General features: G+C 42.9%; 1 protein-coding gene across 1 annotated transcript; it reads left to right on the top strand.

The window, feature by feature from the left end:
• The first annotated feature begins 75,757 nt into the window (after nt 1-75,757).
• On the top strand, nt 75,758-138,048 carry MARCHF11 (membrane associated ring-CH-type finger 11). Its single transcript, XM_075270984.1, has 4 exons — nt 75,758-76,022; nt 107,401-107,556; nt 111,179-111,371; nt 137,665-138,048. Exons 1-4 carry the CDS (start codon nt 75,840-75,842, stop codon nt 137,988-137,990), a joined length of 858 nt encoding a protein of 285 aa, XP_075127085.1. The 5' UTR covers nt 75,758-75,839; the 3' UTR covers nt 137,991-138,048.
• Nucleotides 138,049-144,179: the final 6,131 nt, after the last annotated feature.

Here is a 144,179-nt window from a genome sequence, read left to right as displayed (position 1 = left end):
AGCAAAATCTGCCCTTCAAAAGCCAAATTCTGAGCCTCACCTTGTTCCCATACAGCAGATTATGACAACATATGGGGCATTTCTGTGTTCAGGAGAAATTGTTTAACGAACTTTAGTGTGCTGTTTCTCCTTTATCCTCTTGTGAAAATGAAAAATTCAGGGCTAAATTGACAGTTTATTGGAAAAAAAGTAATTTTTCATTTTCATGCCCCACTGTTAATATAATCTGTGAAACAGCTGTAGGGTCAAAATGCTCACTATACCCTTTGATATGTTCTGTAGGAGGTGTAGTTTCCAAAATGGGGTCACTTTTAGGCAGTTTCCACTGTATTGGTACTCTAGGGGCTCTGCAAATGAGACATGGCACCTAAAAATTATTCCAGGAAAATCTGCCATCCAAAAGCCAAATAGCGCTCCTTCCATTCCAAGCCCCTCCATGTTCCCATACAGCAAATTATGACCACATATAGGGTATTGCCGTGTTCAGGAAAAATTGTTTAACAAACTGGGGGGGGGGTTACTCCTTTAGCCCCTTGTGTAAATGAAAACTTTGGTGATAAAGTGACATTTTAGTAATATTTCATTTACACATCCCAATGTTAGTAAAATCTGTGAAGCAGCTGTGGCGTCAAAATGCTCACTATACCCCTTGATGAATTCTGTGAGGGGTGTAGTTTCGATAATGGGGTCACTTTTGGGGGGTTTCCATTGTTTTGGCACTCTAGGGGCTCTGCAAATGAGACATGGCACATGAAAACTATTCCAGCAAAATCTGCAGTTCAAACACCGTGTCACTCCTTCCCGTCCATGCGCAGCCATCTGCCCAAAAATCAGTTTACACCCACATGTGGGGTATTTCTGTGCTTGGAAGAAATTGCACGATAAGCTGCCAGATACATTTTCTACGTTAACCCTTTTTGAATGTGTTAATTTTAGGTCTAAATGAATGTATTAGAGAAAAAAATGAAATGTCTAAATTTTACCCTAGAATGCATACGTGGGGCCTCGCAGGCCTGCCAGGTTACTTGTTTTCTATTTTCTGTAAAAGTACTTTAGTTTGAATTTTGAAAATCTAGGTAATCCTCAGGTATGTAGTTGTTAGTAATTTCCAGTTATTCATATATTTTTATGTTACAGACATTTCGGTATAACAAACTTTTTTTGAAACTACCCCATATTCACGCACCTGGGGCCTTTTAGGCCTGTTTACAATTATCATGGAATAACTAAAAAAAAATACTTTTCAAAGTTTATTGTAAAGTAAGGATGCATTCCCACTAGTGCTGGGGTCCGCCAGGACGGGATTCCGTAATGGATCTGACCTCCTGGTGACCCCAGCTACGGCTGGCGGATGCATACCTAGGGCCTTGCAGGCCTGCCAGGTTACTTGTTTTCTATTTTCTGTAAAATTACTTTAGTTAGATTTTTGAAACTCTAGGTATTCCTCAGGTATATAGTTGTTAGTAATTTCCACTTGTTCATATATTTTTATGTTACAGGCATTTCGGTATAACAACCTTTTTTTGGGACTACCCCATATTCACGCACCAGGGGCCTTTTAGGCCTGTACTAGGTTTACATGTGATACTCAGTCTTTTTGTCTGTATTGTTGCTGGGGAAGAACTTTTATGACTCTGCTATTGCTGGGAAGAGTGTGGGGGGAGTGGGGGGGAGTGGGAGGGGGCACCAGGGGCCTTTTAGGCCTGTACTAGGTTTACATGTGATACTCAGTCTTTTTGTCTGTATTGTTGCTGGGGAAGAACTTTTATGACTCTGCTATTGCTGGGAAGAGTGTGGAGGGAGGGGGAAGGGGAGGGGGCACCAGGGGCCTTTTAGGCCTGTACTAGGTTTACATGTGATACTCAGTCTTTTTGTCTGTATTGTTGCTGGGGAAGAACTTTTATGACTCTGCTATTGCTGGGAAGAGTGTGGAGGGAGGGGGGAGGGGGAAGGGGAGGGGGCACCAGGGGCCTTTTAGGCCTGTACTAGGTTTACATGTGATACTCAGTCTTTTTGTCTGTATTGTTGCTGGGGAAGAACTTTTATGACTCTGCTATTGTTGGGAAGAGTGTGGGGGGAGGGAAGGGGAGGGGGGGAGGGGAGGGGCCTCCCCCCTCCCCCCACACTCTTCCCAGCAATAGCAGAGTCATAAAAGTTCTTCCCCAGCAACAATACAGACAAAAAGACTGAGTATCACATGTAAACCTAGTACAGGCCTAAAAGGCCCCTGGTGCCCCCTCCCCTTCCCCCTCCCCCCTCCCTCCACACTCTTCCCAGCAATTTCAAAATCACTTGCGTAAGTTAAAGTGTCTAAAAGTTATTGCCATTTAAAGTGACACATGTCAGTTTCGAAAAAAGAGGCCTGGTCCTTAACGCACTTTTGGGCCCGGTCCTTAACCGATGTAGGGAATCGCTCAGGTAGATTCTTGTAGAAGTGCAGGAAACAGGGACACAGACACTGGATTGAACACAAGTTCAGGCTTTATTCACATGTAACGCATACACTGCTTTTGCAGGATAAACAAAACTAAATCCTTCTCGGCTGAGAACTAACTTAAATGTAAGGAAACTTTTCCCTGACTATACAGGAGACTGGCTACCAGTCTCCCACCTTGGCAACAACAACAGGTGGCACAGTACCTACTTTGGAGGTCCGGTCTGGACAGTTCAACTTTGTCTGTGTGGTGCCACACTGCTAGTCTTCACACACAGACTGTTATTAGGGCCTGATTAGTCAGCTGACCTCCCTGGTGTGAAGATTTACCATACACCCTTTAGCTGCCTGGCTGGGACATACCTGTCTTCCCAGAAAACACCCTTCACTCTCTCACACCGGTTAATTTTTTTTATGGTGGGGGGGGGGGAGAGCTAACTATATGGGAACAGAGCATAAAGCTGTAACACTGCAGTCAATTGCTAGATTTCATTCTAAATCATCAAATAAACCAATACAGAGATGCTGATGATATCTGCACTACCAATATATAAAACATCTCAGAGCTGGCCATCCACATTACAAGCTAAAATATGCTGTCAAGATTGGGACTCAATTTACTTAAACCTGACATACTACAGATGAGAACAGAACAGTTTACTCCACTGTATATGAAACATATTAGAGAGATTAGGATGAATGTCAAGTAGCCATCTGTGTAAGGAAGTTTCTTGTTCTGCATGGGGGTATACTCCAAGTAGCATTATCTTCACATCATACAATCACATGTACAGTAGGTAAATCTGAGCCAAGATACACACATATGGACCTCTGCTTAGCTACAAGACATCACTAACATCTGGAATATATCAAGCTGTAAAATGTTCATGGGTGGCCGCATAATGTCATGACCTATGCAGTTTTCCGTTGTGGCTTCAAGAAAATGGGGATCTGGAAAAACTTGACAAGACTTTGTCTGGGCCACAAAGCATTTTAACAAAGCGTCTCAACTCTGTAGGTCATCAGGGGAACCAAATGACACCTTGGTGAGGTTATGGAAATAAAAAAGTGTAATCTATATAAATAACAAAAATGTGATTATAAAAGCAAAAAAATGTACATGTCTTCGTTCCTTATTGAATTGACACCAATGACTAACGCAGGAAGGCAGCTGTTTTTGCTTCAGCTGTACACTTTTCTTAAAATATAATACTGACATATTCAGTCGTCACAGCTTCCAATTAAAAATGTAAACCTATGCCTGACGCTTTTCTTGGATATTCATTAGTACTGAGATTTTGACAGGTTAGTTAAAAAAAAAAGTCCTTGGGAGTAAAGAGCAGAGAAAGAAATAAATATGTATAATTCTCAATTGAATAACCAGATGCTTCAAGGATATACAGAGGAGAACCTAAGAGAGACACTTTCTTCTTTTGTGCCAGAGCAATTGAGAAATAATCAGAGGCTCTGCTTATGTTCTAAGCTCTACCCAAAGCTCTGCTCTGCTGCATATCCATCACTCCGAGACAAAGAGGCAGACTACAAAGCCATTGGTCTTAGTCGTCAAGCAGAAGTGGCTTAGTAAATAACATTCTATATATAACCAAGAAATGCTAGTATTATTTTGAAGCAATGATCTTTAAAATACTCCATTGCTTTAATTTACTTCTGATGCTATCAACACCACTGCCAAGTAGAGATATACCAGATCCACTGGGGTAATGAAAGTTGCCAGAGGTTGCAGAATAGGGAGGACCTCATCTTCTAAATGCCTTTGAATAAGAACCATGCCAAGACATCTGTTAAATGTTTAGCCGGGAAACAAAAGAAAAAGACAGGGCCATTTGAGAATCACAGAACAATTGCTGTAGCTGAGTTTACTTTGGACATATGAGATGTCGACTTCTAAAAGTCTGAGAAACATGATTGCAGAAGGTGCAGAAGAATTTTTTCAGCACAAATTCACCCAATAAGATAAAGACCCAGAAAGACAAAGGATGAGCCATCTATCCAGACATATAATCCCTCAGCATCATACCAAACAGAAAGGAGTTGCCAATGGATAGACATATGGATCAGAATAGATATACCCTGGGAGTATCAAGTGAAGGTCCGGAGAAGTCTTTTATAGTGGGAGGAGTAAAATGTGTTTAGACAAATAATGTGCAGATTATGAGGGTGAAGAAAGGATAAAGTATTTTCTTCTCTTACATAGTAATAGTCTTGTATTATCAAAATAAGAAAATATCTAGTATGAGCAAATACAATTGGGGAAAATACAATTTGTAACTTTACGTTAAAGGGGTTAGCCACTTTTGTCAAAAACCGTAAAGAAAAGGTACACTAAAACTTAACCTTTATTACCAAATAAATATAATAAAATTGCTCACAAAATACTCCATAGTTATTGGCAGACCAGCTAATAGTTGATTGAACTTGATCCCTAATCAAGATATTCCTAAAAATGGTAACGTACCCGGGTTGGGAGTAGGACATTTACTCTCCTAATGTGTAGACTAGGACAAACTCACATGTCCCACAACAGTGCATAACAGGGAGAAATTAATACCGATAATGTACCATTGGTCCCCTTCACCTATTTAAGGGGGATTACCCTCTAGGGCAGGGGTGCTCACACTTTGTCAGCATGTGAGCTACTTTATAACATTACCAAGTCGAAAGATCTACTACCCACTTCTTGTGGGTGGGGCGGGCCTGTGGGTGGGGGCCGGGCAGGGCAGGGCGTGTCTGTGGGCAGTGGCGTGCATGCGGGCGGGGCCGGGCGGATCGTGAGAGCAGGAGACAGTGGCGTTCTGTGGCTGCCCAGGGATCCCCGCTGTCTGCTTGTTCACAGCGCAGGCTGAGTTATCTCTGGACACTGGCAGGCTGGGGCTGCGGCAGCCCCGCCTGCCAGTGTCCGTAGATGACTCTCAGACTGCGCTGTGAACAAGCAGCACCCCGGCCCCCTCCATCCCTAAGAGCGGACTGCAAGTGTCCAGAGTGCTTGTTCACAGCGCAGGCTGAGTTATCTCTGGACACTGGCAGCCTGCCAGTGTCCGTAGATGACTCTCAGACTGCACTGTGAACAAGCAGCACCCCGGCCCCCTCCATCCCTAAGAGCGGCCTGCAAGTGTCCGGAGTGCTTGTTCACAGTGCAGGCTGAGAGTCGACTCTCAGTCTGCACTGTGAACAAGCAGACACCGGGGATCCATGGCTGCATCCCGTGATCGACCCATACGTCCATTGCGATCGACCGGTAGATTGCGATCGACGTATTGGGCACCCCTGCTCTAGGGACTGTCTTAAAATAATAATATAATAATAAATTTTATTTATATAGCACCAACATATTCTGCAGCGCTGTACAATTTGTAGGGTTCAAATACAGACAAAAAGATACATTACAATGAAATAGTCATTTCACACAATGGGATAAATAAATATATGACTGAATCTACAAAGCAGGAGACTACACCAGATAGCTAATGTGTATATACTGTATATTTTACACACACAATTAGCCACTAAAGAGTTAATTAATTTCCCCCCTACTAGTGATAAGGCTAGTAGGATATGGATGATAATCCTCCGAACATACTGTATCGCCGGCAAAACCCCCCCCCCCCCCCCAAAAAAAAAGTTAACTTTTGGAATTTAAGACTACATAAATTTATTTCTGAAACATTGTGCAACATTTTCCACACACTCAGACAATGGGAAACATCCCATTAAATGTTTTCAAGAAAATGTCATTACAAATCTTTTGCTAGAAAGTGACCCAATTACATCCAGCTGGAAGACAGCGGCTATCGCAGAACTGTAAGATGTACCTGAGGAAGACACTTGAACAGAAGGAAAGTACACAGTAGGAGATTTTGTACTGCACTGTGGCAATGTGAAGCTCTTGGCTTTATGTAACTAAAGATTTTTAAATACGTCAGTTCATGAGAACACATTTGATTTTAATTCAATCAACAGTAGGCTTCACGTCTAAACATAAGTTATTATAAATGACATTGCATTTTTCCATTGATCTCATCCTCCTGCTGGCGATGTGAGCAGGTGGAAGTCACTATGCTCCACATTTGGTGAGGATTTGCCCAGATCAATGTCCTATGGAAAGATTTTTTTCCCCTATAAGTAGTGTAGCGTTCATATTCCCTCATATCATGTATAAGGAGCATACACCCTATCTAGCTATACAGTCAGGTAGAGACATGCCGAGACATGACTTATGAGACGCCTATCAACTTATAAGCTAATGGCTGTATACAAATTAAGCACAGACAAAAACACAAAGTTTTAAAAAGTTTATTCCACATATAAAGTGTTACAGCGCATATAAATTTTAAAAAAATACAGTTAGCAGAGTTACATTATATAATAATATGCACATGATCGGTATTAACAATTTACAAGGTTAACCAAGAAGATTGTAGCACGGTGCACAGACAAAAACACAAAGTTTTAAAAAGCTTATTCAGCAGATCAAAATACTACACTATACAATAAAAGGGCTGACTCATCACAAGAATGTAATTAAATGACTTTATCCAACATCTGAACCATGGGTGATAAAATTGGGTGGATCCCAACCAATCTAATACTTGCCATCTACCTAGTAGATACATGTTTCTTACTGGTATATTCCTTTTATCAAGCTAAGAGGTAAACTATAGGAGGAAAAGTAAAAGACCAGTTACATTACATGAGGATTGATGTACCCTGAATAGATTTTAGAGGAGACTAGACCCAATTCTAACAAGTGAGTTTATACTTCTGATCCAGAGCTTTAGATAATAATTCTTTGTCTACACTTTCTTATAGCACTGTCTATCACTGTTATAAATGTGAGGTTCTTAGCGCACATTTCGATAATTGTGCGAGCCCATCTGCCACGTCACGGCGACCTCATTCAGATGGGTCCCTACACTAAGACTTTATGTGTTATACCCCTGCTACAGACAAGACCCCAGAGATCAAGTTCATAGAGACTGTTCTGTAACAGTAAGTATATAAGAAAGTAATCTCCTCTCCCATATGTGAAGTGTTAGTGCAGGGACCCATCGTAATAACGCCAATAAGTGGGCGATGGGATCAAAAATGTCATGTAAAATATGATGACATATGATATAACATCACTATGAATAAAATAGCAGTTATGTCTAGTTAATATACATTATCTATAAGAGCAGCAACACAAGGCTCAGAGCAGATGTTTTACTGTAATACTAATACGAAGGGGAAATATCTTAAAAGATTGTCTTATATGTACAATTCCAGTCCATATACGAGGGGGTACCCAAAAGTTTCCAGAAAAGTTGTTTTTGAAGTGTGTATTTATTTTTTTGTACAAAATTCCTTCAATCTCCCTCAAAGTACTCTCCTTTAGCGGCAATACACTTGTCAAATCTCGTCTGCCATTGTTCAAAACATTTTTTAAACTCATCTACTTCGATGTGTGCAAGCGCGTCCATCGTTTTCCTCTTCACCTCCTCCACCTCAGCGAAAAGCTTCCCCTTGAGGTTCCTCTTCATTCGTGGGAATAAAAAAAAAGTCAGTAGGAGCCATATCGGGTGAATAGGGTTGGTGGTGCAAGACAGCCATGCCGTTTCTTGCCATGAAAGTGGTCACCGAGATGGCAGTGTGGGCTGGGGCATTGTCGTGGTGGAAAAACCAATCACCAGACTGCCACATTTCGGGCCTTTTTCGCCGCACACTCTTGCGTAACCTCTTGAGAGCCCCCAAGTAGAAAACTTGGTTGACGGTCTGACCTGTTGGAATGAATTCCGAGTGCACAATCCCTTTTGCATCAAAAAAATAAATGACCATTGTCTTCACAATGGACTTCACTTGATGAGCCTTTTTGGCGCGGGGCGAGGATGGCGTCTTCCAGTGGCTTGATTGTTGTTTGGTTTCTGGGTCATAAGCATAGCACCAAGACTCATCTCCCGTAATAATTTTAGAAATAAATTCTGGGTCGGTTTCTGCATGTTCTTTCATGGCACGACATGTTTCAATGCGATGCTCTTTCTGTTGATCAGTCAAGAGCCGCGGCACAAACTTTGCAGCGACCCGTGACATGCCCAAATCCTCCGATAAAATGCGCTGAATCGAGCTCCAACTCACTCCAGACAACTCTTCAAGTTCCTCAATAGTTCGTTGACGGACGTCCAGAATGCGGTTGATCATTAATTGACATTTCACCATTTTTAAAGCGGGTGAACCACGAGTAAACTTGAGCTTGACACATAGTGTCATCCTTGTAAGCGGTCTTCAACATTTCAACAGTTTCCGATGCTTTTTTCCCGAGCAGAAAGCAATACTTCACAGCCGCGCGCTGCTCATAAAACTTCTCCATGAAGAAAAACGACGGCTGAACAAAACAGCTCTTGCAAGAAAATTCACTGCGGGTAGACGAAATCTTCCGCATCAACGCCGCTTGGCACACTGACTGAGAAGGCGTGGTTGAGCAAATAACCAGCTGCAGAATCGCGTGCTATGAAAACTGCGCGCGCAGCAGCCTCATTCTGGAAACTTTTGGGTCCCCCCTCATATTTTTTGAGGGCATATACATAGCTTAGACTGGGAACCTCTGCTCGAACCCCACTGTATGAGTTAGAGAGGGAAACCACTAAGTATAAATATATATACATATTTACATATGATATTCACACCTTACATATTATTTATTATTATTTATTACATAAGTGGACAACCCTTACATGTATACAGGTACATGTAGCAAACACTAACATTTAACACGTCACATACCATTGAATTAAATGCTACCGCTATATATGTGTACACAGTATATACCTAATATAAAGGTGGACTTACTGACATCTCTACATTCAAACGCTAGTTCAAATCTTTTTACATGTCTTATATATGCTATTTAGAGGTTATTCCTTTGTGTACACTGGCTATGTTCACATCAGTCCTGGCTTCTGTTGTTCTGTATATAAGAGCTAAACAATGGAAGTGCCTGATGTTTAAAATGACGAAGCCCAAAAAATCCCATTGTCAGTGGGGCACATCCAGTACAGATGTAAATTTGGCTTTACAGAAATGTCTAAAAATATATACCATATATACTCGAATATAAGCCGGCCCGAATATAAGCTGAGGCCCCTAATTTTACCACAAAAAACTGGGAAAACTTATTGACTTGAGTATAAGCCGAGGGGGGGGGGGGGGAATGCAGCAGCTACTGGAAAATTTCAAAAATTAAAATGGTTGGAGTTTTTGGGTGCAGTAGTTGCTGGGTGCTGGGAAAGGGGAGGGGGTGTTTTGGTTGTCTGTCTTCCCCTTCCCTGAGCTTGAGGACTGTTTTTTCTTCCCCCCCCTTGGAATTCAGCCTGGATGAATATAGGGTATCTGCAGTGCTCCTATTAACCCCTTCTCGACGGAACAGGAGACCGGGCACTTTCAGACACAGGATACCTAATGTGTATGTGTTTCACAGTCATTTTCTACTTTTGTATGTATTCTAGGGAAAGGAGGGATTTAGAACTTTTATTTTTTTTCAAATCTTCTTTCTTTTTTGCACTATTTTATGGGAGATTCTATACATTGATATTGTGGCTGGTCATAGACCTCCCCCCCCCCAAAAAAAAAAAATAAATAAAAATAATTTATTTTTATTTTTTGCTGACTCGAGTATAAGCCGAGGCGGGCTTTTTCAGCACAAAAACTGGGCTGAAAAATTCGGCTTATACTTGAGTATTAGAGATGAGCGAGTAGTACTCGATCAAGTAGGTATTCGATCGAATACTACGGTATTCGAAATACTCGTACTCGATTGAGTACCACTCGCTGTTCGAATGTAAAAGTTCGTTGCAGAACCAGCATTGATTGGCCGAATGCTATACAGTCGGCCAATCAACGCTGGTTCTTCTCCTACCTTTAGAAGTCTTCTCCGTGCAACTTCCCCGCGGCGTCTTCCGGCTCTTCATTCCCTCTGCCAGGCATCGGGCCTGGGCAGAGCCGACTGCGCATGTCCGCTTGTAGTGCGGGCATGCACAGTCGACTCTGCCTAGGCCCGATGCCTGGCAGAGTGAATGAAGAGCCGGAAGACACCGCGGGGATGCTGCAAGGTAAGACTGCACGGAGGATCCAGCCCGACCCTCACTCATGGACTTGGTAAGTATAATTTGATCCAACGTTGCCTACCCCTGAAACGAGCATTTTCCCCCCATAGACTATAATAGGGTTCAATATTCGATTCAAGTAGTCGAATATTGAGGGGCTACTCGAAACGAATATCGAACCTTGAACATTTTACTGTTCGCTCATCATTATTGAGTATATACGGTACCTATCTATCTATCTATCTATCTATCTATCTATCTATCTATCTATATATAAAACTCAAATCCTGTAGTAGTCTGCTCTATACAAATCCACAGTTCTCGCCTGATTTGGCTGAAATTTGGCATGCCCCCTCTCCACGCACAGGAGCAGAATACTGCACACATTACATCTTTCTAGCGTCCCCCCATCATGAAATTTGGGCCCCCGAAGTTAGGCCCTATACATATAATGGGGAAATGTGAAATCTGTACTATACAGGAGCTTTCATCACTGAAACTGCTGAGGTAATTTGAAAGCTGAGCTCTGATTGGCTGCTATGGGCAACTCCACAAGTCTGCCTGTGAGGCGGCTCCTTCAGGTTATAGTAATACTGTGAGGGCTGCTCTGTATTACTATTCATCCTATTACATCTCTTATCAGTGTCAGGGAAATACTAAAGGCTCAGAATACTAAGGACTGTTTTTTAAAACGCCGCCCAAAAAATGACCATCTATTGGGCAAGTTTATCCAAAAGCTAAGAGCGCAAAATTGTGTCAAAGAGCTGAGACAAGTAAACAAAGTGACTCGCAACTTGAAAAGAAACGGATGAGACAGGCTTCACACGGAGTAAACACGCGTGTATTTTGGCAAAATACACATGTAAAAAATACACGTGTAAAAATAAGACTCCCATTGACTTTAATGACATTTTACACATGTATTTTGATGTGTATTTTGACATGTTTTTTTACACATGTAAAAAAATGTCATTGAAGTCAATGGGAGTCATATTTTTACACGTGTATTTTGCCAAAATAAACGCACATTTACGCCGTGTGAACAGGCCATAAGGCAGCTGAGACATCAGAGCAACGGGAATGTTGTCTTCACAAGAACTGGATAAGGCAGGCTGAAGCAAAGGAATATGGAAACATCTGAACAAAAGGATGAACGTTCTGATAATGACCGTATACAACATATGCAATGGGGCTGCCTGGTCTAGCAACCACATACATGTTCATTAGAGATGAGCGAACACTAAAATGTTCGAGGTTCGAAATTCGATTCGAACAGCCGCTCACTTATAGTCTATGGGGAACATATACTCGTTAAGGGGGAAACCCAAATCCGTGTCTGGAGGGTCACCAAGTCCACTATGACACCCCAGGAAATGATGCCAACACCTCTGGAATGACACTGGGACAGCAGGGGAAGCATGTCTGGGGGCATCTAACACACCAAAGACCCTCTATTACCCCAACATCACAGCCTAACAACTACACACTTTACACACTCAATACCACCTCTCAGACAGTAGGAAAACACCTTGAAACATGTGTATTTGGCACTTGGAGTGAGGAGAGTTTGTCACCAGCAGTATATTTGGCCCTTGTAGTAAGTTGAGGTTGGCACCAACATTTGTTTTGAAAATCAGGGTGGATTGAGCCTCTAACCAGCAGAGTTTGGGCAAATTCATGGTGGAGGGAGCCTCTAAACAGCCCAGTTTGGGCAAATTCATGGTGGAGGGAGCCTCTAAACAGCCAAGTTTTGGGAAATTCATGGTGGAGGGAGCCTCTAACTAGCCCAGTTTGGACCAATTCATGGTGGAGGGAGCCTCTAACCAGCCCAGTTTGGACCAATTCATGGTGGAGGGAGCCTCTAAACAGCCAAGTTTGGACCAATTCATGGTGGAGGGAGCCTCTAAACAGCCAAGTTTTGGGAAATTCATGGTGGAGGGAGCCTCTAAAAACCCCAGTTTGGACCAATTCATGGTGGAGGGAGCCTCTAACCAGCCCAGTTTGGACCAATTCATGGTGGAGGGAGCCTCTAACCAGCCCAGTTTGGACCAATTCATGGCGGAGGGAGCCTCTAACCAGCCCAGTTTGGACCAATTCATGGTGGAGGGAGCCTCTAAACAGCCAAGTTTTGGGAAATTCATGGTGGAGGGAGCCTCTAACCAGCCCAGTTTGGACCAATTCATGGTGGAGGGAGCCTCTAACCAGCCCAGTTTGGACCAATTCATGGTGGAGGGAGCCTCTAAACAGCCAAGTTTTGGGAAATTCATGGTGGAGGGAGCCTCTAAAAACCCCAGTTTGGACCAATTCATGGTGGAGGGAGCCTCTAAAAACCCCAGTTTGGCCAAATTCATGGTGGAGGGAGCCTCTAAACAGCCCAGTTTGGACCAATTCATGGTGGAGGGAGCCTCTAAACAGCCAAGTTTTGGGAAATTCATGGTGGAGGGAGCCTCTAAAAAACCCAGTTTGGGCAAATTCATGGTGGAGGGAGCCTCTAACCAGCAGAGTTGTGGGAAATCAGGGTGGAGGGAGCCTCTAACCAGCAGAGTTGGGGGAAATCAGGGTGGAGGGAGCATCTAACCAGCAGAGTTGGGGGAAATCAGGGTGGAGGGAGCCTAGTATTAGCAGAATTGTGCAACGCTTATGGTGGATGAGTATGACGATGCGGAGGAATTGGAGAGGTTGAGCACAGACATGGAGTTTCATGTTGGGGTGCTTTACACAGGTGGGCACGAAAATGAAGGCTCTATCCAGTGGTGGTTCATTTTTTATCAAAGTGAGCCGGTCAGCACTCTCAGCTGACAGACGGGTGCGCTTGTCAGTGATGATGCCACCGGCTGCACTGAACACCCTCTCAGATAGGACGCTGGCTGCAGGACAGGACAGCACCTCCAAGGCATATAGGGCAAGTTCAAGCCACAGGTCCAACTTCGATACCCAATACGTGTAGGGCGCAGAGGGATCGGAGAGGACAGGGCTGTGGTCGGAAAGGTATTCCCGCAACATGCGCCTATACTTCTCACGCCTGGTGACACTAGGACCCTCCGTGGCGGCACTTTGGCGAGGGGGTGCCATCAAGGTGTCCCAGACCTTAGACAGTGTGCCCCTCGTTTGTGTGGACCGGTGAGAACTTGGTCGCCTACTGGAGGAACTGCTCTCCCTGCCGCCAACGTCACATGCTGGAAACATCTCCATCATATTCTGCACCAATTGCTTGTGGCAAGCATTGATGCGATTGGCCCTCCCCTCTACCGGAATAAAAGAGGAGATGTTGTTTTTATACCGGGGTTCAAGGATAGCAAAGATCCAGTACTGGTTGTCCTCCATGATTTTGACAATACGCTTGTCGGTTGTAAAGCACCCCAACATGAACTCAGCCATGTCTGCCACAGTGTTAGTTGGCATGACTCCTCTGGCCCCACCGGAAAGTTCAATCTCCATTTCCTCCTCATCGTCCATGTCTACCCATCTGCGCTGCAACAATGGGACGATTCGAAGTTGCCCGGAAGCCTCCTGTATCACCATCACATCATCGGACAACTCTTCTTCCTCCTCCTCCTCCTCCTCCATTAAACGCGATGAAGCGGACAGATGTGTGGACCTACTCTCCAGCTGTGACGGATTGGATGCTATCCCTGACTCCTCTGTGTGATCTGAGTTATCCCTGATGTCAATCAGGGATTCTCTCAGAACACACAAGAGCGGGATTGTAAGGCTCACCATCGCATCCTCAGAGCTCACCCTCCTTGTGGACTCCTCAAACACCCGTAGGATGTCACAAAGGTCTCTCATCCATGGCCACTCATGGATGAGAAACTGAGGCAGCTGACTTTGTGGCACCCTAGGGTTTTGTAGCTGGTATTCCATCAAAGGTCTCTGCTGCTCAACCACTCTATTCAACATCTGAAACGTTGAGTTCCAGCGTGTGGGGACGTCGCACAAAAGCCGGTGTTGTGGCACATGCAGGCGTTGCTGGAGAGATTTTAAGCTAGCAGCGGCTACTGTCGACTTGCGAAAGTGGGCGCACATGCGCCGCACTTTCACCAGTAGCTCTGGAACATTGGGGTAGCTCTTTAGGAAACGTTGCACCACTAGGTTGAAGACGTGGGCCAGGCATGGAACATGTTGGAGTCCGGCAAGCTCCAGAGCTGCTACCAGGTTCCGGCCGTGATCACAAACGACCATGCCTGGGCCCAGGTGCAGCGGCTCAAACCATATTGCCGTCTCATCGAGGAGGGCATCCCTCACCTCGGAGGCAGTGTGCTGTCTGTCCCCCAAGCTGATCAGCTTCAGCACGGCCTGCTGACGTCTACCAACGCCAGTGCTGCAACGTTTCCAACTCGTAGCTGGGGTCAATCTAACAGCGGAGGAGGAGGCGGTGGCGGAGGAGGAGGCGGTGGAGGAGGAGGAGGAGGGGGGTGTTCTTCTTGTGTCCCTGCCAGGAATGTTAGGCGGGGAGATGAGGTACACCGGGCCAGTTTGGGAAGCTGTCCCAGCCTCAACTACATTCACCCAGTGTGCCGTCAGTGAAATGTAGCGTCCCTGTCTGCATGCACTTGTCCACGTGTCGGTGGTCAAGTGGACCTTTGTGCAAAGCGCGGAACTAAGGGCCCGCGTGATGTTGAGTGACACGTGCTGGTGCAAGGCGGGGACGGCACACTGGGAGAAGTAGTGACGGCTAGGGATGGCATAGCGAGGTGCCGCAGTTGCCATCAGGTCCAGGAAGGCGAGAGTTTCAACAAGCCGGAACACCAACATCTCCTGGGCCAGCAGTTTAGCGATGTTGGCGTTCAAGGCTTGCGCGTGTGGGTGGTTAGCGGTGTATTTCTGCCGCCGCTCCAATGTCTGAGAGATGGTGGGTTGTTGTAAAGAAGCGCCTGATGGTGCCTTTGATGGTGCAGGAGAAGGAGATAAGACAGGAACAGGGGAGGATGAGGAAGAAGTCAACAAAGTGGCGGAGGCAGATGAAGTGGTGTCCTGGCTCGTCCTCTGGAGTGCATCGCCAGCACAGTGAGCAGTGGCAGTGGCAGAGGCAGAGGCAGTGGCGTGAACGGCAGGCAGCCTTTGTCCTGCCGTTGCTGCCTGCCACTGATTCCAGTGCTTGGATTCCAAATGACGGCGCATTGAAGTGGTGGACAGGTTGCTCTTCTCAGAGCCCCTAATCAATTTCGAGAGGCAAATTGTGCAGACAACACTATATCTGTCCTCGGCGCATTCCTTGAAAAAACTCCACACCTTCGAGAAACGTGCCCTCGAGGTGGGAGTTTTTCGGGGCTGGGTATGAACTGGAACATCTTGGGAGATTCCGGGTGTGGCCTGGCTTCGCCTAAGCTGTTGACCTCTGCCTCTGCCTCTAGCTACCCTTTTTGATGCTGCACCTGCCTCAACATCCACACTACTTTCCCCGCTTGACATCCCCCCTGTCCAGGTCGGGTCAGTGTCCTCATCATCCACCACTTCCTCTTCCAACTCCTGTCTCATCTCCTCCTCCCGCACAATGCGCATGTCAACTGGATGCCCTGACGGCAACTGCGTCACATCGTCGTCGATGAGGGTGGGTTGCTGGTCATCCACCACCAAATCGAACGGAGATGGAGGAGACTCTAGTGTTTGAGCATCTGGACACAGATGCTCCTCTGTTAGGTCCGTGGAATCGTGAAATGGAGGGGCAGATTGAGGGACAATGAAAGGAGCGGAGAACAGCTCTGGGGAGCAGGGACAGTTGGGGTTATTGTTCTGTGAAGCTTGGGAATTTTGGAAGGAAGGAGGACAAGACTGTTGGGTAATAGGAGGAGAGGAGGCAGAGCCTGACTGGCTGCTGGACAATGTGCTGTAAGCGTTATCCGACAGCCATTGCAAGACCTGTTCCTGGTTCTCGGGCCTACTAAGATTTGTACCCTGCAGTTTAGTTAATGTGGCAAACAACCCTGGCACTGTGGAGCGGCGCAATGCTTGCTGCCCCACAGGAGTAGGCACGGGACGCCCTGTGGCTTCACTGCTACCTTGCTCCCCAGAACCATTCCCCCGACCTCGCCCACGGCCTCGTCCACGTCCCTTTCCGGGAGCCTTGCGCATTTTGAATTCCCAGTCAGAAACTGGCACTATATGGCAGTAGCAAGAAATGAGGGTATTTGTAACCCCAATATATTTTTGGAATTCCCAGTCAGACAATGGCACTATATGGCAGTAGCAAGAAATGAGGGTATTTGTAACCCCAATATATTCTTGGAATTCCCAGTCAGACAATGGCACTATATGGCAGTAGCAAGAAATGAGGGTATTTGTAACCCCAATATATTCTTGGAATTCCCAGTCAGACAATGGCACTATATGGCAGTAGCAAGAAATGAGGGTATTTGTAACCCCAATATATTCTTGGAATTCCCAGTCAGACAATGGCACTATATGGCAGTAGCAAGAAATGAGGGTATTTGTAACCCCAATATATTCTTGGAATTCCCAGTTAGACAATGGCACTATATGTCAGTGGCAGGACTTGAAGGTATTTGTAACCCCAATATATTCTTGGAATTCCCAGTCAGAAACTGGCACTATATGGCAGTAGCAAGAAATAAGGGTATTTGTAACCCCAATATATTCTTGGAATTCCCAGTCAGACAATGGCACTATATGGCAGTAGCAAGAAATGAGGGTATTTGTAACCCCAATATATTCTTGGAATTCCTAGTCAGACAATGGCACTATATGTCAGTGGCAGGACTTGAAGGTATTTGTAACCCCAATATATTCTTGGAATTCCCAGTCAGAAACTGGCACTATATGGCAGTATCAAGAAATGAGGGTATTTGTAACCCCAATATATTCTTGGAATTCCCAGTCAGACAATGGCACTATATGGCAGTAGCAAGAAATGAGGGTATTTGTAACCCCAATATATTCTTGGAATTCCCAGTCAGACAATGGCACTATATGTCAGTGGCAGGACTTGAAGGTATTTGTAACCCCAATATATTCTTGGAATTCCCAGTCAGACAATGGCACTATATGTCAGTGGCAGGACTTGAAGGTATTTGTAACCCCAATATATTCTTTGAATTCCCAGTCAGAAACTGGCACTATATGGCAGTAGCAAGAAATGAGGGTATTTGTAACCCCAATATATTCTTGGAATTCCCAGTCAGACAATGGCACTATATGGCAGTAGCAAGAAATGAGGGTATTTGTAACCCCAATATATTCTTTGAATTCCCAGTCAGAAACTGGCACTATATGGCAGTAGCAAGAAATGAGGGTATTTGTAACCCCAATATATTCTTTGAATTCCCAGTCGGAAACTGGCACTATATGGCAGTAGCAAGAAATGAGGGTATTTGTAACCCCAATATATTCTTGGAATTCCCAGTCAGACAATGGCACTATATGGCAGTAGCAAGAAATGAGGGTATTTGTAACCCCAATATATTCTTGGAATTCCCAGTCAGACAATGGCACTATATGTCAGTGGCAGGACTTGAAGGTATTTGTAACCCCAATATATTCTTTGAATTCCCAGTCAGACAATGGCACTATATGTCAGTGGCAGGACTTGAAGGTATTTGTAACCCCAATATATTCTTTGAATTCCCAGTCAGAAACTGGCACTATATGGCAGTAGCAAGAAATGAGGGTATTTGTAACCCCAATATATTCTTTGAATTCCCAGTCAGAAACTGGCACTATATGGCAGTAGCAAGAAATGAGGGTATTTGTAACCCCAATATATTCTTGGAATTCCCAGTCAGACAATGGCACTATATGGCAGTAGCAAGAAATGAGGGTATTTGTAACCCCAATATATTCTTTGAATTCCCAGTCAGAAACTGGCACTATATGGCAGTAGCAAGAAATGAGGGTATTTGTAACCCCAATATATTCTTGGAATTCCCAGTCAGACAATGGCACTATATGGCAGTAGCAAGAAATGAGGGTATTTGTAACCCCAATATATTCTTTGAATTCCCAGTCAGAAACTGGCACTATATGTCAGTGGCAGGACTTGAAGGTATTTGTAACCCCAATATATTCTTTGAATTCCCTTTCAGAAACTGGCACTATATGGCAGTAGCAAGAAATGAGGGTATTTGTAACCCCAATATATTCTTTGAATTCCCAGTCAGAAACTGGCACTATATGGCAGTAGCAAGAAATGAGGGTATTTGTAACCCCAATATATTCTTGGAATTCCCAGTCAGACAATGGCACTATATGGCAGTAGCAAGAAATGAGGGTATTTGTAACCCCAATATATTCTTGGAATTCCCAGTCAGACAATGGCACTATATGGCAGTAGCAAGAAATGAGGGTATTTGTAACCCCAATATATTCTTGGAATTCCCAGTCAGACAATGGCACTATATGGCAGTAGCAAGAAATGAGGGTATTTGTAACCCCAATATATTCTTGGAATTCCCAGTTAGACAATGGCACTATATGTCAGTGGCAGGACTTGAAGGTATTTGTAACCCCAATATATTCTTGGAATTCCCAGTCAGAAACTGGCACTATATGGCAGTAGCAAGAAATGAGGGTATTTGTAACCCCAATATATTCTTGGAATTCCCAGTCAGAAACTGGCACTATATGGCAGTAGCAAGAAATGAGGGTATTTGTAACCCTAATATATTCTTGGAATTCCCAGTCAGACAATGGCACTATATGGCAGTAGCAAAAATAGTGGGTGTATATAGCCCCAATTCTATTGCTAGGGGACTTGCAGGGTATTTCTGGGGTGAAGGTGGGGGGGGCACACCGTTGGAACGGGGATCGGGGGTGTATATATAGGGTATACGGGAATACACTGTCAGTGTATTCCATTCAGGATCCGGGGAAAGCTGGGTTGCGGCGATTGAGCCCGTCAGTGCCACGTTACACTGACAAGCTTCTCCCTGGAATTTAGCTCTTACAAGAGCTGTTGGTTGTCTTCTCCTTCCTATCCTAGCCTGTCCCTGCCTACCCAGAATCTAAGCCCTAGCTAACTGGACGGAAACCTCCGTCCCCGGTGAATTGCAAGCTCAGAATGACGCGAACCTGGGCGGCGCTGTTCTTTTGAATCAGAGGTCACATGTTTTCGGCAGCCAATGGGTTTTTCCTACTTTTTTCAACGTCACCTGTGTCGTAGTTCCTGTCCCACCTACCCTGCGCTGTTATTGGAGCAAAAAAGGCGCCAGGGAAGGTGGGAGGGGAATCGAGTAATGGCGCACTTTACCACGCGGTGTTCGATTCGATTCGAACATGCCGAACAGCCTAATATCCGATCGAACATGAGTTCGATAGAACACTGTTCGCTCATCTCTAATGTTCATCGATTCACTCATGGAGAGTGCACAAGCCATAATGTATCCATTGGAGTTCTTGAATTCTTTCGAGCCTCTTAGAATGCCACCGCATACACTCACTTTATAAATAGGAGCCACAATAATTTTGCTTCGGAACTTTGACCAACCAAAAATATGTAACAGAAGGGGCAACACGGTGGCTTAGTGGTTAGCCTTGCAGCGCTGGAGTCCTGGGTTTGAATACCCCTCCAGGAACAACATCTGCAAGGAGTTTGTATGTTCTCTCCATATTTGTGTGTATTTCCTTCCATTCTACAAAGATATACTGATAGGAAAAGAAAATGTACATTGTGATCCCTATATGGGGCTCACAATCTGCATTAAAAAAAAAAAAAAAAAAAAAAGAAAAGTGTAACGGCACAAAATTGTGCATTAAGAGTCTTCATGCCCAATGTTATTGATGCCACTATTCCTATGGGAAACTCTAAGGGTACATTTACACAGAGGAAAATGGGGCTGAATTGGGTGTGGAATCCGCATCAGATTCAGCACTGAAAAAAAAAGTCTCCCATTGACTTCAATGGGTTCCATTTTTCTCCATGTGAGTGCACCCTTAGGCTGAGACCCAACGGGCGTGAACGCATCACGGTTCTTGCTGCAGAGCTTTGAACAGAAAGTTCATGAAGTTTTCCTTTGCGGACTTTCTGTTTACAATTATATCTACGATAAAGCCACCGGAGTTTCCGTAGATATAATTGACATGCTGTGATTTTCAAAACTGCAACGGTTTTGGAAAATGCAGCGTGTCCGTGCTGCGATTTTCTACGCAAGGTGGGCACGGGATTCGCATGAATCCCATCCACTTTGAAAGTACTGTAAAACGCTGCGATTTTTCCGCGGGGGAAAAATTTATGGTGTTTCTGGTCCGTGGGGCCCAGCCCTAGGGAGCAAATATTTTCATTCCGCGTATTCCTTTGCTACCGAGCGATATGCCCTTCCCAATCCAACTTTCATTTGCTTAGACTATAAACAAAGCACAAGGTCAATCACTTAAAGTAGCTGGCATTAATTTGGAGAGCCTGTGTTTCTCACATGGACAGTTGTTCGTTGCTTGCTCTAGAGTGGGTAACCCCCAAAATCTTTTCATATACAGGTATGCACTTGAAGGTAAAACCAGAAACATTGTGTACCGAACAGCCCCACAATAGATAGTTGTATAACTGTAAACCAATGTTACTCTTTGGTCCGTGAACTACTTATAGATTACACTGGAGAGAGGGGGAAGGGCTGCACTATGTTGTTAAAATTGCTTGTGTAAGGGGCAGAAATTTTAATTTTTGATTAAAAAAATAGATGTAATAGTGTAATAAGATGTAATGATGTGTAATAGTTTATACTACATAATATGTATTGAACATTTGAAGTCAATAAAAAAAGTCAAATTAGTAAAAATAAATAAAATAAATTCGTAAAAGGCCAAAATAATAAAAATTTAAAGTAGAAAAAAAAAGATTTACTGTAGCTCTGAGAATGTCAATTTCAGTGTGACACTGAAAATTTTACTTTAGCATAACCAACAATTTAATCTACTAGTGGTATATAAAATTACATGTGCCTGAGGACACGAAAGGTCCTCTTTAAGCATTTGGCCCATGTGATCATGCAGAGTGAACAAGCCATAATGTATCCATTGGCGTTCCTGAATTCTTTGGAGCCTCCTAGAATGCCACCGCATACACTCACTTTATAAATAGGAGCCACAATAATGGAATTTTCAGTGTCTGGTCCCTAAAGGACATAGGTATGGAAAGCATCTGGTAGCTAATGTCAAGTACAAATATCCTTATCTAGCTTCTTATGGTCAGTGGTAATACAGATTTCTTATCTCCTAGTACATGACGTACTGATTTGAAGGGCTTGACTTCTGGTTGTCTATAGCCAGATCCTTGGTGATCCAGTATTCACCTAAACTCTGGTCTAGTGGCCTCACTTCTATGAAATAAGAAGTCATCTCTACTGTCCACTATATCATAAGGTCTTTTCCCTTGGCTGTATCAGTTATCCGGGTCTGGGGTTGCTAGGTGGGGTGGCATAGACACACAAGTCCTGTTTCTTTTAGTCCAAAACAAAGGTAGAGTTTATTTTCACTGAAAAAGGTAGTGCAGCAAGAAAAAGAAAACAATACAAAAATAAATACCTGCCTGGCTAGGCTCTAACTAAACATAAAATAGGTTACCTCACCTAGAATAACAAAAATCCAAAAGCCAGTAGAATCATTCAGGACACAGCTCCCAATAATATGATCTCTGTCAGCTCTCGAGCCAAGCTCTGCCAAAGTGTTGCTGCTGGAGCAACTTCTTAAGCCTCCTTGACGAGGAGACTCTCTGCAGCTGAGTTGCTGCTGGAACATCCCCAAAGTGTGGACTGGACTGGAGGGGGGTGGAATGACAGGTCCCACTACCAAACCTACCTGTCATTCCCAAAAATCCAGCCCTATACTTAGCACTTACCAGCTGTCTGCTGAGAACAAACACTCCTGGAGTTTTCTCATCTCACCCACCTGGGTAGTCTGGGTGAGATGTACACCAACTCCATTACCTGACCAGCCATTGGCTTACACAGTCTAGCATTTGTAGCACTGCAATCATTGTTGCTGTTAAATTGGTCAGGAAAGGAGCTATTGAACTAGTTGCTGAATATCTAAAGTAGCACCCAACCCTGATTCCATTGTGTACATACATTTGCATATTATCTTATCTGTTCCAGGCAACATGCTGACACACTGGATGGGAAAACACCTTTAATCCACACTGGCAGTTTGCCAATTTTAAACATCTCTGGAAAAAGAAAATCTATTTTGTCACAAAATTCTAAAACAACAAGAGCTATGAAGGTAGCCAGAAGTCACAGAGTTCTCCTCAAATGGAGCTCAGGGGGATCATCAATGCCAACAACAAACTCATTATATGGAGTCCCAGCGAGCTGCTGAGATGCTGAAACAAACATGGGCACAGCACGAGGAATGAGTTCAGCAGCAGGCCAGCTTGAGAGCTGCTAAACGCCAGAGCAGGCAAAGCATCAACGGCAGCAATTTGCTGAATATAGGCAGATCATTGAGGCTGACAACACACAGACAAAGTCGCAGGCAGAGGCTAGTATGAAATAGTAATCACACAAAATAAAATAGTCAGAAAAGGTGGACCTAAAGTCCAATTCCAACTATATTAATTCTGAGTGTTTTACTCATGGCTTGAGAGATGTGGTGGTCTCTTTTTGCACATTTTCTACAAAATTTTTCATAAATTAAATTTCAGGTTCCATTTTTTTTTTTAAAAGAAGTATAAGAATTAAGTATAAGAATTAACAAACGATAAACTAGGATTGACCATGATAGAAAGACAGTGTCAGGATTCTCTATCCAGCTGCTGCACCTTTAAAGCACCATGCGAACCTAGGAAGCTTTTGTAGTTTCAGAGACTTCCTGGCTAGTTCCAGTTAGCAGCTGAGGAGACCTATATAAGAACCTGCCCTCCTAATACATGTGCCTAATATTCCTAGTTTTGCTCTCCATTTTGTCTGAGAATACCAGTTTGCTCACAGACCTTTGGCTTGCTCCCTGGATTCCCTATTGGCATTCCGGATTCTGCTTTGATGTTTCCGGTTGGATTTGTGACCCTTGGCTTGTTTCCTGGAAATTGCTTTGGTCTCCTGTTTCTGCTTATACGTCCTCTTCTGGATTTGACCCTGCTGGTACGACTTCTCTTGTCTCACCTCCACTTTGTAAGTTTTATTGGTCTTCTCTTTGGTTTCTGCAGAAGTGCATTAATATTAGTACGTCTATCTGTTTGGTGACAATTCAGATTACCAGATTCAGCGCCAACCCTCTTTGCGATGAGTTCTGGTGAACACATCTGGGAGTCTGTCTTGGCTTTAAGAAGTTACTATGGGAGTCTGTCTTGGCTTTAAGAAGTTGCTAGTTTTAGGCTAAAGCGCTGCATTGCAGAAATGCAGCTTTTTTGTTGCAGATTTTGCTGCGGTTTTTTTTGAGTCAAAGCCAGGAGTGGATTGAGCAGAAGATAGAAATATAAGAGCTTCCTATATCTTTCCATTCCCTTTTGTAGCCACTCTTGGCTTTCCACAATGTAGGGCTTTAGCCTTAGCTTTTTCTACTGCTATATAAACTATTTGGTTTTTTTTTAGATCTGTCCCCAGACACATCTAAAAAAAACAACAAAAAAAACAACAAGCATGGCACAGCACACTAAAACAGACAGTGCATAGAAATCCTGATCTTTTTTCAATTATTTTAATATGGTTATGGCTTGTTCTTTGTTTTCTTTGATGACATGAATGTGTCATCTAAAAATGTATTTTTTGCTTAAGAAAACATTTTACCATTTGTAGGAAAAACATTTTGCGTCTATAATTGGATTAACTTCAGATTAGAAATGTCGCACATATATATTATACAAGGATTGTAACTTTATCCTGAAATGGTAATTAAACTACTGCTTTTCCTTTTCCTCCCAGAGCGGTCATCTTTCTTCACTTGCAAGTCCAAAATTTCAGACTGCTTTGTCTGACAGAGGGAGACAGTCCCAGAGATGTACAAACCCAATGTGTTTGTAATGATGATGCACATCTTTCCATGAGTTCTTATGCTTAATGTTTTTTTTGTCTGCCTCTTTTTACACTGAAATTTATGTTAGGAGCTGTTACAGCACAAGAATATCATGCCAAGTTTAAGGATACTTCATGTTTTGGCAATGGGGTTTGCTTGGATCTGATTACAAGCACAAAAAAATATGAATAATGAGACGTTTAATTACGGATCTGGAAGCTGTTTTATATATATATAAGCATCAAAACAATATTATTTTACTCAAATAAAAGTATCGGCTTAAACATTCTTGTGCCAATGTGCCCCTTAAAGTCCTCGCCATGCAATCCCTCACAATGTAAACAGCTTCCTGAGGCTAATTGGAAGCTTTCTATATTAAATAATGACATTTAGACTGATGTTTACTAAGAATCAGGAATTCCAAACTGCTTTAAATTAAAAGGAAATTGCTCTGCTTGGCTGAAAACCATTGTAATAACTTCATAGTACTGAATGCATTTAAATGCCATATTCTAGAAGTTATGATAGCAGGAGAGATTTATCTTTTCGCGTTGCACATTTGGCACAAGGAACTTTCTTGTGCCAAATGTATGTCATAACCCCCAATCTGCACCTAGCTCCTCCACTTGTGGTAGTTTTCTTCTCTGTTTCTTGTATATCTCTATGTATTAAAGCACTGATAATCAAATAAAAACACCAATAGGTTAAAACCAAAGTATATATAGAAAAGACGTGAAAAAAATCCAGTATAGCGTGAACATCCAAAAAAACTTAACTGTTAATTGTTGTGAAAACACGTACAATAAAACTTCAGGACAGGGGAAAAAAACGAGGGAAAAAACCTCCATGAAAGCGCGTGGCGCATTTCGGAAATGACTTCCTTACTCATAGCCTAGCAAACTACAAAATCCCTATTCCCTTTAGGAGTAAACGCCTAAATAGTGCACACAGTGTAATGTTCGTCACTTGCACCTCCACACAGTGAAATGTCCCTAATGGCCCCTCCACATAATATAAAGTATCCAAGTCTCACCGAAAGTTACAGTTATACACTTAAGACTACATTAACTCATTTTGAAAATAAAGACATGGACATCAATTATAAACATTGAAAAAAGAAATACAAACTAACTGCCTCAACTCATGGTACAGATGTGCGAAAAAGCCCAGGGATGGGCGAGGAAGGTTTATGGGGTGTACCCAATATTTTTGCCTTTTGTTCCTATGGGACTGTTGTTGGTCCTTCTCCTGCCGCTATAAAAAAAAGAATATTTTATTTGAAACAACACTTGTAACTTCATTAATACATTACAAACTATGTCCTGTATTTGTGAACGTACCTCCTGTTGAAGTCTGCATCGCCGAGCCATGCTAACCAATAGTGGCAGATCTTCCGTTTGGACTGGAATGTCCATGTCGCAGTTTGGCACTCTAGCTGTTGTTTGGCTGGGGTTTGGTTCCACTTTTGCACCCACAGTGATGGTGTTTGTCTTAGGTAAAACAAACTCTCTCTTCAGCATCCTCAGGTGTTTGATGATTAAATAATGGCCTGTCCTTTTTTGGCCTGCCCAGTGGGCTGGCTATTTTTTTAATGAGTTGCCTTTTTTTTCGCGTGTAAAAAACAGTAATATAAATGGGGCATAAATGCAACAAAAAAAGCGACGTAAACATGCGTAAAAATAAGAACAAATTGAGCAAGCGTTTACTCGCACTGCTACATCTGAGATCAGACCACAATGGAAACTGCTGTGGATGGATCTTAGACTCCGCCTCCTCTGGCAGAACCAGCGTTGATTGGCCGAATGCTGTACACTGGCCAATCAACGCTGGTCAATGCATTCCTATGCCGAGATGTAGCAGAGCTGGCCACGCGCTCCGCTCGACTACTCCAAAGATGCTGCATCGGAGATGAAGCAGTGCTGGCAGCGTGCTCAGCTCGGCTACTCCGAAGATGCAGACGAGCTGAGCGCACGGCCAACACTGCTATATCTCCGCAGTGCTGAGTGTGCGTTGAACCATGCTGCACACTCAGCTCTGCTGCATCTCTGTGTGTGCTGAGCTCTGCCACTTCTCTGTGTAGCAGTGCTGTGTCAGCACTGCTACATCTGAGATCGGACCACAATGGAAACTGCTGTGGACGGATCGTAGACTCCGAATGCTGTACACTGGCCAATCAACGCTGGTCAATGCATTCCTATGTGAAAAAATTTGTATACATCTTCCAGACTGACCGAGCTTTGTGTGAAGTTACACACTTGTATACATCTTCCAGACTGACCGAGCTTTGTGTGAAGTTACACACTTGAGAAAGGGCAGGTGTGCCCGAAACGCGGCGATTTTTTAGCGTTGTGCATCATTGTCTTTTTGAATAAAATCCTGTTGTGACCTGAGAGCGCCGTCTTTCCATTTCATTGAAAACTCTATCTTCCCTGGCCTTGGCCGGTGTCCATCAGACGTGCTGCCTCCTCCACCTGACGGTAAACCCCAAACGTAGTTGTGAGCGATTGTCACAACCTCATCAGGTGAGAGGCCATTTGGTCCTTTTAAATCTTCTGGTTATTTCCACCAAAATTTATCAGACATTCTACACTATATAGTGTGCTCAGTGTCTCTTTTGTTTTTTACTCTTTATAATAAAGTCAACTATAATTTTTGGGGAACAAAAACAAATTTTTTGAACATTTTTTTTTTTATTAACAAATGTTTGGAATAACAAAAATAACATTTTACTTTTTTAAAAAAATTAAAAAAAACACCCACCACCTCACAGATCCCAAACCCACCTCCTCCCACCCTTCATAAATATTAAATTAAAGAAATAGTGTAAATTTATAAAATTATTAAAACAATTTAAAGAAGAATATTTATAAAAGAAAAGGGGAGGGGGGGGGGGGTTAAAGGAGGAGGAGGCTACAAGGGTTAATAAAGGGAGCGAAGGAATGGGCCGGGAACAGAAGGAGCAGCAACATGGGGAGGAGAATGAACATGGGGAGCAGCAGTTTTGTGTAATAAAGGTGGTTCAGAGTCAACTTGGGGGGTTTGGGGTGGAGGACAGGGCAAATAGTCTTGTGCCCTGCCTATAGTTCCGGAAGATGCTGCGACACACTGCTGCCTTAACTGCTGACTATCTAATCCTCAAGAAGTCTCAAGTGTTTAGGGAATTTAAGAGGATTAAAGCAGACAAGACCTGATGGTTTAAGCACAAGAGTTCTTAACCCCTTCCCGCCGATGGCATTTTTTGATTTTCGTTTTTCGTTTTTGACTCCCCTCCTTCTAAACCCCATAACTTTTTTATTTCTCCGCTCCCAGAGTCATATGAGGTCTTAATTTTTGCGGGACAATTTTTTCTTCATGATGCCACCATTAATTATTCTATATAATGTACTGGGAAGCAGGAAAAAAATTCAGAATGGGGTGGATTTGAAGAAAAAATGCATTTCTGCGACTTTCTTACGGGCTTTGGTTTTACGGCGTTCACTGTGCAGCCAAAATGACATGTCCCCTGTATTCTGTGTTTCGGTACGGTTCCAGGGATACCAAATTTATATGGTTTTATTTACATTTTGACCCCTAAAAAAAATTCCAAAACGGTGTTAAAATTTTTTTTTTCTAAAAGTCGCCATATTCCGACGGCCGTAACTTTTTTATACATAGGTGTACGGGGATGCATAGGGCGTCTTTTTTTGCGGGGCCGGGTGTACTTTTTAGTTCTACCATTTTCGGGAAATGTTATTGCTTTGATCACTTTTTATTCAAATTTTTATCAGAATTAAAACAGTGAAAAAACGGCGGTTTGGCACTTTTGACTATTTTTCCTGCTACGGCGTTTACCGAACAGGAAAAATATTTTTATAAATTTGTAGAGCAGGCGATTTCGGACGCGGGGATACCTAACATGTATATGTTTCACAGTTTTTAACTACTTTTATATTTGTTCTAGGGAAAGGGGGGTGATTTGAACTTTTAATACTTTTTATATTTTTTTATATTTTTTTTTACTTTTTTTTTTATTTTTTTTTTGCATTTATTAGACCCCCTAGGGGTGTTGAACCCCAGGGGGTCTGATCACTAATGCAATGCATTACAATGCTAATGCATTGCAAAAAATCATCATCTCTTTTGCAGGCTGTATACACCAGCCTGCAAAAGAGCGAATTTGCAGACCGGCTGGGAGACTTTAACAAGGCTCCCGGCTGTCATGGCAACGGGGGGTCGGCCCTGGAGCATGCTCCAGGAGCCGGCGATCCCTGCCAAAATGGCGGCGCCCATGCGCCGCCGGGAAGATGGCGCCTCCGGCGCCTTTGACAGCAGCGCCGGAGGGGTTAATGCCTACGATCGGTCCAGGGATCCCGACGTTCTCCCTCTGCTGCAGCTCCTCTTGAGATGGTGGTGCAGGCTCCCGGGACTCACTGGCAATAGTATTGATAGAAGAACTGTGAATCAAAAGAAAAAAATATATAAAATATACATTTGCAAAATAAAATTAACCGAGCAAAAAACTGTGTGTAAAAAAACTTACTCCAGAGAAACACTGCCAGTCAAGAGGAACTGCAGCTCCTGTTCCATGTGAATTTTTTGGCACTTTGAGGGAGAGGCCCCACTGCGCTCGACCTGCCTGGTCTTTCTCATGAAGCAGTCCCGCACACTCTTCCACTGTGTGTGCACATCATTTTCTATCAATATCAAAGAAAAAACAAGACAGAGCAGAAAGGTTAAGCAAAAATATTTTTGGTCAAAATTTCAAAGAAGAAAAAAAATATTATATACATATATACTAACCAATCTCCTGTTTTTTTGTTGCGAGAGAAGCTGGACCAGTCGTGGAAGAGGTCAGAGCAGACACTGAGCCACTCTGCATCCTGAGCATGTCTGTCACTGTAGAGTGCATGCGCCTTGTCACAAAGGTTGGGCTTGGCGTGAATCTGTGCACATGAACCACATCCCCTATGAATCCCTATACGGTCTGCTGGTTTTGGGACTAAAAAAAACACATTTGAACTAGCATTTTAAGTAAAAACCAAAACATGCAGGGTTCTTCTGTCCGCTTGAGAAGTCGGACATCTTCTCTTGCGGACAGGAAAGGACGGGTACGGAGTGCAAAAGAACGCACCCGATGCCCATTCAAGTGAATGACAGGTGTCACGGACACATCTAGTGTCCACTCCTAGTGTCCGTGACAGATTTTGAGCGGACACTAGGAGCGGACACTACATGTCGGACACCGACGGTCCCGCTCCCTAACTTAGCAACTACTTATGCTATGTTCACACTAGCGTTCACCTGTCCGTTCTGAGCTTTCCGTCTTCTGCATGCCAGAAGTCGGAAAGCTCAGACCGGGTCCGCCCGTGAGCGGCGGTGAGCGTTTTATGCTCTCCGCCGCGAAACCGGATTTTTTAATCCGGACACAGAGTACTGCATGTCCGACTCTGTGTCCGGATTATAAAACCCGGTTTCGCGGTGGAGAGCCTAAAACGCTCACCGCCGCTCACGGCCGGACAGCTTTCTCACCCATTCAAATGAATGGGTGAGAAAGACTCCTGCAGGTTTCCGTCTCCTGCCTCTGTTTTAGGCAGGAAACGGAAACCTGAACTACGGAGAGGAGAGCGCTGATGTGAACGAGCCCTTACATGAAAGATGTGGCTATGCTGGGCTCAGGGGTGATCCTGCCCCTTTCGCCGCCTGAGGCGAACTACAGAAAGCCGCCCCCCCCCGCCGGAGGAGGGGGTGGAGCGGAGGTGTGGCTTAGCGGAGGGGGTGGGGCGACTCGAAGGGGGCAGGGCTTAGCGCCGTTCGCCGGCAGAGAGCAGGCCCGGAGACTGCCTGCGCTCTGCCTGAGCGTGAGGGGAGGCTGCTGGAGCAGCGCTGCTCCAGTGGCCTCCCCAAACCACCGCTCGGTGCTAAGCCAGCTTGTCCTGGACTGGCTTAGGTTAGCAAAAATGCCACCCTCCCTGAGGCCCTGGCATAGCGCCGCCTGAAGTGGCACCTCATGGGAGGTGCGGCGCTGGCTGGGCTTTATAGTAGAACCTGTGGCTGCCCTATTAAAACCATTTGGGTAGTAAGTTAGTAAATTATGATGTTTCAAAACAAAAATAAACAGAAGTACACCTTAAAACATGTAAAACTATGGGCTAACATGCATTTCTTGAAGCTTTTCATCAACATTTAGCCAATACTTACATCAGGAGAGACTCCTTGCTGCCTTCAGCTTACAATGTCTGTAATGGAGTTTGGATGTTGAAGATGCTGAGTGTCCTAAAATGGCTGCTGGGTTTGGTTGACACCCCCGCCCCAGCCCTTTTGGACCGTGGCCATAAATATGGGTTGGAAAATACTTGCGTTATTTTACGCGTGTATTTGGACAAATACGCGGCGCGTATACGCCCACAATACGCGCGTATATGCAACATATAAAAACACGCGCCCCATTGAAAAACATAGTATTTTACGCACGTTAAACGAAAAGAATTAAAAAAAAACATTGAACTCAATGGCTTTGTAGATTTTACATGTGTATTTTTACACGTGTATTTGGGACAAAATGAGCAGCGCGTTACTCCGTGTGAAGGCTCCCTTAAACTGACATTAATTACAGAAACATGTGATTACCACCTGATGAAACACATGCACATAATTATCACCTAAAATTAACCCATAAGAATCTATTCAAACAGATAAAACAAAAAACAACAGTACTGTTGTATAAATGAACCAAAAACATGCAAAAATCAAAAGAAAATCATGAAAAGAAAATTAAGAAAAAAATGTATGAAAAATAACAGAGATAAACAAACAAGACATAAGACAATGACATGAATAGTAAATACACATGAACATCCAAATACTATAATTTAAAAACTCCTTAATCTGACACTACACTGAGTTACTTACATGATGATATTATATAATTCTAAATCACTCTTCTTGTCCATACCTTAATCAAATACCCTGGACAGGTATATGAGGATATTGCCTGTAACTAACATGTCCACAAATGATTTCTGACAATATGCGCATGCTCGCAAACTGAGATATACGCCTATTGGTCCTACCCAAAAATCACGTGCCATTTGATTTAGGGCATATACAAGTCTTGCCCAAACATGTCCACAAATGATTCCCAACAATATGTGCATGCTCTTGGACCGAAACATATACGCCCATTGTAAAAAAAATTTTTTAACCTCTTCCAGCCGATGGTATTTTTTGATTTTCGTTTGTCATTTTTGACTCCCTTCCTTTTAAAACCCATAACTTTTTTATTTCTCCTCTCCCAAAGCCATATGAGGTCTTAATCTTTGCGGGACAAATTTTTCTTCATGATGCTGCCATTAATTATTCTGTAGAATGTACTGGGAAGCTGGAAAAAATTTCAGAATGGGGTGAATTTGAAGAAAAAGTTTTACTGTGTTCACTGTGCAGCCAAAATGACATGTCCCCTGTATTCTGTGTTTCGGTACTATTCCGGGGATACCAAATTTATATGGTTTTATTTACATTTTAACCCCTTAAAAAAAAATCCAAAACGGTGTTAAAAAATTTTTTTTCTAAAAGTCGCCACATTCCAACAGCTGTAACTTTTTTATACTTCCGTGTACAGGGATGCATAGGACGTCTTTTTTTTGCGGGGCTGGGTTTACTTTTTAGTTCTACCATTTTCACGAAATGCTATTGCTTTGATCACTTTTTATTCAAATTTTTATCAGAATCAAAACAGTGAAAAAACTATTTTTCCCGCTATGGAGTTTACCATACAGGAGAAATATTTTTATAGATTTGTAGAGCGGGCGATTTTGGACACAGGGATACCTAACATGTATGTGTTTCTCAGTATTTAACTACTTTTATATGTGTTCTAGGGAAAGGGAGGTGATTTGAATTTTTAATACTTTTTTAAAAAATTTATATTTTTTTTACTTTTTAAAAAAAATTTTTTTTTTTTTTTTGCATTTATTATCTGATCACTAATGCAATGCATTACAATGCTCCCGGAAACATGACGTCGGTCCTGGAGCTTGCCCATGCGCCGCCGGGAAAATGGTGCCTCTGGCGCCTTTGAGCACGTTGCCGGAGGAGTTAATGCCTCCGATCGGTCCCCGGACATTAGCGCCGGTTGTCTACTGCGTAAAGTTACACACCATACTATTACGGCGGATGTCGGGAAAGGGTTAAAGACACATACCGGTAAAACCGATATGTAAATGAGCCTGTCCGTGCACCCTGGGCTTTCCTCCAAGCCTCCGTGCACCACCCTGTGTCATACCTTCAAACCACCCCATTTTGCTTGTGCTACGAAAATTCCTCCTCCTCTCTCAGTGTAAACGCCTCCAGCATCTCTATTCTCACCTCTCTACATTGAAATATTGGGCATGCACAGTAACACTCCCTTCTGAGCACTACTGTACATGCCTGAGCGCCATTTTCTTGTGCGCTTTCTTCCATTGTCCACAAGAAAATGGCGCTCGGGCATGTGTAGTATGTAATAAGAGTAAAAGTAAAAGTAAAAAAAGAGTAGCAGCACCTGAATAGCCTTTTTAATGGCTATTCAGGCATATGAATATAAAAAAAAAACACTTTATTCAAATGATAGAGCCCCTTTAATCTGCCCTTGGAGACCTATCCATTTTTCCCCAAAGTTTGCTCCCAACCTGAAAAGGCCAGTTCCAAGCTGTATCTTCACAAAAAATTGTGTCCCTAACAGACCCTACGTGCTTCATGGTACGTATGTACCAATCATCAGGGGACCTAAATGAAAAATCCAATGGGACACACATAAGCTCAAAGCACAATGGTGAATGAGGTGGGAATTCTAGCCTAAAAAAAGAAAATGGTTGTGGAATCCCTAAGCAAATTACCAAGAGGCAAAGTTATCCTCTTTCCATCTCATATTAAAGATTATGGCAGTGGCACTGTAACATCTCTGCCTGTTCTGGTCACTGCGCCACCCTCTGCTCGTGTGCTGCAGCGCAGGAGGCGGGTGCAGTTTGGTTCTTGGCTTGAAGTTTTTGGTCACACTGTCTGAACTCTGCTCTAGTTCTGTGATTGCATTTGCACCACACCCTTCTTCTGCCCTTGTTGCTTCTGTCCATTTAGTGGTTAATTTTGTCTTGCCTTTTGTGATTGACAGCCTGCCTTCCTGTCAACTCCATGAGCGGGTTCTTCCTCCCTATATAGCCTTGGCTCTCATTCACACCAGTGCTTGCTATTTCCGTGTGCATACTTGCTCTTACTGTCCCTGTTTTGCTTACACTATTATCCTTGACCATTGACTTTCCTCACTGACTATTCTTTTGACTCCGATTTGGCACTGCATTGCTCGACTGCGTTTTGTGTTTCACATATTCAGGGAGGGAACGTCTTCGTGGTTGCCTCCTATTACCTAGGATAGGGTTTGGCAATAGGAAGGGAAAGTTGGGGGCTTCAGCTTAGGGCTCACTGTCTCTTGCGCCCCCTCCCAGGGTTTAAACAGTTACTGGGAATTGCTGTCCTAGCAATTCCCTTACAGGCACTCTTACACTACTGAACGGGTAATACCATATGTACTCGAGTATAAGCCGACCTGAATATAAGCCGAGGCCTCTAATTTTACTTGACTCGAGTATAAGCCGAGGGGGAAAAATGCGGCAGCTGCTGGCAGCAGAGAGTGGTATATATGCTGGCATACCAGAGCAATCCCGGCTTATATACCACTCTCTGCAGCCCACTTCCTCTGCTCTGGTATCCTGGCAGATGGAGGCGCCACACACAGAGGGAGGGGAGACCGTAGGAACGAAGGAATCCACTCACCGGCAAAGAGCAGGCTTTAGTAACGCTGTAGGCCGGGCACCCGGGTTGCGGCCTAAGCAAGATGGTCAGGCACATGCAGCAGTCAGCTTAGCAAAGCAGAGATACGGAGGCCCTCCCAGGAGAGTGCTGGACAAATGCAGCTAACTCTAGTCCTCTAGGACACTGGCGGCAGGGCAGAGATCCAGTCGTAGACAGGTGGAAGGCCCGCAGATACAGACGAGGTATTCCCAAGATGGCGGGCAGGCTCTGTAGCGGTGCAGGTCACAGGTGCCAATGCCTCTCTCCAAGCCAGCTAGCCACAACCCCCTCTGCACTTGACTCGAGTATAAGACGAGGCGGCTTTTTCAGCACAAAAACTCTGCTGAAAAACTCAGCTTATACTCGAGTATATACGGTATTCATTATTCATTTGGACATAAGTGGCTGCGATTTACTCTGGGATTGATATTGGTTGACCCTTGCAGTACTTGGGGTTATCAATCCTTTAGTTGTGTACATGTGCCATTTATTTTTGGCCATATATACTCTGCTTTTAACATTTTGGGGTTGTTTTTATTTGCTCAACTAGTACTTTATTACATAGAGAAATACAACAAACAGAGAAGAAAACCATTTAAGTGGAGGAGGAAATTCCTTGCCAAGAAAAGGTGAGGAAATTGGCTAATTCTTCAATGTGCACACTACACAGTAGCGCGACAACACCAGTGGGAGACAAACTTCCTGATGACGGAGTTGCTCATCCCCCAGAGCCCCTGGGCTACGGTGTCAGTGAACAGCAGTAACAAAACAACATGTAGCAGCTAACCAGTCTGCAATAAGTAAAATATGCAGTGGTTTGCAAAAGTATTCATACCCCGTGAACTTTTTCACATTTTGTCACCTTACAACCACAAACGTAAATGTGTTGTATTGATATTTTAAGTAATAGGCCAACACAAAGTAGCAGATAAATGTGAAGTGGAAGGAAACTGATACATGGTTTTCAAAATTTTAATCAAATAAAAATCTCAAAAGTGTGATGTGCAAAAGTATTCAGCCCCCTATATCAATGCTTTGTAGAGCCACCTTTTGCTGCAATAACAGCTACAAGTCTTTTGGGGTATGTCCCTACCAGCTTTACACATCTAGAGACTGAGATTTTTACCCATTCAAGCTCACCCAGATTGGATGGAGAGCGTCTTTGAACAGCAATTTTCATGTCTTATTACAGATGCTCAATGGGATTTAGGTCTGGACTTTCAATGGGCCATTCTAACACATGAATATTCTTGGATCTAAACCATTCCACTGTAGCTCTTGCTGTATGTTTAGGGTCACTGTCTTGCTGGAAGGTGAATCTCCTTCACAGTCTAAAGTCTATTGCAGCCTCCAACAGGTTTTCTTCCAAGATTTCCCTGTATTTAGTGTCATCCATTTTCCCATCATCTTTGACCAGCTTCCCTGTACCTGCTGAAGAAAAGAGCAGCTAAGTGTCAGTACTAGAGATGAGCGAATACCGTTCGATCGAGTAGGCATTCGATCGAATATTACAGTATTCGACATATTCTATTCCAATCGAATACCATGCGGTAAACACAGTAAAAATTTGATTCCTCTCCCACCTTCCCTGGTGCTTTTTTTGCACCAATAACTGTGCAGGGGAGGTGGGACAGGAAAGAGGAAAACGTAGGCATCGAAAAAAAAATAGGAAAAAGTCATTGGCTGGCTAAATCAGGTGACCTTAGATTTATGAGAATAGTGGCAGCCATATTCGTGTTAGATGCGATTTGGATTTAGATAGGGAGAGACGTGCTACACAGGGTTAGAGAGTATTTTGCTTCTGTTAGGCACGAAACAGTCAAACAACTCCCGAGTTGTATTTCTCTGGTTATTATTTTTCTTAAGTATGGATTTAGGAGTATCTCTGGATGTTTCATCTTGTTTTATTTTTTTATAAACAAATCCAGTTGTGTTGTGCTTTGCTAGCTCTGGCCTGGCTTCTCTGAAGCAGCTGTCCTCTGCCTCTGCCTCTAGCCACCTTTTTTTGCTGCTGCGCTTGCTTCCACATCTACACGGCTTTCCTCACTAGACATCACCCCTATCCAGGTTGGGTTGGTCGCCTTGTCGTCCACCACCTCCTCTTCCAATTTCTCACTCTGCTCTTTCTTCTGCACACCGCACATAACAACCTGCCCTGATGGCAACTGTGTCTCATCATCATTATTGAGGATGAGAAATGCTGATTGCGGGTCCACAACAACAAAATTGGCAGGAGATGGTGGATGGTGTTTGGGCATCAGGACACACAAATTCATCTGTTAACTCCTGGGATTCGGGAAGTGGTTGAACAGAGTCCAAGAGTGGAAAAGGACCCAAAAACAGCTCCTGGATGGGGGCGAGGGTGGCATGACTCTGCTGGGAAGATTGGGCATGTTGGGAGGAAGGAGGGTCAGACTCTTGGGTAGGAACACGACTGGAGGTAGTGGCTGACTGGCTGGTGGAAATGCAGCTGGAAGCATTATCCGCTAGCCATTGTAACACCTGTTCCTGGTGTTCGGACCTCGTCAGCATTGTACCCTGCACCCTGCTTAACATTGCCACCAAGCCAGGGATTGTGGATGCTGGCTGCCCCGCACCAGTAGGCATTGGATCCACAGTAGCTTGACCGCGGCCTTGGCCCCCAGCTGCATTTCCACGCCCTTGTCCTCATCCCTTTGCGTTAGTCTTATGCATTTCTTTTTTTTATAAATTCTTTATTTATAAACATACAAGAAGTAGGCCAAACAGAACAGAGATACATTGAGGGCGATGTAAACCAGCCCACAACAGCAAAGTGTACAAATGAAAATAGTCAAACATACAGAACCAACACATAACACATAAAAGAAGGCCCACAAGGGCAGACATCAAGGACTAAGACTGGTAGACGTACAGAACCAGAGGAAGGGGAAAAAGAAAAGAGAGGGGAGAGGGATAGGGGAGCAGCAATCACATAAGGCACCACAACCAACCAGGCACTGCAAGGGCGGGTATCCTAGAAGAGAATCCAAGGGGCCTAGGCCACCACACAGTAAACTTTCAATACAAGGGGAACTCGGGGTGGAGAGAAACGAAAGCCGTAGGAAACTACCAGAAGTCGGAAGGAGAAACCGGTACACCGACCCCCCCCCCCCCATACTCAGGATATGGATCAGGAAAACTAGAGGACGATAGAGTCGGGACCGAACCAACCCAAGATACGGTATTTGAATAAAAGCTACTTCACACACCCCATAGTTGATGAGGCAAGGAGGGATGCTATCCCCGAGTATGAAGACCGTATGCGCGGAAAAAGGCCAGGGCTATGAAGTCCGTGGATGGCTGTAGGAGCTGGGGGGGGGGGGGGAAATAATAGGAAGCAGGGAAAGGGTCAGAAAGAGGAAGGGAAGGAGGAATGCAGGCAAGGAAACAAACAGACACGACAACTAAGGCCGGGCTCGGCTAATCCGAACTTGGAATACACCAAGCAGTGGGAAAACCCCACTTAAGCAGGTCTCAGAGGTACACCGCAGTACACACTCAGAGAGCCGCCAAAACTAAATAACTGGGGGAGAGGTAGTTCAGAAACCAAAGCTACCCATTCCCACAACGGTGCAACCTAAGCAACAAAAAGAGAAAAAAAAATATAGGGGTCCAACTAGTAGCCAGCCGCAAGGCCAGCTCTGTTTACAAAGGCACAGTCAACCCGGTCCAAGACAAGTTGGAGTGCACCGCGACCATGGGCAACAAAATCGACCACATGCTATGCAGCAGAGCTCCAAGAGAAAGAAGCACCGCTGCGAGAAGCAGGGGAAGGACGGGCGCGAGGCACTCCAACCCGACAAAGGAGCAGGAGGGGGGGGAGACAACACCACCAGCACGAGGTGAAGACCGAAATCCGCACCACGCACTCATAGGGCACAAAACTTAAGCAAAAGCGCAGTCCAGAGGGGCACGCAAGAGTCAAGCAAATAACGGAGAAGAAGGGCAGCGGGCCTATTGAAGTCTACTCCATGGGCAAGGATACAGATCCTCCCGGTTGGGCCACAGAAGAGTCCACATTTCGGCGTCCCTGATGTGGCAGCGGGGGAGAAGAGGGACCAGTAGCTGGAGCAGGAACCGGGATCGGATAATCCAATCAATCCGGAAGGGATAAGTCCGGAACATCCAAGAAATGGGCTAAGTTCTCCCCCTGATCAGGGGAGTGCAAGGTGAAGCTGGCTCCATTACGTCAAATTTGAAGATGAAAGGGGTGACCCCAATGATAAGTGGCACCAGAGTCCAGGATCTTGCGGAGAGTGGGTTTCAGGAGACGCCGCATAGCCAGGGTGCGACAGGAGATGTCTGGAAGAAGAGTGATCGAACCGTCCAGAAACGGGACCGGACCATGTCGCCAGGCTGCCTGAAGAATGTCCTCTTTTTCTTTGTAAAAGTGTACCCGACAAAGGACATCTCTGGGGTCAGTGGAGGAGGCCCCGGAGGGCTCCAACACACGGTGGATCCTGTCGATATTGATCTCAGCATCCATCGGCCTAGACAGGACAGTATTGAAAACCGAGACAGCGATGGAGCGAAGCTCTTTAGTAGCAACAGCATCAGGAATGCCTCTCAATTTTATGTTGTTCCGGCGGCCCCAATTTTCTTGGTCATCCACCTGCAGCAGAAGATGGCGGTTGAACGTGCGTTGAGTGGAAAAAAGTACGTTCCCCTGCAAGGAGTCGCTGGTCAATAGAGTCCATGCGGTGCGGATGAGTTGAAACAGTAGTTGAAAGGGAATGCAGGTTAGCCTTGAGACCATTCAGAATCCTATCCTGTTGCTCCTCCACTCTGCGAACCATGGCCTCCATATCAAGTTTAGTAGGCATAGCACGGAGCAGGTCCCATATGTACGACAATTTAGGGCGTTTAGGCCGACCCTGAGATGGGGAGACATGAGAGGAAGAACCAGAAGAATCAGAGTCCATAGGGGCCCGCAGGGCTGCAGGGGTAGAAGAAAAATCCAAATCGTTCTCCGGTGGCCGACGGTGGTCGCCCTAGGGAGGTAGAGACTGTTGAGGGGTCAGAGAGTCCACCATGGAGGGGGTCCCAGGGAGAGGAGTCACAGGCAATGCAGGGGGAGCCATGAAAGCCAGGGAGGAAGACATGGGGAAGCAAGGCAAGGAGCCCCCCGGGCCAGGGTCCAGGGTCTGGGCCAGCAAAGGGACCACAGGAGGGGTTGTGACCGCAGGGCCAGGGGAACAGGAGCATCCATCTCCTTGAGGCAGGTCACAGTGAGGGGGCACAGGAGATGCTGGGAGCGCAGCATGGAGGCAGAGTGCAGTGGAGGAGGAGTGGGGGAGGGGGGCTGCCATAAGGCTGTCGGTGCCGGCACTGGAGAGCAGAGATACCTGGTCAGTAGCAGTCTGGGGAGTCCCCACACCACAGGGGAGAAGAACGGCAGCTGAGGAGGAAGCAGTTGTGTCAGGATACGGAGTCGCCGCGGTCTCCTTGCTGCGCGGCGTCTCCCTGGGAGACGTGTTAGGAGTTCTATTGGGTGTGCTTAGGTCATTAAGGGTTAATCTTTTCCTTGCCTTCAGTCTCCATGTCATTAGCCATCAGGTGTGTTCTCTGCTGCTATTTAAACCCCACCCAGGCATGGATCCTTGCCAGCCATTCACTTTGGGTTTCCTGGTCCCCCTGCTCAGTCTGTTTCCCTCTCTGTTTGTAATTGGTCTGTTCCTTGGTTATATACCCGGCTTGTATTTTTGACTATCCCTTGTCTTTTGATTCGGTACCTTTATTATATCTCCTGGCTTGACCTCTTGCTCGTCTGACCTCGCCTTCTCTTCTGTGTCTTGCTGGGACTTGTGGTCCTCCCTGGTTCCATGCTGTTTAGTCTTTTGTTTTGCATTGCAGTTACACTGTGCTTTCTGTTTAGGTGTGACCCCGTGACTCCAGTCCCTAGGACTTTCAGGGCCTCCTCTTCCCTTATCCTAGCCGCCGGGATAGAAGCGTAAGGAGTCGTGGTAGGCGCACTTCAATTAGGAAGTGCATTGGTCTGCCTCATCTCAGATATTACAGCATAGTTATAGCTGCAGGGCCTGCGACCCCTTTTGTCATTAGTTGCACAGTGTTGCTTTCCCAGCTGTGTCACTTTGCACTGCCTGACCCTGACTCTAATCCTTACAAGTCGAGTCCGCAGCGAGGGCCGGCACAGCAGGAGACTGCAGGAGGAGAGCCGGAGCTGCCGACACTGGTCCGAGGGCACGCGCCGGCGCCATTTTGGTTTCCCCCGCCGGGGATGCCGAGGAGGCCGCAGCAATGAGAAACCGCGCTAGCGGTGGATCAGTCCGGGCCGAGGAGGTGGATTTTCGGCCCACCCGCCAAACCATCACAGTACCAAGGTTGGGGATGAGGTAGGACCCGGGGAAGGCAGGGAAAGCACCGAAGGGGTCCGGGAGCTCTGCAGAGATGCGTGTTCACAGCACCACCGGCTTACGCATTTCTAGTATATAACAGGGGATGGGCAAGGTATAGAGCACCCAAATACCTCTGTATGTTAGAAGTATATACTAAGCTTAAAACATGTATATAACTGGAGAATGGTCAAGGTATATAGCGCCCAAAGACCTCTGCATGTTAGAAGAATATCAACACAACCACAAAAAAAGAAAAGGCAATTGCTAGTGGCACTACTGTTCCCAGAATGTCTGTTTAGGTTTTAAACTTTACAGGTCAAGGCAATGGTAGTGTGAATGACAGAAATCGCTAATTAAACTGCTTGACACAGACCAGGTGGTGCTCACTGAATAAATAGTCATGCAAAAATCCAAAATATAAAGAATAGAAAAAAACAGGGGACTCACCATAGCGATTCTTAAAAAATATAACTCTTTATTCAATTTTTGTTAAAAATGTATGCACATAGCAAGAAGAGTTATGCACAAAACGGACATTGCTTTGCTGACAAATGCTACCACGCTTCTCGCTATGTGAAAGAGTTGTATTTTTTAAGAATCGCTATGGTGAGTGCCCTGTTTTTTTTCTATTCTTTATATTTTGGATGTTAGAAGAATATACTGAGTTTAAAACACGTATATAACTGGAGATGGGCAAGGTATATAGCGCCCAAATACCTCTGTATATTAGAAGTATATACTGAGCTTAAATTAAGAACTGTAGATGGGCAAGGTATATAGCACCCAAATACCTCTGTAAGGGTGCATGCACACTACGTAACGCCGGGCGTGTATGAGAGCCGTACACGCCGGCGTTACAGCAGGGCTGCCGAGCACTTCCCATTCACTTCAATGGGAGCGCTCGTAAACGCCGCTGTTACGAGCGCTCCCATTGAAGTGAATGGGAAGTGTTCGGCAGTCTGCCGTAATGCCGGCGTGTACGGCTCTCATACACGCCCGGCGTTACGTAGTGTGCATGCAGCCTTAGTTAGAAGTATATACTGAGCTCAAAACAGGTATATAACAGGAGATGGGCAAGGTATATAGAGCCCAAAATCCTCTGTATGTTAGATGTATACAAGCATACTGTATAGCTAATATACACCTAACTTGCAACAGGTATAGGAAAGGAGATGGGAAAGGTAGATTGGGGGAAAAGGTGGTACGGAATTGGAGTACTAACAAGGAGCTTTTGGGAAAATTAGTTGCAAAAAAATTGTATATACAGATGGTGTATATACAATCTTCAAGCGGTGGTAGATCTAAGTTTATCTCTTATAAGAGCTGTTGGTGTAAGATTCCTACCTAAATAATTCTAATCATTAGCTATCCCTGGCAGAACGTCTATCCCTCTCTACTTCACAGTCGCATCTGAACCGAAACTGACACCCACTATTCTTATAGAGTGGAGGTCACCTGATTTAGCCACCTGACTGTATACGTTTTTTTTCAATGCCTACGTTGTCCTAGTTTCTGTCCCACCTCCTCTGCATAGTTACTGGTGTAAAAAAGTGCCAGGGAAGGCGGGAGGGGAATCAAATTTTTACTGCGTTTACTGTGTGGTATTCAACGGAGTACGAGTATTTTGAATATCGTAGTATTCGATCGAAAACCTACTTGATCGAATACTACTCGCTCATCTCTATTAATAAGTATTCTAAATCCACGCTGCAATTGGTGGTGGAGCTGAAATATTTCCAAAAAGTGCATGAAAAAGCCTCCTTGTTTGGAGCTAAGTAAAGGAAAATGTAAATGATGATAATACTCTTTTTTTTTTTTCCCTTCTTGGCAGACATTTTCATATTGTATAACCTTTTAAAAAGCCAAGTTTCAGGGGCCAAACGGTGGCTCAGTGGTTAGCACTGCAGCCTTGCAGTGCTGGGGTCCTGGTGTTCAAATCCCGCCAAGGGCAAAAAAAAAAAAATCATCTACAAGGAGTTTGTATGTTCTCCCCGTGTTTGCATGGATTTCCATCCCATATTCCAAAAAAGACATAGTGATAGGGAGAAAAATGTACATTGTTAGCTCTATGTGGGGCTCACAATCTACATTTAAAAAAAAAAAAAAAAAAGCCAAGTTTCATAAACCTCTAGAGATGCTGGAAATAATGGGAGTTCAGATATTTTTTCATATAACTATCCAACATAAATAAGTTTTGTCTATGAAGATTCAATTAGTTGGTGACATAATAAATACCATAAAACATAGCATATAAAGTCATCCCTATCACACTGAAAGCATGCTGATTTTTGTTATGGTTACTGATAGAAAAAAAAAAAAAAAGAATTCAAAACATGTATTCTATAGGCTGTATTCACACTGAGTAACGCTGGCGTTTTTTGTGCTTATTTTTGCACATAGCGCTGCGTTAACGCCGCGTTAACGCCGCACTATTTTGCGGTGCCGTTGCCCGGCGTTAACGCGACACTATGTGCAAAAATAAGCACAAAAAACGCCAGCGTTACTCAGTGTGAATACAGCCTATAGAATACATGTTTTGAATTGGTACTATTCAAAACTATTTGAAATGGAGAAATCTCACCTTTTTTTTTTACAATGTGGGTCAATGGATGGGGAGGTATTCGATTGAATATACTCGCTCATCTCTAGTAATGATGTATAGATACTGTAGATCAGGGGTAGGCAACCTTTTCTGTTCGGCGTGCCGATTTAAATTAAAATATCAAAGATGAGGTCCTCGGAGTGCCGGGCAATAATTGTAAAGCTGACGACACCTACACTAAAGTCATATAGCACAAACCGCAACATAGGGGTACTCTCATAACACGCTCTCAGGCACATGCGCTTACCACTATTTGCCTGGATACACATGTTCTTTTCCTTTAGAAGCAATGTAAGTACATGCGTAACCCACAATTAGTGGTAATGTACCGTATTTTTCGGACTATAAGACGCACTTTTTTCCCCCAAAATTTGGGGGGAAAAGAAGGGTGCGTCTTATAGTCCGAATGTGGCGCCTGGCATCCGCTGTACTAGAGAGACGGATGCCGGCAAGGGATAGACGCCAGGGCCTGAGACATCGCTGCGCTCCTCTGCCCTGCATGAAGCCAGCAGCGGGAGGAGTGATGCTATTCTGCTTCTCCGTGCCCCCGCCGCTGGCTTCATGCAGGACAGTGGAGCGCAGCAATGTCTCAGGCCCCGGCACCTGTGCCAGCGTCTATCCCTCCCCGGCATCCGCCTCTCTAGTACAGCGGATGCCGGGTCTGCAGTCTGTATTGGCGGCGCCTTCTCCCCCGGGGCCGGTCCCCACCGGCCCCGTACCTGTGAAGTTGCAGGCCGGCTCCTGCGCGGCGATATCGCAGGAGCCGACCTGTTCGGGTGACAGCCGGGAGCCTAATGAGGCTCCCAGGCCTGTCACTGCTGTATTAGTATTGCGGCTGGTCTCTATGACCAGCCGTAATACTAATAGACAGAATGTCCCATAGACGGCAATACAGTTGTATTGCCGTCTATGGGACTTGCAATCAAGTGACCGCAGGCTCAAGCCCCCGGGGGGCAATAAAATAGTAAAAAAAAAAAAAAAAAAAGCTTTAAAAATATAAATAAAAGTTCTAAATCACCTCCTGTCCCTAGAAAAAAAAATACAAGGTGATCTAAGCAATAGATATTCCCCAAAATGGTATAACTAAAAAGTACAGCTGGCCCCGCAAAAAAAACACTCTATGCATCCCCGTACAGCTGCAGGGTCACCTGTCAATGTGGCCTTGCAGCTGTTGCAAAACTACAACTCCCATATATTAAATATTTTACCATTTTTTGCTTCAAAATTTTTTTTCCCTATTTTCCTCCTCTAAAACCTAGGTGCGTCTTATAGTCCGAAAAATACGGTATGTGACTGGGAGCAGAGTAAGGTCATACCTGTAAAGAGCTGACACACAATGTACCTGTATGCTCCATCCAGTCCTTGGCCGTTAGTAACTTCAGTTTTCTGTAAGGGAGCGTTCACACTACCGTCGGTGTCCGACAGCTAGTGTGCGCTGCTAATGTCCGTTCAAAATCTTATGCAGATATTAGTATCAGACACTAGCTGTGTCCGTGACATTTTGCATTGATTTAAACGGACACCAGGTGTGTTCTTTTACTGTCTGTGGGTGTCCTTAAGTGTCCGTTCCCAAAGATGTCCGACTTTTCAAGCGGATAGCAAAACCTGACATGTAGGTTTTTCTGTCCGCTTGAAAAGTTGGACATCTTTGGGAACGGACACTTAAGGACACCCACAGACAGTAAAAGAACGCACCCGGTGTTCGTTTAAATCAATGCAAAATGTCACAGACACAGCTAGTGTCCGCTGCTAATGTCCGCACAAGATTTTGAACAGACATTAGCAGTGGACACTAGCTGTCGGACACCGACGGTAGTGTGAACGCTCCCTAAGTGAAACGCAGATTAATTTGTCACTTTTCGTTCCTGGCGGTGCAGTAACAGCAAAACGACAGCCAGGAATTAATGGGTGTCACACTTTCAACAAAGTGAATACACTGGTGCCCAGGAACTGGATTTGGCTTTAATTGCATCTAGTTACAGTGTCACCACCCAATAGAATCACACTGAGGCCCCACATTACAAAAATGCAGCTTTTTTTATTGCAGATTTAGCTGCTTTTTTTTTCCCGTCAAAGCCAAGAATGGCTAGAAAACGAATGGGAAATATATAGGAAGCTTCTTATATGTCTCCCTCCTGCTCAATCTAGTCCTGGCTTTGGCTAAAAAAAACCCAGCAAAATCTGCAACGAAAAAAAGCTGTTTCTGCAATATGGGGCTTTAGCCTAAGGCCCCCACGTTGTTGGAACACAGCTTTTTTTGTTACATATTTTGCTGTGTTTTTCTGAGCCTAAACCAGGAGTGGATTGAGCAGAAGGGAGACGAATAAGAAGCTCCCTATATATTTCCCATTCCTTCTGTAGCCATTTTTAGCTTTGGTTGAAATAAACCACAGCAAAATTTGCAACAAAAATGCTGCATTTCTGCAATGTGGGGCCTCAGCCTTACGACTCCTGCATACAAGTGTCACGCATGTGGTTTTCACTGACCTATACATTAAAAATGAATTGACAGGGCCACAAATGCAAACAGATATAGGGGATGTATAGGACACATATAGGACCTGCTCCATAGTTTTCAGCTCTTCAATTTGGCCCAGATACACAGCCACAAAAAGAATGGCTGTATATATGGGTCAATTGAAATATATAGGTCTGTACTTTATTCGCAGTTGTAGATAAAAAGTCTGGTCATGTGCATTGCAGGTTAACTCAATGTGCCTCATATTAATAGCAGTTAACCCCATCATGTCCCTCACATTAACCCCCTGTGTGCTTTACATAAGGGACACTGATATGTGAGACATATGGAGGTAATAAGTGAATATCTATATATGTCTCACATATCTGTAACCCTTATGTGAGCAACACAGGGGTTAATGTGAGGAACATGATGGTGTTAACTGCTATTAATGTGAGGCACATGGAGTTACTAAAACTAAATTAATAACCCCAAATGCCTGACATTAATAAGAATAGTTAGTAACCCACACGTACCTGTTTTTACTTTCACTTTGCTCCCCGGAGCTTCCTCTCCTCCTCAGGGCTGCAGACGGCAGGAGCTCCTTCTCACATGCAGCAGCAGGGTCCAGGGAGCCCTTATCCTGTGCAGTGAGAGGCTCACCTCTGATTGGTGGCAGGGAGAGAAGGGGGCGTGTCCTACACCGCAGCTCTTCTCTCTCTCAATTTAGTGCATGAAGGTTGCAGGCTGGCTGCCGTGCCAGCAAAATATGCCTCGCGTGCCACTCTTGGCACGCGTGCCAGGGGTTGCCGACCCCTGCTGTAGATAAAACAGACACAGGATCATAATAGGATGTATTGTCTAAAGAAGCCAAACAATGAAATTGAAATGAAAAATTAAAAATCTTAAGGCTAAGACCCCACGTAGCGTCCCGCAGCAAAAAAGCTGTTCTTCCCACAACGCTTTTCACAGAAAGTCCGCAGTTTTCCTCTGCAGACTCTGCTTCAGTTATACCTATAGGGAAACCACTGGTATTTCCGTAGGTATAATTGAAGTTCTGCGATTTCCAAAAACGTCATGGTTTTGGAAATCGCTGTGTGTCCACTGCACATATTTCTCTGTAATGCGGGGATGGGATTCACTTAAATACCATCCACTTTGCTGTGACTGTAACTATGTGGTGTTGTGTAACCCACAACTAGGCCACAGATCTAAGACACATAGTGGGAGGGATGAGTGATATAATCCCCAGTGTCTAGATGGCAACATATGTATCACATGGACACATGGACTAGGAGAAGGAATAGATCATTGAACAGTATTGCCCCACAAATAAGGAAAGTACTACGGTACCTATAATATAAGATCCAGATAGGAATGACATAATAGTAAGTACAGTGACAAGTTTGGTTATCTATACATTTAAGTACTTCTAAATATACTTTAATAAAAGTAATATTTAACATTTTTTCCTCTTCCCTACGCTTTTCCCTCGCTTCACCCTTTCTATGTTCCATAATACATTATTCATACATTGGCGTATATCAGGGCGTTATAATTGTGAAAATTCATTTTGGGCCCGTTTCTCTATTCCTAATATTGTACTTTGTTAGCATGTGGCATGTTGGCAGTATACTATATTTTAAAGCTATTAAAACTTCAGCACTTAGTACTCCAGGATGTTTTAATGATCAGAATGTGATTTGTGAAAGAGGAACTACAAGCTATTAACCCAGCCATAGGCTTCCATTATTGCTATCCATCAAAGCAGTTGTACACAAAAGAATAACACAACACAGAGCAAACAGGGAAAATTGAAAGCTTACTTCTCTACGACTGTGAATGTGAAATGCTCCGCAGTGTCCATGATTGTACTCAATGCCTTCCATTGTCAGTATAAATAGGGCATACTGTATTTACATGTCATGGAAAAATCCAAGATATATAAATGTGCTGAAGTACACCTGCAAATACCATCAAACCTAGAATCAAATAATTACTCAGTCATAAGACACAAAGAAATATTGTTTTCAATAGCATTCTTATAATAAGGTTTTTTCTATAAAAACTTTGGGAACAAAAATATCTGGCGGCCCTGGTGATAACACCTGCAGGCTTTGAGATGGCAGTCAGGAGGTCTGATGCTACCAGTAGGCCCCTAGCTGACTCCTTTAGATGTTTTTTAATATTTAGTGTTCTATTCCAATAGTTCTCAATCTGCGGTACATGACCCTTGGGGCACACCCCACTATCCCTAGGGGTACGCATCACAGCGTAAACCCTCCATGATGGTAGTTTGTGGGATTCGCCACCTATGAACTACTATTATACTTTAAGGTCTCTGCAGAACCTCAGGGTATAATTAGTAGAGGTCCAGAGGAGGTGCGTAAACATAATAGTGTTACTCACCTCCCCTGGACTACAGCACAGCATCCACATACTGTTCAGGCCACATCTAGCCTCCTGAGTGACATTATGATTGGGCCTCAGAAGTCATGTGGGTCATATGCTATAATGACGCTACAATGCTATGAATCATTACTATACATGACCGCTGAAGCATAATCACAGACCTCAGCAATCCTTTGTCATTCAGACACAAATAGGAAGTAGACCATGTGCCAGAGCCCAGTGGAGGTGAGTAACACTGTTTATGTTTCTTATCTCCCCAGGACCTCAGATCTTCAGAATCTGGAGTCTGAACAGACAATATACTTTATGGGGCGAATATGGGACATTATACTGTGTGACACTTGGTGGCAAAACCCTTGTTGGCCAGCACAGCAGTCAGACTTTTTTTAGTAGTTGATGATGAGGTTTGTGCACATGTTAGGAGGAATTTTGGCCCACTCCTCTTTGCAGATCATCTCTAAACCATTAAGATTTTAAGGCTGTCGCTTGGCAACTCAGAGCTTCAGCTCCTTCCATAAGTTTTCTTGGGACTAAGATCTGAAGACTGGCTAGGCCACTCAATGACCTTAATGTGCTTCTTTTTGAGTCACTGTCACTCCTTTGTTTCCTTGGCTGTATGTTTTGGTCATTGTCCTGCTTGAAGACCCATCCATGACCCATTTTTAATGGAGGAAGGAGGTTGTCACTCAGGATTTTATAGTACATGGCTCCATTCCTTCTCCCATTGATGCGGTGAAGTAGTCCTGTGCTTCTAGCAGAAAACACCCCAATATATAATTTTTCCACCTCCATGCTTGGCAGTAGGGACGGTGTTCTTTGGGTCATATGCAGCATTTCTCTTCCTCCAAACACGGCGAGTTGAGTTAATACCAAAGACCTTAATTTTTGTCAAAAAAATTACCAAAAATTACTACTTTTGACATGTCCTGTACGAATATTTCCAAGTATTTACCCCAGACAGTAGGGAGAGCTCAGTGATTGGGAATTAATACAGCTACCATTGAACTCATTCTTAACTCAAAAAATTCCATATACTGTACTCCCCCTAGTGGTGGCTGCAGTGAAATGAATTAGTGGCTGAAAGCAGAAGATCAGTGCAGAGCCCTCTCTGTCCCGCAGCCGCTTTGTCTGCCTTTATGGCAGGTAAGCTACTGAATAGCACATTAAACAAAATAAAGGGTAACCTGTTATAACACAAACACCCATTTAAGTGTACATGAGTCAACAGCGTTTATCTTTGTTTTATACAAATAATTTATACAAGTTATATAAGTTTCAGGCTTTCAACAATGTACTGTCAAACTGTTTGTGTTTTAAAAACCTCACATCCCTTCTCTAGTTTTATATACTAAAGATGAGATTGTCATCATGTTGATAACAGGCATGTACGTGTGACGATGACATTTAATTAAGGTAATTAAAACACTTAAAATAAAACTGGAAGTAAGTAAATAAGGTAATTAATTGGTAGAGCCCAAAAAATAACCTATCAATTCTCGGTAATTTGCAGAGTATTACAGAGGTGTAATCCAGCATGTAGGAGATGTCTAAACTTTCCTATTCTTCATTCTGTTTCATTATATTCTCAGCAAGCCTCATTAGTTTTCTTTTGCATACAGCTTCCTCTCCTTATGTTACTTAGGACTCTCCTTGTATGCTGTTTATGTCTTCAGGGAACACTCTCATAGTTTTGTGCTAACTTGTGCAGCACTGGGATAATATTGGAAGATTTATTCAGCAACCCCTCTCTAATCTCTGTGAAAGGTGCTTATTTTTGTCACTTGTAATTGCTTCTGTGAATTCCAAACCAAACAGATCTCAGGTGTTACATTTATAGGAAAACACAATCTGCGAATGGAGTATTCATTGTAACATTTACTCTGCAGGCAGTATTTGTCCTTCAGTAATAAAGCAATGTAGATTGTAAACCTGCCGAGACAATTTGGATACAAAGATATAGTAGACTGGAACATATATTCAGAGAGCGTTTAGGAAAATATAGTGTGAGAATACATTGCTATATGCAAAAGAAAATGAATGGAAAGCACAAATTGATAGGACAAAAGGCATTTGAGGAACCATCGGCTGAAGGATTTTCAAATAACATATGAATGCCTTAGTGTTCTCTAGCTATTTTGTCAGGTAATAATAGTGTGAAACCTATAAAGCCGTGGGGAGATTTTTGCAGCTTAATTTTTGGTATAGATAGAATTCATGATAGGTAACATAGATTTCTTTCCTCTTATTCAGTGGTGGATAGCTTTTGCCTCTTTTTAGGATGGAAAGAGTACAGTTAACAGAATGATGAGGATTGTATCCTTGAGGCTGAGGCCCCGAGTAACGATCTGCAGAAAAAAGTGCTGCAGGAAAAAAAACACAGTGGAACCACATAGCGGTTTTTCCCGCAGCACTTTTCATAGAAAGTTTGCAGAGATTTAGGGTGCATTCAGACTACGTAACGCCGGGCGTGTATGAGAGCCGTACACGCCGGCATTACGGCAGACTGCCGAACACTTCCCATTCACTTCAATGGGAGCGCTCGTAAACGCCGCTGTTACGAGCGCTCCCATTGAAGTGAATGGGAAGTGTTCGGCAGTCTGCCGTAATGCCGGCGTGTACGGCTCTCATACACGCCCGGCGTTACGTAGTCTGAATGCACCCTTACTCTGTGAACTTCTGTGCCTTTAGGGTAATGACCAGTATTTCCATAGGCATAATTGACATCCGTTTTGCAAATCACAGCGTGTTCGGTGCACGTATTTATCGCACTGTGGGGTTGGGATTCACTAGAATCCCATCCACTACACAATGCTACACATTGGCTGTAAAACCCATGATGACCTGGCCTGTGCAATGAAATAAACACTTTGGGGAAAAAAACGCAATTTGTTTCCACTATGGTTTTTCCCAAAGCACTTTTTTTTACTGTGTCTCGCGATGAGGGCATTAGCCTAAAATTGCTGTGGTTTTCTATGTATGTACACTAATAAAAACATTCTTTTTTATTTATATAGTGCCAACGTATTCTGCAGCACCAGACAAATCTCAGGGCGCAGACAAGAGTAAACATTGCAGACTCTAAGTTATGAATTCAAAGATTCTTCTTGGCAAATGATAATGACCCTCCCTTAGGATAGGTCATTAATATCAGATTGATGGTGGTCAACTGTTCTCACTAGCCCCTATACTGAGAACAGAGCCAAAACCAGATATCTCTGTTCTCCGTGTAGTGGCTGTGCTAAGTTAACACCGCTCAACTTCCATTCACTAATCATCAAGGGTCAAACAGGATACTCTGTCATAAATTTCATTTACCCAGAAAACACCTTAAAGGGGTTGTCCAGCCTAAAATTTTATATGTCAATAAATTTGTCTGGTCCTGCAGCTCCGTTGTTATCGTCCTACAGAAATACCCGCCCCACATGACAGCTGAGGCCAATCATCGGCCTCAAGAAGGGAACTGTCCGCGGTTCCCTTCATGAGTCACTGATTGGCCTCGGCAGTCATGTGACCGCTAAGGCCAATCAGCGGCCTTAGCGAAAAGGATTTGGAATGTCACAGCCAGCAAGAAATTCATGAAAAAGAAGCATTTTTCAGCTGCAATTCGCTATGTGAGGCCTTAACCATTATTAGTATAGTTTATTTAATTATCAATTGAAATAGTAGGTATGAGTGCCCCGCTTGCAAGAGTTTACAGTCTACAAGGAAGAAGGGGGGACCCAAGAGGCGGATGTTAAATTGTAATCTTATTTTTTGGAGTACAGAATTCTAGAGAATTTTTGCAACTTGGGAAAAGATAGAGAGGATAAATATTTTAGAGAGGTGATGACAGGGGAAATAGATTGGACAGGCTGTGAATGAATAGGGTCACTAATGCAGTAGGAGGGTAAGAAGAAAATTGCACAGAGACTTCTTCTGTAATTGGATAAAAAGTTGAGAGTGAAAAAGATGAAGTATGGGAGGGAAGGGTATCAATATTACTTGGTGATTGGGTGATTACTTCCTCAGCACAAAAGTGTTTGGAGGAAGAGGAGGGAATGAATTTGTAATGGAGTGAATTTACAGATAAGTGTGATTTTCTTCACAGATGTTCAGCACTCCTAGAAGTTGTCACATGTGCCAAGGTTTCCGATACATGTGTCAATAGATTTATATTTAAAGAGCATTTCTGTTGTGATGAGTAAGCAGAAATAGCAGAAGACACAATTAATGTTAGGTATTACTCTGCTTTGTATTATGTAATGTCCCGGTACTGCTAGTCTCATTCCCTTTAATAATCCGTGCAGACCGAGATGGTATGGACATTTACACATAAGGTAAAAAGATTCCTCCCCCGTCATTCCTTCTATATTTCACCAAAGCATGCGCCATCTTGTGGATGTTCTTGTGAACTACACCTGCCTATACTTTGTCATTGTAATTTGAGCTGGCACTGTAAAGGGAGTGTCCATTATAATTAGGTGACCTCCAGGACCACTCGAGGGAGCTTGGCTGGCCTGGAGGCGGAGCTGAGTGACTGCCCTCTCTAGAGAGGGGGTTGTGAACTGTTTGGTCTTTTGTCTTCGGTCTGGAGCTGAGCACATGGGAAGCTGTAAAAATGGCAGCTAAGTCTCCGGGAAATTGTAACAGAGACGTCTTTTCCTCTGTACCCACGATTCTTCTCATAGAATACTTTCTCCTGAATCTCCAAGCAGAGATGTTTTTCCCTCTGCCTCCAAGATATTCCTCAGAGAGTGTTTTCCTCTGAAGCTCCACGTCTCTACGAGTAGGCTGTCCTGTTATCCATACATCTGGGAACTCCACACATATCTATTCAAGTAAGCCTTTGGGACAAATCTATATTTAAGGAGCCCATAGCTAGTTCGACAGAAATTGAGGGTCGCCCGCCGTCGATAACTTGTATCTACTCTTCTATATACGTGTACCCAGCTTTGTTGAGGTCTAACCCCCTGGATACAGGCCATCCTTACAAGTATATACAAGTTGAACTTCCCAAGCTACTACGAGTTAACCAAGTCCAAGGTATTCTTACTCAAAGCTCCATCACCTGATTAAGTGGACACTGTCTATAAAGATCGCTGTATTGTATGTGAAGAATTCCTCCATATGTACATTTGTATTACTTTGTCCTGCTAGTAAAAAGAGCAACGATTACCCCCGAAGCCTGGTTGTCTGTTGTCATTGTCGGATAGCAGAGTGGGGGCGGGTAATCGGGGACATCAAAAAGGGAGATTTTGTGCACGTTTGGGACCCAGGGACTCCCTGCAAGCCGGCCACATCGGATATATTACCGTGATAACAACCCTGGCCTTCCCTTTTTTTGTGGCGTCACGAACAGGATTGTGCCTCTGTGCCTGCCTAAAAAACTGTATGTTGCTTCTGGAGAACTACTGCTCCCAGACTAACCGAAATCACCAGTACTCTCAACAAAGTGGGGGTGAAAGCATTGTGTCTCTGTGCCTGCCTCAAAGACTGTATGTTATCTCTGTAGAACTACTGCTCCCAGCATAACCTAGATCACTAGTGCTTTCTACAAAGTGGGGGTGGAAGCCTTATTGAGACTGTGTTGTTGTATCCCATGCTGTGTGACTGTATATTCCACCATTTTGGATTGCCTAACTACTGGAGTAAACTTCACCCACAAAACTTCCCCCACGTGCCAAAACTGGGCGTCGCCATCTTTACTAAAGCACTGAATCCAAATCCATCCCAACTGTAACAGGACTCCAGCTTCCCTGCCCCCAATCCTTTTTGCAAAGACTCCTTATCTCTTCAAGGATCAAAGTGATCTTCATCCTGCCTGCAGCTCCTACCAGAACCTCAACTGCCATTGTCTGCTGTTATCTGCCATTCCTGGGATACAGATAAGTGCATTTTATAAAGTGACTTTGTATTTGTTGAGATTTGCATTTTGTAAAAGAGACAGAAGCCTTATTATGTTACTTAAAGAGACAGTATCATAATTTTTGCAAAAATGTCAGCACCACCACAAGCTACAACTGTCTACCAACCAGTTCCTGTGATGGCAACTCCTCCAAGACAGACTTCTGTAGATGAATCGATCTTCAGATCTCAATTTCTTATCCCAGGCTGTTACCAGTTTGTCCCTGTTCCGGTTCCTATCCCGACTCATGTTCCGGTTCCAGTTGTTGCCCCTGAACCAACACAAGAGGGAATTCCGGACTCCAGTGTTGCTGCTCCAATTGCTGCTCCTGAACCGGCACAAGATGGAGTTCCAGTTTCCAGTGTTCCTGCGCAAGTAGAAGACCAAGTGCTGAGGCGATCAGAGCTAAGCACCAAGGGAACTCCGCCAGCTCGCTATAGAGACTGAGCAACCATATCCTTTTATGTATATATACTTTGCCTCTTTCATATACCTATGTTCTTATTAATTAGTTAGTTAGCAACCATTTAAGCCTCCGTACCTGGGTAAGCCCAAGCATTTTGTTATGTTCTTGTTTTGCATTACATATTTCTCTACAGCCTATGGACTACTGAGGACTGTATTTTGCCACATAGTGCCTACCCTGAGCCTTTCCATGGACAATGCCCTATTGCTGAAAGAGACTCTACCCACCTATTGGCATTATGTTTCTACTGTTTATTATGTTTTGGTTTTGCATATAATCACGGGGTATTGTTCTTTTACATGAGTCATGTCACATTGTTATCCAAATATAGAAAGAAGATCCAGCACTTCCCGACGTCTTAAAAACTTCCAATCTTTATTTTCAATACATTAAAATTGAAACATGGCAACCATCATAGGGTGAAAAAAATATATGGCTACGCGTTTCGGGACACGTCTGGTCCCTTCCTCATGGCATACTACAATGATATTCAAACTTCCCTGATAAAGACACCCAACCTTAGAAACTCCTCCCATAAGAACAATTAACCCTTAAATATATATACACATTCCTCTTGTAAACATAACATATAATATATATATTCCATTACAATATCATCCACCATACAAGTATATTATAATGATCAGCCGTATTTCAACCATACTAGTGATTGACCATATGTTTTATATCCTTCCACTAAAGTCCTACACACATTATGCGATTCCTATCTCTCCTAGACATACTGTCATAGAATTCATCACTCAGTATTACATGAACTTAAATATCGTTAGGACTTCTCACATAATCACAATGAATCCAAAAATTCCATGAACTGTAAAACCCATTAGAATTTTTAATAAATGTTATTACCTTCATTATCCACATTGATATTCCCTCCGATCATGTGACCTCCCATAATACCTCATTCCGGGATCACCTGACTTCCCAAGTTCCATCGCTTCTACTCACATATACAGCCCAACACCACTAGGTATGTATACCAGAAGTTCTTATAATCACCTGTTATATGGTCACATGACCAATATATCACATGACCGGACCAATACATCATACATTCCAATTCATCCCATTAGCATATCAAAGACTTCCATTCAATAATATTTCTTTTATATAACATTGTTAATGTAAACCCTTTATATTTTTAAGACCATATAAACCAACCTATTCACGGGTAATTATTTTATTTACCTAATAAATGTATGACAAATCGGAACGGATGTTTAGTCCCAGTGGAAATCTAGTACCAAGTGTCAAAATCCAAAAGGCTTCCCTTACTAATAATTTTTTCTTTCTATTACCACCTCGAATTAATTTGGGTATTTGTTCGATAGCATAAAATTTCAGTGTACTGGTATTTCCATTATGTTCCATTAAAAAGTGTCTAGATAAATTGGATATATTATCTTCATTTTTTGTACTGTCTGTTATGTGTTCTGAAATACGGGTTTTTATGTTCCTAATTGTACACCCCACATATGAGAGTCTGCAACTGGTACATTCCGCCACATACACCACAAATTGACTATTACAATTCAGATGTTTTTTAATCCAATATGTTTTCTTTTGGTCTACACTTTTAAAACTATCAGTTTTTCTAACATATCTGCACATGTTACAGCGTTTCATACCGCAGCAAAAAAATCCCCTTACATTAAGCCAAGTAAGGGAGGGAATATCAATGTGGGAGGGAATATCAATGTGGATAATGAAGGTAATAACATTTATTAAAAATTCTAATGGGTTTTACAGTTCATGGAATTTTTGGATTCATTGTGATTATGTGAGAAGTCCTAACGATATTTAAGTTCATGTAATACTGAGTGATGAATTCTATGACAGTATGTCTAGGAGAGATAGGAATCGCATAATGTGTGTAGGACTTTAGTGGAAGGATATAAAACATATGGTCAATCACTAGTATGGTTGAAATACGGCTGATCATTATAATATACTTGTATGGTGGATGATATTGTAATGGAATATATATATTATATGTTATGTTTACAAGAGGAATGTGTATATATATTTAAGGGTTAATTGTTCTTATGGGAGGAGTTTCTAAGGTTGGGTGTCTTTATCAGGGAAGTTTGAATATCATTGTAGTATGCCATGAGGAAGGGACCAGACGTGTCCCGAAACGCGTAGCCATATATTTTTTTCACCCTATGATGGTTGCCATGTTTCAATTTTAATGTATTGAAAATAAAGATTGGAAGTTTTTAAGACGTCGGGAAGTGCTGGATCTTCTTTCTATATTTGGATATCTTACAGCCGGATGAGTCCACCAGCTTCCGTGTACACCGACACAGGACTTAAGGACATTGAGAGGGGTGAGCTGAAAAAACTTAATTCTTTTTTTGTATGTCACATTGTTGTTTGCCATTATTCTGTTTATTGTTTCTCAGGTATCTAACCCTACTACCTGTGCGCATCCCATCTCTCTAGGTTCCTCCGCGCTAGTTAGTCACCGAGGACGGCTCTTTTCTTAGTGGGGGTGTATGTAATGTGCCGGTACTGCTAGTCTCATTCCCTTTAATAATCCGTGCAGACCGAGATGGTATGGACATTTGCACATAAGGTAAAAAGATTCCCCCCGCGTCATTCCTTCTATATTTCACCAGAGCATGCGCCATCTTGTGGATGTTTTTGTGAACTACACCTGCCTATACTTTGTCATTGTAATTTGAACTGGCACTGTAAAGGGAGTGTCCATTATAATTAGGTGACCTCCAGGACCACTCGAGGGAGCTTGGCTGGCCTGGAGGCGGAGCTGAGTGACCGCCCTCTCTAGAGAGGGGGTTGTGAACTGTTTGGTCTTTTGTCTTCGGTCTGGAGCTGAGCACATGGGAAGCTGTAAAAATGGCAGCTAAGTCTCCGGGAAATTGTAACAGAGACGTCTTTTCCTCTGTACCCACGATTCTTCTCATAGAATACTTTCTCCTGAATCTCCAAGCAGAGATGTTTTTCCCTCTGCCTCCAAGATGTTCCTCAGAGAGTGTTTTCCTCTGAAGCGCCACGTCTCTACGAGTAGGCCGTCCTTTTATCCATACATCTGGGAACTCCACACATATCTATTCAAGTAAGCCTTTGGGACAAATCTATATTTAAGGAGCCCATAGCTAGTTCGACGGAAATTGAGGGTCGCCCGCCGTCGATAACTTGTATCTACTCTTCTATATACGTGTACCCAGCTTTGTTAAGGTCTAACCCCCTGGATACAGGCCATCCTTACAAGTATATACAAGTTGAACTTGTCGCCCTTCAATTCCTGATTCATAATTCGCCCACTACTCACCTGCACTATGACCATTTCAAGTGGTGCCTCTCTCTCATCTCTACACCAGAGGGTCTTAGGAAAAGACTTACCAAATTTGAAAAATTGATTGTGTCAAATGTCCCTGGAATGAGGAAATTATCTCACTGTAAGACTGCCCTAGCAGATCCCATCCTACAAGCTTCAAATTACAAGCCAGTTTTCCTCTCTTCCTGGGAAAAAGACTTGGGCATAACGCTGTCTGAGGAGGACATGGAAGCCATTTTAACTAATTCACATGGTTTCTCGACTTGCGTTAAAATGATGGAAATGCACTACAAGACTCTCACTCGTTGGCACAGAACCCCCTCGTGGTTATACGCCCGCAAACTCTCTAACTCCCAACGATGTTGGCGCTGCAACACAGATCAAGGCTCCCCACTCCACATCTGGTGGTCGTGCCCGCAAATCAAATCCTACTGGGATGATATCCAACGACATATTAGAGCTATAACCTCCACAACCATCACCCTCTCTCCAGCCTTAGTCCTCCTCTCCTGCCCTCAGCCGGACTTTAACCCGAGCAAGTCGAACCTCACCACCCATTTAATTGAAGCTGCTAAATCCTTGATCCCCGGCTTATGGCTGTCGACCGATGTCCCTTCTATTCATCACTGGCTGGAAAAAGTTGCTTCTATTGCAAGATTTGAAGAACTCATCTCCTGGTCCAAAGGCCGCAAGGACAAATTCTTACGGATCTGGTCTCCATGGCTTGAATTTAGAGGCTCCACACTCTTAAATGACCGCCACTGAACTAATTTCCTGCTCCGCTTTTCTCTGCTGCCCTACATCAGCTCTCCCACACTTCTAAGTTGTCATTGTCCCCTACTTTCAACACCTTCTTTACCCCACTCTCCCCTCCTTTCTGCTCATCCCCCCTTCCTGTCTGCCCTTTTATCTAATTCTGATTCTATGTTTTATATAATATTATATTTTTATTCATTGACAGTATCACGAAGTCACGTTTATGTCACATGACTTGTTTCTGTATCTGGTTCTGGCTGCGTCCAGAACAATTTTTTCTTTGATACTACGATTTATCTGATATTACTATACAACTCCTTGTTTTCCAAACAATGTTTTACCTTGTAAAAACTGTTAAAATTCAAATAAAATAAGAATTTAAAAAAAACCAAACAAACAAGTTGAACTTCCCAAGCTACTACGAGTTAACCAAGTCCAAGGTATTCTTGCTCAAAGCTCCATCACCTGATTAAGTGGACACTGTCTATAAAAATCGCTGTATTGTATGTGAAGAATTCCTCCATATGTACATTTGTATTACTTTGTCCTGCTAGTAAAAAGAGCAACGATTACCCCCGAAGCCTGGTTGTCTGTTGTCATTGTCGGATAGCAGAGTGGGGGCGGGTAATCGGGGACATCAAAAAGGGAGATTTTGTGCACGTTTGGGACCCAGGGACTCCCTGCAAGCCAGCCACATCGGATATATTACCGTGATACCAACCCTGGCCTTCCTGAGTGTTGCAATTATATTTGTGGAGGTTCCAGGGGTAAGAGCCTATTGATGACACCTTTTAGTTGTTGTTTTACCATTTGCAAGCACACATAGTTACTTTCAAAAGTATTCATACTTAGAGATGAGCGAACAGTGAAATGTTCGAAGTTCGAAATTTGATTCGAGTAGCCGCTCAATACTCGACTATTTGATCAAATATCGAACCCCATTATAGTCTATGGGGAAAAAATACTTGTTAAGGGAGAAACAACTATTTAACTCAGGAGGGTCACCAAGTCCACTATGACACCCCAGGAAATGATGCCAACACCCTGGAATGCTACTGGGACAGCAGGGGAAGCATGTCTGGGGGCATCTAACATGCCCAAGTCACTGTACTACGTCGGGATCCCTGTCAGCTTGCGATATGCGAGAGCTGATTTGGTACTATTCCGTTATCGGGCCAGCAGCAGCGCATTTCAGCACCAGCTTTCGGGACAGCAGTTCAGTTCAGCAGCGGGAATTACAATGACATCCGAGGACTGCTGGCCCGATGCTTGTGCCCAGTAGCCAGTACATCAATGACCCCCCCTCCATCTCCTCCTCCTTCCAGTGCTGCCCCCCAGCTCTCCTTACATCTACCCCGTACCCTCTCCCCGCCACATGACTAAGCCGATGCTGGCCCGATGATAGAGGCTGTGCTTGTGTGTAGTAGGCAGTACATCGATCGATGCCCTCATCCTCCTCTTCCTTCCAGTGCTGCCCCCCAGCTCTTCTTACATCTGCCCCGTACCCTCTCCCTGTAATAGGCCTCACCGTAAATCTTGAGCAATGAATGCTACTAGATAGCCGCCGGACGCTGCAGAAAGTTTGTCCCTCCGGCTCGCTGTAGCTCACCGTTCCTATAGTCGGCGTGTTTCTTGTCAGGGCCTGGATTGAGCCCCGGTGTCTTTCCTTTCGGTCTCGGTACTAGCGCTGAGGTGAGGCCTAGTCGTGTGGCGGGGAGAGGGTACGGGGAAGATGTAAGGAGGGCTGGGGGGCAGCACTGGCAGGAGGAGAAGGATGGGGGAGGGGGGTCATCGATGTACTGGTTACTGGGCACAAGCATCGGGTCAGCAGTCCTCGGATGTCATTGTAATTCCCGCTGCTGAACTGCTGTCCCGAAAGCTGCTGCTGAACTGCGCTGCTGCTGGCCCGATAACGGAATAGTACCGCTGATTTTTCCCATAGGAATGCATTGACCAGCGTTGATTGGCCGAATGCCATACAGAGTACAGCATTCGGCCAAACAATGCTGGTTCTGCCGCAGGCTCGTCTGTGAGGAGGCGGAGTCTAAGATCGGTCCACAGCAGTCTCCATTCTGGTCCAATCTCAGATGTAGCAGCATTGAGCGCATGTTGTGCTCTGCTACACCCTCAGATGTAGCAGAGCTGAGTGTGTGCTGAACCCTGCTACATATGAGATGTAGCAGAACTGGCTGTGACTGGAGTATAAGACTTGATGTAATAGCAGAATAGTGACTGCAGCTTTGGATGTGACTAGAGTATATGACATGATGTAACAGTGGAATAGTGACTGCAGCTCTAGATGTAACTGGAGTATAAGACTATTCTGCAGTCACTATTCTGCTCTTACATCATCACTTATACTCCAGTTACATCTAGAGCTGCAGTCACTATTCCACTAAATCGCCTGATTTAGCCAGCCAGTTACTTTTTCCGTTTTTTTTTTTTTCCGATGCCTCCGTTGTTGTAGTTCCTGTCCCACCTCCCCTACGCAGTTATTGGTGCAAAAAAAGCGCCAGGAAAGGTGGGAGGGGAACCTAATTTTTAGTGAGTTTGCCACGTGTTGTTCGACTGGAATCGAACATCTCGAACAGCCTGATATCCGATCGAACATGTACTTGGTCGAACACTGTTCGCTCATCTCTATTCATACTCCTTTGGTCACATTTGGTCACCTTACAACCACAAAGTTAAATGTATTTTATTGAGATTTAAAGTGATAGAAAAACACAAAGTAGCAAATAATTGTGAAGTGGAAGGAAAATGATACCTGATTTATACAATTTTAATTAAATAAGAATCTGAAATCATTGCAAGTCTTTTGGGTATGTCTCTACCAGCTTTGTGCAACTACAGATTTAGATTTGTGCCAGGTTTTCTTCCAAGATTGCCCTGCATATAGCTCCATCCATCTTCCCATCAACTCTGACCAGCTTCCCTGTCCCTGCTGAAGCAAAGCCTCCCCACAGCAAGATGCTGCCACTACCATGTTTCACAGTGGGGATGGTGTTTTCAAGCTGATGAGCAGTGTTACTTTTTCACCACACATAGTACTTTGCATTTAGGCAAAAAAGTTCAACTTTGGTCTCATCTGACCAGAGCACCTTCTTCCACATGTTTGCTGTGTACCCTGTATGGCTTTTGATAAATTACAAAAAATACGTCTCATGTCTTTCTTTCAACAATGGTTTTCATCTTGCTACTCTTCCATAAAGGCCAGATTTGTGGAGTGCACGACTTCTAGTTGTCTTGTGAACAGATTTTCCCACCTGAGCTGTGGATTTCTGCAGCTCCTCCAGAGTGACCATGGGCCTCTTGGCTGCTTCTCTGACCAGTGCTCTCCTTGCTTGATCTGTTAGTTTAGGTGGACAGCCATGTCCTTGTAGGTTTGCAGTCCTAGAATACTTTTCCCTTTTTTGGATGATGGATTGAACAGTGCTCCTTGGGATGCTGAAAGCTTGGGATATGTTTTTATAACCTAACCCTACTTTAGGCTAAGGCACCACATTGCGGAAAAGCAGCTTTTGTTTTGTTGCAGATTTTACTGTGGCCTTTTGAGCGAGAGCCAGGAGTGGATTGATCAGAAGGAAGTATAAGAACTTTCGATATATTTGCCATTCCTTTTGTAGCCTTTCCTAGGTTTGGCTCAAAAAAAAAGTAGCAAAATCTGCAACCAAAGAAGCAAGAAGCACGCACATGGACAGTGTTTTATGGATTATGGGGATAATGTCCATCCTTATGGAGAGACCACCTATTAGGTGTGCGGAGACTCATACAGCCATAGTTGCTGCACTGCAAGGGATTATGGAAGGAATATGCAAATCTGTCTCCAAAGATGTAAATAGGGAGACAGTGTCTCTGTTATGCTGCCCTCTATAGAAAGCACCCTGAACATCATGCCTGACTTTCCCAGAAGCCTTTACTGCATAATGTGGGTTTTATACTAAGTCGGGCATGATGTTCAGGGTGCTTCCTATAGAGGGCAGCATAACAGAGGCACTGTCTCCCTATCCCTATTTACATCTTGGGAGACAGATTTGCATATTCCTCCCATAATCCCTTGCAGTGGAGCAACTATGGCTGTGTAAGTCTCCACACACCTAATAGGTGGTCTCTCCATAAGAATGGACATTATCCCCATAATCTGGTCTCTCAGCCTCTCACCAAGTCAGTTCTCTCTACGCTGCGCTGACGAAGTCCAACCAGACTGAACTGGCCATCCGTAGCTGAGAAACTGTCTTGGTATAAAACCCACATTATGCTGTAAAGGATTCTGGGAAAGTCGGGCATGATGTTCAGGGTGCTTCCTATAGAGGGCAGCATAACAGAGGCACTGTCTCCCTATTTACATCTTGGGAGACAGATTTGCATATTCCTCTCATAGTGTTTTATGGGTGAAACTCGGTATGTGAATGCAGGGTTAGTGTCTGATTGCTGCTGGAACCCTGCTAGTTATAAGAATGGAGATCCTATATACAGTACCTCTCTACTGTACATTTAAGCACTAGTGCACTGCTGCTGCATTCATCTCAGTGGGACTGCAGGAGATAGCTGAGCTCAGTACTCAGAAACCACTGTGAGTGAATCGATTTGTGTCCTTAGTCCATGCGTCCACTAATATGTATACATGTTTTTAGCTAACTACACTCAGAATCTCTATTATTCAGTGAATAATAATAATCTCTATTTATTCAGTCATTAATCATCTTATAAAAACCATGTGGCCTGCAATGATGTCAGCAGATTTCTGGGCACAACAGTGAATACTGACAGATCTAGCATTAAATACATTAGTCAGAGCCGCTTTATAGAAAGTAACAAAAATGTACTTGCATTACTTCATAGAGGCAGCAGGTTGCAGTTAAAACACAATGACCATTTTCAAAGGATAATAAAAGGTGCTTTCTATTACAAACTTCTAGGGGTTCTAAATAATCATACATCTATTTTATTACTGTAAGAGATGTTATTACATGGATAGCTCAGAGGGCAGGATAAAAAAGAGAAGGAGCTGGTAAACCACCGTCTATGTAAAGTCATCTGATTCTTTTAAGATTGGACTTCCATATATAGATGTCTCACTCTTCTTAGATCCCTCCCTGTCCCATCCTGCTCTAAACATGTCTCTAGCCATCCTTAATTGCATCATTTTAATTTAACATTTAAAAAGGTTTTCTGAGCAAAAAATATTTTTTATTTATTTTTTTAAATAAAGGTCTGTTAGTGCTATTAATGGGTTAAACCCAAATTCTTTTAGCAGTGTTTTGGGTGATGTTTGGATTCCTCTAGGAGCTCCTGGCATCTTCTGCATTTGTTTACAGGATGTAGCTTCCTGCTGTCTTAGCTCACGGAATGCATCATGGCAGTTGAATGTCGTCTCAGACTACTTCCCTCTCACTCCTCCCCCTCCCTCTCTCACACCCTCTCCATGTCTCGCTAGCTATCCTGCCCACTACAAGCCCTTCACATCATACTCACCTTTCTTCTTGTCCAGACTTTCTAAGTATACCCCATATTGCTTCTATATGAATTATAGGGGATCTATCATTTTAACTAATCATGTCACTGTATAGCCTTTAGAAATGCTATTCCACATCTATCTTTAGTATGTAGATTGCCTCAGTGGTTTCTGAATAAGTCCGTTTTTATTCATATGCTAATGAGCTTCCAGCCAGCACAGGAAGTTCCCAGCAGCACTCGTCTCTCCTATTATCTCCTATGTGTGTGTGTACAAACAGGAAGCTGAGTCATCATCATCAGCAGCCTGTGCTGTATACACACATAGGAAGCAATAGCAAAGAGGGTGCATGATGTATCACACTGACAAGAATGGTGGTGAAATGTTTATGATTTGCATTTCTTTTGCAGCCACAGGACTTCAGAGTCAGATGTAAGACCATCTATCTAACAGCTACAGCTTGGCCAAAACTGGGTCATGAAACAGGACAATGATCCCAAGCACACCAGCAAATATGCATCTGAATGGCTGAAAAAGATAGAATCCATCTCTGCCTTCAAAAATTTATAACTTATTTTCTTTTCATCAACATGGCTATATGAGAGGTTATTCTTTGCACAATGAGTACTTTCAGTTGGTACCATTTTGTTGTTTATGAAGACGCAATGTGACAAAAAGACATTCATTTAAGCACTGCAGTATTTTTTTATAGCATTCACCATGCGGGATAAATGTTTTTTTTGGATAGTACAGGCTTATACACACATGGGGATACCTGATATGTATGTTTTATTTGTTTACAGTATTTATTTTTAAATTGTAAATATTGTTTTTTTACATCTTTGTTTTTACAGTGTTCATTCTGCATCCAAAAGGACATGTCAAAAAATCCAAAACTTTGCAAAACTTCGCCACATTCTGATATCCATAAATTTTTAATATTTCTGTGTAGGGGGATGCATGGGCCATATTTTTTTTGCCAGATGTACTTTTTAGCTCTACCATTTTGGGAAAGGTCTGATGTTTTGATCAATTTTTTTTAATTCAAATTTTTATGGAAGGCAAAAAGGCAAGAAAACACCTGTGGTGTTCGCTGTATGGAAATATACTTTTTATGTGTTTGTAGACCCGGGTGATTTTAGAAGTAGTGATGTATAATTTGTTTATGCTTCCTGACGTTTGCTTTTTGTATATTTATTTTTATTTGAAATCTAGGGGTGATTTGAACTTTTAGTTTTTAATTATTTATTTAATTTATTTATTTACTTATTTTAACTATTTTATTAGGCCCCCTAGGGGGCTTGAATATGCAATCTTTTGACTGCAAATCCTATAGACTATAATTGTATTACAATATTAGGCGAAATTTGCTACATAACTATAGGGGACACCTATGTAGCAATTACCATAAGAGAGAGAAAACTATTCACAAAAAATTTATAGCAGCACTTTGTTTTTCGCATTTTTCATGTTTTTAATAGACACTTGTTTCCTCCTCTTTTTTTGTTTACATTTTCTCAGGTATTAACCCCTTCTTGACATCTGCCATACTATTATGGCAGATGTCAAGTCTTTAACCCCTTCTCGACATCCGCCGTAATAGTACGGCGCTGTCGGGAAGGACTTCCCACAAACCGCCATACTAGTACGGCGGCTGCCGGTGCACACATAGAAACTGTGTGCATACCATGCACTGCGGGTGTCAGCCGTAACATACGGCTGACAATGCCCCATAACACCCGCGGTCGGAACCGGGTCTCAACATGACCGCCGTCATCTCCGGGGTTTCTGTATGTTATGGTGCCGATCGGCACCCCCCGCGCCGGTTTGTGCGTCTACACAGGCTGACAGCTTCCTATACTCTGCAATACACGTGTATTGCAGCGTATATCTATTGAAGCAGTGATCAGCAGGAAACTGCTGGAAACTGCTGTGGACCGATTTTAGACTCCGCCTCCTCAGGCAGAACCAACGTTGATTGGCCGAATGCTGTACACTGGCCAATCAACGCTGGTCAATGCATTCCTATGGGAAAAAGTCAGCTCGCGCATATCACAAGCTGACAGGGATCCTGACCAGATAGAGCCCCAAAAAGCTGGGTGAGTAACATTCCCCCCTAAATAAAGGTAATCCCTAGCTAACCCTGCCTGTAGATCTGTCCCTGTCTCACAGTCACATAGTTCACAGTCCCAAATTAATCGAATGTTAAATCCACCATTCGTCTAAATTGGAGGTCACCTGATTTCGGCAGCCAATGGGTTTTTTAATTTTTTTTAACTGCCTTTTTTGTCGTAGTTCCTGTCCCACCTCCCCTGCACAGTTATTGGTGCAAAAAACGCATACAAATTTTACAACGGGATACAAATTTTTACTGCGTTTGCCTCGTGGTATTCGATTGTAATCAAATACCTCGAACGGCCTGATATTTGATCGAATATGTATTCGATCGAACAGTGTTCGCTCATCTCTAGTAACTATAAATAGCCAGTTGTTTATAGGTACGGTACCTATAAATAGCCACATCCAAAAATAAATGCTAAAAAGCAATGCCAGAATTGATGTTTCCTTTTACATCCCACCCACAAAGAGTTAATAAAAGGTAGTCAATAAGTTACAGGCCCCAAAATGGTGGCATTGAAAAGTACATCTAATACCGCCAACACCAAGCCCTCATATGGCCAGAAAATAAAAATCTAGCTTGTACAATGTCAAGACAAAAACCCAAAAGTCACCAAATCATTAGGACGTAAGTGGCTGCGACTAGAAGGAAATGTATAAGCTGTGCGAGCGTTTTCAGGGGACACCCCATATTTAGAGCTTATGAGAGAGAAGACACCGGCGCTGATCCCCCCAGAATGCTCCTCTTACCCGTCCGTGTCATAGGAGTTAGTGGGAAAATAGAATGGGATTCGGTGTACCCAATTTACTCCGCACAGCTTACATATCCAATTCTGGGTTACTAATGCTCACTACATCACTTGATAAATTCTTTGAGGGGTGCGGTTTTCAAAACGGGGTCACTTTCTAGAGGTTTCCACTATTTTGACACCTCAAGGGCTTTGTAAATGCGACATGGTTTCTGAAACTGATCACAGCCAGATCTGCCCTCTAAAAGCTCCTTGGCACGCCTTCCCTTCTGCATCTATCCGATCATCCATATATTAGTTTACACCCACAAGTGGGGTACTATGGAAGTCCGGAGAACTTGCATAACAAATTGTGGGATGCGTTTTCTCCTTTAACCCCTTGTGAATCTGCAAATTCTAGGGCTAAACGAAAATATTAGGAAAATAAAATCAAATTTGAAAATTTTACCTCCATTTTATTCCTGTTAAACATTTATACGGTTAAAATACTAGGTATATGTTGCTTTGGCTTATTTAAGGGGTGCAGTTTTGAAAATGGGGTGATTTATGGGGGTTTTTAATACAAGGGTCTATCAAGACCCCTTCATAACTGGATTAGTCCCTTAAAAAATGGGTTTTGGAAATTTTTTGAATATTATTGTTTCACTTGTAAATCTTATAATGTCCGTAAAAAATAAAAGGCTGACTAAAGTTTGATTCCGACATAAAGCAGAGATCTGGGACATGAGATTTATGATATAATTTTGGTGGTCTGACTATCTGTATGCAATGCACATCATTTCAAACTTTATAAAATGCATATTTTTCAAAATTTCCACCAAATTTCCTATTTTTTCATAATTAAACACAAAACATATCAACCAAAATTTACTACTAACATGAAGTACAATGTGTTACGAAAAAACAATCTCAAAATCACTTTGGTAAGTTAAAGCGTTCCAAAGTTATTGGCACATAAAGTGACACGTCAGTTTTGAAAAATCGAGTTTGGTCAGGAAGTCAAAAAGTGCCATCGGCGGGAAGGGGTTAAAGATGGTGGCCGCTCTGCTGCAGTAGTTACTGAGTCTTTGCAGTATTGTACAGTGGAGACCCGAATCCAATGCCCATGATCAGAGTTAACTGTGATCATGGGCATTGCAAGCCAGGAGTCCTCCCCAGGGCCGGTGGGTACCTTTATTGGACACCTCTTGCACGGCAAGATCACAGGAGCTGTCCTGTTACTATAACAGCCGGAATCCTTCTGAAGGCTGACAGGCTTGTCATAGTAATATAACTATTGAGGCTGGTATCCTACTAATATTATAAGGTGAATGTTTGTGTGTTTGGATGTTTGCTCCTCAATCACAGCCAAACGGCTGAATGGATTTGGGTGAAATTTCACACACACCTAGATATTTCACAGGAAGGAATGATAGGCTACTTTAAAAGTGGGTCACTCACCCCAAATCGCCACCGTCACCCTCCAAACACCCCTCCGGCCTTGGCTATAGAAGCTGTGTCCAGTGCTGCTGTGTCCACGCTCCTCCTATTGGTGCATGGCAGCTGTGGGCGGGCTATAGAGCCAGGGCTGCGGCACCATATGTTGAGCCCTCCATGTGGGCATGCCAATTCAGCAGTCACATAGAGAGCAACATGGCGGCCGCCCACAGGGTCCCGGAGCTGCAGCTATGGCAGGCTGCCACATACATCGCCGAGGAGGAGGAGGCTGCTGCACCCGACCCGTCAGATACAGGTCAGTGCAGTGGGGGGAGCTTCAGCTTCAGTTTCCCCCCTACAGCGAACCCCGTGTAGTAACACTTACCTTGCTCTCCTCCGCTCCTGTGTGCGCGCTGACTGCATAGACTTCACGGCCGGCTGCCTGTCTGTGCTGTATGACGAAAAGCAAGCTTCAGCGTCTGCTTGTTATGACGCCACAGTTTGCTCTTCCACATATAGGACACACTGTGTGCTACATAACCTACACAGGAAATAGCACGTCTATGCAGGCAGCCAGCCAGAACACACGAGCAGAAGCAAGAGAGACACAAAGGTGAGTGCTACTCCACGGGGGTTGCTGTAGGGGGGGGGGGGCAGAGATGGGGGGACATGAGACTGGGAGGCAGAGAAGGGGGGGGGGACTGGGGGTACAGATGGGGGGGCATGAAGGGGCCACTAAGGGACATAATACTGTGTGGAGGAGCCACTATGGGGGATAATACTGTGTGCAGGGGCCACTAAGGGACATCATACTGTGTGCAGGGGCCACTAAGGGACATCATACTGTGTGCAGGGGCCACTATGGGGGATAATACTGTGTGCAGGGGCCACTATGGAGCATAATACTGTGTGCAGGGGCCACTATGGGGCATAATACTGTGTGCAGGGGCCACTATGGGGGATAATACTGTGTGCAGGGGCCACTGAGGGACATAATACTGTGTGCAGGGGCCACTATGGGGGATAATACTGTGTTCAGGGGCCACTATGGGGGATAATACTGTGTGCAGGGGCCACTGAGGGACATAATAGTGTGTGCGTAGGGGCAGAGATGGGGGGACAAGATACTGGGGGCACCGATAGGAGTACAAGAAATATAAGCGGTTCGGTGCCACCGCCAACCCGCAGACGAAGTCGCGGGTAACTGCTAGTATAGCTATATAGTGAAACTCCCATAGACTGCAATCCAGTTGAATTGCAGTCTATGGGACCTGCAATCTTTTTCAAGCTCCCAGGTGGGTAATAAAATAGTTAGAGAATAAAAATTAAAAAGTTTTTTTATAAAATATAATAAAAAATTCAAATTACTTCCATTTTCCTACTTTTGAAAAAAAGTAAATAAACAAATTATACATCCCTATTAGAGATGAGCGAACATGTTCGATCGGATATCAGGCTGTTCGAGATGTTCGATTTGAGTCGAACACCAGGTAGCAAACTCACAAAAAATTCGATTCCCCTCCCACCTTCCCTGGCGCGTTTTTTTTGCACCAATAACTGTGCAGGGGAGGTGGGACAGGAACTATGGCAGAGGAGGCATAAAAAAAAAAAAAAAAAAAAAAAATCGGAAAAAGTAATTGGCTGGCTAATTCAGGTGACCTCCAATTTATACAAACAGTGGATTTAATATCCAGTTCATATGAGACTGTGAACTATGTGACTGTGAGACAGGGATAGATGTACAGGCAGGGTTAGCTCGGGATTACCTTTATTTAGATGGGAATGTCACTCACACAGCTCTTTGGGGTTCTAGCTCATCGGGATCCCTGTCAGCTTGCGATATGCGCGAGCTGACTTTTTTCCTTTAGGAATGCATTGACCAGCTTTGATTGGCTGAATGCCATACAGAGTACAGCATTCGGCCAATCAACGCTGGTTCTGCCAGAGGCTCGTCTGTGAGGAGGCGGAGTCTAATTTCAGACCATAATGGAGACTGCTGTGGACCAATCTTAGATCTGCATCTCTGATGCAGCATAGCTGAGTGTGCAGCAGGGTTCAGTGCATCTCTGATGCAGCAGAACTGAGTGTGCAGCAGGGTTTAGCACATCTCTGATGCAGCAGAGCTGAGTGTGCAGCAGGGTTCAGCGGTTCTCTGGTGTAGCAGTACTGGCCATGCGCTCAGCTCGTCTACTCCGGAGATGAGCCGAGTTGAGCGCACGGCCAGCACTGCTACACTGGAGACGAAGTAGTGCTGGCTGTGCGCTCAGCTCGGCTAATCTCTGGAGTAGATGAGCTGAGCGCACAGCCAGCACTGCTACACCGGAGATGTAGCAGTGCTGGCCGTGCGCTCAGCTCGGCTACTCCGGAGATGCAGCCAAGCTGAGTGCACGACCAGCACTGCTACACCGGAGAACCGCTGCTACACCAGAGAACCGCTGAACCCTGATGCACATTCAGCTCTGCTGCATCCCCAGTGTAGCAGTGCTGAGCACACGGCCAACACTGCTACATCTCGGTATAGGAATGCATTGACCAATGTTGATTGGCCGAATGCCATACAGAGTACAGCATTCGGCCAATCAACGCTGGTTCTGCCGGAGGAGGCGGGGTCTAAGATCGGTCCACAGCAGTCTCCATTCTGGTACGAAATTGGACTCCACCTCCTCACAGACGAGCCTCCGGCAGAACCAGCATTGATTGGCTGAATGCTGTACTCTGTATGGCATTTGGCCAATCAACGCTGGTCAATGCATTCCTATGGGAAAAAGTCAGCTTGCGCATATCGCAAGCTGACAGGGATCCCGACGTAATACAGTGACTTGGGCATGTTAGATGCCCCCAGACATGCTTCCCCTGCTGTCCCAGTTGCATTCCAGGGTGTTGGCATCATTTCCTGGGGTGTCATAGTGGACTTGGTGACCCTCCTGAGTCAAATAGTGGTTTCCCCTAAACGAGTATTTTTTCCCCATAGACTATAATGGGGTTCGATGGAACAGTCGAGTATTGAGCGGATACTCGAATTCAATTTCGGGATTTAGGAATAGGGAACATATTACAGCTGTCAGTACATATAACTGCTATTATCAAGCCCATTTTTTCCAGATATATAGGTAATGGTTTATTTACAACTAGCATCTGCCTGTGACTTCGTCTGCGGGTTGGTGTTGGCACTGAGCCGCTTATATTTAGCCAATTGCTGTTGTGGATGATCCGCATGCTCCTGCGTATCGGCTTTGCTACTTCGCTGCATATGCGCAGCATGCTCGGTTGTATCATCAGAGGCAGAACACATTTCTAGTCGTAGTCACTGAAACTCTACACCCGATATACTCCTCTTGCCCACTCACAGTCTGCACGTTCTGTAGTCTCCAGATCTTACATGAGACTCCATTTTCTTCAGCTTTCACATTGTCAGCTTCATCCTATCTAGCTCCGCCCATTGCCTAGCGTGATCCTATCCGAGAATGGCACAAGGACTTGTGATGATGTCATTACAGGTCCTTTAGTGTTGTGTGAACCTAAATTCTTTCACTGTGGTCATGTAGTGACATCATTTACTGGGATAAAAAGTATCCTATGTTTTAATCAGGGTTCCTATCTATGCATGTCAAATTTCATGCAAATCCGTTCAGCCGTTTTTGCGTGATTGAGGAAAAAACATCCAAACCCAAAAACTTTCACATTTATAATATTAGTAGGATTAACTTCAACTAACTTTAACCAGTTTTTTGGATGGGTGTCCCTTGTATAGGCATTCATCTATTTTCTCTGGCATATTATTGATACCTTGTTTGGATGCCAGTAAAAGCTAGTTTATATCACTATACAGTGTTGGCCAAGAGTATTGGCACCCCTGTAATTCTTCAGATAATACTCATTTTCTTCCAGAAAATGATTGCAAGCACAAATTCTTTGGTATTATTATCTTCATTTAATTTGCCTTCATTGGAAAACCACAAAAAGAATTGTCAAAAAGCCAAATTGGATAATTCCACACCAAACATAAAAAAGGGGGTGGACAAAAGTATTGGCACTGTTTGAAAAATCATGTGATGCTTCTCTAATTTGTGTAATTAACAGCACCTGTTACTTACCTGAGGCACCTAACAGGTGGTGGCAATAACTAAATCACACTTGCAGCCAGTTGTAATGGATTGAAGTTGACTCAACCTCTGTCCTGTGTCCTTGTGTGTACCACATTGAGCATGGAGAAAATAAAGAAGACCAAAGAACTGTCTGAGGACTTGAGAAGCAAAATAGTGAGGAAGCATGAGCAATCTCAAGGCTACAAGTCCATCTCCAAAGACCTGAATGTTCCTGTGTCTACCGTGCGCAGTGTCATCAAGAAGTTTAAAGCCCATTGCACTGTGGCTAACCTCCCTAGATGTGGATGGAAAAGAAAAATTGACAAGAGATTTCAACGCAAGATTGTGCGGATGGTGGATAAAGAACCTCGACTAACATCCAAACAAGTTCAAGCTGCCCTGCAGTCCGAGGGTACAACAGTGTCAACCCGTACAGTCTGAAAGAAAAGGGACTGTATGGTAGGATACCCAGGAAGACCCCACTTCTTACCCAGAGACATAAAAAAGTCAGGCTGGAGTTTGCCAAAACATACCTGAGAAAGCCAAAAACATTTTGGAAGAATGTTCTCTGGTCAGATGAGACAAAAGTAGAGCTTTTTTTGGAAAAGGCATCCACATAGAGTTTACAGGGGAAAAAAAAAAGAGGCCTCTGAAGAAAAGAACACGGTCCCTACAGTCAAACATGGTGGAGGTTCCCTGATGTTTTGGGGTTGCTTTGCTGCCTCTGGCACTGGACTGCTTGACCGTTTGCATGGCATTATGAAGTCTGAAGACTACCAACAAATTTTGCAGCATAATGTAGGGCCCAGTGTGAGAAAGCTGGGTCTCCCTCAGAGGTCATGGGTCTTCCAGCAGGACAATGACCCAAAACACACTTCAAAAAGCACTAGAAAATGGTTTGAGAGAAAGCACTGGAGACTTCTAAAGTGGCCAGCAATGATTCCAGACCTGAATCCCATAGAACACCTGTGGAGAGATCTCAAAATGGCAGTTTGGAGAAGGCACCCTTCACATCTCAGGGACCTGGAGCAGTTTGCCAAAGAAGAATGGTCTAAAATTCCAGCAGAGCATTGCAAGAAACTCATTGATGGTTACTGGAAGCGGTTGTTCACAGTTATTTTGTCTAAAGGTTGTGCTACCAAGTATTAGGCTGAGGGTGCCAATACTTTTGTCTGGCACATTTTTGGAGTTTTGTGTAAAATTTGACTTTTTCTTCATTCTCTTTTGTGTTTTTTCATTGCAAGCAAAATAAATGAAGATATTAATACCAAAGAGTTTGTGCTTGCAATCATTTTCTGGAAGAAACTGAGTATTATCTGACAGAATTGCAGGGGTGCCAATATTTTTTGCCAACACTGTATTTACATAGCTTTTTGAAAGGCTATTTTATGCTCATGTTTGCAGCCATTTTCTTGTGGCCGCTTACATGAGCATACTGTGTAACCAGCCACAAGAAAATGTACACAGACATGCACTTGCGCATGCATGAATTTTAAATCCAGAAGAAGCCGACAGAAGAAGACATCGGGGGAGTCGTGTCAGAGGAAGACTGAGGTCGGCGCTGGAGAGTTTTTGCGCAGCACTGGGGACGCACCCAGTGCTGCGAGAAAAGTCATTTACATATCGAAGAAAACCAGGATATCTACGGAATGGCGGCATGGAGAAGACATCTAAAGTTAGGAAAAGAATAGCCTTTCTTAAAGGGGTACTCCCACGTCGCATACTCACCCGTCTTCGTTCCTCTAAAATCTTCTGTCTTCCGGCTTCGTCTCGTCATTGGTGGGCGGGGTCACATATGCAAAGCCAAGCGGCGAGATGCCGCCGGCCCTGCGTGCGCGCTCATAGACCGTCTAGCCTTCACAATGCAAATACAGACCCGACAGGGTGCCGGGTCTGCATTGTGAAGGCTAGACTGGTGTATGAGCGTGCACGCAGGGCCGGCGGCATCTCGCCGCTTGGCTTTGCATATGTGACCCAGGAGCGGAATAACAGCATCGCTTCTGCTTGCTTCATGCAGGGCAGAAGCATAGCGATGTTGCTGGCTTCAGCTGTGCCGACATCCGCCTCTATTACAGCCTCTATTACAGCGGATGCCGGGGAGTGTTAGACACCGACACAGGTGAAGCCAGCAACATCGCTATGCTTCTGCCCTGCATGAAGCAAGCAGAAGCGATGCTGTTATTCCGCTCCTCCGCTCCCGCCCGGAATAACAGCATCGCCTCTGCCGCTGCTTGCTTCATGCAGGGCAGAAGCATAGAGATGTTGCTGGCTTCACCTGTGCCGGCGTCTAACCCTGCATTGGCGGCCCCTTCCCCCAAAGGGTAAACTACCCCCCCTTCCAGGCTCGCTCCCGTGCACTTAGCCCCTCCTCCCTCCCCCCTGAGAGCAGCAGATACATCACTTGACTCAGGAGCAGCTAGGTCAGGGCTGTGGCCACAAAAAAATGAATAAAGTAAGATAGTGGACAAACAAAGGAGTTCTGCTGAAGCAATGTATTTAGGAAAAGTCTTACATTCACATTTACAAGCATTATAGATAGGATCCTTGCGACGGGACAACCCCTTTAAGGCTATTCCTACATGTTAGGGAGAAAAAAATTCAATTTGAATGATTGAATCCCTTTAAATGTGGCGTATATTTACACTGTCTAGCCTAGGGTTTTACCACCTTATAATTCATTGACTTTAAACAAGTATTTTACAGTACTACTTTGGTGCATCGTGGCACATTTAAGCATAGTCTCTTTTTTTTCTGAGAATCCACACCCACATGTCTAGCAAAGCAAAAGTAGATGCAACAGGATGTGCCAAAGAAATGCCAAAAATGGGCTACAGCCTACCAAAGATTATGCCAGTGACTATCTGTAATCACAATAGTAGAATTGGGGCTGTATATGTTACAAGCTGGATGAGAGATATTCAAAAAATCCTCTATCTGTAACAAAAAGTTACTTTACAAATGTCTGGAAAATGAATGAGATTGGGTTGTGGGCTACTAAACAAGGATCTATCTCTAGTAATGTGGTAGTCCTGGCCCCCACTACAAAGTCTGTACAAGAGCCCTTATCTACCATTCCTTAACTAGCTATACAGGTGACTAATGGCTCATTCAGGGACACGGTTAATGACGTCTAGGTGACAGTTAGTAAGAGACACGCCCCCGCGGAAGTCATCAGCGCCTACCAGGTATATGGGTGTTATGGCGTTATAACTCCAGTATATATGAAAGCGCACGGCTGTGGGGGTCGTACTCCTATATATAAGCAGGCACTCATGTTAGTACGAGTGTAGCCTGCAGCTAGGGGCCACCACCTATAGTCGCAGACCACACGTCTGCATGTAGAGTAGAGCGGCGGTGAGTGCGTGGTATTACTGCCGAGTGTCAGTCTCCTCCTCCTCATGTCTCCAGCAGATGAGGTGTAGCCTCTTCCAGTGATGGAGCCGGACACACAGTGACCCCGGTGCCAGCACACATCTGCCGCACACACCCTCACCGGGCACCGGCCCTCTGCAGCCGGGATGCAGGAGGAGCGAGGGGCTGACAAGCCTGAAGACGAGCCGGGGGATGGTAAACAAGAGCCGGAGGAGGAGGCTTCGGGAACAGCTGCTCAAACGGACGCCAGGACAGACTCGGACAGTGTGGAGAGCAGTGACACCCCCAGCCCACCGACATGTAAGATCTGCTTCCAGGGGCCTGAGCAGGTAATAAAGCCTTATGACATCATGATAGTGCTAGGAATGGGACTGAGAGAGCTGCTACATCATCCCCCATCTGGAATAGTCCTGCCATACACATATTGATGGATGATGTACCCGGCACCTGCTGCCTGACATTCCCTATTACACACCTGGCATGTATGGGATAACTATGGGATCCATCTACTGATCCATCAAGTATACCAGAAATGGATACAGAGCTGACACTTTACAGAAGTGGAGATATATGGTACCACAAATACTGTATACCTTCTATGTGCACATCCTGTGCTGAGACAGTACGCAGGCAGTAATGTACCATATATCCATATCCTATGTGCAGACCCTGTACTTATACTGTACACAGGCAGTAATGTACCATATATCCATATCCTATGTACAGACCCTGTGCTTATACTGTATAGAGGCAGTAATGTACCATATATCCATATCCTATGTACACATCCTGTGCTTATACTGTATAGAGGCAATAATGTATCATATATCCATATGCTATGTACACATCCTGTACTTATACTGTATGCAGGCAGTAATGTACCATAAATCCATATCCTATGTACAGACCCTGTACTTATACTGTATGCAGGCAGTAATGTACCATATATCCATATCCTATGTACAGACCCTGTGCTTATACTGTATAGAGGCAGTAATGTACCATAAATACATATCCTATGTACACATCCTGTGCTTATACTGTATAGAGGCAATAATGTACCATAAATCCATATCCTATGTACACATCCTGTACTTATACTGTATGCAGGCAGTAATGTACCATAAATCCATATCCTATGTACAGACCCTGTACTTATACTGTACGCAGGCAGTAATGTACCATAAATCCATATCCTATGTACACATCCTGTGCTTATACTGTATGCAGGCAGTAATGTACCATAAATCCATATCCTATGTACAGACCCTGTACTTATACTGTACGCAGGCAGTAATGTACCATAAATCCATATCCTATGTACACATCCTATGCTTATACTGTATGCAGGCAGTAATGTACCATAAATCCATATCCTATGTACAGACCCTGTACTTATACTGTACGCAGACAGTAATGTACCATATATCCATATCCTATGTACAGACCCTGTGCTTATACTGTATAGAGGCAGTAATGTACCATATATCCATAGGTACACATCCTGTGCTTATACTGTATGCAGGCAGTAATGTACCATACATCCATATCCTATGTACACATCCTGTGCTTATACTGTACGCAGGCAGTAATGTACCATATATCCATATCCTATGTACAGACCCTGTACTTATACTGTACGCAGGCAGTAATGTACTATATATCCATATCCTATGTACACATCCTGTGCTGAGACTTTATGCAGGCAGTAATGTACCATAAATCCATATCCTATGTACACATCCTGTGCTTATACTGTATAGAGGCAGTAATGTACCATAAATCCATATCCTATGTACACATCCTGTGCTTATACTGTATAGAGGCAGTAATGTACCATACATCCATATCCTATGTACACATCATGTGCTGAGACTGTATGCAGGCAGTAATGTACCATAAATCCATATCCTATGTACACATCCTGTGCTGAGACTGTACGCAGGCAGTAATGTACCATAAATCCATATCCTATGTACACATCCTGTGCTTATACTGTACGTAGGCAGTAATGTACCATACATCCATATCCTATGTACACATCCTGTGCTTATACTGTACGCAGGCAGTAATGTACCATACATCCATATCCTATGTGCACATCCTGTGCTTATACTGTACGCAGGCAGTAATGTACCATACATCCATATCCTATGTACACATCCTGTGCTTATACTGCACGCAGCAGTAATGTACCATAAATCCATATCCTATGTACAGACCCTGTGCTTATACTGTACGCAGGCAGTAATGTACCATAAATCCATATCCTATGTACAGACCCTGTGCTTATACTGTACGCAGGCAGTAATGTACCATAAACCCATATCCTATGTACAGACCCTGTACTTATACTGTACGCAGGCAGTAATGTACCATATATCCATATCCTATGTACAGACCCTGTGCTTATACTGTACGAATGCAGTAATGTACCATAAACCCATATCCTATGTACACATCCTGTGCTTATACTGTACGCAGGCAGTAATGTACCATATATCCATATCCTATGTACACATCCTATGCTTATACTGCACGCAGGCAGTAATGTACCATATATCCATATCCTATGTACAGACCCTGTACTTATACAGTACGCAGGCAGTAATGTACCATATATGCATATCCTATGTACAGACCCTGTACTTATACTGTATAGAGGCAGTAATGTACCATATATCCATATCCTATGTACAGACCCTGTGCTTATACTGTACGCATGCAGTAATGTACCATACATCCATATCCTATGTACACATCCTGTGCTTATACTGTATAGAGGCAGTAATGTACCATAAATCCATATCCTATGTACAGACCCTGTGCTTATACTGTACGCAGGCAGTAATGTACCATAAATCCATATCCTATGTACAGACCCTGTGCTTATACTTTACGCAGGCAGTAATGTACCATAAACCCATATCCTATGTACAGACCCTGTGCTTATACTGTACGCAGGCAGTAATGTACCATATATCCATATCCTATGTACAGACCCTGTGCTTATACTGTACGCATGCAGTAATGTACCATAAACCCATATCCTATGTACAGACCCTGTGCTTATACTGTACGAATGCAGTAATGTACCATAAACCCATATCCTATGTACACATCCTGTGCTTATACTGTACGCAGGCAGTAATGTACCATATATCCATATCCTATGTACACATCCTATGCTTATACTGCACGCAGGCAGTAATGTACCATATATCCATATCCTATGTACAGACCCTGTACTTATACAGTACGCAGGCAGTAATGTACCATATATGCATATCCTATGTACAGACCCTGTACTTATACTGTACACAGGCAGTAATGTACCATACATCCATATCCTATGTACACATCCTGTGCTTATACTGTATAGAGGCAGTAATGTACCATAAATCCATATCCTATGTACAGACCCTGTGCTTATACTGTACGCAGGCAGTAATGTACCATAAATCCATATCCTATGTACAGACCCTGTGCTTATACTGTACGCAGGCAGTAATGTACCATAAACCCATATCCTATGTACAGACCCTGTGCTTATACTGTACGCAGGCAGTAATGTACCATATATCCATATCCTATGTACAGACCCTGTGCTTATACTGTACGCATGCAGTAATGTACCATAAACCCATATCCTATGTACACATCCTGTGCTTATACTGTATAGAGGCAGTAATGTACCATAAATCCATATCCTATGTACACATCCTGTGCTTATACTGTACGCAGGTAATTGTACTGTACTTAGTACTTGTGGTAATTATATACTACACATACACAATCAGAGCAGATACTGTGCACATGCTGCAGTACACCACAAATACACAATCACAGCTGATACTGTACACAGGTTATTATATATCACAAATACACAATCAGAACAGTTTCTGTACACAGGTCATTATATACCACAAGTACAGATCCAGAACTGTTACTGTACACAGGTCATTGTATACTACAAATACAGATCCAGAGCTGATACTGTACACAGGTTATTATATGCCACAAATACAGATCCAGAGCTGATACTGTACACAGGTCATTATATACTACAAATACAGATCCAGAGCTGATACTGTACACAGGTTATTATATACCACAAATACTGATCCAGAGCGGATACTGTACACAGGTCATTATATACCACAAATGCACAATCACAGCTGACCTTTACACAGGCTGTTATATACCACAAACAATCAAGGTTAATGCTGTATGTAGGCGGTAATGTACCATAAACGCATAGCCAGAGCTGATATTGTACACAGGTGATTAGTTATATACCACGCATACACATTCTATATACACATCCTGTGCTGAAACTGCACAGAGGCAGTAAAGGCTATTCTTCCCCTACCTTTATAATTCTGCTCAGCATCGTCGTTCCATTGATATTCCCGGTTTTTATGCAAATGAGTCTCCAGACAGCACAAAGGATGGTCCCTTGTGCTCAAACAGCACTGGGGGCGTCCCCTGTGCTGTTTGAAGACTTTGCAGCGACGCCCTCCATCTTCTTTTCGAGATCGCCTCTTCGACGCATCTTTATCTGAAAGTGCTGACTGTGCATGTCCATTTTTCTGTGGCCAAACGAATGCTTGTGTAAGAGGCTACAGGAAAATGGACGACGAACATGCGAGGTTGAGGCTTTCGGATGAAGACATGGCGAAGAGGCGGTCTCGAGACGAAGATGGAGCGCGTTGCTGGAGAGTCTTCTGGCAGCACAGGGGAAGCACCCTGTGCTGTTTGAGCGCAGGGGACTGCCCCGTCTGCTGTCTGGAGACGCATTTGCATACGGCGAAAATCGGGAATATCAATGGAATGGTGGGACGGACCAGAATTATAAAGTTAGGGGAAGAATGGCCTTTCTTAAGGCTTTTCCAACGTGGTGGTAAATCACAAAGGGATTCTAATGATAGAATCTCTTTAATGCTATTCACAGGCAGTAATGTTATGTACCACAAATATAGATCCAATGCTGATAATGTAAACAGGTAATTATATGCCACAAGTACAGATCTAGAGCAGATACTGTACAGAGGTAATTCTATATCACAAATACAGATCCAGAGCAGATACTGTACAGAGGTAATTCTATACCACAAATACACATTGACAGCTGATACTGTACACAAGTTATTATATATCACAAATATACAGCCAGAGCTGATATGGTATACAGGTAATTCTATACCACAAATAGACAGTCATAGCTGATTCTGTAAACTGGTAATTCTATAACACAGTCAAAGAGAAAAAAACGCTGTACCCAAAAATAATCCAAGGAATAACTATGTATAAGGAGGGCTGCGTGAAATATAGGACTGATAGGATATGCAAAATGTGAGAAGTTGAGTAAAAACATCCAGCATGCCCCAAATTCTTAAATAATAAAACATAACTTTTACTTCATAGCAAGTTAAAACATCTTACAACATGGATCCAGGATAAGACCAGAAAATCCTACGCGTTTCGAAACCTACATTGCCGTCTCTTAGTCATAGCCAATGACTAAGAGACTGCAATGTAGATTTCGAAACGCGTAGGCTTTTCTTGTCTTTTTATCCTGGATCCATGTTGTAAGATGTTTTAACTTGCTATGAAGTAAAAGTTATATTTTATTACAGTATTTAAGAATTTGGGGCATGCTGGATGTTTTTACTCAACTTTGATTCATACCTGATAGTGTACATAGGTAGTAATATATCACAAAAACACATTTAGAGCTAAACACAGCTACTAATATATCACAATTACACATCCAACATTAACCTGTGCATAGTCAGTAACATACCACAATTATTTATCCAGCATATTCTTGTGTATACGCATTGATATACCACAAATACAGATCCAGAACCGATATGATAAACAGAAAAATACATGTCCTTTGTACAGGTATACATCCTGTGTAGATTTTGTAGACGGATAGTAATAGACCCCAAATACACAACCACAGTTAATACTGTACATAGGCAGTAATATATCACAAATATACATCCTTTGTACACATGTGCAAATTTTGTAAACAGGTAGTAATATACCACAAGTATACAACCAGAATTAATACTGTACACAGGCAGGAATATATCACAAATATACATTGTTTGTAAGTGTTCTGTGCTGATACTGTACACAGGTAATTATATACTTCAAATACACAACCAGAGCTGATACTGTACACAGGTTATTATATACCACAAATACACAGCCAGAGCTGATATTGTACGCAGGCAGAAATATGCAGTACTATAATACAGCTTCAGAGCAGACACTCTACAGAGGTAATATTATGCCACAAATACACATACAGAGCTACACTGGCAGTGATATAACATAAATGGGCTGTACATTTTAATGTCATGTTTAAGTTTGTTACAGGCTGCAAGTACATTATATACATATCACTGCAGAATCCTAGTCCATTCTCATTTCTGTCCATGGTACAGTATTTCCTTCTGCTTACCAGCACCATCCAGGCTCTGCAGTGTGTTATTCGTTTGCTTTTAATGTCATATTACAGCATCTGCCTATTCTATAAATGCTACAGTTCACTGTTTAAATGTCATTGCTTAGCATGTTGTTGATGCTGTTCCACAAGGATACTGGTAAGCCTAATGGATCATCTCAAAAGGGTTATTGGACGTTATTTTAGCATATGGACATTGTTGTATATTCTGCTGGAAACACCATCTACGAGCTATGGCAATGGGCCTTGACTATGTAATACATGGTGGTTGTCAAGTAATTTGAATGTGTGCCTTGAAACATGACAGTACCCTGCCCAGCCATTGCATGGAATATATTTGGCAGCACAGATCTTCATCTAAAAATAATGGCCTATTACTGGGGGCTAGGGAAACCCAACCTTCTAGGATCGTTTGATTGGTTAAATGGATTAGTCTAAGAAAAGGTTGACTATCATTGAAAGAAGGGGAAATAAAATGGGCTGCATTGCTACTTCATTGTGATAACTAGTTAAAATATCTGGTCCCTTTGGCCAAATACTACTTATGTTTAAGGAACTCTAGCATGGGCCAGGCTTCTCTTCTGCTCTGGGTAAAGATTTATGCCAACACTTATTTCCCATACAACAACCACTGCAGGAGGAATGTAGCAGTAGGTGGTACTCACCTAATGAATGGGACCCCATGTAATGCATGTTTCCATTTAATTTCAATGGCCACTTTGCTCTTACTCATAGTGGGGCACTTCACTGATATCTGTATGACATCTCTAATGACATCACATCCGAGAACCATTTTAAGATAATTCGCTAGGTGTGTCATTACACCTTCTAACAATATGTCAGAGTATAAAGTCAATTTTGCTGCATTAAGAATCTCAGCTGTATCACAACTCTTTACAGTATTTGATGCATTTTGGTGATTGCCATCATGCTGTTTTCTGCTTTGTGTCTAGTTACATTTCTATGTTGCATACACCTTTTTTGCTTTGTATATGAAGTCTAATATCTATATTCTTCAATGCTAACGTGTTTGTGGAAACAGTCATAGCAGACAGGAACATCAACCCAGATTTGTAACTATTGTGGTTTACATTGATCTGGGATTAGCTAGACACTTGCATGCACCAGTGGCTGTTATGCTTGATAGGTTTAGATGAATAGTTTGCTTTGGAGTATCTTTATGGTTTCATCCATCACTTCTACAGATTTATTTGCAGATCTCATATGATGTGTTTATACCTTGCATATCCATGTATGTCTAGGCCTGACTTGTATTGTGTATCTGTATTTTACAGCACTGATCATAGTGATACTGGGCAGTGAGTCTCTACTGCTCTTTAGACCATGATTCAGAATCATAATTTCTATCTCAGAATATAAATCTTTGAATATGAACCATAGACATAATTGTTGGTGGAGACAGCAAGAGACAACCTGTGGTAAGGTGGAAATCTAGTCTCATGGACAGGTGGGGAAAATCAGAACCAGGGACAGCTCACTTATCGAATCAACATTGTATTGCCTAAGGCATTGGTGAATTACCTGCCTTCCCAGATCTTAGCTAGATAGAAGAGATAGCTAGATTGATTGATAGAATTAGAAGAGCTAGATAGATAGATATATAGATAGATAGATAGATAGATAGATAGGAGATAGATAGATAGATAGATAGATAGTGTGAGTTATGGTTTCCTGAAAGAAGAAGCATCTTACTTTAATGTGCCAGAATAGTCTTCATGATAATACATTATTGCTTTGATGGTTCCTTTTATTAATTTGGATTCCTTGAGCTTCACGGGAAATGAAAATACTATAAACATATTTATCTGATATAAAATCCCAGTTCTCAGGTTAATGTTATACTACTTTGAATTATTACTTTACTTATCACTTCCAATAAAATCTGTTTAAGTTCCTGATGTTTCTCAGCTAAAATATGCTAATGCATTTGGCTGCATCTACTGACATGCTTAGAGCACTAGGTTTACTGTTCGTACTGAGATATATACTTATAGAATGGACTGTATTCTCCACAATAGAACTGATTTGTTTTTAGCAGAGCTGGATTTACATCATGAAACATCCTAGTAATGGCTTACAGTTGGCACAAGTGCTAATTCCTCTATTCAGGTCTTATGACAGCTCTGAATATTTTGTTGCACCATTGCTGGTGGCTACCAACACGAAATGAAGTTGACGGACAGCCATATAGTAAATGATTATTCTCTAGATCTGCTCTTTGCAGTGACTCTCCATTCTGACTAATTATAAAGCAGAAAAATGGACTACCGTGTATATTCTGACTCGACAAAACAACAGTGGTTATCCTAATAATACAACCCCATTAAAGCCAAAGTTTACTGTGGTTTATCCGTTTTCCTTATGTGTCCCCTCTTGTCATCTTTTTCTGTTCTTTACTGTCACTTTCTACATTTTTATCATTTAGTCTAAGTCTTCTGCTTCTAGAGTGGTTGTGGTTATTTCAGCAGCCAGCCCACATACTACTAGACATAAAAAGAAGCTGTTTACTGTGACGTAACTTTGATAAATGTTATTGAATAGGCAATAGGTTTAAGTAAATCTTATCCTAGTACTTCCTCTTCATTTTTGAGAGAACCACATTTATCATTTTTCAATTTTTGTTTTATATGTTCTCTTCTCTTGCATAAAGAATGAACAGGGATTAAATCATTTTAATTGGTGAATCTCTTGTTATGGGGCTCAAATGTTTTTAATTATTCTAAAGTGTCACAATACCCTTTCTATTTTCTAGAGACCAATGGCTGGGAACAGTGAGTCTAGCAATAGTAATATACAAATAGACTTACAGTCCGTTCTGTGGAAGGCAGGGAGGCTTGGCCGGAAGCAGTGGTCCTATACTCAGCAGGAGGGCTTGCTGGAGGCTGTAGTTCCACGGCTCCTTTGGACCGGGTGGGTAGCAAAGTCCTTGTAGCAGGAGGGCTTGCTGGGATCAGCAGTTCCACGGCTCCTTTAGACCAGGTGGATAGCAAAGTCTTAGTAGCAGGAGGACTTGCTGGGGTCAGTAGTTCCACGGCTCCTGTGGACCGGGTGGATAGCAAGTCTTAGGTAGCAGGAGGACTTGCTGGGGGTAGTGGTTCTAGGTAGCAAACAACTTGCAGGTAATTCACCAACTTGGAACAGTCAGTTTGAGCTTGAGGTCCTTGCAGAAGACAGGCTTCTGAAAACAATATTCAGGCAACTGGGTAATCAGAACACACATGCTAAATAATGAAGAATCAGGAAATCAGGGTAAGTCACAGGCAGGAAACACAAAAAACTCCATCTTGACTGATGGCAAAAAAGAGTTCAACAAAACAAGATCCTGACATTACTCCCACCTCAGGAGCGGCCTCCGGACGATCCCAGACCAGGCTTCTCAGGATATTTATCATGAAATTGTTTAATCAATCGAGAGGCATTGATGTTATCCAGAGGTTCCCAGGAATTCTCTTCTGGAGGATAGCCTTGCCATTTGATAAGATATTGTAACTTGCCCCTGAAAATCCTGGAATCCAGAATCTTCTCCACAACCAGATGTTCTTGATCATCTACCAAGACAGGACCAGGAGGAGGAGATGACCGTCCCGGAAAAGGATTGGTAATTGTAGGTTTCAGCAAAGAGACATGGAAAACAGGATGAATCTTCATGGTCTTTGGAAGATTCAATCGACAGGTTACTGAGTTTACCAGACCACTAATCTTAAAGGGACCAATGTACTTTTGTCCCAATTTACGTGACGGCACCCTTAATTTCAGGTTCTTGGTAGATAACCAAACTGCGTCTCCTACCTTGAATGTTGGTGCTGGTTTACGAAATCTGTCAGCTGTATTCTTAAATCTCTGTAAAGAGGCGATTCTTTCTGTAACTGCTGGCACAGGAGCATCCACCGGAAATCTGGGAAAGATCTTTGGGTGATAGCCTTGGTTAGCATAGAATGGTGTTACTTTTGTAGAAGCACTTTGTGAATTGTTGTAGGAGAATTCTGCCATGGGAAGCAAATCAACCCAATCATCCTGTAGATGGCAGACGTAGCATCGTAGATATTGTTCCAGAGTCTGGTTAGTACGTTCTGTCTGTCCATTTGATTGTGGATGGAAAGCGGAGGACAAACAGACATCTATGTCCAGTGCTGCACAGAACCCTCGCCAGAATCTTGCAGTAAATTGAACACCTCGGTCAGACACAACCTCATCTGGAACTCCATGTAGGCGAAAGATATTTTGAATAATTAAGTGAACAGTGTCTTTAGCTGAAGGTAGACCTGCACAGGGTATGAAGTGAGCAGCTTTCGTCAGACGTTCAACCACCACTAAAATTGTATTTTTTCCCTTGGAGGTTGGCAGTTCTACAATGAAGTCCATGGAGATTGACCCCCAGGGGCGAGTTGGGATAGGAAGAGGCTGCAGTAGTCCTGTTGGTGCAGAACGTGGTGTCTTACATCTGGCACAGACATCACATGAGCGAACATAATTACTGACATCTTCTCGAAAACTTGGCCACCAGAAAAAACGAGAAAGAGAATCTTGGGTCTTCTGTATTCCCCTGTGACCTGCCATCTTGGAATCGTGCATCAGCTTCAAAATCTTTACTCTCACCGCTTCAGGAACATAAAGGCTTTGCCCTTGAACCCACACTCCGTTCCTTAGAGTTAAACGTACATCCCTTGTGGGTTGTGAAAGAAATGCATCTGAATTATAAGCCTCCTTAATGTCACTCAACAAATCTTGATTGTGAATTACCCCTACAAAATTGGAATTTGACAGTATTGTCTTGGGTAAAGAACCCGGAGTAGGGTCAGCAACGTACATTCTGGATAAGGCATCAGCTTTACCGTTACGAGAACCTGGCCTAAAAGAAATCACAAAATTAAATTGATTGAGGAATAAACTCCAGCGAGCCTGTCGGGGAGACAAACATTTAGCAGATCTGATAAACTCCAAGTTACGATGATCAGTGAGGACAACAATCTGTTGTGATGCTCCCTGGAGATGATGCCTCCATTCCTTAAAGGCAGCGATGATGGCCAATAATTCTTTATTCCCTACATCATAATTTCTTTCTGCGGGTGACAAACGTTGAGAAAAGAAAGCATATGGATGTAATAAATTCTTCTCTCCTGTTCTCTGAGAGAGAATAGCTCCAATAGCACTGTCCGACGCGTCTACCTCAACAATGAAGGCCCGTTCAGGATCAGGATGAATTAAGACTGGGGCTGTGGTAAATTTTTCCTTTAAACGGTCAAAGGCTTCCTGTGCTTCAGTGGTCCAAATAAACGCTGTTGACTTTCTTGTTAGTTGGGTAATAGGGGAGACGATCCCTGAAAAGTTCTTAATGAAGCGTCGATAGAAATTAGCAAAACCAATGAAACGTTGAACTTGCTTAACGTTCTTGGGAACAGGCCAATCAAGGATTGCTTGTATCTTACTTGAATCCATGCTCAATCCTTGAGGGGTGATTATGTATCCCAAAAACTGCACTTCAGTTCTATGGAACTCACATTTCTCAAGTTTGATGTAGAGATGATTTTCCCTCAGGTGTCCTAAGACGGTCTTTACATGCTGTTGATGTTCCTCGAGAGAATTTGAAAAAATCAAGATGTCATCCAGATATATAACCACGAAGAGATCTAGAAGGTCCCTGAAAATGTCATTCACAAGGTGTTGGAAGGTGGCTGGAGCGTTACAAAGTCCGAACGGCATCACAAGATATTCAAAGTGCCCATACCGAGATCTGAAAGCGGTCTTCCATTCATCCCCGGTCCTGATGCGGACTAGATTATATGCACCACGAAGGTCTAATTTTGTAAATATCTTGGCCTGTTGTACTCTCTCCAATAATTCTGGAATTAATGGCAAAGGATATCGATTCCTAACTGTAACTTTATTTAATTCCCGATAGTCTATGCAAGGTCGGAGAGAGCCATCTTTCTTCTTGACAAAGAATATGGGCGCTCCAGCTGGAGATGAAGAGGGACGAATAAAGCCTTTAGCCAAATTTTCATCAATGTACAACTTCAGAGCTTCCAGTTCTGGCCCTGCTAGTGGATAAATGCTCCCAAAAGGTATAGATGCACCGGGTCGGAGATCTATCGGGCAATCATATGGACGATGTGGAGGAAGTAGATCGGCTTTCTTCTTGTCGCAAACATCGGAGAATATCTCATAACAAGATGGTAAACTCAGCATTTGAGCTGAATCTTGAATCTTCATGCTGGTAAGTGGTACATTTGGAGCTGGAACTGGATTCCGTATATGCATGCTAGCAGGGAGATCCTTTTCCGGAAAACGTATCTCACTAGTTTCCCAGTTGATATCAGGGTTCTGGGTCTGCAACCATGGAAAACCCAAAATAACAGGAAAGTGTGGCGAGGAAATCAGCATGAAGGTAAGGGTCTCTTGGTGATCAGGTTTCAGCTGGATCTTCAAGGGTACTGTCTCATGATCTACTGGCCCTGAGACTAGTGGAGATCCATCCACTGTCTCCAGTACCACCGGTGAAGCCCTTTTCCGGAACTTGATTCCATGCTCCTTGGCAAACAATAGATCTATGAAATTTCCACTAGCTCCTGAGTCAATCATGGCCGTACTAGTAACCCACTGAGAGTTGATCAATATCTGAATTGGAAGGAGGCAGTGTGATCCTCTTTCCTTTTCTTTAGGGTGCAGAGTCACAGGAGCTATGACAGCATTCAAAAGCAAAGCTGACTCCGAAACGAACGACTCAGAATCAGAAAAGTCACATTCTGCAATTGCTGCAGCCGTTCTAAGTGAACGATTAGGACAATTCATAAGGAAGTGACCCGAACCACCACAGTACAGGCATAAGCCCTCCCGAAGCCTATGTTCTTTACGGTCCTGACTTTGACGTCTCTGTAGAGAATCTATTTGCATAGGTTCAACCCCTGCATCCCAGGGAGGTTTACTCAGTGGATCCTTCACGGATGAAGAGTGGAAAAAATTACTACTCCGATTCAAGGTGAGCCATCTCTCTTTCTCCTGCCTCCGTTTAGTAATACGCGTGTCAATACGGATACAATGATTAATGAAATCGTCCAAGCTGGAAGGAGCCTCTGCTCGGGATAATTCATCCTTAATAATACTGGATAGGCCCTTACGAAAAAGAGGAAGCTGTGCCTGACTGTTCCAGGTTGTATCCACAGCCCATCTTCGGAATTCCATCGCATAGTCAGTAACGGAGCGCCTGCCCTGACGTAAAGTTAGAATGGCAGCTTCAGCTGTAGCACATCGATTGGGGTCATCAAACATTAGATTCATAGCGGTAAGGAAATCGTCCAATTTGTCCAAGATGGGATCTTCAGTCTCAATGAAAGGGTTGGCCCAAGCTATGGCTTTATGAGTCAGGAGCATGATAATACACAGCACTTTGGAACGATCGGTTGGAAACTGGCTAGCATTGGCATCAAAATATAAACGGCACTGGTTTATGAAGCCACGGTACTTGTCACGTTCACCGCCGAATCTAAAAGGTGGTAACTTAGGAATGGGAGTGGGAATGGGAACTGGTGCCTGTGCCTCCAATTGTGCAGTGCGGTTACGTAGTTCCTGAATTGCTTGCCCAAACACCTGGGTATTATGGTTAGATTGTCCCTCCATTGCATCAATCTTTGCTTTTAGAGCCTGCATCTCAACATGCATAGAGGTAGTCAAATTGTATAGTTTCTTAAAACGTACCTCCAAACTCTCTGAACCAGCGGTCTCCGTCATCATGGCCTGAGTATTCTGTCACAATACCCTTTCTATTTTCTAGAGACCAATGGCTGGGAACAGTGAGTCTAGCAATAGTAATATACAAATAGACTTACAGTCCGTTCTGTGGAAGGCAGGGAGGCTTGGCCGGAAGCAGTGGTCCTATACTCAGCAGGAGGGCTTGCTGGAGGCTGTAGTTCCATGGCTCCTTTGGACCGGGTGGGTAGCAAAGTCCTTGTAGCAGGAGGGCTTGCTGGGATCAGCAGTTCCACGGCTCCTTTAGACCAGGTGGATAGCAAAGTCTTAGTAGCAGGAGGACTTGCTGGGGTCAGTAGTTCCACGGCTCCTGTGGACCGGGTGGATAGCAAGTCTTAGTAGCAGGAGGACTTGCTGGGGTCAGTAGTTCCACGGCTCCTGTGGACCGGGTGGATAGCAAGTCTTAGGTAGCAGGAGGACTTGCTGGGGGTAGTGGTTCTAGGTAGCAAACAACTTGCAGGTAATTCACCAACTTGGAACAGTCAGTTTGAGCTTGAGGTCCTTGCAGAAGACAGGCTTCTGAAAACAATACTCAGGCAACTGGGTAATCAGAACACACATGCTAAATAATGAAGAATCAGGAAATCAGGGTAAGTCACAGGCAGGAAACACAAAAAACTCCATCTTGACTGATGGCAAAAAAGAGTTCAACAAAACAAGATCCTGACATAAAGATTTAGATGCAAAATGGCAACCTAAACATAAAACAAATATTTCTTATGTGATAATGAGTCATGTACATGACTAAACTGTGCCACAAGAGCAAATAATCAGCTCCTGGCCTGAAAATCATTGGCTTTTATAGATCAGTGATGGTAAAGAATTGAATGTAGTAAATAAGTAAATAGAACTACTACTATTTCTCAGTCTGTAAGGGCGCTGCCATATTATATGAGTCATGGGAAATGTAGTTTGTCCACAGATTCACTGCATGGAAATAAGAGTAATACATGGAGCAGCAAGTAAGATACAGTCTCCAGTGAGTACAGTTGTTGTTGTTGGGCTTGCTGATATATTTAAGTCCAATCTATCATGTCTATGGATCACTTTTGGAACAACGAATAGCCGCAAGAGTCATAGGGAGGTAATTTACTATGTATCCTTTGAACTGACCCTAGCAGAGCTTAGTCCCTGGTCATCAAACCGAGTTGGGGTGTGCTTACTACTATTTTTACCAGAACTTTAATTTAGGTGTCTACTGGCCAATTTTGAAAGATCCCTTGAGGAGTCCCAGTTTTGTCTTGACAAAATCTGCATAGGGAAAAGGCCATACACTGTCATTTGTACATAAGGGCAAATTTGGGTACTGTGCATGTAAGGGTAGGAGTTATATCAGGGCGTCTAAGGGACAGCAATGTAAGGAACTTACAGGGTCAGCTCTGGATTTGGTGACTCTCACTGCAGTGGTTGAGTCCCCTGCTTTGTGACACACCTGTTGCCATTTCCTGTTGCCTCCAGCACACTATATTGTAGTCCTTCAGAAAATATCACCTGTGTAGTAAGACTACTCTGTTTTATTCTGGCTATTGTCTCCGCTGCAGGTCAGTGTGTGAGTTATGTATATGACTTAGCTAAATGTATTGGTTCAAGTGTTTGGGTTGTATATCCCTGTGTAGTATCAATTAATGGTTTTTAGAATAATTTAATAAAAGTTATATTTTGGGCCTTGTTTTGTTGTTAATTTATTCTGTGGGCCTCCTCAGTAAATGAATCTGTGCAGCCAGCCATTACATTAGCCTTGGTGCACACTGCTTTTTTTTTTGTAGGCGATAAACAGATTTAGTCAACCAAAGCACAGTTTTTCAAGATTTTTCAAGAGCACTGTAGGAAATGAAAGCTGTGTTGTAATTGAAAGCCATGGTTAGTTCTCAGACATGTCAACTCCCCTGGGATTGCCGAGAGTCTTCCGTTTTTCAGGTCCCCTCACCCGGTCGCCTGATAATAGCCTGTTTCATCCAACTGCTAGCGCATTAGTATTCATTGCTCTGTGATATCACCTCATTGTAGTGAATATTAATGAGGAGGTTTCCAGGATATCCTCTATCAAATTAAAGTTTAAAGGTGTTATCCGTTTTGTAACATTGATAACCTATCCTTATGGATGTGTGGTCTGACACTCGGGACCCCCGCAGATCACTGGTACAAAGACAGTGAGGCTCACTCATTGTACAAACTTTAGCGGCAAGTGTAGGTACTGCAGCGCTGTCCAATAGATTTCAGTGGGCAGCGAACCAATACCTATATACCTAATATCACTGCTGCAGTTTATATACTGAGAGAGTAGTATGGCTCATGGTATGTAAACAGTACCAAGAGCTGCACTATCTGGGTACCTGTGATTTGCAGGGGTCTTGAGTGTTGGATCCCAGCAGATTCAATATTGATGGGCTATCCTAAAGCTGGGCCATAAATGTTACGAATAGAGATGAGCGAGTAGTGCAATTTTCGAATATTCGAAATCCGCTTCGAATATTCGACTATTCAATCGAATATCGACTCCCATTATAGTCTATGGGAAAAGCATGCTCGTTTCAGGGAAACCAAATTAAAATTATATTATATGCTCCTCATTACACCCCCCACCATATTATATGCTCCTCAGTACAAACCCTCCCACCTCACTGTATTTTATGCTCCTCATTATGTCCCCCCACTGTATTATATGCTCCTCAGTACAACCCCCACCCCACTGTATTATATGCTCCTCATTACACCCCCCACCCCACTGTATTATATGTTCCTCATTACACCCCCCACCCCACTGTATTTTATGTTCCTCATTACGTACCCCCCACTGTATTATATGCTCCTCAGTACAAACCCCCACCTCACTGTATTATATGCTCCTCATTACACCCCCACCCCACTGTATTATATGTTCCTCATTACATCCCCCCACTGTATTATATGCTCCTCAGTAAACCCCCCCACTCCATTGTATTATATGCTCCTCAGTACAAACCCCCACCCTACTGTATTATATGCTCCTAATTACACCCCCCCACCACACTGTTTTATATGCTCCTCCTTACGCCCCCCCACCCCACTGTATTATATGCTCCTCATTACGCCTCCCCCCCACTGTATTATATGCTACTCAGTACAACAAACACAGAGATACAATCACACACTCACTCTGTTATACTTACCCATGAAGCACGTCCTTCTCCTTCAGACTGCAAGCGTGAGGACGTAATCGCGCTTGCGTCGGGGCAGAGGTCACTTTCTGCAGTCAGTGTAGGCCGCGCAACTGTGGCCTACTCTGACACCTTTCAATTGTATGTGCAGCGATCCGCTCTCTATCGGGGGATCTGATTCCCCGTTAGTGAGCGATCAAGGCAATTGCTCGCGGGACATAAGTGGCGGGCCGGATTAATGTCCTCGGCGGGCCGCATGTGGCCCACGGACCGTAGTTTTATGACCCCTGCTATAGACTACAATGGGGTCCGTGTGATTTCCACACGAAACATGTGGAGAGAAAAGTGCTGCTTGATTTGTGCGGCCACCAAGCAGAAATGACACAGACCCCATTATAGTCTATGGCATCTGTGTGGTTTCTTAGCTATCAGATTTTTAATGTGTATAGGTTTCTGTTAGGGGGGCCCCCAAGCGGACTCGCCGAATGGAATACTAAACACAGATGTGAACCAGGCCTAAGAAAAAACATATCTAATATATCTAATATCTAATTTAAAAAAATATTAAAATACAGCTTTAGCGAATTTTTTATTATTAAATGATTATAAATATATGTATTCAGTATTGCTAAAAAAAAATCACTAAATATTGTAATTAGAAATGGCAATTTAATTAACTAGTAACAATCTGGGGTCTATAATTATATACAGTATGTCTGGATATATAGAACTGTGCCCTTATATAAAGACCACTCCCACTTTTACTACTTTTGGATTACTTCATAAATCTGCTCCAGTAAGTTTCGGACTTACCACCTCAGGTTGGTACATGATTGGGATCTTTTCAGGCAAAGTTTGTTTTAGAAGGACAGGCCAGAGAGATTCTTGGCTCTCTAATAAAGTCTAAGACTCAAACACTGGTAATGATTAGGCATTAGCTTAATGCATTCTGCAGTCTGCTAAGATTTATTCTTTGGAAATTAGATTTGTACTCTGGAGTGATTCCCAATGTCGTTGGTGAAGTCAATCAGAATGACTGGGCATTTTTGCTGCTTGTATTAGGTTGAGATGCTTGCCACTTGAGAATGATAATGGATAAAATAAGGATCTGAGTCTGTCGATGTAATATGTATTTAGCAATGCCGAATACAGTATATGAGCCATAGATAATTGTATTGTGATGTTTCTTGAAATAGGTTGGGTTTTCTGCCTCAACCCTAAATTTGTTTATGTAAAAAATATTTTTAATTGCTGTAATATAGCAAAATGAGATTTATTTATGACTTCAGTTTTGCCAAACCTCCGATCTTTGGTTTCATTTGTCTATTCTGCGGCAGTCATGATGAAACGGTTTGACATTCTCTGTCTGTATAACTACTACAACATATAGACATCAAAGAAGTAAAGAGAATGTATAGAATGCATTTTTTTCCTCTTTAAAATACGATACATGTACATATTTGTTTTTATTTTGTAATGTTATATTTATTCTTTACATCTTTAGGGTATATTCACACAGAGGAAAAGGTCGTGGAAACCTTTTCCGCCATGTGAACATTCTGCGCTGCTCACCGCGATGGAATGCCGATGCAGCAACGGCATTCCGTCGTGGCATCCTGATCCTGTGTAGGAACGAATGAATGGGCCTACACTGGAGCATGTCTCGAGCCGCGGACGTTGCAGCTAATTCAGCTGCAGAATCCGCGGCAAAATAGGGCATGTCACTTCTTTTTTCTGCTACTAGCTACTTGACATTAATAGGAGCTGTTTTTGGCAGCGGATTTTGAGGCGGATTCCACGTCAAAATACGCTGCCAAAAAACTCTGTGTGAACATACCCTTATGGGGGCAGCCATCTTTTCTGATGTTAGGTTCACACCTGTGTTTTGGTTTCCGTTCCTTGGGTTCTCTTGAGGCCCTGAAAAACGGAAACCTAATCTGCTTAAAAAGCGATTACCAGTAGAAACTCGCAGACTATAATGGTTTCCACCTGAAAAATGTGGAGAGTAAAGTCCTGCTTGCAGAACCAAATGGGGGACGGAATCCCCGAATGGTCAAACAACGCAGATGTGACTGTAGCCTGAGCTCCTGTTTCAGTATGCTGTGCAGCAGCCAGATGGATGTAGGAATCTGTATATGTGTGGCATCATTTTCTAGGTATGCTTTGTGACCTGTGTCCTTAAATAGGCAGCATTATCTTGTTAATGTGAATGGGGTATTGCTGCAGTACCTAGAGCAGTGACTATGCAATGTCCAGCATTCTCAGCATTGCAGCTCCCAGCACTCAATGTAAACAATGTCCAAACATGCAAACATGGGGAGAACATACAAACTCCGTGCAGATGGTTTTTTTGCCCTTAGCGGGATTTGAACACCAGGGACTCCAACGCTGCAAGGCTGCAGTGCTAACCACTGAGCCACCGTGTGGGCCCTGGTGAATTACACATTTTGTGGCCAGGTGTAAGTACTGGGTCATATAATGCAATGTACTTCAGGTTTCCTGTGACAGCCCTACTACTAACCATCTATTTAAAGAGAACCTGTCACCAAGTAGAGAATTCTAAATAACATACATCATTTGATTCTCGCTGTTCCCCTGGTGTGTTTCCTTTTAATATCCGTCCACCATTCAAAAATGTAGCTCGTGTAAGATTATATGTAAACTAGCACTGAACAGGAAACTTTTATTTTCTCCGATAAAAACATAAGATTACCGCCCCCTTGGAGAATTAGAGGTATAACCTTCCAGGGGCAATATCATTTAAACAGGTGGACAAATTTTATATAGAAAAAAAACAAATTAATCTGGGGAACGGTGAAAATCAAAGTGTATATGGCATTTAGTATTTTTTAGTTTGTGACAGATCCTCCTTAGGCTAAGGCCCCACGTTGGAAACACAGCTCTTTTTGTTGCAGATTTTGTTGCGGTTTTTTGAGCCAAAGCCAGGAAGGAAAAGCATAATAGCTTTCTAGATATTTGCCATGCCTTTTGTGGCCATTTTTTACTTTGGCTCAAAAAACCACAGCAAAATCTGCAACAGAAAAAGCTGTGTTTCCGCAACATGGGGCCTTAGCCTTAAAGAGGACCTTTCACCACTTTTGGGCACATGCAGTGTTATATACTGCCAGAAAGCCGACAGTGCGCTAAATTCAGCGCACTGTCGGCTTTCCCGATCTGTGCCCGGTGTACAGAGCTTACGGTGCCGGTACCGTAGTGCTCTATGGTCAGAAGGGCGTTTCTGACCATTAGCCAGAGACGTCCTTCTGCCTCGCGGCGCCTATCGCGCTGTACTGTGGAGCGGGGAGGAACGCCCCCTCCCTCTCCTGATAATACTCGTCTATGGACGAGCGCTGTGAGCAGAGGGAGGGGGCGTTCCTCCCCGCTCCACAGTACAGCGCGATAGGCGCCGCGAGGCAGAAGGATGTCTCTGGCTAATGGTCAGAAACGCCCTTCTGACCAAAGAGCACTACGGTACCAGAACCGTAAGCTCTGTACACCGGGCACAGATCGGGAAAGCCGACAGTGCGCTGAATTCAGCGCACTGTCGGCTTTCTGGCAGTATATAACACTGCATGTGCCCAAAAGTGGTGAAAGGTCCTCTTTAAGGAACTTTGCGGCCATCGTAGCTGCTGGGTTTCCACTGTATTGTACAGCGGAGACCCGCCAGCAATGTTCACAATCAGTGACGCCATTGTGGGGTGGGATCCAGAGGCGGAGATTCATTTCTATGACAGCTTGGAGACTATTGAAGACTCCAGGCTCTATGCAACCACAATGCATTGTTTTAGTCATCAGACCTGCTGGAGTTTAAGACCCCCTAGGGCAGAAGTTCTCAAACTTATTTTGTCTACCGCCCACTTTGAGAATCAATTATTTTCTAGCGCCCCCTAAACTTTTAAACTTTACCATATTTAAAAGATTACAATCTCAATCATTACTTAATTTAATTATAGTGTGCCAAATGAGTCTTATCCAGTTTCTGAGTTCAAACTTACATTTTAAATGAGACTGTTCTAATGAAAGCAATAAAACGCAACGTTATAAATAATATTTATGAAAGCTTTTATTCAAATTAAAACAAACATTTACATTTTAAAACTAATCTAATGTGAAAGGTGAATCTGATGATTTTTAACAAGTTTCTTAATACCAAGCTCAAATTTACTCAAAAACTGCCATAAGTCACCGCGTTCAGTAACATGCAAACTATTTAACTTTTTAGCTAGCAGTGTTGCCACAGTACTAAATCCACATTCACACAAATACAACGATGGGAATGCAGGGATAAGAGCAAAATAATTGATGTAGTGTAGTAGGTAGGTTTTGATTTTAGTTTAAAGTATTAGAAAAAAGCAAATCAGCCAACCACTTCAACACCCCCCAATTTTCTCTGGGCTCTTTACCGTCCCCCTTTAGGCTTCCAGTGCTCACAAGGGGTCATTATCACCCACTTGAGAAAGACTGTGTAACATCTCTGCCTGTTCGGGCCTCTGCACCACCCTCTGCTCGTGTGCTGCGGCGCAGGAGGCCTGTGCAGTTTGATATCTGCTTAAAGTTTTTAGTCGCACTGTGTGAAGTCAGCTCTAGTTCTGTGATTGCATTTGCACCACACCCATCTTCTGCCAATGTTGCCTCTGTCCATTAAGTGTTTGATTTTGTCTTGCCTGTGATTGACAGCTTTCCTTCCTATCAGGTTCAGGGCGGGTTCTTCCTCCCCTATTTAGTCTTGGCCCACGGTCACACTGGTGCCGGTTATTGCCTCTTGCTTGCTGGTTTCTCTTGCTGTTAAATTACTTGTATTCTAATCCTGGCTTCCCTACTGATTATTCTTTTGGACTCTGATTTGGCACTGCATCGCTCTCCTGTTACCGAACCCTGGCTAGCTGACCACCCTTTGTTGTTGTTCGTCTTGTCTGCGTTTTGTGTTTCACGTATTCAGGGAGGGACTGTCTTCGTGGTTGTCACCTATTACCTAGGATAGGGTCTGGCAATAGGAAGGGAAAGTTGGGGGCTTCAGTTTAGGGCTCACTGTCCCTTGTGCCCCTTCCCCCAGGGTTCGCCAGCAGCTTCTGGGGAATTATCATCTGGCTATTCCCTAACAGAATAACCGGCCTGAAAAAACCTACATCCATTGCTTCCCTACAGATAGCATGGATCCTATCCAGTGCCTTGCAGCCAAGTTGGAGGGATTGACAGGCCTGGTAGCTGAGCTAGCAAAACAGGTTCAGACCCTTACTGAGGCTGCTGTACCATCCCCAGCTGTTTCTTCCCTTCCTAGGATTAAGATGTTACTCCCGGATCGTTTCTCAGGGGACCGTGAAAAATTTGAGACGTTCAGGGAGTCTTGTCGCTTGTATTTTCGGATTAATCCACATGTGACTCAGGCCCAAATGGTGGGAGTGGTTATATCTCTTTTACAGGGGGACCCACAAGCTTGGGCCCTTAAACTCCCTGCTGAGGCTGAGGAGTGGGTTGATGTGGAAAAAATTTTTAAGTCCCTGGGCTCTATTTATGCTGAACCAGACCACATTGCGCTTGTGGAATCTCAACTCCTCACCATGCGGCAGGGCAATTGCTCTGCAGAGGAGTATTGCTCTGATTTACGTAAGTACAGTGTAACGGCAGGTTGGTGTGAGTCCGCTCTTAAGGCTCACTTTAAACAAGGGCTATGTGATCATGTTAAGGAGCTCTGGGTTGGTCACCCAGATCCCCCTACTCTTGAGCAGGCCATGACTTTGGCGGTCCGTATTGGCCGTAAGATTCGGGAAAATTTGAAAGAGAGAGTAGGGCTTGTTTCCTCCAAATTTTCTGTCTCTTCCTCTCTCTCTCCTGAAAAACTCACCTTTCCTCCCCTCACTTCTGGTGAGGAACCCATGCAACTGGGAGCTGTGGACGCCAAGACACGACGAGAGCATCGTCTCAGGAATAACCTGTGCCTGTACTGTGGTTCCTCTGGTCATGTCATCCGTGAATGCTCAATCAGACCCCTGACACCAGCGAAAAAACTTCAGTGCCTAAGTGGTAATCAGAAGAACCACTCAGGCAACCAGGTATTTGGTGGAAATAACAATAAGATGATGTTATCTGTGTCTTTGTCCTCTGGGGACAGATCTGTTTCTGGCCAGGCCCTAGTTGACTCTGGGTCTGCAGCAAACTTTATTAAATATTCAGTTGTTGAATCTTTGGGCATTGAGCTTTTGCCACTTGATACACCTATGTCTGTTACTGGAGCGGATTCTACTCCACTGGCCAGGGGTAAAGTCCGTTTTAAAAACCCCTTAATCTCTTTGCAAGTGGGTTCTACACATTCAGAGGTCATAAGCCTTTTTGTTATGGAGAATCTCTCTGCTGATGTTATTTTGGGGTTCCCCTGGCTGAAGCTCCATAACCCTATTTTTGATTGGGGTAAAAAGGAGTTGGTAAAGTGGGGAGATCAGTGCTTATCCCACTGTATTGCCTTACATTCTGTAGATTGTGTCACTGAGGAGAAGGTCTCAGCTACTAAAAGTTGGGAACGACCCTCCGGTATTAAAACCTGGTGGTATCAGAAACGCCGGATGAATAAAAAATGTTTACCTGGTTCTCAAGCTCTGTGGTTCAAGCAGAACCAAAATACAAGGCGGGGAAAACTCAGAATCCCTCTAGAACTGGTTTGTCTGGTGAGTGTCCGGTGGCCCCTCATAAAAGGGGGGGTACTGTAACATCTCTGCCTGTTCGGGCCTCTGCACCACCCTCTGCTCGCGTGCTGCGGCGCAGGAGGCGTGTGCAGTTTGATATCTGCTTAAAGTTTTTAGTCGCACTGTGTGAACTCAGCTCTAGTTCTGTGATTGCATTTGCACCACACCCGTCTTCTGCCAATGTTGCCTCTGTCCATTAAGTGTTTGATTTTGTCTTGCCTGTGATTGACAGCTTTCCTTCCTATCAGGTTCAGGGCGGGTTCTTCCTCCCCTATTTAGTCTTTGCCCACGGTCACACTGGTGCCGGTTATTGCCTCTTGCTTGCTGGTTTCTCTTGCTGTTTAATGTATTCTAATCCTTGATCCTTCCCTACTGATTATTCTTTTGGACTCTGATTTGGCACTGCATCGCTCTACTGTTACCGAACCCTGGCTAGCTGACCTCCCTTTGTTGTTGTTTGTCTTGTCTGCGTTTTGTGTATCACTTATACAGGAAGGGACTGTCTTCGTGGTTGTCGCCTATTACCTAGGATAGGGTCTGGCAATAGGAAGGGAAAGTTGGGGGCTTCAGCTTAGGGCTCACTATCCCTTGTGCCCCTTCCCCCAGGGTTCGCCAGCAGCTTCTGGGGAATTATCATCTGGCTATTCCTTAACAGACTGCCCTAGGGAGTCTAAAAATAAAAGTAAATGAAATTAAAAAGAACATTTTAAAAAGCATTAAAAATTCAACCATCCCCTTTCCCTATGAAACATAAAAGTACATAAAAAAATAAAACAAATATACATGTACCTCTTAGTACACCTCACTTACAAAGATATTTTTCACATAAAAATTCACAATTTTTTTATAAAAGTCAATCAGAGCAATGGCCATTCTCCAAAATAGTATACATAAAAAGTATATCTGGTCCGACAGAAAAAGGTGCCTTAGGCATCTCTATACACAGAAATATAAAAAAAAAAGTTAGAAATGTCAAAATTTGGTGTATTCAAGTGATGTATTATATTTTTTTTTTTTGCACAGTTTTGGATTCTTTAAGCAGTTAAAATGTAACTATATATATATATATATATATATATATATATATATATATATATCGTATATACTCGAGTATAAGCTGACCAGAATATAAGCCGAGGCCCCTAATTTTACCACAAAAAACTGGGAAAACTTATTGACTCGAGTATAAGCCAAGGGGGAAAATGCAGAAGCTACTGGAAAATTTCAAAAATTAAAATGGTCGGAGTTTTTGGGTGCAGCAGGTGCTGGGTGCTGGGAAAGGGGGTGTTTTGGTTGTCTGTCTGCCCCTTCCCTGAGCTTGAGGACTGGGTTTCCCCCCCCCCATTTGGAATTCAGCCTGGCTGAATATAGGGTATCTGCAGTGCTCCTATTAACCCCTTCCCGACGGAATCGGAGCACTGCAGATACCCTATATTTAGCCTGGCTGTAGTCAGACTGAATTCCAAGTGGGGGAAAAAAAAAACAGTCTCAGGGAAGGGGCAGTTAGACAACTTTTTTTCCAGCTACGGCGTTTACCGTACAAAAAATATTTTTATAGATTTATAGAGCGGGCATTTTTGGACACAGGGATACCTAACGTGTATTTGTTTCACAGTATTAGTTTTATATGTGTTCTAGGGAAAGAGGTGAGTTGAATTTTTTATACTTTATTTTACTTTTTTTTTTAAATTTTCTTTTGCATTTATTAGACCCCCTAGAGGTCTTGAACCCCAGGGGATCTGATCACTAATGCAATGCATTACAATGCTAATGCATTGAAATACATTGCAAAAAACGTCATTTCTTTTGCAGGCTGCATAGCGCTTGTATGTACCCGGTATACATACACCGGGGCGGGTATCGGGTCCGCAGCATCGCCACGCTCCTGGCATGCTCAGCTTCTACTCGAGTATATACGATAAAAACAATCCGGTCTGTCAGCAACTTGTATGTATGGAAAATCTCCTTTTATTGGAAAAAGCTTTTTCCAATAAAAGGACATTTTCCAGTCATACAAGTTGATGACAGGCCAGATTGTTTTTTCTATTGCAAACCCTTTTGCCTGAAGAGGGGTTTCTGCCGTGCAATTTGTGGGATAATCTCCAGATTCGCTGGTGCTGCTGCAATTATTTTTCTTTGAGCTATATATATATATGTATGTATATATATATATATATATATATATATATATATATATACATATATATTGTATAAACTTGTATTGTATGTACTTGGTATCACCGGAATTGTACCAACCCATAGAATACAGGTGATTTTGTTATTTTTGGTGCATAATGAACAACGTAAAACAAAGCCAGTCGCTCAAGTGCAGTTTTTCTCAAATTTCACCCCATTCTGAATTTTTATCAGCTTCCTGGTAGATTGTACAGAGCATTATGTGGTACCATTATGAAGTACAATTTGTCCTGCAAAAACATACCCACATTATGGCTTTTCGAAGGCAAGCCAAAAATTAAAATAAAATAAAAAATGCTTGTGGCAGGAAGGGGTTAAGTGAGTAATTCACACATTCAATTTCTACATCTGCTTAATGATGATTTACCACTATCTTTATATACTGTGTTTACATGCCTGTTTCTTAGCTTCTTTTATCTAGTAAAGCATTTCCTATTCATGGTAAAGAGCAGATGGCCAGAGACAGCACCTTACCAAGCAGTTAATAGCTTTTAGAGTACTCTGGACGTGTTTCTAATTTCCCAGGGGCCATAATGAGCGAGAAGATACACTTATGTATAGAACATATCCACTGTTTGTGCTATTTGTTTTAATTAGTGGTTATAAACAGTCTCTGTATGTGTCCAGTTGTTAACAGTATGACTTTTAGTGCATAAAATCAATGTATTCTGTACTGTCTGTACTATCCAGCCATACTAGTTTCAAATAAAAGAAGGATCTTATTTTAATATTAACCAATTCTTTACCTTCATAGTAATTAAATCATTATTTAAATATGCGCCTTTTTTTTTTTTTTAGAATTTCTCAAGCATTGCTCATTTCCATTCAGGTTTAAAGAAGCGTGAACTTTTCAGGATTTTCTTAACTTCTGTATACATTTTACCTAAAACGACATCAGTTTTTTTTTACAAAAGTTCTAAAAGTAGAACCAAATTAAACAAATTAGTCAAAATATTAGAGTTGGTCATTATTTACAGGAGAAAGTGATCCAATATCACATATCTGTGAGTGGCAAAAGTATGTGAACCTTGCTCAGCATCTGAAGTGACCCCCTTGTGCAGCAATCACATTATTGGTCATTGATAATTTGTGCACATCGGCTTGGGGGAATTTTAGTGCTTTCCTCTTTACAAAGCAGCTTCAATAGTTTGTTATATTAATGGATTCCTCTCATGAACTGCTCACTTCAGATCTCCTATTGAGACAAATAATCCCATATAAAATGTTTTATTATGTAAAAAACGAAAAAATTAAAAAAAATTAAAAAATTACATATTTGCTATCACTAAAAACTGAACAATAAACATTATTTAACCCATACGGTGAATAACATAAAACAAAACATAGAAAAATGCAGGGAATAAAGGCTCACTAAATGGTCAATAAAATGTGATCCAAAGGTCAGATGACAACCAAAATGGTACCAAGAAAAAGCACCTGATCGTCTCACAAAAAATAAGCCATCTACCAGCTCAGCCAATAGAAAAAAAAAATGTTGTGCCTTTCAGAAGATGGCAAAGCAAAAATAATAGATGCCCACATGGGCATTCTAGAACAGATATTACAAATGAAGAGGAACAACTCAGATGATTTTTGGTGGGGAATGTTTCTCCTGTGGAATGACTGCTTATACAGATTTGGTGGTTCCTAATTGACAACATTTGCATTTTGTGTGTTTACACTTTCTGTTCAGAAGTTTTTGAATATTTATTGTTTTTTAAATTCTCAATCTACTGAGTGCGAATATTTTCTTATGAGTTTTCACCCTTCTTAAAAAGTTACCCCCGGATGTTTTGGCAACGGGAGTTTAAAGTATTGATTAAGAATTATGATTATGAACCATAGGTTGTGATAACGTTATGTTTGTGTTTGTTGTTAGATACTTTGGAATTTGAAACTAGACAGTCACCTTGTGTCACGTTTATAGCCTTTGTCTCTGCTGCTTTGATTAGTTCTTTTGAGTAATGTTCTTCTTGGAAATGTCATGAGAGAATTCAACTTTGTGTTTGGTATTTGGTATCTCTTGTACAGTTCCTCTTGACTCTCTGGAATTGGTCAATAGGGACATTCTCTTGTGTTTTTCTGGAAAAATGGATACCTCAATTGTTATCATTCAAATATAGTAATTAAAATCTATGGGTGATTTGGGGAGCCTTCCCAAACAAAAACCTTTTGTAATACATTATGCAGTGGGACTATGGGTGGGTGTTGTATATGTGTGCATCTTTAAATCTCCCCATGAAAAGATTTACATAACTAGGGGCAAAAGCGGTGCCCATGGCTGTACCCTTGAGTTCGCATATAATTTTTTTTTTTTTAACCAAAGCTGAAATTATTATGTTCCAAAATCAGTTTCAAGTCTCTTAATAGAAAGTTTTTATTAATTCTGAGTCTGAGAATCAGAGTAAAGAGTTATAGAAGTGGCTCATTGACCTTTTTGTGTGGGATATTACTGTATAAAGATGTGATATCTAATATTGCCCAAATGTAAGTTTCCACTTGAATGTGATAAAGATCTTCTAGGAACTGGTCAAATCTCTAACATATCACTGTTATTTCATTGCATATTAATATCTATATACTGGGAAAGGTTACATGCAATAGAATTCAAGCCCAAAATAAATCGGTTTCCCGAAGGGGCTCGTCTGATCATTATGGGGACATGGTAGAGCAATTGTAAGACTCTACTTCTTAGTTATAATTTTGTTAACAAAAGCATTATACTTTAAAGATGTGGTGCACCATTGGCTCTTTACAAAATAGGCCCTATATGGTAGAATATATTATACCTCTTGGATATAAGTGGTCCTATCTCGTATGAGCACTCTCTCTCCTTTATCAGCAGTTCTTATGACAATGTCATTGTTTGACATAACTTTTCTTAAGTGCTATTTTGAGCACTTAATGAGGTTATTTATAAAACTAGCCAAGACCCAATCTACAAAGTCTGGAGCTACCAAAGAATAAAATGTCTCTTTGTGGCTCCCCTTATGGTGGATTGGGTGAAAGGTAGATTTTGGTTGTAATGAGGTAGTAATTGGATTTACTTTACTCTCTTTTATTCTGTTCTCATTTGGGGAAAATTGGTTCTTTTGTTGTGAAGAATTGGTAGCTGGGGAGAAATGTTTAGTTAAAGTCAGTTTTCTGATGTTTTCATTGAGATCTAGAAATTATTATAAATCGTCGATCTCTTGATCATGACAATATGAAAGTCCTTTAGACAGAAGACTTTCTTCTGCTGCTGTTAAGGTTTAATTTGACTGAGTATCTTGTTCCTTATTGGACTCTATGCATCAAGATTTTTGTCTGTGTTTCTTAACCCCTCTACATCATCTTCTCTTTTTATATCCATAGCTGTTGTTGGTGACTGTGTATCTGTGGAATAGCCTACCCCAGGAGATCGTCTCAGCAGTAACATCTGACAACTTCAAAAAGATTAGATGAATTATTAGAGCAAAACAGCATTGATGTTTATGGAAATGTATAGAATGTCATGCCCTTTCCCAACTCCTGAACTTGATGGACATATGTCTTTTTTTCAGTCATACTAGCTATGCAACTATATGATATACTGTATTTCATGACATGATATATGATATTTATATAGGTTTATCATATAATATAAAGTAAATGTAATGACTAGAAAAGCAAAGAATGATTTTTCCTTTTGGGGTTAATAACTGTATCAAAACAATGTAATAATGTACACTTCCCTTAGGAAACCGCATAATCTCTACAGACTCCTATCTCCATTTTTAATGTCTCTACACCTCCTCTTCTTCCTATTCACATCACTTTTTATGCTTATAGTATGTTTGCTGAAACCAAATCCTCTCAGCTTCCAGAGTTTACTGTTACTTGAGAACACAAGCTGGGGAAGACCTTTCCACTGAATGTGTGGCATTCTGACTGTCAATTCTGCCGCAAATCTCTTGCAAAAACAAACTATAACATCTTATCTCGATAGAACAGAGCTCTTTCCACTTCAGATCATTGTTGGTGATGTTACATAGAACAGAGTATGATGGAACACATCTGGTGGAATTGCTCCCTACTGCACCCCTTCTGGGATGAAGTCTGTGTCATCATTAAAACGGTCACTGGAGTTGATCTTGAGGACAGCCCAGCTACTCTCCTTCTCTCTATTTTCCTCGGTAAATTTGACAAACTCCTCTGCAAAATCCTGGGATTTGTCCTGATTGCAGCTAAGACTGTCATTCCTAGTTTGTGGAAGTTGTCTCTTCCTTCCCCCTCCATATTGAACTGGCTGTAGGAGATTCCTCACATCAGCCATATGGAGGACCTTCTTGGGGAACTCAAGCCAGGAAGTGTGGCTCCTGTGGAATTCCTTCTACTGCTCAGCTACCTTTTAATCCACCTTTCCATCTCCTCCTCCTTAGCTTTTCCCACACTGCCTTTTTGATATGTCTCTAGCTACCCTTTTCTTTCTCCCCCTCTTGGTCTCTCTGATCCCTTCCTTACTGGCCTCCATCCTCTTTTTTTTCTCTCTTGTTTTTGCTCAATAGAGGATAAGCTCCTCTTTCCTAGGTTTTTTTTTTTTTTTTTTTTTTTTTTGCTTCTTTCACAGTTGTATTACCCCTCTGTTACCCCTATTGCCCTACTTGGTATGTTTCCTATACCGGTTTTGCTTGAGTATTGCTTGTCCTTGTTCTATTTTTTTATCATTCGAGATTATACAACATGAGGATAAGATATCTTAAAGGGAACTGTCATGTGGTTTCTCTGCCATAAACGTGGACTCTCATGTGCAGTATGAAGCAACTCCCTTTCCATTGGTGTCCTTCTGAAATCTTTCTGCTGCTGCAAATTGAAGTTATAAATGTTTGAAAGCATAAAAAGTCCTATGTAAATGAACCTAAGTGGTCACAGTAGGCAGGAGCCGCTTCAGCCTAGACATTCTGTCTGCTTGCTAGTTGTTCCTCCTGGGCATGAGTCACATCTCCCTCACAGTTCCCGGTTCACTTCAATGGGACTGATCTGTAAACAGGCCATGTGACCATGTAAAACAGAAGCAATGCTCAGAGGAGTGTCGTTGTAATTTCAAAGAACTAATGTGTAGTAATCCTGAGTGTCGGACCCCACCAGTCATAGTATATGAATCAGCTATCCTGAGGATACATCATCAGTATTTTAGTTTGAGAACACCCATTTCAGTGGTTTATAACCACACATACCAGCCACCTCTCCAATGAAAGCAGCCAACAGGGACCTCTTTTACAGATTGGTGAGACTTATAGCAGCTAGACCCATACTGTCACCCATCTATGTCTTATTAACATGACATTTAAGTTAATCGCTGGAAATCTTCATATATTGGGAACATGTCATTTCAATCATAACTGCTTTTCTTTGAGTTCAATATGTGAACATATATGAAAGACGTAAGTGTGTTTCACAGAGCCATATTGATTTTTGCTGATTCTCATTCCAGGGCGAGTTACTCAATCCTTGTCGCTGTGATGGATCTGTGAGATATACACATCAACTCTGCTTATTAAAATGGATTAGTGAAAGAGGATCGTGGACTTGTGAACTCTGCTGCTATAGATATCACGTCATAGCAATTAAAATGAAGAAGCCTTGTCAGGTAACAAATCTGCACAATGTGTTCACGTTCTGATGTACTGTATCTAAGGGCTCATGCACACGACTGTATGCAAGTCGCTGACTGTGATTGAATGTGGCCACATTCATTGTAGCCAGCGAGCACTGCTACAAATCCGGACAGGAATAGGACATGTCCTGAGTTTTGCAGCATGGAAAATATCTTTACTTATTTATAAACTCGTTCTAAACCATAATCACTAGCTTTTTTCGATAGTACTTCCATACAATCTAGAATTTCACCATGCTTACCTCTTACTCGCAATGATGGCTCTGTTGGGAACTTGATTATGTTCAGCTTATTAGTTTATAGTTACTTCCTTTCTCAAATGTTACTCACTTTTCGGTACAGACTTCTCCATGGACTGCAAAGTGCTCCCATCCATGACATGGCTACTGATGGATGGGCACATGACAAACCTGTCTCATTATAGTAAAAAAAAAATAAAAAAAAATACTGTTTGCGCTAGTTTCCTACCAGTTCCAGTGTCAATTCGTATGACTGATACTTCCCCTCCTCTTTCTTATATATCATCTCCAATGGGGAAATCACCATTTTCTCTAATGGATGTTCCTCAAATGGCCCTTCCATCCTACCAAGATCTACCTTGTTCTTTAAAGGGGTTGTCTAGGCAAATTTTTTTATATTTTAACTAGATTGGGTTGAAAAAAAAAAATTACACTCTCCTTTCCCCGGTACTCTTGTGCCTGCCAGTGTGGTCCGGTCCTGCTGGTCGATTGTTGTTGTCCAGCAGAAGTTCCCTGCCACACATGACCGCTAAGGCCAATCAGCGACTTCAGCGGAAGGGGTCGAGGACGTCACAGCCGGCGAAGGGTTTCACTTTGAGAAGAAAGACTGGACCATGCTAGGAGAACACCGGAGCAGTGGGGACAGGTGAGAATAATTTTTTTTTTTTTTTCATCTCCCCAAGTCTGTTTTAAAAATATATTTTTTTTTTTTGCCCAGACCATCTCTTTAACTTTTCTTCAAGCACTTTTGGCATAAACTTTTTGTCCCTTTTCAACTGTTTCTCGTTATATCACCAAAATACCATCTTTCCTCTGTTTCCTAAGGCTAGGTTCACATTAGAGTCCACTGAAAAACGGCTAAGGAAAAGTTCCTTTCAGTTTTAAAAATAACGGACACCCGGGCTCCATGTGTAACTGCTGTTTTTTATCAATCTGCCTCTTCGTTGTTTGAGTCCTTCAACGGCCAGCGCTAGTGTGAATCTACTGTAAGCTGAAACCACCACCACTTCTATTTACTTGACCCTCTCTTTCCCTGTTATACACAACCACAGATCAAGACCCTTCTGTCTAAAACTCAATACCCTGTTCCTCAACATCTTTTTTTCTAAATGCCCTGTCCATATTCCAATCAACTCACTGCCCCAAAAAAGGTGTGTGCATCTGCAATTACACCAGAACAATGCATTAATTTGTTGAGAATACATGGGCCTATCTTCAACCACCACATGGGTATATACCAAAAAACCCTTAAGGCCCCATTCGCACGGAATAACATGCCGCTCATTTAGACACGTAAACACGTGTCAGAGCGAGGCGCTTCAAAACAGATCCCATTGACTTCAATGGGTGCCGGCTTACGCACGCTACACATTGAAATCAATGGGAGGCTTTATAACCCATTGATTTCAATGTGTAGCGTGCATAATCTGGTACCCATTGAAGTCAATGGGATCTGTTTTGAAGTGCCTCTCTCTGAAACGTGTTTACGTGTCTAAATGAGTGGCATATTACTCCGTGGGAACGGGGCCTAATCCTTTCCATTATGATCGTCCTCTGCTTTCTTTGCAATTGACCAAACCCATATTCCTTTGCTTTTTCTGCTTCTGTGGATACGTCAAAATATCAAAAAACTTTCCTTCCTTTATTCTCTTCACCACCTTGTTCATTAAGGGTATGTTCACACTGAGTTTTTTGTAGGCGGATTTTGAGGCAGAATCCGCCTCAAAATCCACCTGCAAAAAAGACTTCCATTCATTTCAATGGGAGCTGCTCGCTTCTTTTTCCTGCTAGTTTTTTTTTTTTAGCTAGCAGGAAAAAAAAGCGACATGCCCTACATATGGGTCTTCTGATCTTTAGTTCCCTTCTTACAGTCTTCCAAAACAAATCTATACCTCCTTATCTGGGCTTATCTTTATAAAACCGCAACTTCCCCCATTACTTATTCTGCCCAACTTATCACCTTTCTACATTTTCTTTCTGCATACCACCCCCATTTCTTCATTGTTAACAGGTGAACAGTAGACCCACCTCCCTCCTGCTGGACATCGCAGTACCTATAGCTATGCCTTCCATTCCAACTTAAACTTCACTTCTTTTTTCTCCATCATCTAGCTATTGCACTTCACCCCTAACTCCATGCTAGGGATACTCTGGCCCCCCTTAAGCCTCCTTGGGTTTATTTTCCCCCTCGTTGCAAATTCTGTGAAATATGTCCTAATCTTTGAATCCTTTCTGAGACAAACACTGGAAATCGGTCAGTTATCCCTATCGAATAGTAGATTAATAACAAAAAAAAAAATTACAGTTGCCTCGTCCTTTCTTTTCAAATACCATTTGTCAAGAGAATCTGGATGCACTAAAAAGATAGGGAAGCGGTCATAAATGAGCAATGAAGATAGACCATTTTTACATTTGACTTTATACAGCTTTGCTAATTGAGCTGAAACTAATCCAAATTAATACATTGACCCAGATTTACTATTGTGGTTATAACTAGAAACTGGTGTAAACTTGCCATATCTTGACATGTGATCAGGTGGAGACTTTCTGGCAATTTGTCATTCACATCTGGAAGATCTATTTCTGCAGCTTCTCCCTCAGGCCCCTTTTTATGTTCAAATGCACACTGTCCCCTGCCAAACGGTGCCTTCTAGAAAAATGGCAGCAGCCTGCATCTGATAGAGACTGAGAGATGTAAACTAATAAAAATAGTGACACAAGAGCACCTGATTTCTTGAAGAAATGTAGAAGATTTTTTTCCAACAAACGGATATGGCATTTCACCCTTTTTTTCCCACTGGCTTCACCTTTCATTTGCACCCCAAAAATGACAATCAGCACTATTTTCTCATACATTAATAAAGTCTTTTGTCTTTAATATCCTTCCACATTTCCTCTGATGACATGAGGCAGGCAGTGGAGGATGGGGGTCAGTGTCCTGCATTTTGGTTAGGAATCTTAGTTAAAGCTTCCACCATAAACCTTATCTGTTCTGAGATTGGTAATAAGGCAATTGGCATAAGCCTCATGGGGGTTTTTATTGCCTTTCTCTGGATCAACACTGTAGGGGACTGTAGGGTTATAGGTTGGACTTGATGGACTGATGTCTTCATCCAACCTCATCTATTATGTAACTTTAGCCATGCAATTCACAGACCAGTGACAAAACACAGTCTCCCAAGGAATCCTTTGAAGTGACCACAAATGACCAACATTAGAGGAGCCAGACCCAGACATTGATATTTCTCTTAGATTCTTCGTAATAACCACACTCATGGGACAGGTATCATTGTGATTGTGTTTACAGGTATAGAATCTGTTGTATATGTAAGGCATAACTGTTCTTTGTGTTTCAGTGGCAGCGCATTACAGTGACACTGGTGGAAAAAGTGCAAATGATTGCAGTCATTCTTGGATCATTATTCCTAGTATCAAGCGTGACATGGCTTCTGTGGTCAGCCTTTAGTCCTTATGCAGTATGGCAAAGAAGGGACATCCTTTTTCAAATATGCTATGGCATGTACGGCTTCATGGATCTAGTATGTATAGGTAAGTTTCTAAAACAATTGAATACATAGAAAACTATGTTACTGTTTTTGTTGAATATGGATTTAGAAGATACAACACTTAGGATAATTTCACAAAGGGTTTTTTGGTCAGGATTTTGAGGCTGTATCCACCTCAAAATTCTGACCAAAAGATGGCTCCCATTGAAATCAATGGGAGCCGGTCAGTTCTTTTTTCCGGGAGCCGTTTCTTCAGGCTTCCAGAAAAAGAAGCGATATGCTCATTCTTCAGGCCGACTCGCCTCGTGATTCAACCTGAGGACACTCCCTCCTCCCGACTAGGCCAATTCTTTGGGCCTAATCCGGAGCGGACTGGATGCTGATGCAGTGCACCGGCATTCAATCGTGGCTAACCATCTTTTGGTCCGGAACCTAATATTTTACTATTTTCTCTTTTTTTTGTATTTTGTACCAGTAGTTTATACCAGTAATAGGTCCTCTTTAAGGAGTCTTCTCAACCTCCACCAACTTCTACTCTTTGTAGCTGTCAATAGCCGCTTCTCCATTGATTGTGACACAATTAGAATAGAGATGAGCGAGTAGTATTCGATCGAGTAGGTATTCGATCGAATACTACGGTATTCTAAATACTCGCACTCGATCGAGCACTACTCGCTATTCGAACGGAAAAGTTCGATGCAGAACCAGCATTGATTGGCCGAATGCTATACAGTCGGCCAATTAACGCTGGTTCTTCTCCTACCTTTAGAAGTCTTCTCCGTGCAGCTTCCCCCGGCGTCTTCCGGCTCTGAATTCACTCTGCCATGCATCGGGCCTGGGCAGAGCCGACTGCGCATGCCCGCTTGTAGTGCGGACATGCGCAGTCGGCTCTGCCCAGGCCCGATGCCTGGCAAAGTGAATTCAGAGCCGGAAGATGCCGCGGGGACGCTGCATGGAGAAGACTTCTCGGAGGATCCAGCCCGACCCTCACTCGTGTACTTGGTAAGTATAATTTGATCGAATGTTGCCTACCCCTGAAACAAGCATTTCCCCCCCATAGACTATAATAGGGTTCGATATTCGATTCGAGTAGTCGAACATTGAGGGGCTATTCGAAACGAATCTCGAACATTTTACTGTTCGCTCATCTCTAAATTAGAATTTTTCTCTAACCTCCTTCTGTTTCCAAGCAATCATTTCTGTTAACCTACATTCACACAACCTGATCATAGATAACTATAATGCCAAGAGTCCCACTCCTGGTATATTGTTCAAGCTAATAAATCGAAGCGAACACACAGACTGAGTTTCACGGGTACAACTTTGTTATGTGAATCTAGTCTTATTGTCAGCACAATTAGGACTTATGCACATGGCATGGATCTAATGTCAATGAAAAACAGCCATGTGTGTGCATGTTGTACAAGTGCACAGATGGCCCTTATTCAAATTAGTGAATAATGGCCTTGAAATGGTTGTCACATGGCTATTATAGAAGCCATGATTTTCATTGGGTCTATTCTCATACCACTATATATATTGCATATTAATTTTTTCTGACAACCATTTAAAAACATGTGAATAGACATGTTGAGTTCAAAACGGTCGTGTAACAGAGGTTGCAGAAAACATCCGTCATATGTTGTGTGAATAAGCCCATATGCAGTTAGATGTTCTTCTACTCCAACCCAGGATCATCCACTTGGAAGAAGAGAGCAAAATTGTGCTGAATCTAACATATAAGATTGCAGAGGGATGGTAGGGGTTACAGAAATATTCCAGCTGCACTCGAATCATTGGAGCTGCACTTATTGAAAGATGCAATGAGCTGAAGTTGTGGAGGCGGTGAAAGACCCTCTTTAAGGATTCTTTGTAATCATATTTATTATTCTATTTTATCTAAAATAACAATTAAGCAACCAGTGTTTTGGTCAGTGATCTTCGTCAGTCATTATGTCGAAAACCAGGAGTGGAGACTACAGAGGGAAGATTTCTACCCTGTGTTCTCAACTCCTGTTCTGTCTCACAATCACTCATACGAATCACTGACATATGAATGAAGTCTAAGGCCTCATTCACATCTGCATCGGCAATTCGTTCAGGGGAGTCCACATGGGGACCCTACCAAACGGAATACCAAATGCATTGGCAAGCAGTGTGCAGTGAAAGCACACGGACCCCATAGACTTTAGTGGGGTCCATGTGCTCTCCGTGCGATGTCCGCATGGAACATGCAAACAGAAAGGTACTTCATGATCTACTTTTATGTCCACATGATTTGTGCGGGCAGTGCGTGGAAAGCACATGGACCCCATTATAGTCTATGTGGTTCGTGTGCTCTCACTGCACACTGCTTACCAGTGCTTTCAGTAGTCCGTTCGGGGGGGGGGTCCCCATGTGGACTCTCCAAATGGATTACCAAATGCAGATGTGAACCAGGCATAAGACAGACTTGCGACAACAACTCCAGTGATAAGCCAGTGAGAAAAACAAGTCAAAGAATACACAGGGGGCAGAAAGTGGATTTCAGCACAGGATTTCATGGAAAGTAGCCATGTCACAAAAGCGGTCAGAATCAAAATTAGTTTTAAAGATTACCCTTTAAACCTAGGCACCATGGAAAGCATGAACCACAGAAAAGAAAACATAGGGGCCAAAAACGCAATTGAAACAAATACACAAAAAGAAAATATTTAAAATATATTAATATTTATTGATACATAATATAAAATAGAAGAGAAATATATAGCAGCGAGGCAGATTGTACAAAAGCCAAAGAGAAGACAAAAACAGGGGATAAAGTGAGTATCCAAAAAATAGGGTAGCAAATTAAAACTCAAAAGCTTTTATTAATACCCGCTAAAACATTTAATTTAAAATTGCTCCCCCACAAGTGAACCACCATCACCTATCACAATGTAGGATAGCTAGACTACAGATAGTCACATAGGTCTGATTGGGGGTATAGTAGCCAATAAGGGTATTCAAGCTACTAGGATGTCAAGGGGAAAAAAATAAATAAACAAGGATCCTCCCCCTCCTTTCGTCAGATCCCTTCAACACCCCATATCAAATACAATGTGTAAGTTGCATTTGGGAGATACACAGGACGCTCTTATATACTATTGTTATCTCAGCTCCTGTGTCAGTATAAATAGCAACTAAACTAGCTGTTTACAATGTTTCTAACTATTTAAAACAGCAATGTAAAGATAGCAGAGTGCTTCCTCATATTCCACTCGCTACACTCAGTTTGCCTTTAGCTGCCTGGACTCTCACACTAATAGCTCCAGGCACTGATATCTGCCTAAATTCACAGCACTATTAGCCTTGCGTTCCTGGCCCTCAGCTCTTGGCAATGCTAACTGCTTAACTTTTCAACAATCTTAGCTTCACTGGTAACAGGCTGACATGTTTCCTTACTGCTCACTGCAAGTAATTCATCAGAGGCTTCTCTAAGATAGCTTGCCACTTCCTAAAATAAGGGATGGTTTCAAAGCAAGGAGAGCCTAATCACTGCCCCGCTCCCCCCTTGGCATTTTTTTGCAGCCATGAGTGAGAGTGGAGACATCAGATCTTTTAAAGGAGAGGCTCCGCCCTCTCACTGGGGCTCTGGCCAATCAACATCCTGCCTCCAGAACCTGTTTCTCCTTCAGATCAGGCCGTGCATGCACACTAAGTTTAACCCTTGCATGCCGCCAAGGAGATCGGCTCATTTTATAAGCCAAACCTCCACCATGTAAACTATATATATCCAGGACATATATACAGGGCTAGTAAGCAGCCACTAAACGGTAGGTATACTGATGTTCCAATGCAGACAGAATACACTAGTGAGGGCAAAACTATTCACTTACACCTTGATAACCAAGCACCCCCTATCATTTCATAAATAAATTTTCATAAATAAATTAAAACTGACCGCAGGGGTATAGCAAAAGAGAATTTAACTCACTCATAAGTATATATGGAGATGTTGCTTCCATGTTCCAAGTCTGACTACATAAGGGGCTAGATGGTATATAGTTTCTTCCATATTCAAAGTACCACTATAGAGGGGGCTAGATGGTATATAATATATTCTATATTACATGATACCCCCCATCCGCACCAAGGCAATATTACAGGACCCATCTAAGCTCTTCAGACAGATAAATGGTGACCAATAGATAAATTGTGTATTACCACTTAAGAGACTGTCTATGATGGTAAATATTGGATTAGCCTCCATGCCATTTACAGTGATAAACATATTCATCCCATTAAAGGAAACATGCATAACCTATGTAGTCATTAAGTTCATCTGGCTTAACTGTCTTTAATAAAAAGGTCCAGCGTGCCTCCCTTTGGAGCACTTTTCGATCAAAATCCCCGCCTCTCTTTGACGGCAAAACCTTTTTGATGCCTTGGAAACGCAGCACGTCCGGATCGCCATTATGCGCCTGCCAGACATGCCTAGAGATTGGTGTATCCTCCCCTCTAAGTACATCATTGACAGGGTCAAGAATCCTCCTGCGGAGTTCCCTTATGGTTTTCCCCACATATTGGACTCCGCAGTGGCAAGTCATGAGGTATACAACCCCCTTTGTCCGACAATTAATAAATGAGTTTGTTATTCACCCCACTACGAACAGCATTGCCAGTTTGAATAAAGGCACACGCCTTACACCCTCCACATTTATAGGTGCCTTTTAAATTGTGGGAAAAAGTTTGCAGCCACGATTTTTCTTTTGTCACTTCAAAGTGGCTATGCACTAAACGGTCTTTGATGTTAGGACCTCTGCGGTAAGTGATCTGTGGCTATTCTCCAATCATAGATGCAATGTCGGGGTCTGTCTTCAGTATATTCCAAGACTGATTTAAAATCTGTCGTATCTCCCTATGAGCCTGATCAAATGTTCCTATTATCCTGAGTGTTTTATCCTCCTTCTTAACTTTTGATTGTAATAAAGATGCCAAAGAGAAGAATCAAAGACATAAAACAAGTAACTGATATATCAGTCAACAATATATATATATATATATATATATATATATATATATATATATATATATACAATAGGTATAAGGTATAAAAAATATATCTTTACAAATATATAAATATATTAATTACCCAATTGTATCAAATAAATGACAACATGTTTCAGGCTAACCAGCATGCCTGTACATAAATAACAATAAATACCCATAAATATATCCCTACAAAATGTAACCCATATACAATGTGCAGCTCCACAAAACTGGAGCGATAAAACAATAACTGTATGTAATAATAATTATAAAGCACAAAATAGGGTGTATAATATAGGATCTATGAAAATATGAACTGAATGGATGAAACTAAATGTCAGCCAATAACGGGTTAGTCTGTCTCAGTATACATTAATAATAGTACATATAACATAAAGATATCCAATGAATGGTTAATGGTTTAGAGTGCAACCCCAAAGAAACCAGAGTAATGCATCAACAATCATGTATGTAAATATAAATCACAGGTTGGGCATACAGGGAAATGCACTAAATAGATGAAACAAAATAATGAATACCTGCAGTCATAATGACAGACACCGGTGCGGCATTTGCTAAGAAACTGATACCAGGGACACCCTCAATGCGTTTCACCTCATACGAGGCTTCTTCAGGAGGAATGTAAAGAGTGTATGGCAGACGTAGCCTATTTATACCCAAGGCAGGAAGACAATAATTGGAGTGCATCACTGCAATGTTGGCATCCTGCGAGTTCCGCCGGGCCAGCGCGCATGCACTGTCACTGACGTGCCGGTTACATGACCTCAAGGTCCCACGAGAGTCACGTGAGGCCAGCGCATTACAGAAATGCGCATATCATCGTCTAATGCCGATATTAATACAGGCAATAGAGAAAGTAAGTATGTGTGTGTACAATACAAACAAAATCAATATATAACACAAAACCTAACAATGTATAAAAGCCATAAGTGAAAGTGAAAAATAAGAGAGAGTGAAAATCCACTCGCATTAAGAGGCAAAAATAGCCAAAATATAAGTGAAAAAAAGAATAGAACCAAGTATAGTGTATAAACAACCAAATAGAGTATGACAAATAGTGACAAAGTAAAATTATGAACAAATACAAAATTGTTACAAATGAAAAAATTACATTATATGTTCCAAATCGATCTCAGCCATGATACGGATGCCAACATGCGGAGTAGCTCAGATGGAATCGCCCCCAAGGGAATAGATAAACTATGTAACAAAATATAAGAGTATTAATACATACCGTATTTTTCGGACTATAAGACGCACTTTCCCCCCCCAAATTTCGGAGGAAAATGAGGGTGCATCTTATAGACCGAATGTGGGGGGAGGAGCGGATTTACAGCATGGCCGTGCTACTGCCACCGCTGGTTTTCTTCAGCGGCAGGAGCGTGACAATCTGCAGGCCCCGGCAGCTAAGACACTCCCTGGCATCCGCCGGTCTATTACAGCAGATGCCGGGGACTGTCTTAGCTGCCGGGGCCTGCAGATTGCCACACTCCTGCCGCTGAAGAAAACCAGCGGTGGCAGTAGCGCGGCCATGCTGTAAATCCGCTCCTCCTCCGCAGGTCCCGGCAGTTAGTTAGCCCCGGGGCCGGTCCCCACCGGCCCCATACCTTTAGTGATGCAGGCCGGCTCCTGCACGGCGAGGCCGCAGGAGCCGACCTGTTCCGATGACAGCCGGGAGCCTAATGAAGGCTCCCAGGCCTGTCATAGATATATATTACTATCGCGGCTGGTCTATGACACTCCGCGATAGTAATGTATAGAATCTCCCATAGACGGCAATACACTTGTATTGCCGTCTATGGGACTTGCAATCAAATGATTGCAGGTTCAAGCCCCCTAGGCGGGGGATAATAAAATAGTAAAAAAAAAAAAAACACTTAAAAAAAATATAATAAAAAATAAAATAAATAAAAGTTCACCTCCTTTCCCTAGACTACATATAAAAGTATAACATTACTGTGAAACATATACATTAGGTATCCCTGTGTCTGAAAATGCCCGGTCTACTAATATTTTTATGTACAGTGAACGTCAAAATCAAAAGTGCTAAACCGCCGGGTTTTTCTCTTTGTTTTGCCTCTGAATTAAATAAAAGGTGATCTAAGCAATAAACATTTCCCAAAATGCTATAACTAAAAAGTACACCTGGCCCCACAAAAAAAAAACGCCCTATACATCCCCGTACAGCTGCAGGGTCACCTGTCAATGTGGCTTGCAGCTGTTCCAAAACTACAACTCCCATACATTAAATATTTTACCATTTTTTGCCTGAAAAATTTTTTTTCCCTATTTTTCTCCTCTAAAACCTGAGTGCGTCTTATAGTCCAGTGCGTCTTATAGTCCGAAAAATACGGTATAATACAACAAAACAAAAATATAGATATAAAAGAAAACATAACCAGAAAAGGATAAGCCGCTACTAACATATAAGAAAAAATAGAAAACACCTGGAATCAGTTATAAGAAAGCACCAAAGTTAACCGATTCATTTAATCCATGAGGTGATGCAGTATTCAAGGTAACTATCCATCTGGTTTCTTTCCGAAAAAGTGCCTTTTTGAGGTCACCTCCTCGTGAACCAAGGTGGACAAGAGCAATACCCCGGAGTCCAATGGGGTTACAATTGTGATGATCTTTAAAATGTCTGGGAATTGATTGTAATCTCTCGTAATCATTCACAGAGTTTGCCGATCTAATTTTGCTCACGTGCTCTGGTATACAGGTTTTTAATGTTCTAGTAGTCATCCCAACGTATATTAAGTTACACAAACACATGGCGTAATAAATGATCGCACTCGAATTACAGGTGATATTGTGTTTAATCTTATAAAGGTTCTTAGCCGAGAAATAAGAGACATCCATCGATCTCACCATATAGGGACACATGGAGCAACCCCCACAGGAGTAAAAACCCCATTTTGGGCCTTTAGATCCAAAAAGACCACTTGGTTTAGCCACATAGTGGCTATCGACTAAGATGCCTCACAAATTGCGAGACCGTCTCCAGGTAATACTGGGCGATTTTGGTAAAAAGCTGGCTAAGTCAGAATCAGTCAACAAAACTGACCAATTGGCTCGCAATGTCTTACAAATTTCATGCCATCTGACATTATAGGTAGTGATGAAACAAAGTTGTTGAGTTGATTCACCACCATTTACACGCATTTGATCTTTTTTACTCACCAGAAGGGAATTACATGAAGCGTTCTTTGCACAGAGATATCCCCTCCTTATATCTCTCCTCTTGTAGCCTCTATCACGAAACCTTTTGGCCAAGTCAGTTGCCTGCCCTTCGAAGTCAGAATCTTTAGAGCATGCCCACATTGCAAAACAGTGTTTGAAAAAGGTGCAAAGCACAATAATAATGGCACACGGCCATTATAAATTTATTCTAAAAGCCACTAAAACACACCATCATTCACACATAAAAATAAATCAGACCCATTGTTTGTGGTACATCCTTGCAGGCTTTTCTAAGTTCAGTGACATACCAGTCTCCTCAGAGAAGGTAGGGCTTCCTTATTGTTGAATCCACCATACTTAATGGGGTTATGCCATGAGGTGAGAATAGGTAGTCCTTTCCCCTGCTACTGAATGTGGGCATAACTGGTGGTGGACGGTGCTCCTAATCATTTCATTGGAAGCGCTTGAGAGTACAAAATTGTTGTACTTTGGCTATTTCTGGCACTCCCATTGAAGTAAATGGGAGCACCAGTCATGGCCAAGTGCTTTACTTCAGCTGTCTCCAGCGCTCCCATTGAAGTGAATGGCAGTGCTGTTTGCCACAAGTCTTGTCCACATTCAGCCTGGCTGTGTTCAGGCTGATCACTAAGAGGCCTTAAACTTCAGAAGCTGCTGGGTCATAAAAGATCCAAATAAGCTCTTTAATGTATCCCAGTTGGCTGCAGTCCTTCTGTAACTGATGCTAAAATAGCAGTACCAGTTACAAGTGAATTCAGCAAAAAAAAAAAATAATGTAGTGTGGAATTGCCCAACAAAGGTCTATTATGACCTTGTAAGGGGCAAAATGTGAAATAAAAACCTAAAAAAAATCAATACAAACAAAAATAAACACATAAATAATAAATAATAACAATAATAGACATGCCCCTTTTTTTCACGTTACCGAATATAAAAAATAAGTGTGGGGAAAACAAAAACAACAAAGCCATAACAATAAATCCTTATGCATCACTGAGAAGACACACCATTTTTTTGAATAATGCAAATGACAAATTGCGTTTATGAAAATCCCCCTGAATATATATACAGTCATGGACCAGGGAAAATGGCTTAAGCAGGTGATGGTTTTGTTTTAGTTCTTAGCATGCAATATTAAGAAATACTAATACAAATCAGCTGAGATGTTTGCCATGCACTTCAGTATAGATATATAGGATGAGGACAAGGACGAGAGGGACAATGTGTGACATTTGCACTTCCAGGCAGTGAATTCATCATTAAATTATTATTGTTAGTAATTACAAGGCAAGCTGACCAAAATTAATCATGAGAAGGGCATGGATTACTGCAGGCCATTCAAGTAATGTTTCATATTCAGTACAGCAGGTCAATAAACAGCCCTGCATGAAGGGAATAATGAGGAACTGCTAATGAAATGCTAGTTAAATATATGTGGCTGTTTACGTGAAAAGGGCCCAGATCGTCGATACTAATTATAGAGAAAATAGTCCAAAACATATTTGGGTAAAAAAATCACAATTTTGTTTTATGCAAAAATTTTATTTAAAAATATGTCAATTGTGCTTTCAATAAAAAATTTTTTGCTGTTTCGGACAATGTTACACCATAACCGTTACAATGATACCAAGAACTCCATATCGACAGTGTGGGCCCTTTTCACATAAACAGCCATATATATATATATATATATATATATATATATATATATATATATATATATATATATACTCTATAGAGAGATACTATACTGAACAAAAATTAGAAACATACACACTTAATAACTATCATGCCGACAACAACACAATCTTCTCAGACCGACATATATAAAGGCAAATGACTAGAGATGAGCGAACAGTGTTCTATCGAACTCATGTTCGATCGGATATTAGGCTGTTCGGCATGTTCGAATCGAATCGAACACCGCGTGGTAAAGTGCGCCATTACTCGATTCCCCTCCCACCTTCCCTGGCGCCTTTTTTGCTCCAATAACAGCGCAGGGTAGGTGGGACAGGAACTACGACACCGGTGACGTTGAAAAAAGTAGGCAAAACCCATTGGCTGCCGAAAACATGTGACCTCTAATTTAAAAGAACAGCGACGCCCAGCTTCGCGTCATTCTGAGCTTGCAATTCACCGAGGACGGAGGTTTCCGTCCAGCTAGCTAGGGCTTAGATTCTGGGTAGGCAGGGACAGGCTAGGATAGGAAGGAGAAGACAACCAACAGCTCTTGTAAGAGCTAAATTCCAGGGAGAAGCTTGTCAGTGTAACGTGGCACTGACGGGCTCAATCGCCGCAACCCAGCTTTCCCAGGATCCTGAATGGAATACACTGTCAGTGTATTCCCGTATACCCGATATATACCCCGATACCCGTTCCAACGGTGTGCCCCCCCACCTTCACCCCAGAAATACCCTGCAAGTCCCCTAGCAATAGAATTGGGGCTATATACACCCACAATTTTTACTACTGGTATACAGTGCCATTGTCTGACTGGGAATTCAAAGAATATATTGGGAATACAAATACCCTCATTTCTTGCTACTGCCATATAGTGCCAGTTTCTGACTGGTAATTCAAAGAATATATTGGGGTTACGTGCACCCACAATTTTTACTACTGGTATACAGTGCCATTGTCTGACTGGGAATTCAAAGAATATATTGGGAATACAAATACCCTCATTTCTTGCTACTGCCATATAGTGCCAGTTTCTGACTTGGAATTCAAAGAATATATTGGGGTTACGTGCACCCACAATTTTTACTACTGGTATACAGTGCCATTGTCTGACTGGGAATTCAAAGAATATATTGGGAATACAAATACCCTCATTTCTTGCTACTGCCATATAGTGCCAGTTTCTGACTGGGAATTTAAAGAATATATTGGGGTTACGTGCACCCACAATTTTTACTACTGGTATACAGTGCCATTGTCTGACTGGGAATTCAAAGAATATATTGGGAATACAAATACCCTCATTTCTTGCTACTGCCATATAGTGCCAGTTTCTGACTGGGAATTCAAAGAATATATTGGGGTTACGTGCACCCACAATTTTTACTACTGGTATACAGTGCCATTGTCTGACTGGGAATTCAAAGAATATATTGGGAATACAAATACCCTCATTTCTTGCTACTGCCATATAGTGCCAGTGTCTGACTGGGAATTCAAAGAATATATTGGGGTTACGTGCACCCACAATTTTTACTACTGGTATACAGTGCCATTGTCTGACTGGGAATTCAAAGAGTATATAGGGAATACAAATACCCTCATTTCTTGCTACTGCCATATAGTGCCAGTGTCTGACTGGGAATTCAAAGAATATATTGGGGTTACGTGCACCCACAATTTTTACTACTGGTATACAGTGCCATTGTCTGACTGGGAATTCAAAGAATATATTGGGGTTATAAATACCCTCATTTCTTGCTACTGCCATATAGTGCCAGTTTCTGACTGGTAATTCAAAGAATATATTGGGGTTACGTGCACCCACAATTTTTACTACTGGTATACAGTGCCATTGTCTGACTGGGAATTCAAAGAATATATTGGGAATACAAATACCCTCATTTCTTGCTACTGCCATATAGTGCCAGTTTCTGACTGGGAATTCAAAGAATATATTGGGGTTACGTGCACCCACAATTTTTACTACTGGTATACAGTGCCATTGTCTGACTGGGAATTCAAAGAATATATTGGGAATACAAATACCCTCATTTCTTGCTACTGCCATATAGTGCCAGTGTCTGACTGGGAATTCAAAGAATATATTGGGGTTACGTGCACCCACAATTTTTACTACTGGTATACAGTGCCATTGTCTGACTGGGAATTCAAAGAGTATATTGGGAATACAAATACCCTCATTTCTTGCTACTGCCATATAGTGCCAGTGTCTGACTGGGAATTCAAAGAATATATTGGGGTTACGTGCACCCACAATTTTTACTACTGGTATACAGTGCCATTGTCTGACTGGGAATTCAAAGAATATATTGGGGTTATAAATACCCTCATTTCTTGCTACTGCCATATAGTGCCAGTTTCTGACTGGTAATTCAAAGAATATATTGGGGTTACGTGCACCCACAATTTTTACTACTGGTATACAGTGCCATTGTCTGACTGGGAATTCAAAGAATATATTGGGGTTATAAATACCCTCATTTCTTGCTACTGCCATATAGTGCCAGTTTCTGACTGGTAATTCAAAGAATATATTGGGGTTACGTGCACCCACAATTTTTACTACTGGTATACAGTGCCATTGTCTGACTGGGAATTCAAAGAATATATTGGGAATACAAATACCCTCATTTCTTGCTACTGCCATATAGTGCCAGTTTCTGACTGGGAATTCAAAGAATATATTGGGGTTACGTGCACCCACAATTTTTACTACTGGTATACAGTGCCATTGTCTGACTGGGAATTCAAAGAATATATTGGGAATACAAATACCCTCATTTCTTGCTACTGCCATATAGTGCCAGTTTCTGACTGGGAATTCAAAGAATATATTGGGGTTACGTGCACCCACAATTTTTACTACTGGTATACAGTGCCATTGTCTGACTGGGAATTCAAAGAATATATTGGGAATACAAATACCCTCATTTCTTGCTACTGCCATATAGTGCCAGTGTCTGACTGGGAATTCAAAGAATATATTGGGGTTACGTGCACCCACAATTTTTACTACTGGTATACAGTGCCATTGTCTGACTGGGAATTCAAAGAGTATATTGGGAATACAAATACCCTCATTTCTTGCTACTGCCATATAGTGCCAGTGTCTGACTGGGAATTCAAAGAATATATTGGGGTTACGTGCACCCACAATTTTTACTACTGGTATACAGTGCCATTGTCTGACTGGGAATTCAAAGAATATATTGGGGTTATAAATACCCTCATTTCTTGCTACTGCCATATAGTGCCAGTTTCTGACTGGTAATTCAAAGAATATATTGGGGTTACGTGCACCCACAATTTTTACTACTGGTATACAGTGCCATTGTCTGACTGGGAATTCAAAGAATATATTGGGAATACAAATACCCTCATTTCTTGCTACTGCCATATAGTGCCAGTTTCTGACTGGGAATTCAAAGAATATATTGGGGTTACGTGCACCCACAATTTTTACTACTGGTATACAGTGCCATTGTCTGACTGGGAATTCAAAGAGTATATTGGGAATACAAATACCCTCATTTCTTGCTACTGCCATATAGTGCCAGTGTCTGACTGGGAATTCAAAGAATATATTGGGGTTACGTGCACCCACAATTTTTACTACTGGTATACAGTGCCAATTTCTAACTAGGAATTCAAAATGCGCAAGGCTCCCGGAAAGGGACGTGGACGAGGCCGTGGGCGAGGTCGGGGGAATGGTTCTGGGGAGCAAGGTAGCAGTGAAGCCACAGGGCGTCCCGTGCCTACTCCTGTGGGGCAGCAAGCATTGCGCCACTCCACAGTGCCAGGGTTGCTTGCCACATTAACTAAACTGCAGGGTACAAACCTTAGTAGGCCCGAGAACCAGGAACAGGTCTTGCAATGGCTGTCAGAGAACGCTTACAGCACATTGTCCAGCAGCCAGTCAGACTCTGCCTCCTCTCCTCCTATTACCCAACAGTCTTGTCTTCCTTCCTCCCAAAATTCCGAAGCTTTACAGAACAATAACCCAAACTGTCCCTGCTCCCCAGAGCTGTTCTCCGCTCCTTTCATTGTCCCTCAACCTGCCTCTCCACGTCACGATTCCACGAACCTAACAGAGGAGCATCTGTGTCCAGATGCTCAAACACTAGAGTCTCCTCCATCTCCGTTCGATTTGGTGGTGGATGACCAGCAACCCACCCTCATCGACGATGATGTGACGCAGTTGCCGTCAGGGCATCCAGTTGACTGGCGCATTGTGCGGGAGGAGGAGATGAGACAGGAGTTGGAAGAGGAAGTGGTGGATGATGAGGACACTGACCCGACCTGGACAGGGGGGATGTCAAGCGGGGAAAGTAGTGTGGATGTTGAGGCAGGTGCAGCACCAAAAAGGGTAGCTAGAGGCAGAGGCAGAGGTCAGCAGCTTAGGCGAAGCCAGGCCACACCCGGAATCTCCCAAGATGTTCCAGTTCGTACCCAGCCCCGAAAAACTCCCACCTCGAGGGCACGTTTCTCGAAGGTGTGGAGTTTTTTCAAGGAATGCGCCGAGGACAGATATAGTGTTGTCTGCACAATTTGCCTCTCGAAATTGATTAGGGGCTCTGAGAAGAGCAACCTGTCCACCACTTCAATGCGCCGTCATTTGGAATCCAAGCACTGGAATCAGTGGCAGGCAGCAACGGCAGGACAAAGGCCGCCTGCCGTTCACGCCACTGCCACTGCCTCTGCCTCTGCCACTGCCACTGCTGACTGTGCTGGCGATGCACTCCAGAGGACGAGCCAGGACACCACTTCATCTGCCTCCGCCACTTTGTTGACTTCTACCTCATCCTCCCCTGGTCCTGTCTTATCTCCTTCTCCTGCACCATCAAAGGCACCATCAGGCGTTTCTTTACAACAACCCACCATCTCTCAGACATTGGAGCGGCGGCAGAAATACACTGCTAACCACCCACACGCGCAAGCCTTGAACGCCAACATCGCTAAACTGCTGGCCCAGGAGATGTTGGCGTTCCGGCTTGTTGAAACTCCCGCCTTCCTGGACCTGATGGCAACTGCGGCACCTCGCTATGCCGTCCCTAGCCGTCACTACTTCTCCCGGTGTGCCGTCCCCGCCTTGCACCAGCACGTGTCACTCAACATCAGGCGGGCCCTTAGTTCCGCGCTTTGCACAAAGGTCCACTTGACCACCGACGCGTGGACAAGTGCATGCGGACAGGGACGCTACATTTCACTGACGGCACACTGGGTGAATGTAGTTGAGGCTGGGACTGCTTCCCAAACTGGCCCGGTGTACCTCGTCTCCCCGCCTAACATTCCTGGCAGGGACACGAGAAGAACACCCCCCTCCTCCTCCTCCTCTACCGCCTCCTCCTCCGCCACCGCCTCCTCCTCCGCCACCGCCTCCTCCTCCGCTGTTAGATTGACCCCAGCTACGAGTTGGAAACGTTGCAGCACTGGCGTTGGTAGACGTCAGCAGGCTGTGCTGAAGCTGATCAGCTTGGGGGACAGACAGCACACTGCCTCCGAGGTGAGGGATGCCCTCCTCGATGAGACGGCAATATGGTTTGAGCCGCTGCACCTGGGCCCAGGCATGGTCGTTTGTGATAACGGCCGGAACCTGGTAGCAGCTCTGGAGCTTGCCGGACTCCAACATGTTCCATGCCTGGCCCACGTCTTCAACCTAGTGGTGCAACGTTTCCTAAAGAGCTACCCCAATGTTCCAGAGCTACTGGTGAAAGTGCGGCGCATGTGCGCCCACTTTCGCAAGTCGACAGTAGCCGCTGCTAGCTTAAAATCTCTCCAGCAACGCCTGCATGTGCCACAACACCGGCTTTTGTGCGACGTCCCCACACGCTGGAACTCAACGTTTCAGATGTTGAATAGAGTGGTTGAGCAGCAGAGACCTTTGATGGAATACCAGCTACAAAACCCTAGGGTGCCACAAAGTCAGCTGCCTCAGTTTCACATCCATGAGTGGCCATGGATGAGAGACCTTTGTGACATCCTACGGGTCTTTGAGGAGTCCACAAGGAGGGTGAGCTCTGAGGATGCGATGGTGAGCCTTACAATCCCGCTCTTGTGTGTTCTGAGAGAATCCCTGATTGACATCAGGGATAACTCAGATCACACAGAGGAGTTAGGGATAGCATCCGATCCGTCACAGCTGGAGAGTAGGTCCACACATCTGTCCGCTTCACTGCGTTTAATGGAGGAGGAGGAGGAGGAGGAGGAGGAGGAAGAAGAGTTGTCCGATGATGTGATGGTGATACAGGAGGCTTCCGGGCAACTTCGAATCGTCCCATTGTTGCAGCGCGGATGGGTAGACATGGAGGATGAGGAGGAAATGGAGATTGAACTTTCCGGTGGGGCCAGAGGAGTCATGCCAACTAACACTGTGGCAGACATGGCTGAGTTCATGTTGGGGTGCTTTACAACCGACAAGCGTATTGTCAAAATCATGGAGGACAACCAGTACTGGATCTTTGCTATCCTTGACCCCCGGTATAAAAACAACATCTCGTCTTTTATTCCGGTAGAGGGGAGGGCCAATCGCATCAATGCTTGCCACAGGCAATTGGTGCAGAATATGATGGAGATGTTTCCAGCATGTGACAGTGGCGGCAGGGAGGGCAGTTCCTCCAGTAGGCAACCAAGTTCTCACCGGTCCACACAAACGAGGGGCACACTGTCTAAGGTCTGGGACACCTTGATGGCACCCCCTCGCCAAAGTGCCGCCACGGAGGGTCCTAGTGTCACCAGGCGTGAGAAGTATAGGCGCATGTTGCGGGAATACCTTTCCGACCACAGCCCTGTCCTCTCCGACCCCTCTGCGCCCTACACGTATTGGGTGTCGAAGTTGGACCTGTGGCTTGAACTTGCCCTATATGCCTTGGAGGTGCTGTCCTGTCCTGCCGCCAGCGTCCTATCTGAGAGGGTGTTCAGTGCAGCCGGTGGCATCATCACTGACAAGCGCACCCGTCTGTCAGCTGAGAGTGCCGACCGGCTCACTTTGATAAAAATGAACCACCACTGGATAGAGCCTTCATTTTTGTGCCCACCTGTGTAAAGCACCCCAACATGAAACTCTATGTCTGTACTCAACCTCTCCAATTCCTCCGCATCCTCATACTCATCCACCATAAGCGTTGCACAATTCTGCTAATACTAGGCTCCCTCCAACATGATTTCCCCCAACTCTGCTGGTTAGAGGCTCCCTCCACCCTGATTTCCACCAACTCTGCTGGTTAGAGGCTCCCTCCACCCTGCTTTCCCACAACTCTGCTGGTTAGAGGCTCCTTCCACCATGAATTTGCCCAAACTGGGCTGTTTAGAGGCTCCCTCCACCATGAATTGGTCCAAACTGGGCTGGTTAGAGGCTCCCTCCACCATTAATTGGTCCAAACTGGGCTGGTTAGAGGCTCCCTCCACCATGAATTTGCCCAAACTGGGCTGTTTAGAGGCTCCCTCCACCATGAATTTGCCCAAACTGGGCTGTTTAGAGGCTCCCTCCACCATGAATTGGTCCAAACTGGGTTTTTTAGAGGCTCCCTCCACCATGAATTTGTCCAAACTGGGGTGGTTAGAGGCTCCCTCCACCATTAATTGGTCCAAACTGGGCTGGTTAGAGGCTCCCTCCACCATTAATTGGTCCAAACTGGGCTGGTTAGAGGCTCCCTCCACCATTAATTGGTCCAAACTGGGCTGGTTAGAGGCTCCCTCCACCATGAATTTGCCCAAACTGGGCTGTTTAGAGGCTCCCTCCACCATGAATTTGCCCAAACTGGGCTGGTTAGAGGCTCCCTCCACCATGAATTGGTCCAAACTGGGGTTTTTAGAGGCTCCCTCCACCATGAATTGGTCCAAACTTGGCTGTTTAGAGGCTCCCTCCACCATGAATTGGTCCAAACTGGGGTGGTTAGAGGCTCCCTCCACCATTAATTGGTCCAAACTGGGCTGGTTAGAGGCTCCCTCCACCATTAATTGGTCCAAACTGGGCTGGTTAGAGGCTCCCTCCACCATGAATTTGCCCAAACTGGGCTGTTTAGAGGCTCCCTCCACCATGAATTTGCCCAAACTGGGCTGGTTAGAGGCTCCCTCCACCATGAATTGGTCCAAACTGGGGTTTTTAGAGGCTCCCTCCACCATGAATTGGTCCAAACTGGGGTGGTTAGAGGCTCCCTCCACCATTAATTGGTCCAAACTGGGCTGGTTAGAGGCTCCCTCCACCATTAATTGGTCCAAACTGGGCTGGTTAGAGGCTCCCTCCACCATGAATTTGCCCAAACTGGGCTGTTTAGAGGCTCCCTCCACCATGAATTTGCCCAAACTGGGCTGGTTAGAGGCTCCCTCCACCATGCATTGGTCCAAACTGGGGTTTTTAGAGGCTCCCTCCACCATGAATTGGTCCAAACTTGGCTGTTTAGAGGCTCCCTCCACCATGAATTGGTCCAAACTGGGGTGGTTAGAGGCTCCCTCCACCATTAATTGGTCCAAACTGGGCTGGTTAGAGGCTCCCTCCACCATTAATTGGTCCAAACTGGGCTGGTTAGAGGCTCCCTCCACCATGAATTTGCCCAAACTGGGCTGTTTAGAGGCTCCCTCCACCATGAATTTGCCCAAACTGGGCTGGTTAGAGGCTCCCTCCACCATGAATTGGTCCAAACTGGGGTTTTTAGAGGCTCCCTCCACCATGAATTGGTCCAAACTGGGGTGGTTAGAGGCTCCCTCCACCATTAATTGGTCCAAACTGGGCTGGTTAGAGGCTCCCTCCACCATTAATTGGTCCAAACTGGGGTGGTTAGAGGCTCCCTCCACCATTAATTGGTCCAAACTGGGCTGGTTAGAGGCTCCCTCCACCATTAATTGGTCCAAACTGGGCTGGTTAGAGGCTCCCTCCACCATGAATTTGCCCAAACTGGGCTGTTTAGAGGCTCCCTCCACCATGAATTTGCCCAAACTGGGCTGGTTAGAGGCTCCCTCCACCATGAATTGGTCCAAACTGGGGTTTTTAGAGGCTCCCTCCACCATGAATTGGTCCAAACTTGGCTGTTTAGAGGCTCCCTCCACCATGAATTGGTCCAAACTGGGGTGGTTAGAGGCTCCCTCCACCATTAATTGGTCCAAACTGGGCTGGTTAGAGGCTCCCTCCACCATTAATTGGTCCAAACTGGGCTGGTTAGAGGCTCCCTCCACCATGAATTTGCCCAAACTGGGCTGTTTAGAGGCTCCCTCCACCATGAATTTGCCCAAACTGGGCTGGTTAGAGGCTCCCTCCACCATGAATTGGTCCAAACTGGGGTGGTTAGAGGCTCCCTCCACCATTAATTGGTCCAAACTGGGCTGGTTAGAGGCTCCCTCCACCATGAATTGGTCCAAACTGGGGTTTTTAGAGGCTCCCTCCACCATGAATTGGTCCAAACTTGGCTGTTTAGAGGCTCCCTCCACCATTAATTGGTCCAAACTGGGCTGGTTAGAGGCTCCCTCCACCATGAATTGGTCCAAACTGGGTTTTTTAGAGGCTCCCTCCACCATGAATTTGCCCAAACTGGGCTGTTTAGAGGCTCCCTCCACCATGAATTGGTCCAAACTGGGTTTTTTAGAGGCTCCCTCCACCATGAATTGGTCCAAACTTGGCTGTTTAGAGGCTCCCTCCACCATTAATTGGTCCAAACTGGGCTGGTTAGAGGCTCCCTCCACCATGAATTGGTCCAAACTGGGTTTTTTAGAGGCTCCCTCCACCATGAATTTGCCCAAACTGGGCTGTTTAGAGGCTCCCTCCACCATGAATTGGTCCAAACTGGGTTTTTTAGAGGCTCCCTCCACCATTAATTGGTCCAAACTGGGCTGGTTAGAGGCTCCCTCCACCATTAATTGGTCCAAACTGGGCTGGTTAGAGGCTCCCTCCACCATGAATTTGCCCAAACTGGGCTGGTTAGAGGCTCCCTCCACCATGAATTGGTCCAAACTGGGTTTTTTAGAGGCTCCCTCCACCATGAATTTGCCCAAACTGGGCTGGTTAGAGGCTCCCTCCACCATGAATTGGTCCAAACTGGGGTTTTTAGAGGCTCCCTCCACCATGAATTTGCCCAAACTCTGCTGGTTAGAGGCTCAATCCACCCTGATTTTCAAAACAAATGTTGGTGCCAACCTCAACTTACTACAAGGGCCAAATTCACTGCTGGTGACAAGCTCTCCTCACTGCAAGTGCCAAATACACATGTTTCAAGGTGTTTTCCTACTGTCAGAGAGGTGGTATTGAGTGTGTAAAGTGTGTAGTTGTTAGGCTGTGATGTTGGGGTAATAGAGGGTCTTTGGTGTGTTAGATGCCCCCAGACATGCTTCCCCTGCTGTCCCAGTGTCATTCCAGAGGTGTTGGCATCATTTCCTGGGGTGTCATAGTGGACTTGGTGACCCTCCAGACACGGATTTGGGTTTCCCCCTTAACGAGTATCTGTTCCCCATAGACTATAATGGGGTTCGAAACCCGTTCGAACACACGAACATTGAGCGGCTGTTCGAATCGAATTTCGAACCTCGAACATTTTAGTGTTCGCTCATCTCTACAAATGACACACAAACACAAAGAGAACATATAAATGAAAATGTTGGCCCTGGGCAGAATTCAAACCCAGGATCCCAGTACTGACCGTTGAGTCAATATTCCACCTTATTATAGAGTTGTTGTTCAGCCATATTTTGATACAGTGTATAAATTAGACATGTAGTCATCACCCATCCTCCCAGATAGAATCACAAGCTTATTATATATTTGGACAGGTTCACACACCAACAGTACAATCCTTTGCTCTTATCAATCATTCTGTGTCTGTTTAAATTCATTGCTTTCATCCTAAGTCACACATTCACAAGGGGAAAACACTCTTAACATACACTGATAAGCAAAAGGGTAACAATGTTTAGAACTTTTGACTTTCATGCTCCATCTCACCATACACTACAGCTTCGAATGTGAGACTACCATAATTTTATAGACAGTCTTGGCTATCTCATACATAAATTTGACTTGCAATTATTTTGCATATGATTAGTTAGCCATATTCTTGTCATGTAACTGCATTGTTACTGTTTTGCTCCTGGTTGTGGAAAAATCTTTTTCTTCTTGTATACTACAAATTGCAACCAGTACTCACATTCCCTAATAGCTCAGTGTGTTATTAGGTGAAATCAAGGATCAGCCATGAAGAGCATCATCAAGCTCATCGATAGCCATCTCTCGCCCAATTAAATTGCAAAACTGCACCATAACAGTTGGAAAGATACAAAATGAAGTAAAAAACAAGTTGCCTTAACACAAGGTCTATCATTTCTGGTGCAACAACCATGGTTTGTAATAGCGAGATAACAGATGTCCATGCAAGCAACATACAGTGCGCATTACACAAGTGTGGAATGGTGGGTCAAAAAAAAAATGTTTAGAAGCTTTGACTTCAATAACATCATAAGAAGCTTTGGCTCAAGTTTTCAAAAAAGTACGAAGATTGGAAATGGTTGATTTGGTTCAATTAGACGAAAGTCAATAAACTGGACTCTGATGGATGCAAATGGGTCTGTAAGAAACAAGGGAAAAGGAGCTAATGGATCGAGAAATTGAAAGAACTATCAAGTTAGGTGGAGGAAGCCTTATGATATGGGGTTGTTTCACAGTCAAAGGCATTGGATACTTGGCGAAGATTAATGGTAGTCTCGATGCTGAGCAGCTATATGTGAGTATCCTACAACACGAATTACTTCGTACACTTAAAGGGGAGACATTGAGAGACAAATGTTATGATTTGTATAATAAAAAGTTATACAATTTTCCATTATACTTTCTGTATCAATTCCTCAGTTTTCTAGATTTCTGCTTGCCATCATTCATTATGTTACTTCTAGTGGATAAAAGTCTGACCATGGTACAACAGTATCAACCCGTACTATCCGTCGGCGTCTGAATGAAAAGGGACTGTATGGTAGGATACCCAGGAAGACCCCACTTCTTACTCAGAGATATAAAAAAGCCAGGCTGGAGTTTGCCAAAACTTACCTGAGAAAGCCAAAAACGTTTTGGAAGAATGTTCTCTGGTCAGATGAGACAAAAGTAGAGCTTTTTGGGAAAAGGCATCAACACAGAGTTTACAGGGGAAAAAAAGAGGCCTTCAAAGAAAACAACACGATCCCTACAGTCAAACATGGCGGAGGTTCCCTGATGTTTTGGGGTGCTTTGCTGCCTCTGGCACTGGACTGCTTGACCGTGTGCATGGCATTATGAAGTCTGAAGACTACCAACAAATTTTGCAGCATAATGTAGGACCCAGTGTGGGAAAGCTGGGTCTCCCTCAGAGGTCATGGGTCTTCCAGCAGGACAATGACCCAAAAAACACTTCAAAAAGCACTAGAAAATGGCACCCTTCAAATCTCAGGGACCTGGAGCAGTTTGCCAAAGAAGAATGGTCTAAAATTCCAGCAGAGCATTGTAAGAAACTCATTGGTTACCGGAAGCGGTTGTTCGCAGTTATTTTATTTAAAGGTTGTGCTACCAAGTATTAGGCTGAGGGTGCCAATACTTTTGTCTGCACCATTTTTTGAGTTTTGTGTAAAATGATCAATTATTTGACTTTTTTTTCATTCTCTTTTGTGTTTTTTCATTGCAAGCAAATTAAATGAAGATATTAATACCAAAGAGTTTGTGCTTGCAATCATTTTCTGGAAGAACATGAGTATTATCTGACAGAATTGCAGGGGTGCCAATGCTTTTGGCCAACACTGTATTTGCTCTGTCCTAACAGGGAGCCTAGTTAGAGATAACACAAGCAGTCTACTATTCTACTATACTAAACTACTGGGTAATTTACACATGGAGTAGAGGTCTAGAAAATAAGCCATGCTAGTTAAAAAAAAACATATAAAACCTCATTTTTTGTTGAAAAACTATATGTAGCTCCTGTGATCAGAAGAACTAGAGAATCTAATTTTAATATTTTACGTTTTAGGTAGAAGAAACAAAATATAATTTTTTTTTCACATTTATATATTTATAACATTCTTCCACTTCTAGCGAAAAAAAAAACTTGGTTAACAAATACTACTGCTTATTTTAAGCCTCATTTGTCCTGAAAAAAAAAACATGATAAAAATAGTTGAGATAAGCAAAGCCATTAAAATATTGTGATGTAAAACAGTTCATACTGAAGTGCTAAATTTGTCCTGAGCATTGGTCCTGTAAGGGTTAACCAAGAAATGGTTCAGTGACAATGAAGTAGAGGTACTGGATTGGACCTCAACGCAGTTGAACACTTGTGACATTGGGAACATGTAGAAGAGACCTGGGATCAGATTTCAGATGAAACATTCTTGAATCTGATTGAGAGCCCAGAAGGATTCAGGTAATGTTGAAGGCCAAATGTGGATTTACAAAATAATAAAAATAAAAATTTACATTTTTAGAAGCAAAACAGTAATAATACAGTAATATGACAAGAATCTGCATAATTAATTATATACTAATTGGTTGCGAGTCAAATTTATGCATGAGATAGCCAAGATGATTGTCTATAAAATTATGGTAGTCTCACATTCGAAACTGTAGTGGATGGTGAGGTATGGAGCCTGAAAGTCAAAAGTTCAAAACAAGCTACACTGACTAGCAAAAGGTTAACAATCTGTGTGAATGGGTTGATATGCTCGGTTCTGGTGACAGACTGCCTTTAAAGAGGACCTTTCATCACTTTGGGTACATGCGGTTTAATACACTGCTAGAAAGCCGAATTCAGTGCACTATTGGCTTTCCTGTTCTGTGCCCCCAGTGAAGAGCTATCAGTGCCAGTACTGTAGCTCTTCACCATCAGAAGGGCGTTCCTAACAGTCAGTAAGGGACGTCCTTCCTCACAGCAGCGCCTATAGCGCTGTACTGTGAGAGCGGGGAGGAATGCCTCCTCCCTCTCCTCACAGTATTCCTCGCTCTCACAGTACAGCGCTATAGGCGCTGTGAGGAAGGGCATTTCTGACTGACTGTTAGGAACACCCTTCTGACGGTGAAGAGCTACAGTACCGGCACCAATAGCTCTTCACCTGAGGCACAGATCGTGAAAGCCGACCGTGCGCTGAATTCAGTGCACTGTCTGCTTTCTAGCGGTATATAAAACCGCATGTGCCCCGAGTGATGAAAGGTCCTCTTTAAGAAATAATTCTCCTTTTCATAATGGTGACCTGGGAACGAGATATTACTGTCAATTGTTTATGTTAACATTCTTTCTTTTTTATCCTCTATGATCAAGAAGTAGGAACCTCACCCATTATTGGCTGTCTTAATTCAATTTTACAATGATAGCAACATGACTCAAGCTATTTAATAATCTAGCTTTAAGGACCAGTTGTATTGTTAACGGCAAAAAATGTATTTTTTTTTTAAAAAAACAGAGTGCTATTAATGAGTTAATAAATGCACCCAAATACCTTTAGCAGTGTTTTGAGCGATTTCTGGGACTCTATGGGAGCTCCTGGTATCTTCTGCATTTGTTTACTTGGTTCAGCTTCTCCTATGTAACTTCCACAGTAGCTCCCTTTCACCTCACTCCCCCGCTTCCTCTCTCCCTCCTCCTCTCTCTCTCCCTCCTCCCATACACTCCCTCCCTGTCTCTCTAGCTATCACGCCTACTACTAGCCCTTACTTACTTACTTAGCTCAACCCCTGACTCCATTATATGCTTACTTTTCTTTCCTTCAGTCTTCCTCCTATGGGACGGCCCATCCTTCTTTTCTGATTCTGCCGGTGCATGCTATTGTCCCAGCACTGTTCTTTGGACTGCAGCTGATGATCCATCTCTACTGCGCAGGCGTGGGTGCTTCACAGTAGAGGTGGATTATTGGCTACAGAGCATTGCTAGGTCTATAGCGTGCATTGGCAGTTAGAAAGGAGGAAGGAACTGTCCCACAGGAAGAAGGTTGGAAGGAAGATGGGTAAGTACAATGGAGTGGATGGGGGGAGTAGTACTGATGTTCTGTTTCTGGAAACATTGAAAAGGATTGTCACCAGATAACCAGCAAATGTCTCTGGGTAAATATATATAAACATATGGATATGGGTAAATATATATAAACATATGGATATGGGTAAATATACATTTTTAATCAAGTATGTTATTTAGAAAATAGGCTAGGGGAGGGTGTTTAGATTAGTGTAGAGATTATTTTTTCCCAGACAACCCGGTTTTGTGTAATATGCTGATGTGATACATGGTACTCTGTGTGACATGCTTATGTGATATTTTGGGGGGACTGTACATATTTGCTGACTCCATTACATATGTAAACTTGCGTTCTGTGTACTTTTTTCTTTGAGAGAACCCCCCATATAGAACAACATTTTTCTATGCAAATTTGGGTTGTTTCTCTGTATTATGTAGCTTGTGATGTATGTCACTGTTTATGTTTGCCAGTGTAGCTTTATGTGTATATAGTAATTATACACCACCTTAACTATATCTATGGCTCGGATATCTGCAATTACTGTTACTGAACATTTATTTTGTATGTCATGGTATATGTACTTACTACATATCTGCACTCCAGATTGTTTGTAAGAGAATTTACCTGAAATAGATCCAGAGTTAAATATTAGCATGTATATTCTGCTACAATTAGTTCAGCTGATTACTATATATGATTTTGTGATTCTTGTAATTTTTTGTAATATTCTGTACTTGGCTATGTTCCGTGGAGCCTGATAAAGTTCCAGAGGGCAGAAGCGACACTCTTATACTTTCTGTGGACTAATATGAATAAAACACTTGACTACATTATCATATGGAAGTACTGAGGTTCTTTTGATCATATTTTTCTATAAAAGAGTTATTGAGCCAGCAACCTGAGGTTCTATATCAGATACTAGGGCAACTATGGAGGATGTTCTCACTCCTTGATGAATCATATTCTTCATAATATATCAATACCATTCTTCATTCCATTCACTCTGTTCAGGAGCCATTCTGCTAATACAGTACATCCATATAGAATATCATTAAAATGTCAACAGAGTTGTGGACTCAGTTAACTATGTTTTCAACCTGCAATGGTTATCCTGAGTCACTTGATGTCCCTCACTGTATGCTAAAAGTACTCATTTCCCTTTTCAATAAATAAGGCACCTGAACCAAAAGATTCCCTGTATTAACTACCAACAAGGGCACAATAATAAAATTAGACAATATGTAACATCTACACACTGCCCTTGTTTTCCGCAGTGTTCGTTCTTTATGTTTGGAATCATCCATTTTTGCCTTATGCTGTGATTTGTGCACTGTTTTGGTTGACAAGCTGCATTTTCTAATATTTCAATATGCCAGCCATAGGCTTTGTATAGTTTATTTGATGTATATCAGCTGTAATTCCCCACTTCAATGGTTATTAATATGTAAATGTCATTCTAGGTTTAATTATCCACGAAGGAGCAGCTGTTTATAAAGTCTTCAGGAGATGGAGAGCCGTGAACTTGCATTGGGATGTGTTAAATTATGACAAAGCAACAGACATAGAAGAAAGCAGCCGTGCAGTGCCTTCAACCAGTAGGACATTGTGGCTACCATTAACTGCATTCCGACCCAGGACCTTTGTGCATTCGACACGTTTAAGCTCCCCCAGGCTGCAATGTGGTTATGTTTTGCTACATTTGTTCAACAGAATGAGAACTCCTCCTGAAGACTCCATAGAGGACAGTACGTCTGGTGAGGTTGTCATGAGAGTGACCTCCGTATAAGGAACCAGACCACAAACATTCCTGTAGGTGTGGACAGTGTTTTTGAATGTTAGTGCAAAGAACCAAAAGCACTTTTAAAGTATTTAAGATATAAATATATATATATATTAAACATTTTCTAACATTTCTTTTTTTTATAGCTGTTATATTAAAATTACAGTTTTCAGAAACAACACATTTTTGCAGTATTTTGGCTATTGGTATGCTTTTCTAAAATGTGATTGAAGTATGATTGATCAATTATAGTATTTTTGTTACAAATAAGTATTGCTACTTTCCTCTTGATATGACACAGTGATTCTCATGGGACTACATGCTACAGTCGCTATCACATAATGTATTTATGCATGGATTAAGAGAGAGGATCAGCTGGAATGGACATTACAGTGTAATTACATTATAATGAGCCAAATCTAAGTAGTTGAGACGTCTCAAGATAATCTACAGTGTTTGCCATCATAGACGTTGTCAAACTAACCCGATGTGTTTTTATGAAGAGCTGAGTATGATGAGCTGTGAATTTAGTGTTTTTGCACTTTGCAATAGTATTTAAAGGGATTCAATCATTTGAATCCCATTTATTCCCTAGCACATAGGAATAGCCTCAAAGAAGGCTAGTCTTCTCGTACCTTTACAAGTCTTCTTTGCTCCGCCGTTCCGTAGATATCCTGGTTTTCTTTGGTATGTAAATAAGTTTTCTCCAGCGCCCACCTCTGTTTTTCTCTAGCACGCCTCCCTGCAATGTCTTCTTCTGTCCCCATCGACTTCTTCTGTATTTAAAATTCATGCATGCGCAGTCTGCTCTGTCAACGGGCAGAGCCGACTGCGGATGTCTGCAGCCATTTTCATGTGGCTGCTTACATGAACGTACTGTGTAACCAACCAGAAGAAAATGGCTGCAGACTTGCGCAGTTGCATATGTGAATTTTAAATACAGAAGAAGTCGACGGAAGAAGACATCGCGAGGAGTGCTGTTTGAGCGCTGGGGAACGTCCCCAGTGCTGCGAGAAAACTCATTTACATACCGAAGGAAACCAGGATATCTACAGAAGGGCAGCGCAGAGAAGACATCTAAAGGTAGGAGAAGAATAAGGCTTCTTAAGGCTATTCCTACATGTTAGGGAGAAAAAATGGATTCAAATGATTGAATCCCTTTAACATTCATAGACATTTAACGGGTAACATAAAGCCTATTGGTTTATTTATTTTCTGAAGGGCCATATCCAAAGATTTGCATTCCATGATTCCTACTCACAAGGGTTCCTAGCGATAGGTGGTGTACCAAAGGTTCAGAGATGCATCCACTGCTACTATATTTATTACAAATTCAGTTTTTGATTTTCATTTTTTACTCCAACCTTCCAAGTATCAGAGCTGTATGCAGGTATACACTGACTACCAAAAAGTATTTGGACACCCATGCAAATGAAGATATCTGCGGTCGTGATGCATGTCACGCCTTCTGGCATTAGTGGATTGGCATTAGCCGCATGCAAGATGCCACAAAGTGCAGAGTTGTCCGATTTCGAGAAAGGGGTAATTGTGGGGTACAACAGAAATGGTCAATCCTTAACCCCTTAACGCTAAATCACGTACAATGTACGTCAGGGAATGTGGTTAGTTCCCGCATTCCCATGTACCTGTACGTGATGGAGATCACACGGGCTCTGCTTCTGAGCCCGTGCGATCTCCATGGGAGGCCGGCTGTATCTGACAGCCAGGCTTCCCCTGTAGCAGCAGGGACGGTGATTGCACCGACCCCCTCCCCCCTGTTTAACCCTTAAGGTGCCATGATCCATAGTGATCATGCCAGCCTAGGGGTTTGGCCGGCTATAAAGCATGCTGCCGGCTGCATAAGGAGTCTGTGTTAGCTGTAATTTACAGCTACACGCTGCTCCTTAATCCCTCCCCCCATCGGAGCGAGCTCCGATGGGGGAGGGTTAACCCCTTGGATACTGGGACGAGAGGAAGCTAGTCTATGCATCTGCATAGCTAGCTTCCTCTATAGACTGCAATACACGTGTATTGCAAGTCTATAGTTAGTATAGAACCAGTGATCCTCACTGATCACTGGTTCTAGTGTGCTTGCAGCACAAATAAAAAAATGTAAAAAAGAGTTTTTTTAAAAAAAAAATAAAGTGTGTAAAACAAACAAAAAAACAAACATAGTTACATTTCTTGTAAATCTGGAAAATCGCTGTTACACTTGTAAGCCTTGTAACGTCCAAAATAAATTAAAATACATTCAAAAGATGATGCCGATATAAAGCAGAGATATGGGAGATAATATTTATTCATGTATTTGGGTGGTATAATTATCTGCCTGAAAAGCAGAGAATTTCACATTTTGAAAATTGCATTTTTTTTTCCAAATTTCCATCAAATTTCCTATTTTTTTAATAAGTAAATACAAAAATATTGATTAGTGTTTACCACTAACATGAAGTATAATGTGTTACGAGAAAACAGTCTCAAAATCACTTGTGTAAGTTAAAGCGTCTCAAAGTTATTGCCATTTAAAGTGACACATGTCAATTTTGAAAAAATAGGCCTGGTCCTTAACATACTTTTGGGCTGTGTCCTTAAGGGGTTAAGGGACATAGCAAGCGAACTGAATTACACAAAATCGACAGTGGCCTACGTGATTACGAAGTGGAAGGTGAATGGTGATTATTGGAATGTGCTCCAAGTCGGCAGACCCCCGAAACTGGGAGATAGAGACCGCCGAGTGCTGGCCAGAGAAAATGCACCAAACCGATGGCTCACATACACCAGGAGTTTCATCAGGCATCCGGGAGTATTGTGTCGATCAATACCATCTGTAAGGAAGCATCTGCTGGGGTCTACCAACTACTGAATATGAATAAATGTTGTTTTTTTATTCTACCACAGGTGTCCAAATACTTATTGCTAGACAGTGTATTTTTGGCAGAACAGATTGTACTTCTTAGTGGTACCATTTAATATTCTGCACAATGTACTGGGAAACTGAAAATTTTTTTAACTAGGGAAGATTTATAAAAAAAAACAAAAAACAAAAAACGAATGTGTGCCATCTCATTATGGCTTTTGTTTCTATAGTATTTATTGTGCAGCCAAATTTACATGTTGCCTATATTCTGCGGGACATTATGTATATGGCAATACCAAATGTTATAGTTTTTCGTAGATGTTTAACAAAAATCACAAACTTAAAAGAAAAATCGTTGTACTCTGACACCTATAAGTTTTTTTTCATATTTCCAAATACAAAGCTGGAAAAGGTGCACTTTTTTTTACAGAGCCAGTTGCACTGTTATTTATACCATTTTTTGGAATAGCTGACATTTTAACTGCTTTTTTTTCAAAAGTTTTGGAGGTGAAATGGCAAAAATGCAGCAGTTTGGCCATTTTGATATTTTTGCCTGTTACAGCCTTCAGCATATGATAAAAATATTTTAGATGTTTGTATCTCAGGCATTAATTTGTTAATGTTTGTTCTTGTTTGTATTTATTTGTGATCTAGAGAAACGGAGGTGATTTGAACTTTTGTGTTTTTTTAAATATTTTTAAAAATATTTATAAAATTTTAGAATTTTTTTTCTTAGCTTTCTTAGCTTTGATCCTGTGATCATAAGATCGCTTGTAGTATAGACTGTGTTGCAGTAAAAAGATGGGTGTGTTGATAGCTATCAGAAACCCTGGCTTTACAGTGCATCAACAAGATCTCAGACAAAAAGCTTACCGTATATACTCGAGTATAAGTCGTCCCGAATATAAGCCGACCCCCCTAATTTTACTACAAAAAAATGGGAAAATGTATTGACTCGAGTATAAGCCGAGGGGGGAAAATGCATGACATTCTGTTTGTGCTCATGCTAATCCTAGCTGGTTTCGGGCCTATATGGTAATATCCCAGACGTCACGTGGTCTTGGATATTACCATATAGGCTCAGAGCCTATGGTAGTAGTAATAGCCTGTTAATGCTAGCACAGGCTTTGGGCCTGTATGGCAACAGGCTGTTACTGCTACTTTAAGACTTTGTCCCTGTATGATAATGCCCCAGTTGTCTGGGATATTATCATACAGGCCCAAAGCCTTATGGTAGCAGTAACAGCCTTTTGCCATACAGGGCCAAAGCCCGTGCTTGCATTAACAGGCTATTACTGCTAGCACAGGCTTTTGGCCTATATGGTACTGCTAGCACAGGCTTTGGGCTATATGGTAATATCCCAGACCACGTGATGTCTGGGACATTATCATACAGGCCTGAAGCCGGCTAGGATTAACAACGGATCCCAGAGAGGTGAGTAAAACTGTTTATTATTTTCTTTCACCTCCCCTGGGGCTCCGATTATTATACTCCAGTCCGGCATGTGATGGACTCCAGGACTGGAGCGGAGGCCCGCTGCAGTCGAGTCAATACGGTCATGGTAATTGACTCAAGTCAATACGGTAATTGAAAATGTCACATGACTGGTCTGCAGTGAAAGACATCTGTGGGAGGCCGCTGGAGCAGCGCTGCTGCCGATAGGTGGGTGGGGAGGCAGCACTGTCTCCAGGGCCGCCTTAAGATGTTTCTAAGGCAGAGAAAACGCTCTGGAAATATCTTGAGGCGCTCCAGCGGCCTCCCACAGATGTCTTTCACTGTTGACCAGTCATGTGACTTTTTAAATTACCATATTGACTCCAGTATAAGCTGAGGCACACTTTTTCAGCACAAAAACTGTGCTGAAAAACTCAGGTTATACTCGAGTATATACGGTACATATCTTATTTTGAATTATGCTTTAAATAATGAGAATTATTCTGTTATGTTACTATATGCACCCAATAAGTGACAGGGGTAAATTATTTACCCCATGTTATAAACCTAATGAGGAAAAATATGGAGAATTAATAATATATGGAAACTTTAACAAAGTCTGAAACCCACATATGGACAAAAGCACCTATAAACTGGTGCTGTAGAAATTTGGTTTGCAGGACCCAATATGCTCAGCTATAAATGCATTGTAAACAAAACCATGTGCATCAGTTTAGAATTTCCCAGTTATTCCAGATGACACACAGGACAAGACAAGTCCCCTATCCCCATTGATTTAGCTCTCCCATAATCAGAGGAATTTCAGTTGGCTCACATTGACTTATTTGTGGAAGATAAAATTATATATAGTTATAATATGTTCATGTCCATTAACTCAAAACTTTTAGTATCGTTTCAGAATACTCCAATCCTAAGTTTAGTCTTACTCCAAGAGTTCCAACCATTTTAAAAAACTCATTCCTTATAAATGGGTGCAAAACTCCCTGCCATATTCAGATTCATTCTTGCATAAATATATGTATCACCAAGGGTGCTTCCCATAGAGGGCAGCATAACAGAGGCACTGTCCCTGTTTACATCTTGGGAGACAGATTTGCATATTCCTCCCATGTTCCCTTAAAGTGGAGCAACTATGGCTGTATAAGTCTCCACACACCTGAAAAGGTGGTCTCTCCCTTAGGATGAACGTTATCCCCACCTCTAAAAACAAATGAAATCCAAACTCTCAATGTAATGATATGGTATCTGTTGTTTCGGCAGAATAGCAGAGATAAAAAAGCTAACACCTAAGATCTTATATTTCTTTAAATATGTACCATTTACCATTGATCTAAAACAACTACAGTATACATTAAGTATATTTAGAAAAATCTCATAACAAGATCTAATATTGCGAATATTATTATAAGAGTATAAAAGAGACAGAGGCACAGGCTGCCCTTTGGTGGTCCAGTACTTGGAGCCTTGATTCTGAAGCAATAGATGCATCTGTAGTCAAATGACCGATCCAGTTTATGGGTTGCTATTGTATCTCAAAAACACATACAATACGCAAGTATTGTCTTTATTTTAAAATGCATATTACTCCCCCACTGTCAAAGCAGCTATTGAGCAACTTCATTACTAAAAAGAATCTTTTTACAACTAGCTACCAAAATTCTACTATTGACTTCCTTGCAGCTTGTACACCAGATATGAACCTAACAAGATAAAAGCTCATACCTGTAGACATGTAGGCTGCTGATCACCTTATTGATTTTGAGGACTTGAGGCATTTTTGCTTCAAAAACACAATTTTTATAAATATCTACAAAAAAGGCATGCATTATGGTATGCCAACATAGCGATCCCAACTGTACAATCTCCCTTTCAAAATATATCT

The sequence above is a fragment of the Leptodactylus fuscus genome, chromosome 4 (genome assembly GCF_031893055.1).
Source record: "Leptodactylus fuscus isolate aLepFus1 chromosome 4, aLepFus1.hap2, whole genome shotgun sequence".
Classification (NCBI taxonomy): domain Eukaryota; kingdom Metazoa; phylum Chordata; class Amphibia; order Anura; family Leptodactylidae; genus Leptodactylus; species Leptodactylus fuscus.
This window is presented reverse-complemented; position numbering and strand designations above follow the sequence as displayed.

Bases quoted from the DNA above. Each gene is read 5' to 3' on its own strand.
- MARCHF11 (XM_075270984.1), top strand. From the start codon at position 75,840: ATGCAGGAGGAGCGAGGGGCTGACAAGCCTGAAGACGAGCCGGGGGAT. The intron at 76,023-107,400 runs GTAATAAAGCCT...TTCTCATTCCAG, and splicing joins GCTTCCAGGGGCCTGAGCAG to GGCGAGTTACTCAATCCTTG. The intron at 111,372-137,664 runs GTAAGTTTCTAA...ATGTCATTCTAG, and splicing joins CATGGATCTAGTATGTATAG to GTTTAATTATCCACGAAGGA.